General features: G+C 40.2%; 1 protein-coding gene, 1 long non-coding RNA gene and 1 pseudogene across 2 annotated transcripts; 1 reads left to right on the plus strand and 2 right to left on the minus strand.

Moving 5' to 3' along the window:
• Positions 1-2,550: 2,550 nt before the first annotated feature.
• Positions 2,551-3,294, minus strand: LOC100484547 (annotated as a pseudogene).
• Positions 3,295-27,054: 23,760 nt separating this feature from the next.
• On the minus strand, positions 27,055-60,399 carry LOC117803848. Its single transcript, XR_004627983.1, has 3 exons — positions 60,289-60,399; positions 40,671-40,805; positions 27,055-27,180 (listed from the first exon to the last, which is right to left on the minus strand). It is a non-coding gene; the product is annotated as an uncharacterized LOC117803848 (long non-coding RNA).
• Positions 60,400-60,667: 268 nt separating this feature from the next.
• On the plus strand, positions 60,668-62,713 carry MKRN3 (makorin ring finger protein 3). Its single transcript, XM_002925750.4, has one exon. The coding sequence runs from the start codon at positions 60,685-60,687 to the stop codon at positions 62,230-62,232; it is 1,548 nt and encodes a 515-aa protein (XP_002925796.1). The 5' UTR covers positions 60,668-60,684; the 3' UTR covers positions 62,233-62,713.
• The last annotated feature ends 48,065 nt before the right edge of the window (positions 62,714-110,778 follow it).

The following is a 110,778-nucleotide window of genomic DNA, read 5'->3' on the forward strand; positions in this document are numbered from 1 at the left end:
TTTTCATGACACATCTCCAAAGGCAAGGGAAAGAAAAGATAAAATGAACTTTGTGGACTTCATCAAGTTAAAAAGCTTCTGCGCAGCCAAGTAAACAGTCTAAAAAACTAAGAGGCAGCCCATGGAATTAGAGAAGATATTTGCAAATGCACTAAAGATAAAGGACTGGTATCCAAGATCTACAAAGAACTTTTCAAACTCAATAACAAGAAACAAACAAATCATAAAATGGGCAGAAGATATGAACAGACACTTTTCCAATGAAGACATACAAATGGCTAACAGACACATGAAAAAATCTTCAAAATCATTAGCCATCAGGGAAATTCAAATCAAAACCACACTAAGATACCACTTTACGCCCCTTAGAATGGCAAAAATTGACAAGGCAAGAAACAACAATTGTTGGAGAGGATGTGGAGAAAGGCGATCCCTCCTACATTGTTGGTGGGAATGCAAGTTGGAACAGCCACTCTTAAAAATTGTGGAGGTCCCTTAAAAAGTTAAAAATTGAGCTCCCCTATGATCCAGCCATTGCACTACTGGGTATCTACCCCGAAGATACAGACATAGTGAAGAAAAGGGCCATATGCACCCCAATGTTCATAGCAGCATTGTCTACAATAGCTAAATCCTGGAAGGAACCAAGATGTCCTTCAACAGATGACTGGATTAAGAAGATTTGGTCCATATATACAATGGATTATTACTCAGCTATCAAAAAGAACAATTTCTCAACATTTGCTGCAACATGGACGGCACTGGGGGAGATAATGCTAAGTGAAATAAGTCAAGCAGATAAAGATAATTATCACATGGTTTCTCTCATCTATTGAACATAAGAACTAGGAAGATCAGGTGGAGAAGAAAGGGATAATGAAAGGTGGGGCAATCAGAAGGGGGAATGAAGCATGAGAAACTATGGACTCTGAGAAACAAACTGAGGGATTCAGAGGGGAGGAGGGTGGGGGAATGGGATGGACTGGTGATGGGTAGTGAGGAGGGCACGTGTTGCATGGTGCTCTGGGTGTTATACGCAATTAATGAAGCATCGAGCTTTACATCGGAAACCAGGATGTACTATATGGTGACTAACATAATATAATAAATAAAACATTAAAAAAAATTGAGCTACCCTATGATCCAGCCATTGCACTACTGGTTATCTACCCCAAAGATACAGACGTAGTGAAGAGAAGGGCCATATGCACCCCAATATTCATAGCAGCAATGTCCACAGTAGCCAAACTGTGGAAGGAGCCCAGATGCCATTCAACAGATGAATGGATAAAGAAGATGTGGTCCATATATACGATGGAATATTACTCAGCCATCGGAAAGGATGAATATCCACCATTTGCATCAACGTGGATGGAACTGGAGGAGATAATGGTAAGTGAAATAAGTCAAGCAGAGAAAGACAATTATCATATGGTTTCACCTATTCATGGAACATAAGGAATAGCATGGAGGACATTAGGAGAAGGAACGGAAAAATGAAGGGGGAAGAATCAGAGGGGGAGATGAACCATGAGAGACTATGTACTCCAGGAAACAAACTGAGGGTTTTAAAAGGGTTGGGGTGGGGTATGGTTTAGCATGGAGTTGGGTATTAAGGAGGGCAGGTATTGCATGGAGCACTGGGTATTATATGCAAACAATGAAGCATGGAACACTACATAAAAAACTAATGAAGTACTGTTTGGTAACTAACATAACATAACATAATAAATAAATAAATAAACAAACAAACAAACAAACAAACAAAAATGGATAAAAGGAATTGGTGACTTAGCATCCTAACTCAAATCCCATGAACACAGTTTTTCATGATTTTGTATTTACCACATTCATCTTTTTTACTCCAAAAATCTCCAACTATATATAGGAAACTTTGTGTTAAAGGACTATTGAGTTATAGGGGGTAACTGGCCATATCGGGTAGCTAGTGACAGGTAGTTGTGCCAATTTAGACAAATGAGTTGACATATTCCTGAAAATAGGGAATTAAATCCTTTGTCAAAATAGTTATTGACCCATACAGAAATAGTTTCAAATCTGGAATTTAGAAATAAAATTGTGACCCTATGAATCAAGTTTTCAGATTGATAGCTTTCTTTAATATCAAAAATTATTTTCATAAATTTCCACAACAGAAGAAGTTGTTGACTATGTTAATGCTGTGATGAGAAAATAATTTAGAGAGAAGATACACCCACGAGTAAGTTGATCTGACAGAAACCACAGACTGACGTCAAATGGACAAAAAAACAAAATGCTATGAAAAAAAAAGACAACTAAAAAGAGGGGTTGGGTGCTGGGGACACAGTTAAGGCATCTAAAAAATTCCACATGGCTTTAGCCTATTAAAATAGTTTGCACTTTTTTTCTTTTAAAGAAGATTTGCAAATATCTGAAAAACATGAAAATTGTTTGACAATCCTGCATGTCAGATTCAGACAGTTTGCAAGCGTCATTCAGATGTTTGCCAAGGAAAATAAAGAGACCTCTCCCCATAAGACTGCACATGGGACATCCTCCTAGTTCTCTCTATCCAGAAGTCTGTGCAGCAGTCACAAACAAGGTTTGTTATCTGGAAGGGAAGGGACCTTGGATTTTCCATTCGTTGGAGAGCAACCCAGCTTTAGTTTTTCCACATAATGTGCATGTACAGGCTTAGGACACTGGAGAATGATGGCATCTTCTACTTTGAACCACTCTCTCTTCCTTCCTATATTAACAGAATCTTCCCAATCTTCTAATATTTCAGGGACATTCAGAACATAAACATATGTTCTATGCTTTTGGTCTTGGTTCTTCTCAAATATGCCTAGGAGTCTGCCTAATTTTCCTTTGACTCCAGCCTCTTCATAAACATCCCTCAAAGCGCCCGCCACCGCTGGGCTCCTCCTCCAGCTCCATTCCTCCTCCGGGACAATCCGCTGGTCCGGGTACTGGCTGCTGCTGCTCCTCTTCCTGCTCACTCCGGAAGCCCTGGCGGTCATATGTCCGCATCTGTTTGGGCCTGAAAGTCATCTTAGAGGTGGGCTCTTGCTGTCGCTGCTGCTCTGGCCGCCACTATGGCGAGTCACCAGGAGGCGAGGCGGTGGCGCGGGGAGTGGCAGTGAGGCTGTCAATCCCACAGCCGGCGGCTGTGGGGCAGGACGCAAGCGCAGATCACTGCAGCCCAGGGGCTGGAGAGGAAACACCGCCTCTGCCCGGAGGTTTGCTGCCCGCTCGTCTCTGCTCCCCCTAATTGAATTTAAATTCAAAAATATATACTAGGGGTGCCTGGGTGGCTCAGCCGTTAAGCGTCTGTCTTCGCCTCAGGGCGTGATCCTAGCGTTCTGGAATCCAGCCCCCCATCAGGCTTCTCTGCTAGGAGCCTGCTGCTTCTTCTCCCACTCCCCCTGCTTGTGTTCCTTCTCTTGCTGGCTGTCTCTCTCTGTCAAATAAATAAATAAAATCATATATATATATATATATATATATGAAATTAAACCTCCCCCCCAAAACAAAAAAAGCAACAGCGTCATCATAATCTCCTAGCAAAGTAAAAGTTGTTTTTTTCCTGAAGGGTTAGAAGGTTCAGGATTCAGAAAAGTTTTTCTGCATCTGTATTATTAATTCACGCTGGATTCTTACCCAAATTCATTGTTTCTGAATTTACATATTTACAGACTGTATTACTGATAATGTGTTTGGTTCCAAACACTTCTTTTGACTTAACAATACTGTCTTAAAATATCTTCGAAATTTTTCTGTCTTGCAAAAAGTTTATCAGCTATTGCTTTATATTTATTCCTGCACTGTCTTCCCAATGCATTCTATTCTTACTGTAGTCACTGTTCTATTTTATACCCTTTGTAATAATTCAGATGGCTACCATTTGTCTGCCTAGTTAGCCCTCTAGCTGGTGACTTCTATGTTTGATCTCCTGGTTTATATAGCCATCATGCAATTTGAAATTATCATTGTACTTTTGATTAAGTATTTGTTGCCTGTCAAACTTTTGTAAAAAATGATGTACTCAATAAGGTGTGCTGCCTCAATGCTTTGAGATGATCTCCAATTCTTACAATCTTGACAGTCTATGGGCTTTACATGAGAAAGGCCTGAGAGCTCCCCTCCTAATCTTTTTTACTCAAATGTGTCATTAAGTGGTTTACACCAGCTATGTACTTTCCCTCTGAAGTGAGACATGACAACCAGGAAAATCTTTCCTGGCCATGAGGGACAAAACCACTGAATATGGAAAACTTAGTACTTTATCAGTGACGCTTTTGAGGAAAGATCTTGATCTAAATGGGAAAATGCAAAATTAATAAAGGAAAACCTCACTAAAATGAGTCAGGAGTCCAGTCGGGGGAGATCTCACACCATACCAACGCCTATCACCCCTTTGCAGACCCATCAAAAAGAGAGGTACTTTGCATTCCCAACAGGAAGAAGACTATGCATTACTACCCCAGCAGGAGGAAAAAACGTTTTTTGTTTTGTTTTCCTGGTAGGCTATAGCTCAGCCAGTTAGAGACTTTAACAAAGTAGCCAATGAAAAGTCACTACACTTGAATTCCCATTTTACCCCAATAAACATTCTGTTTACAAAATCCCCTTCCTACAACTCCTTTCTTCTATAAGAATACTCCTTTCCTTTGTTCTCCAGACTTGCCAATGGCTTTGCCATAGCTTACATGACCCAAATTGCAATTATCTGCTATTACTGAATAAACCCATTTTTTGCTGGTAAAATAACTGACAGTTTTACATTTAATGTTAACACTGTGAACTGGGGAGTGGGGCCATTTGGGCAAGGAGTGAGGTCTCTGACATGATTATATGTCCTTGGAGAGTCATATCTGCTGAAGGAGGCATAAGAAACCAACAGCAAATTCGTGGGCTGGGACTGTGTCATCTGAGATGGTGTCCTACCAATATCAAATCTGTCTCACTCAGGGAAAAGGTCCTGAGTCCTTCTATGTTGGCTACATAGAAGATGGGTGATCCATGTGGCTATACAGTTGGTGTATTGGTCATGGGCTGCAGGCTTCCCTGAAGACTGAATTGCATATTTGGCACTGGCTGCTATTGAAACAAATTGTTAAGAGCTTCCCTAGATCATCAAGGACACATTCAGTAACATAAAATGTGGTTTTCCTTTCATTTCCCAAGGAATTCATCCAGTACACATAAAGATTCTGGACACATTTATATCCCATTTAAGAGAAGTCTGCAGATACTATTTGTGAATTCCTGGAACCACCCAGTGAGGGTGATGGACAAATCACAAGGGGTTACACTCACTGTTACAGATGGGTTTTTGTATGGACAATCAGAGCCAATTAGCTTGTAGCAATATTTGATGTATAGAAAGCAGGGGCAAGGGGGCGCCTGGGTGGCACAGCGGTTGCGCGTCTGCCTTCGGCTCAGGGCGTGATCCCGGCGTTATGGGATCGAGCCCCACATCAGGCTCCTTCCGCTATGAGCCTGCTTCTTCCTCTCCCACTCCCCCTGCTTGTGTTCCCTCTCTCGCTGGCTGTCTCTATCTCTGTTGAATAAATAAATAAAATCTTTAAAAAAAAAAAAAAAAGAAAGCAGGGGCAAGGATCATTTACACATTCCTGCCAGAAAGCCCATTGCCTGAAAAGAAATTCAATTCATCTGCCACAACAATCAATGACATGCTGACCTGAGTCCTTCCAACAGGGCTCTCCAACATTCCTTGCTTTTCCATGCAGTGGTGAATTGTGAGCTGGAATCATATTGTTCCAGCATTATATCTGTGTGATGACTAGATCTGAGGCGTTTACCAGCAACCGTATCACCCAGGTCATAAAAAGCAGTAAGAAAAGCCATAGTCACAAAGAGCATTGATATTAGATGAGTTTGTGTTGGGTTCATTCTGACTGAGCTATTTGTATTTGATTAAAGGTGACTGTGGTTGCTCTCAGGGAGAAAGAAATGAGTTACTTCATTGTGTGTGGGGTAAGGCCAGAACCTGTAGCTTTCTTGCACACTCTCATCTCTAAATATGGCTCATGTCCACCAAGTGGAGAGTTTCTTTCCCTCTTTAGCCACCCAAACTGCCCCTGGTTGGTCCCAGGGTGGTAGTTTTCACTTTCTGTAAGCCTGTAGGGGAAATAATCTCATTAGCCAGCACTTGTGACCACTATATTTAAGGAGAGTGATTGGCAAAAGGAGGCTCCTTCTGGGGAGTCCTCACCATTTTCAGTGTTTCTGAAGAAATTATCAAAAACTAACTTGGTGGGCTTTTGGTCTGGAGCCATCAGATGATGAGTGGATCATATTGGACTATCCACTCTGAGTCAGGTTGCCAGCATAAAGCAGAAGGTGAGATGATTGCAACAGCAGAGCAGAAGAGGGAAGGGGAGTCAGTGGATAATTTTTTTTAAGGCATCATCTTGGAGGATAAAAGCTTGAGGCTTGCCAGAGATGACCAAAAGTAGATTTTGGAGGATGTATGATAACTGATATGTGGAGTTAAAGGCCCTGGAGGTGAGAGCTGAGCAAGATGAGGGCCTGAGAGAGTTTGATCCTTTTCAGAGACCACTTGCCCAAAAGTAATTTAAAGAGAATCTCATTAAGCATGTCATTATGACACTAAATGAGGCTAGCTGCCTGGGAGCAGCAGTCTAGATGAAAACTCCAAAGAATATTAAGTTGGAGAGTCCACTGTTGAGTCTCCTGAGATGGAAAGTAGGTGCCCTAGGGAGGGGCAACAATTTGTAGTGATCCAAAGGGAACAAGACCCAATTTAGTAAGGAAAGAGATCACCTCCTTTGAGGAGGAATTCTGGGTGAAGGTCACTACATCGGTCTCGTGTAAAACTTAATGATTGTGCCTACATATCTGGAAGACCCAACTGAAGAGGACAGTGGGCTGATAAAATAAATTTACCAACAGTATTATGGCCAGTCTTCTAGGGAAATATGTCTCCATCTGGATAACCTCCGTCATTTGGTTTGGGAGGAGAGACTAGACTAATTTATCACAAACTTGCTTGCCCTGAGGAAAAAGTGAGTCCCGTTGGTTGTGCCCTCTTAAAGCATGGATTTCATGGTAACCCATGGTTGTGTGGGACCATTTTGTGAGCTGGTAGGAAGGGCTGGTATCCTGAGGAGCCTGTACCAGGCAGAGCATGGAGGACTTAGTGATGAAATTTGCAATATTGTTGAAAATGACTTCTAGCGTAGAACAGTTAGTGTAAGCAGAAATATGAGTAACAATAAGAACTGGAGAATCTGCTTATTTCTTCCATATCTGGGTGCCTCTCATATGAGCTTGCCTTTTATGAAGTGATCCTCCTTTGTATGAGATAATTCCCCCTTACCTATTGGCCAGATCAAACCAGAAGGTCATTAAAAACAGCCCAAGAGTATGTGAAAGGTGGATATGCAAAAGGTCCATTTTATGGTCGTAAGAGCTCATTGAACAGCTATAGTTCTGACAATTAGACTGAGCCAGGGTGGGAAGAAAGGAGGGTCTCCTTGATTTGAGGTGCCTAAGGCTGGGTGGATTGCCATGGTCTTCCAGCAAGCTGAATTATGTGCTATGGCTGCACTGCTATTGGCAAAAAACAACTCACCAAACATCTCAGAAGTTGGTCCAATGGGGGGGGCACCTGGGTGGCTCAGTTGGTTAAGTGTCTGCCTTCAGCTCAGGTCATGATCCCAGTGTTCTGGGATCGAGCCCCTCATTGGGCTCCCTGCTCAGTGGGAAGCCTGCTTCTCCCTCTCCCGCTCCCCCCTGCTTGTGTTCCCTCTCTCGCTGCCTCTCTCTCTGTCAAATAAATAAATAAAATCTTAAAAAAAAGAAGTTGGTCCAATGGGAGCCCCAAGGGGCAAGAGGAGGAAGAAGTTAGAGTGCCACTAGTGCTTCTTCAAGATTCTTAGGAAAGGGGCTAAGCATATAGGAAGCCACATCTTCCTATTTGGAATGGCCTTTGACATAGGGTTTAGCCTTCTCTTGAAGATATCATTTCCATTTTACTAAGGGGGCATCACTGGCCATATGAGCTTCACTGGCAAGCATCTCTAGCCCATGCATTAGAGGAACTTTTGTAGAATAGTACCAGATGGAGCTGATTAGGGCATTGGTTTCTAAGAAAAGCCCAATAGAATGCCAAAAACTGGCATTCAGGGGAAGTTTATCAAGTTACCCCTGGAGACAGTTGCTTAGTCAAGAATTCCTTAGGAAGCCAGGTAAACTCATGTTTGGTCCAGAGACTCCAGGCTGTGGTCAACTCAGAATGCAGTACCAGGTGAAACTAAATGTTGGACCTGTTGGACTGCCTGCTAGGCAGCATCCAAAGCACACTGCTGGGCATCACCCCCAATTGAAGGTGGCAGACATGCCTATGCTTGATATATAGAGCAAATAATTAGAGAGATATAAAAGATGTGTTGCCCCCAGAACAGAAAAAGACAGAGTATGTCATTATGCCTGCCTGAGTGCAGTGGATGGTTTAGTGCTGTATCTTTGATTTTCAAGTTTTGATGGTCAGGGAAATTTCTTGGCCTTTGGAGGATCACATGGTGCCCAGAGACTTGACAGATGAGACTGGGCCTTGGATCTAGTAGGAGTGATTGCCCAGTCACATTAATGTAGTTGGCCTGTGAGACTGGGCAAATCTGGCCTTACCATTTCCCCAGAGGGACCTTCAAGGATAATGCCATCAATATAATGTCCAAAATGGCACTCTTCCAATTGTAATATATTTAAATCCTGGTGGCAAAGGTTATGTGAAATTGCAGGGTAGTTTAAAAATACCATGGGGAACTGTGTAAATGTCTACTGAGCCACTTCAAAAATTAAGGCAGATAGGTCCTGAGATTCCTATGTGATATGAACACAATGTAACATATCAGCTAAGCCAATTACCAAAAAGGATGGTTATTGGACCCATTGTATGTCTTCAATCAATCCTGTGATATTAGAAATTGGAGCCCTGGTTGGGAAATATGAGCATTGAGATTTACATAGTCAGTGGTGAGGTGCCATTCATTAATGCCTGACTTGAGCACTGGCCAAATGAAACTATTGAAAGGGAGAGGGCAGTTGTGGACTCAATCATTCCTGTCTTAAGCAGATTGTTAATGACAGGGTATAGGCCTTCGGTGTCTTTTTTAGGTTGGTACTATGGGGTGATTACCATCTTGACCAGGGGAAGAAGAGATACCAGAGCCCACCTGGCAAGTCCTACAAGGAAGACCAAGAACTTGGGCTTGTTCAAGTGGCATGGCATGATGTCAATGCATCCATATCTATAATGAAAAAAGAAAAATCCAGGGGGCCATCACCAGAAGTAGCCATTCGAGGTGAGTGGTCCCAATGGTTATATCCAAATGAGTGTGTTCACCTTTGATTGTTTTACTGGCAATGCACTGTAGGTAGAAGGCTCCCCTTTTGGGAATTTAGAGGGATTTTCTGGAATGGCAGTAACTTGAGCCCTGGTGTCTTATAGGGATGAAAAGGATTGTGCATTTTTATTTTCCCAATGGACCACCAGTGTAGTATAAAGGCAATTGTCTCCAGCTGGTGGTACAGGCTCTAGGGATCTACTAATTTTCTAGGGTAGAGGTTCAGGTGCTAACAGTCCCAGAGATTAGGGAAGGGGGAAGAAGGAGTGATAGGGACTGGCTCAGGCCCAGAATGGTGAGTGGGTGGCTGTGTGGCAAGAATATGTATAGCAGAAAAGAGTTACAACCTGTGAAAATGCTACTTTCAGGGTCTGGAGTTTAGAGACTGCCTGTCCAGAGATTCAGTGACCAGGAACCTCAAGATTTTGTAACTCTCAGTAGAGATTTGCCTGTGTATTCTCATAAGGGGCAAAATTGGGTTATAGGTTTATTGGAGGAAGAATGGGGAACGTTCTCCATTGAGAGACATTTGTTCAAGGGACCTTCCTGGGGAAGTGGGAGTAGAGGGGCAAGAGCCTGAAGTATCTGGGTGTCTGGGTGGAAATCTCCTCCACATCTAGCAACCATGTCAGTGCCCTCTGGTGCCTTTTTAATGGTTTTGACAGTCCTAATAGAATCCGGTATTGTTGTTTTGTAGTTTGGAGAAGCACCTTGTAAAAATAATTCTCTGGACATAGGGTCAAATGGATTTTCTTCAGGATTAAGAATAAGAGAGGGTCAAGGAGAAGCTTGGGAAGCTGGTGGAGTAGGAGGATGCTGATCTCACCCTGTCCCACATTTATAACTAGATATCATCCACAAGCAAGTCAATAAACTGGAGAGCAATCTGAAGACAGGCAGAACAAACAGCACAATTAATATAGAGATGAAGCTACATTGTAAAGTTTAGGAAGATGAGAAAGGTGGTAAGAAGGCTGCCCAGAGGAGGGAGTGAGTTAACTGCACATATAGAAGGCAAAGAAATGGGTCCTCACAATAGGGAGCTCTCATAGGGAAAACTAATCCCCATAATGTTTGGCTTTAAAAACCAGAGGGGCTGAATTCCGTGAATTGGTAAAATCAGTGGGACTTGGAGACAGGAGTTTTATAAGTCAGCTGATTCACCACTGGGCTAGCCAGGAAGGTGAGTGATAGCTCAAAGAGTCAGCAGCCTGCAGGGAAAGGCAACATAAAAATGGGAGTTTACACAATGTGTTGGGGGTAAAGAGGAGACAAATTTGATTTATACTGATTTTGGAGCTTGTTGGGGGAATTATTTCAAAATAAAGGAGCAGGCGAGCACCATTTTCCTTCCCCATCCCCCAATATAAACACATAGCTACCTGTGGGAGGCAGAGCTCTACAGACAGCTGTATCCTCAGCCCAGGCCTCCGGGATCAAAAGGACTGGATATGTGATGGTAGATCACATATCCAGTCAGGAGGTCTGGAGGTCTGTCCCCAGTACATTAGCAAAAAAGCTAAGCTTACTGCCTTAACTAGAGCCTTAAAACTAGGAAAGGGCAAAAGAGTTAATGTCTACACTGACTTTTCTTGTTCTTCATAACCATATTGACATTTGGAAAGAAAGGGGATTTTTAACTGCCAAAACTCCCCCATACAAATATCACCAAGAGATCCTTGATCTGTTACCAGCAGTACAAGAGCCTACAGAAGTGGCTGTAATCTATTGCAGAGATCAGCAAAAGGGAAACAGTGGTATTATTTCAAGGAACAATTTAGCAGATGACATGGCTAAAACTCAGCCTTCACAGCACTCCCAATACAGGAAGTGTTACTCCCTCATGGGGAAGTCATCCAACAAAGGCTCTACAATACAGATAGGGAAATATTTTATTTTATTTTTTTAATGTAAAGTTCGATGATTCATTAGTTGCGTATAACACCCAGTGTACCATGCAATACGTGCTCTCCTTACTACCCATCACCAGCCTATCCCATTCCCCCACCCCCTCCCCTCTGAAGCCCTCAGTTTGTTTCTCAGAGTCCATAGTCTCTCATGCTTCATTCCCCCTTCTGATTACCCCCCTTTCTTTATCCTTTCTTCTTCTAACAATCTTCCTAGTTCTTATGTTCCATAGATGAGAGAAACCATATGATAATTGTCTTTCTCTGCTTGACTTATTTCACTTAACATTATCTCCTCCAGTGCTGTCCATGTTGCAGCAAATGTTGAGAAATCGTTCTTTTTGATAGCTGAGTATTATTCCATTGTATATATGGACCACAACTTCTTAATCCAGTCATCTGTCGAAGGGCATCTCGGCTCCTTCCATGATCTAGCTATTGTGGACAATGCTGCTATGAACATTGGGGTGCATATGGCCCTTCTCTTCACTACGTCTGTATCTTTGGGGTAAATATTAATATTACCTTGATTCCCAAACCAGGCAAAGACCCCATCAAAAAGGAGAATTACAGACCGATTTCCCTAATGAATATGGACGCCAAAATTCTCAACAAGATCCTAGCTAATAGGATCCAACAGTACATTAAAATGATTATCCATCATGACCAAGTGGGATTCATCCCTGGGATGCAAGGGTGGTTCAACTTTTGCAAATCGATCAGTGTGATAAATCATATCAACAAGAAAGGAGTCAAGAACCATATGATCATCTCAATAGATGCAGAAAAAGTATTTGACAAAATACAGTATCCTTTCCTGATTAAAACCCTTGAGAGTGTAGAGATAGAGGGAACATTTGTCAAATTCATAAAAACCATCTATGAAAAGCAGACAGTGAATATCATTCTAAATAGGGAAAAGCTGAAAGCCTTTCCCTTAAGATCAGGAACAATGCAAGGACGCCAACTCTCGCCATTATTGTTCAACATAGTACTAGAAGTCCTAGCATCAGCCATCAGACAACAAAAAGAAATAAAACGTATTCAAATTGGCAAAGAAGAAGTCAACCTCTCTCTCATCACAGATGGCATGATACTTTATGTGGAAAACCCAAAAGACTCCACCCCAAATTTCTAGAACTCATATAGCAATTCAGTAACATGGCAGGATACAAAATCAATGCACAGAAATCAGTTGCTTTCCTATACACTAACAACGTAACTGTAGAAAGAGAAATTAGGGAATCAATTCCATTTATAATAGTACCAAAATCCATAAGATACCTTGGAATAAACTTAAGCAAAGAGGTAAATGATTTGTACTCTAGAAACTACGTTACACTTATGGAAGAAGATGAAGAAGATGTGAAAAGATGGAAAAAATTTCCATGCTCATGGATCGGAAGAATAAATATTGCTAAAATGTGTATGCTGCCCAGAGCAATCTGTACTTTCAACGCCATCCCGATCAAAATACCAATGGCATTTTTCAAAGTGCTGGGATATGGTTTTATTAAAAAACTAGAAGGAGGGCTCACATTCAGATCAATTAGTCCCCAAATGGAAGGGACTCTATTAGGTTCTTGTTGGGACCCTATCAGGTTCTTGTTAGCACTCTAACAGCATTTCAGCTTCAAGGCATAATTAGCTGGTTTCTTTTATCTAGAATAAACAAAGACTGAGGACATTCCACCCTATTTCTATGATCTTGTGAGAGATCTCCACTATATTTTCCAAAAGTGGTTGACTTCTCACCATGAATATTTATTTTTTATTGCTAACTATTCCCTGGATTTTTCTTATACTGGTTCTCCTCCTTGTAAACCTTTGCCTACTTGGACCTTTAAATTGGCTTTCTTGTTAATCCTCAGACATAGTTCTCAGAGTCATATTTTCTTTTGTTCTCATCACTTCTCCAATCCAGTCAGGTCCACACGGGTGGAGGGAAAACTATCTCATAAATCTTTCCAATATAATCTCTCAGGGGAATAATCTTTCCAGCTGTTGGATCTGCCATTTGCATCTTCAAGAAGATCTTTCTTACCTCCTTTTTATCCCGCTCATTCTCCAAGTATAACACCTCCTCATGGAGCAACTTAAGATTCTTGGACTATCAAACAATTTTCCAATCTCTGAATTCAGTCCTGCCCTAACTACAAAATGTGGTGTGCCTTCTTAGAAAATAGAAATAATACAGATTGTAATGCCAATGACTGGGCTTATGCCAGGTCCAGCTATCCACATGAAACCCCAATAATATACCCACATTTTGGATCATGGCCCAGGTAGACACTATGCCATATTGTTGATTACTCTAATTTTATCCTCTTCAACCATACTCATAAGCTCTCCAGGATAAAACAAGGACTTCTAAACCCCAATAGCACACACAATAATTCTTCCAAGTTGGCCCTGAAGCTCCAGAAACTGGGAAGAGTGAGTTATCTCATCACTCTATGTACTTCTCCCAACTATCTTAACTGTGGGCATCCTTAATACAACCTACAATAAGCAGTCTTTACCCAGCCTGCACTGACTTGAGGGTTTCTATGCATTATAACCTCGAACATTAGGAGTTGTACCCTGGGGCATGTGTTTCCCCCAGGAGTCCACATATATAATTTCACCCAATCCCACATTAGAGCATGAAGGGCAATAAGCCTTATTGGCTGAAATAGCAGGTACCATGGTGCTTTTGTCCCTTGGGGGGATTTGCATATCATGAAACCACCCTAAAAAATCTGAGAGTAGTGTTAGATTAGCTTTTACTTTCACCACATCCACTTTCTCAGATCTCTCCAAGGCATACCAATCTTTTGCCAATGTGGTTATGGGCAACACGCTGGCTTTGGATTACTTATTGGCTGGACAAGGTGAAGTATGTGTTGATTAACAGGATATGTTACACCTACCTCAACACACTGGACAGGTAGAAGAAAAAAATTATATGGCCAATATAAATGGCTCCATCAAATGACCAAACAGACTGACATTACTAATAATATCTGAAATGCTGTACATGAGGCACTTCCATCTATAACCTGATTCTGCTGCTTTAGATCCAAACAATAGTGGCTATATTGTTATTTTTGCTTTTTGGACCTTGTTTGTTTAATCTTCTTGTCAAATTTTGTCTCTTCCAGACTCCAAAAACTTTTTATAAATGATGATTTGCCAGGGATTCCAACATATCCCCCTTGAAAATGAAACATATCAACACCCCCCTAGACCAAACCACAAAATCCCTTTACTCCCCACTGTCCATGCAGATTTCCTAAAAGTTAGGTAGCAAGAACACCTGAAGATCTCAAGCAGGGTCAATGTCCCATACCAGCATGAAATAGTTACAGAAGATGGACCACCATCCATTTTCCCTTAAAATACTTCAAGGTCCCAGAGTCCTTCTTGGGAGAATGTTAGAGTAGAAAGCTAGGTAGGCTTTAACAGGATGCCTGGAGGCCAACAAAGGGGGAATCATGGCCAGCTATCAGGAAAGTTACAGACCTATCCTGGCAGCACTCCCAAAACAAAGCCATAAGAAACCCGAATCAAACCAGACAGGCCACACACAGAAGGCTGGAAATGTGACCAAGTGAGGGAGAAAAGGCATGAAATCTTGCTCTCAAGGAAATCGTCTCCCCAAATAATAAATATTTCAACTGTCAATAAAAGATAGAGACCCTTGGTGTCTACAATTGTACCTGCTATTCCAGCCAATAAGGCTTATTGCCCTTCAGTTGCTAGTGTGGGATTGGATGATATTATATATGTGGATTCCTGGGGGAACCACATGCCCCAGGGTGCAACCCTGGCCACAGCTCTCCCTGCCTGCTCTCATATCTTGAGAGTGTACTCTCACTTTAATAAATGTTCCCACTTGCACCGTTCAACCACAGTGTCTGGTCCATCCTTGAATTCTTTCTTGCCAGGAGACCACGATCCTCCAGTGACATCCTGGGTACAGGCAGGGTGGAGGCCTCAGGGTCTCCCTGATTTAGTAGTCACAAGAGGAGGTCTCCCTTATTATCTATAGGAATATATTTTCCTGGTGCCTAGGATTGAGAGAGCCCAAGTCTCTCCATGGATGGTAACAAAAACTTTGCAGTCCAATCCAGCCTTGCCTGCTCTTCTTAGCCCCAGGCATGATGGTCCCTCATGCACATTAATGGTTAATTAAGACCTTTATAATTAGTGGTCTAATCATCCCATTAGACCATATGGTCTTGATCACAATGGTCTGAGGAGATTGTTGAATTATTATGCAGCAGTGACATTTTAGGGTGGATACCACAGGCAACACATGGAGGAGGCAATATGCAAAAGCACACAGCAGTGAGATGGACCTCCAGCAAGAAGTGCTGCCCTCCCAGATGGTGTTACCCACTTGGGTAAGCCAGTTAGTAAGCCAGTCACAGCTAAAAGGCATTGCCCTTATTTAGTTGCAAGCACAGTCACATCATACTGCTGACTACACCAATTGTTTTGTGTTGTTCTTAGCCTATTGATAGTAATATTATTGGCTGGAAATGCTTTGGGCACTCACCCAAGCCTGTACTACCTGTGGTAGCCCACAGACCTTTCCCCACCCATAGTCAGTGTTGTGGCTGGACCAGCGCTTGTGTTATTATTATGATTGTAAGACACACTTTAGCAACAACTATCAGGGAATTTTGATAAAACAAGGTTTATTACCTATAAGTCCTGTAGGATACACAGCATACCCAGGACCATGTGGGTTCTCCTGATCAGATGGGAACCACCAAATGTGGGGCAACCTGATTGGGTGGAGACTGGCAGGCAGGTGGTAAAAGAATTCACCCAAGGACAAAGGAGATAGAAATTTATTGAATACACTGCAAGGAAATCGTGGGCAGGACAGCAAAGCAGAGACTGCCACAAGGCAGTGAGGGGTTGCTTTTAGGAGAAGGTGAAGAGATATGGGAATGTATGGAATTTTCCTTTTTTGGCACCTGTGTCCAGTACCTAATGACCCATTGGTCAGCTAGGGCTTATGGATATTTTGAGATGGGTAACCTAATGGACTTATAGTTGGCCAGGGAGTTGGAGGTCACTGTGGGCCCTTACACCTTACTTAGGTTTCCATTGTTCAAGTTGATTGCATACATTACCCCCTGACTGATCAACAATGACAAATCTTTGGCATTTTGGTGGAGGTCTCATCTTCAGTAGCTTCTTCCTGCTGAATGAGGGACATAGAGATGTCCCTACCTAAACTTTTTGGTTCATCAGGGGTTCTGTGCAGTTATAGATCAAAGTAGGGTGTTATATTAACATGCTGATAGGTGATTTGGGTGAAATTCCTTGGTGGCCAGGTCCATGAGATTTAGGGGGAGGGGCACTTTGGCGGTATGGGCTGGAGTCCCTGTTGAACCCATCATTCATATGTGAAGTTGTCAGATTCTAGATGAGACAATTTTAACAAAGAGATTAATGAGAGGGGGACTAATAATTAAGAGTATGATTATTGAAGCCAAGGATCATAAGAAGGGAAGGAGTGAGGACAGCCATAAACAGGTTTCTTTCTAGGAAAACTATCCTTGTGTTTCACGGTCCTGAAGAGAGGAAACCAAAAGAAAGTTACGATGAGAAAGACAAAGATTAGCCCAAAAAGGGGTGATGATTGTATTGTGAGAGCAGAACATCAAGGGGGGGGGACAGCTCCAGGTAAGTTATGATTTCTCATCAAGTAAATTTGGAGAGGTCACCTTGAAGGAAAAGGTCAAGAATGAAGTCTTGGAATTGGGAAGGAGAAATCATTTGTGAGAAACATATTAGGGAGTTTTTCTAAGATAATATCATAGAATGATTGAATGGGAGAAAGTGGGGATGGGCAATGGGCCAGGTTCATGGGCCTCTATGCCACTGGGTGTGTATCACCCTAGTCTAATTTGAAAAACAGCTATAGATCTCCAACCTGCTTATAGTTGTACCTGGTGGAAGTCTCCTCATCTGGAGCTGGAGTAGTCTTGATTCTGGAAAGATGGATCCATGGGGAGAAGCCGTGAAGTTTTACTGCTGTTAGAGTGGTCAGGAGAAATTGGTAGGGCCCAGTCCAGACAGGTTCAAGTGGGTTTTTGTCCTGCAAGATTCTTAACATATACCAAATCCCGAGCTGTAAGTTTGCGATATATGTTACCCGAGAAAGAGGGGTCAGGTTTTGAGCTGCACTGGTTCTGGTGGTCATTAATGGCACAATTTGCCCTAGGGACATAGCATACTGTGTGAGATAGTGGCTTTTGAGGCCTAATAAAATATCTGTCTGGAGGAACGGTCTTCCATAAAGAACCTCAAATGGACAGGATGGGTTGTAGAGGTTGGAGTGATATGTGACCTTAAAGCAAGGGGAAGGAGGGTTAGCCAAGACTGAGTTTCATGCAAAAAATTTCTGAGAAGCCATTTTATGGTTTAGTTTGCCCTGTACTTTCCCTGAGGACTGTGGATACCATGCTGCATGCAGATGATATTTTATCTGGAGGATTTTGCTAGTTCCCCATTATTTGAGAGATAAAAGCAGAGCCATTGCCTGACTCTAAGGTGTGGGGAAACACAAATTGGGAAAATTGTGATGGAGAAGAGCAGTGGTGATCTCTGAAGCCCTCTCTGTTTTAGTGGGAAAGGCTTCAATCCACCTTATAAAGGAGTCTGCAAAGACCAATATATACCTGAGCCCTTTTCAGGGAGGCATGTGCATAAAATCTGTCAATCCTTCCCTGTACAGTCCCTTGTCTTTGGGTAAGTTGAAGAAGTGGGGAGGTTTAGGGGCCCCCTCTATGTTGATGTGACAACAGGTAGAACACACCTGGGCAATAGCCCACAAATTGGGGTAATGTCTTTGCCAATGAAAGAGGTCCCACTAGGTCTTGAAGGGCCTTGGCCCTGAGAAGGATTGCAGATATAAGTTATTAAGAAATTTCCATTATAACATTTCCGGGAGTGAGAGTTTATTATTGGAGCTTTGCAGCCAACCCACTGGAGTATGGAAAAAACCCTTCTTCAATGCTCTTTGGGTTTCTTCCTGAGTATATTGTGAGGAAAGGGATTTATATGGGGAACCAGCGTGGCTTGAAGGCTTTGCTTATCTGTCAGTTCTTTTGTTTCCAACAGAGACCAAGTCATTATCCTTTTGATGGACCTCACAATGAGTAATAGCTATTTGGGCAGGGAGCATGACTAGCTCTAGTAAGGCCAAAGGCTCAGAAGCATGTTTAACTGGCAGATTTTGGCTGTGAGGAGGCCCCTCTTTTTCCAAATAGCAGCATGGGCATGGACTATGTGGACGGCATAAGCTGAATAAGTATGTATGATTTAGTTTCATTTTTTGTGTCCAGTTGGAAGGCTTGGGTAAGAGCAATTAATTCTGCCTGTTGTGCCAAGGCAGTGGCAGCTGGCAGAGGTCCAGACTCAATAACTTTGGCTAAGCTAATAGCATACCTGGAGACTTCCACTCCTTCTATTATGACGCTGCTGCCATCTGTGAATTATTTAGCCTCTTAGTTATCTAGAGGCGTATCCTGGATATCTCGCCTAGCACTACAAGTCAAATCTATGGTTTCTAGGCAAGAATGTTCCAATGGGGGGGTGCCTGGGTGGCACAGCGGTTAAGCGTCTGCCTTCGGCTCAGGGCGTGATCCCGGCGTTATGGGATCGAGCCCCACATCAGGCTCCTCCGCTANCTTAGTTATCTAGAGGCGTATCCTGGATATCTCGCCTAGCACTACAAGTCAAATCTATGGTTTCTAGGCAAGAATGTTCCAATGGGGGGGTGCCTGGGTGGCACAGCGGTTAAGCGTCTGCCTTCGGCTCAGGGCGTGATCCCGGCGTTATGGGATTGAGCCCCACATCAGGCTCCTCTGCTAGGAGCCTGCTTCTTCCTCTCCCACTCCCCCTGCTTGTGTTCCCTCTCTCTCTGGCTGTCTCTAACTCTGTCGAATAAACAAATAAAATCTTAAAAAAAAAAAGAATGTTCCAATGGGGAATTTGTTGTGAGATCTGGCAGAAGGTGGCAGGATTTGGGGTCTGACATGGCTGAATAATTACTTCAGGTGTTTCTAATATAAGGGTTTGATATTTTGTAATTCTACTATTGGAGATCCAATGAAATGCCCTAGAATTTAGGGTGTCCAATACCTGATGGGGTATATAAACAGTTATGCCTTGTCCCAAGGTTAATTTAGAGTCCTCTTCTATCAGTAGGGCCATGGGCACCGGTGCTTAGAGGCAGGGAGGCCTTCCCTGCACCACAGCATTTAGATCTCTTAGGTAAGTATGTGACCAGAACTTGGGAGGGTCCCAGCATTTGGATCAAGAAGCAAAGGGCCACTACCCTCCTTTTATGCACAAACAAGGAGAAAGACTTCAGGAGGTCTGGAAGGGCTAAAGCTGTTGCCATTGTAAATGCCTGTTTGTGGACCCCAAAAGCTTTTGTCATTTCAGGGTCCCATTCCAAAGGCTCTTCCTCAGGTCCCTTCAGGGCCTCATAAAGAGGCTTTGTTATTAATCCAAATTAAAGTATCCACATTTTACAAAACCCAGCCATATCCAAAAAGAAATGCACCTGCTGTTTTATAGAGGAAGTTTCTTATTTCAAATGAGACCCTTATGGTGGTCAGAGAGGCTTTTAGTCCCAGGGATTAATATGGGCTAGCCTGGTGATGGGTATTAAGGAGGGCACATACTGCATGGAGCACTGGGTGTTATATGCAAACAATCAATCGTGGAACACTACAGCAAAAACTAATGATATACTGTATGGTGACTAACATAACATAATAAAAAATTATTTCCCAGGAATTAATATTAGTCCCTGGGACTAATATACTCATATACTCAGGAATTGAACTTTCTGAGAGGAAATTTGGGCCTTTGAAGGAGGAGACCTTCTAGTCCCAGAAGGCCAAGCTCCAAAGCACCAGATTATATTTGTGTTGGAGGTGTTCTCATTGGGGCTGCAGATAAGTAAATCATCAACATATTGAAGTAAGACACCGACTCTGGGGAGCTGAAGGGTGGACAAATCTTTGGATAGGGCCTGTGCAAATAAATGTGGACTGTCTCTAAAGCCCTGAGGGAGGATAGTCCAATTTAGTTGTTGAGTAATCTGGGTGCAGGGGTCCTACCACAAAAAGGCAAAGAGGATCTGGGAATATGGGTGCACTGGGATACAGAAGAAAGCATCTTTTATATCTAGCACAGTGTACCAGAGTGTCTGAGGGGATCTGTCCTAAGAGGATATAAAGGTTAGGGACAATTGGGTGAATAGGAATAACAGCCTCGTTGATAGCTCTTAGGTCCTGTACCATTCTATATGAGCCATCAGACTTTTTATTGCCAAGATGGGGGGTATTACAAGGTAAATTGCAGGGCTGCAAAAGTCCTGCTGCTAAGAATTTTTGTATGAGTTGCTGTAGTCCCTGCCTGCCCTCTGGACATGAGGGGTCCTGGGATTTTCTGGAGAAGAAATGAGAATCTTTCAGTTGTATCCTTTGGGGGTGCTGATAGAGAACAGATGTCTCATACCTTGAGGGGGCATCTGTTGAAAAATGGAGACCTTGATGTTTGAAGGGGCCAAGGGATCAGAGGACAAAAGTGTTAGCAGGGGGTGGTCAGTCTCAGAGAGGCAAAGATTAGTTTGTACCTTTGTCATTATGTCCTCTCTAAGTAATGGAATGGGGCAATTGGGTAAAACAAGAAAGGAGTGGGTAAGGTATTGTCAGCCAAGGAACAAATTAAAGCGTAAGTGAAATGTCCCCTCTTTGGGTGCCTATCTATGCTGGTGATGAGAATTGCGGACTGAAAGATGACACATGAGTATTTTATAAGGGTGGAATAAGTAGCTTCCATATCTACTAGTGTTACAGGATTTCTTCTCCATCGGTGCCCACGGTTCTTGGTCATGCTGCTTCAAAGAATGAAGAGGTAGACCAGATAAAGAGTGGTGGGCAGCAAAGCAAAGTTTATTGAGCAATAGTAAAGTTTATTGAGTGATAGTACAAAGCTCCTGAAGAAGGAGGGGACATGAAGGAGTTGCCACTGGAGTTTCTAATTCTAGGGTTTTTTATGGGCAGGCTGTTTAAATCTGATTAACCCTTCACGTGCCTGTCATCCAATCAGCTTTTTGTCATCTACATATCACATGGGAAAGGGTGAGGGGCTCCTTCCAAGGTGGTGTAAAATCCTTTTAAGCATGGTCTCCTTTTAGGATGAAGGCTCCTTGTCCCTGCCTGCCTTTCTTCCAACTATCCTTCATCATTAGAAATTCAATTTTGTCTCCTGCCACATCCAGGGTTACCCAAGGCTCTGCCTTTGAGATAGAGGAGATGGGGGCCTGTCCAGCCTCTGGGCCCCATCAGCCAAAGGAGAAGAGATCATCCTCCCCTGCTCCATTGGCTCCTCTAATCAAGGTACAGAGTAAGGGCAGCTGCCAGTTTCCTGAATTCACCTTGGCCTGAGGTTGTCGATTCCCTGGATGGCCTGGGCTTGAGGTTTTTGGGCCTTGGATTACCCTCCCATGCATGGGAAGGAGGGGCAGTCTCATCCCCAATGCCCTGGTTGTTTGCAGGCCAGACAAGGCCCTGACAGAGGGGCATTTGGAACTCCTGGGCCAGATGCTTTAATTGCTAACAACAGAAGCAGCCTTGAGGAGCTCCTGGAGCATGGGAAGCCTTTAGCAGCTTGTACCTTTAATGACTTTTGCCCTTGTGTGGGCCCCAGAGAAGGGCAGGGAGCTAGTCATAGCTGCAGCCATATATTGGCTTACTGCTTGTTTCTCTGTTCCCTTTCATCCTTCAAGGCTACCTCTCAATTATTAAAGACCTTGAAGGCTGCATCCAGAAGTGTGGGCAAGGGTTTCTGCAGGGTTTTGGCTTAGCTCGTGATCTCAAGGTTGTGAGATGAGCCCCGCCTGGGGCTCCACACTGGTTGTGGAGCGTGCTTAATATTCTCTCTCTTCCTTTGCCACCCCCACGTGACCGCACACGTGCTCTCTCTCTCTCAAAAAAGAAAAAGAAAAAGAAAGAAAGAAAGAAGAAAGAAAGAAAAGAAAGAGAGAGAGAAAGAATATAGCTCCAGGGTGAGTGTGAAGGAATAGAGGGGTTTATCCCAAGAAATAGAGGAGGTTTGTCCCATAGTGGGAAAGGCCAGCTGCTTATTCCCAAAAGGGACATCCTGCCGAGGAAAATGGAACTCCAATTGGTGGTCATGAATTCAGTCAGGACATCCCTCAGATCTAAAAAATAATGGCACATTTTACAGGGTGACTAACTCTTCTGGGGTGACCCACCAAGGAGAGAGTCATGGCAAAGAGTGTTGGCACTTCCTATTGGGGCGTCCCCTGCAACAGGGAGAGGGGGACACTGGGTGGCAGAACTGGATCAGAAAGAGGTGGGGGGACTCACCACTCAGACACATGGGGATTGTAGATTAAGGTGATGAAGGATCATTGGAAGGCAGGTGGGCAGGGATAAGCCCCCCCTCCTCACCGTAATAGGAAACCACCTTAAAAAGATATTACACAGCCCTGGAAGGAGCTCTCCACCCTTTCCCATATGATAAATAGATGACAAAAATCTGACTGGATGGCAGGCACAGGGAAGATTAATCAGATTAAAACAGCCTGCCTATAAGCCAATAAAAACCCATAGACTTAGAAACTCCAGTGGCAACTCCTTCAGGTCCCCTCCCTCCTTGGGAGCTTTGTACTATCACTTTGCTATCACTCAATAAACCTTGCTTTGCTGCTCACCACTCTGCCTTGTCTACAGCTTCATTCTTCTAAGTGGCAAGACCAAGAACCATGGGCATGGATAGAGAAAAAATCCTGCAACAAAGATAGTGGCTGGCTCCATTGGATCAAAGGAAAAGTGAAGGGAGCCGAAAGAAATAAGGTAACTGAGTCAGCCAGTGTCAGGAAAGGGTCCCAACCAAATCTGAAATGTGTGCAGATTTGCCACTGCCAGCTGTGCCACAAGTTGGGAACAGACCTCAGGGGATGGAGCAAGAAAGTAAAGGAAACGGGTCCTTCACCCTTACAGGCCCAGACAGTCCAACTGATGTGGGAAACAAAGGCAGAAGGAAATGTAGATAAAATTAAATGTCCTTATAACCTGCAGCCTATTGACAAATACTTGATATAGGCAGATTATAACACTCCTCCAGGACCCTAAATCTTCTTTAGCATATGAGAGTCCTTTCCTTATCTTTATTTCTCCCAACCCCAAGGTGTATAATCACTTGCTCCTCACAATCCCAGGGCAGCAGCAAGCAGCAAGCAGCAGCGGTTGCAGCTCTTTCTGCCCATGGGTCCTGTCCCTGTGCTTTAATAAAACCACCATTTTGCACCGAAGACATCTCAAGAATTCTTTCTTGGCTGTCAGCTCCAGATTTCACCAAACTCACCACCACACTAATATTAAAAAAAAAAAGAAAGAAAAAAAAAACCCACCTACATCACATCCTGTTTTTGCTCTCAGACCTTCAGACCACATCAGAGTGTTACCCTGACCAGAGTTACCCTGTCCGAGGGTACTAGGGTTAGGCTGCTGAAGGGTCAAAAAGAGAAAGGATAGGGAGGGAAGGGTCCCTCTGAAGGGAAAAAGGGGAAATCCCTTACCCTTTCAGGCATTGGAGGTCAGGAGGGTCTCCCCGGGGCTCCTGATCCTCAGAGAAGGGTAACGTCTGCTGGAGGTTGTCAGTTCCCCAGGCAATACTAAGAGTTGTTCCATCAAGGAAAAGTCCCAAGAAATTCCGGAGAATCTGAGGATAGCCCCAGGCTGGCAAAGTCTCCTCATACAGGCCACCAAATTTGGGGCAACCCCATCGGGTGGAGGCCAGCAACCTGGTGGGTGAAAGATTTCACTCAAGGCAGAACAAAAGAGATAGAAATTTATTGAATAGACTGCAAGGAAGTGACAGGCCAGACAGCAAAGCAGAGAATGTTTGCCAGGAGGCAGTGTGGGGTCCTATAGTTAAGGGGGAAGGTGAAGAGGCATGGGAACAAATGGAATTTTCCTTTTTATCTGTGTCTTGGTGTAAGTAACCCATTGGTCAGCTTGGGTTTATTGGTATTTTGAGGTGGGTCCCCTAATGTACTTGTTTGTATCAAGTGGTGGAGGTCACTGTGGGCCCTTCTGCTTTACTCAAGTTTCCATCGTTCAAGTTGATTGCCCAAAATTGTACTCTACAGGCCACACATCAAGGCCATGGGGAGTGGAGAGAATGACAGAGAGAGAACTTGTGTCTGGGGTTCTGCTTTTATTTGGGCACCCAGGGTTTTTGCAAAGGAAGCCTTTATGGGTGGGGTAGCCTGGCTTCTTATGTAGCTGTGTAGCTGATAACTCTGTCACATAGCTGGCAATATGTTTGAGATGGATGTCTTTGAAATGGATGTTTTAGCAATCAAATCTTAATGTTAGGTATTAATATTATAATCAAAAAGCTTATTGTTGGAGCACCTGGGTGGCTCAGGTCATGATCCAGGGTCCTGGGGTCAAGGGCCACATCTGGCTCCCTGCTCAGCAGGGAATCTGCTTCTTTCTTTCCCTCTGCCCCTCCCACCACCAATCCCTCCCCCTTTCTCTCTTCAAATAAACAAAATCTTAAAAAAATACTTATTGTCAGGCACTTACAGTGTAAGTGCCTATTTCAATAACCTGTCAGCAATGTTTTACCTTCCTCTTCCAAATGGATACAATCCACCTTCACCTGGCTACTCATGAGGCACCTCAACAGCTTTACCATTGCACCCAGACTTTACAGACAAAGTCTTAATTGCGTCCATCTTTCTTCAGGAGCACAAGTATGACATAACATTCATGCCATACTCTTCTGGGAAGATTCATTTGATACACTCATTATAGATATACAAGTCAAACATATTTTAGTACTTTCTGGGTTCTGGTGGCAATATATTCCTCATTTATAAATTTTGCTTAATCTCACTGATGCTACTACTTACAAATCAGCCCACATTTAATGGGGCCACCTCCAACAAAAGGTTCTAAATTAAAATCAATAAGCATTCCCCTCAGTGTCCTCAGAAGCTCCTTCACTACAGAAGCTTTAGAAATCTTTTTTTTTTAATTTTATTTTATTATATTGTGTTAATCACCATACAGTACATCCCCAGATTCCGATGTAAAGTTTGATGCTTCATTAGTTGCGTATAACACCCAGTGCACCATGCAATACGTGCCCTCCCTACTACCCATCACCAGTCTATCCCTTTCCCCCACCCCCTCCCCTCTGAAGTCCTCAGTTTGCCTCTCACAGTCCATAGTCTCTCATGTTTCATTCCCCCCTCTGATTACCCCCCTTTTCTTTATCCCTTTCTTCCCCTACCGATCCTCCTAGTTCTTATGTTCCATAGATGAGAGAAATCATATGATAATTGTCTTTCTCTGCTTGACTTATTTCACTTAGCATTATCTCCTCCAGTGCCGTCCATGTTGCAGCAAATGTTGAGAATTCGTTCTTTCTGATAGCTGAGTAATATTCCATTGTATATATGGACCACAGCTTCTTAATCCAGTCATCTGTTGAAGGGCATCTCGGCTCCTTCCATGATTTGGCTATTGTGGACAATGCAGCTATGAAGCTTTAGAAATCTTACTCATGGCTTCTGGAATCCCTAAGCCACCTATGATGCCATAAATTGCCTAAGGGCTTTAATGCTCCTCTTGGCCTCATGCTATACACCATTAAACAAAAATTGCTAGCTGCATGTTGGGCTGTCCTGCACCAAGAATATGCTTTGTCATGCATCACTTGTCTCATTAGCACATTAAATCTCCACCCCTGGGTGTGATTTTTAGTATTATAATGAAGGAGAAAGTCAGTGAAACATCAGAACTGGGGTCCACTGTGATGCACACTGGTTCAGTCCAGTACTTGACAGTCTTAGTAGTTGAATCCCTCCTTTGGTAAACATCCTGATTCTGCATTCCTGCAAGGTAAGGTGCTCAAGAGGCACAGGGGTTCAGGTATCAAGGAATGCTAAGTTTTGTATTCAGGGGACTGGAGTCCAGTGCCTGCTCTGTCTCATGTTTGGGTCATGGAAACAGTACCCCACAGCTCAGCATAGCTATCAAAGCCTCCATCATAGAGCCGATCTGAGCCTTCTGGAATATTACACCCGCAGGAGTGAGTGATCACTCTTGTCCTTAACTCCTTGCTAGATATCATGGTTCCGGAGGAATTTCTCCCCCATGGGTGCCTTGGCTACAGTGGGAGCCACCTGGGATTAACTGAGTGAACAGCAATAGGAGTTCATAGATGATACACATGGCACTGCAGACCATCATAAAAATGATAGAATTCAGTAAAATGTGCTGCCTTCTATCCCTTAGCTAGAATGTCCCTGACATCCTAGTTGAGAACCAAGGGTCAACACACTGGGCTAGATTTTAGGCTCTTAGCTCAGCATTGGATTCCCTGGCCAGCAAATGACCCCATCTTCCTATTTATTATAAATTGGTGGGTCATTGCATAAGAATTGTTTCCTTCAAGGTTAAAAACAAACAAACAACCAAACAAAAAAACGACTCTGGGAATCTTTTGCCTCACAGATATGCAAAATATAAAATCAAGGTAATGCATATTTCTACATGTACTAAGGCCATGATACAAGGTCTCCCTGGGACACGTCTTACTACCTTTGGAGTGATAGTAATTACTTAGTCAGTTCTTAGTCAGTTCAGACTGCTGTATCAAAACACCACAGATTGGGTAAGTTAAACAACAGACATTTATTTCTCACAGTTCTGTAGGCTGGAGAGTCCAAGACCAAGGCACTGCCTGATTTAGTGTCTGGTGAGAACATGCTTTCTGGCTTGCAGACCGCCTTCTCATTGTGTGCTCACATGGCTTTTCCTCAGTGCCTGCACATGAAAAGGAAAAGTGTTCTCATGTCTCTTCGTTTATAAAGGCACTAAGCCCATCCTGAGGTTCCCACTCTCATGACCTTAACTAAACCTAATTATCTACCAAATTCCAGTATACCATCCCGATACTATCAGTTCCAGGTGCCATCACACTGGGGAGTTAGTGATTCAACATATGAATTTGGGGGAAACACAAATTTGTGGGAAACACAAACATTCAGTCCATAACAGTAACCAAAGGCACACATTTTATTTCTCAGAATACACAATCCTAGGCCCTTGGAAAAATATTCAATAGAAATGTTATGTCTCTGATAAGTTCAAGATAGCCAGTTTAAAGGCACAATGTTCTCATCAAATAACATTTTGGTTTTTTTCACATTCTAATCCAGCAAATGGACCCATATATTGGGCTCTATCTTACCCCAGACCTTAATTTCTCAAGGCTCCTTGGCTGAACTCACTCCTTACAATAGCTTTTTAAAACTTTCTCCTCTCCAAAGATATATCTCCCCTCCGTGTATACAAAGACTTATTTTTTTTAAAAGACTTTATTTATTTATTTGATAGAGACAGAGACAGCCAGCGAGAGAGGGAACACAAGCAGGGGGAGTGGGAGAGGAAGAAGCAGGCTCATAGCAGAGGAGCCTGATGTGGGGCTCGATCCCATAACGCCGGGATCACGCCCTGAGCCGAAGGCAGACGCTTAACTGCTGTGCCACCCAGGCGCCCCTACAAAGACTTATTATGCATGAGGCCTATACATATTTTTTTTTTATCTTGCCCTCATTACAGGATATATAAAGGATATTTGCTGGATGGTGCAAGTAGTCAGGCATTTAACAGACTCTGGGAAAACGGAGATTAATGCTTGAAAACTCAGACTCTGGGAAAACAGAGATTAATGCTTGAAAACTCAGTTTATGAGTCCAGAGGGAGCCCATGGAAATATTTCTATACATTGGGCTTGAAGAATCTTTACATGGTGGATTGAGAACAGCAATGTCAGTCTGATGAATTCCCTGGTTTGCAGCTTGAATGTCTGTGGTGATGGCATCAGGTGTTCCAGTGAACTTTCTGAGGGGCCCACACAGCTGTGGGCATGAAGGTTTCCCATATATAATCTGTTCAGGTGATTTATTTGAAGATTATATCAAGTCATGCAGCTCAAGCTTGCAAGTCCTGGAGAGAAGGGAAGCTGTAATCCTCAGTGGTGGCATATCAGGAGGGTGGGAGAAAAACTGGAAATGTTAACTTGGGTAGTTGTAATAGAATATTTGGGGAAACTAAGAATTGAGGACAGAGAAGAGTACACTACAGTTCTCCACTTAAACCAGAATTTCTGTCTACAGTCACTCCTCTTTTGATTCTTGTTTGCAAAATAAGTTCAGTTTCATTAGATGTGGCCTGGTTATTTATATAAATTCAACAAGAATGGAAATTAAACACATAGGCCTTTATGAGTTTCCTATCCTGGAATTTTTCTTTCTTTTTTCTTTTTTTTATTATATTATGTTAGTCACCATACAGTACATCCCTAGATCTTGATGTAAAGTTCCATGATTCATTACTTGCATATAACACCCAGTGCACCATGCAATACGTGCCCTCCTTAATAACCATCACCAGCCTATCCCATTCCCCCACTCCCTCCCCTCAGAAGCCCTCAGTTTGTTTCCCAGAGTCCATAGTCTCTCATGGTTCATTCCCCCTTCTGTTTATCCCCCCTTTCTTCTTCCCTTTCTTCTCCTACCGATCTTCTTACTTCTTATGTTCCATAAATGGGTGAAACCATATGATAATTGTCCTTCTCTGCTTGTCTTATTTCACTTAGCATTATCTCCTCCAGTCCCACCCATGTTGCAGCAAATGTTGAGAATTTGTTCTTTTTGATGGCTGAGTAATATTCCATTGTATATATGGACCACATTTTCTTAATCCAGTCATCTGTTGAAGGGCATCTCGGCTCCTTCTACAGTTTAGCTATTGTGGACAATGCTGCTATGAACATTGGGGTGCATCTGGCCCTTCTCTTCGCTATATCTGTATCTTTGGGGTAAATACCCAGTAGTGCAATTCCCCCTTACATCAGTTAGAATTCCCCAATTTTATTATTGCCCGAAGACAGTGCAGATGGAGAAAGAAGACAGAGAGTGAAAAAAAATGGCAAAAATTGACAAGGCAGGAAACAACAAATGTTGGAGAGGATGTGGAGAAAGGGGATCTCTCCTTACATTGTTGGTGGGAATGCAAATTGGTACAGCCACTCCAGAAAGCAGTGTGGAGGTCCCTTAAAAAGTTAAAAATTGAGCTACCTTATGATCCAGCAATTGCACTATCCTGGAATTTTTCATGAGGAATCTCAGATTAGACATTTAAAAGCCTGAGCAGCCAGGGAGCCAAGGAAAGAACTCACTGACAGATTTCACCTTTGGTTCCTATATATATGGGTGAATTTCTTTCTTCTGGAGTTCCCTAATTGTTTCCTGGGCCTGCCTGGAAATGACCTTCCTTACTCCCCTGTACAGCTAGGAACTCTGTAAGCCGTGTACCAGGCCAGGTTTTCCAAGAGGCTTTGTAAGCATTGTCCTCATAAAGTCAGCCTTCATTCCTGAAAGCTGTCTGGTCATATCTGATTTCATGCACACCATTCTCAAATATGACATGCTAGTCAGAGCCTTGGGAATATAACAAATATTTCCAATTGTGCCTACTACAAGGGAGAAAAATTCTTACTGAACTTATACAATAGCTGTATTACAACAGAAATAAGGATATTTAATAAGAGATTCTGAGTTCTGGGTGTTATATGTAACCAATGAACCAATGAACATTACATCAAAACTAATGATGTACTATATGTTAGCTAGTGGAATTCAAAAAAAAAGAAAAAATAAATTACTATACACCTCAAAAAAAAGTTTCTGAGTTCTGAAGGAGTCAGGAAGAAAAAGATAAATGATTCAACATTTGCTTATAAAGCTGTAATCTATAACATCGCTGTAAGATTTAGATAGCTTAAAATTTTTAAAAAAGGTTTTTTTTAAATATGAAAAACAAAATATTAAAGAACTAGCAATATTTCAAGAAAAAAATCATAAAAATTATAGTCATTGCTGTGACTTTATTAAAATAGCATTGGTCATGTAGAGCTCTGAAGTATTGGATGGTGACCATGGTTTAACAAGAGACCATGAAAGAAAGAAAAATAGAAAAGTTTGTTACTCATGGGTCCTGGAGGAGTTAACACACAGCATACCTCAAGGGCCTACGTGGGGAGGTCAAAGGAGGTTGCAAGCAGAGAGAGAAAATCGCAAGATTTGGGATTCATGCCTTTATTAGGATCTATGGAGGGAAGGCTTTGGGTTTTTGGGCTAAGGCTGGATCAGTCAATTCAAATTAAAAAGAGCAAGGTTTTAGTAAGCTTCCCAGAGGTCTTATCAAAAGGCTACAAAAGGGGAAGGCCCTGGGAAGCAAAGGGGACTATTGATCACAAGGGCTGTTGGGAGAATCATATAAGGACCTTGCATTTACTTGTGACTCTGCAGGCTGGTAAGTAGGGCACATGCTTGCATGACAGGGGTAGTGTCAGCTCACAATGCTCCAGGCCACAAAAAATGTATGTCAAGGCAGCAATGACATGGAGTAGCTGAGCTAAACTCTCAACAGTGTACCCTATAATGCCTTACCATCAGCATAACAACCACTTGTGGCAGATGAGTTAAAGGATATAATACATTGTTTTCTGAAGTCATTGTAAAGCATATTTAAACAAGGTAATAATAATGAAGACTCTGAGGAATAGACTCACTACTATTTGAAATCTCATTCTTGGCATTGCCCCCAGGTGGATGGCAAGAGCCACAAGAACAAACTGATGACCTTGGAGATTGTAGGAATTTGCTGAAATATTTTAAGTATATTATGCATGACCTGTATATCCTGAGATACTTCTGGAGAGGCTGGCCTATACCTGTCTTGAATTGTTAATGTAGATGAAACAAGAAAGGTCCTGTATAGAGAAGATTCCATTTCATTCAATAGGAAATCAAACACCAGGTGATTATCCATCATCATTTGTGCTAGTGAGCCATGCTCTTGCTGTGTCAGACTCAGAATATAGTGCAGTGTCTGCGTGTGGTTGGTTAGAGTGGCTGATAATTTCTGAATAGCTTTTAATATTTGATCTTGTTGGACAAGGTTATTAGCACTTGTTCCTATACCTGCCAGTCCAGTGATGATGGTCAGTGCCAATAGCATTGAGGATATGAAAAAAATCTCTTTTTGAATAGGCATGAGATGTCTCCAGGGTGAGGTGGCTGGAACAGTAAAAGTAAAACATTGCAATGATAGGGGTCATCTCTGGATAGCTTGTGAATGGGGGAGGGTCATGTGGCTCCTGCCCCCTTGAGTCAAGTCTCCAATAGAATCCAAATGAGGCATTATTTACTGTTAAGAGTCAGTGAGTGTACAGGGTGAGGTCCAATCTTTGTATTCAAGTACAGGTGGTAGAAAGATACTCCATGAGGGGTTAATTTTGTGCTTACCCACAGGTTGCCCTATCTGAGGTATGGATTAAGGATTTTGTCTAGTCTAAAGGAGGCTTAGGGTGTTTTGGAGGGAATTAGCACAAAGGCTGTTCACTAAGAAGAGCAGTGGGACAGACAGTGACATGAGGCTGTAGGTCAGCCCTGCATGGGGACAGATCCTACATGGTTTTACTTGCAAGGCCTAGGCTGTTATCTCACAGGTTTGTATGAATATATTTTCTATATCCAATCTGGCATACTTAACTGGTTTGGGGTAGGGTCATGGTGTACGGCAGGGAAAGACTTATGGATAAGATATGGAGAGGAGTGGAGGTGGCACTTTTGGATATGATGGTGGGGTACTGACAGTGGTGGAAATAATGAGGGAGAGAGTCTGTCATGGATGCATGGGGCAAAACGTGAAAACAGTAATCTAGTACTCTGAACAGCAAGCACAGTAGCAAGAGGTCCCTGACCATAAGGTGTAGGAAGGTCCAGCTAAAGATATCACAAGGAAGTATTTTACCATAGCTAGCATAGGTTAGAATACATTGTTCATCTTGCCATAAGGCGAAGTACCTAGTACTCTCCAGCGGTCAGCAGGGAAATTACTCACCGTTTAGCAATAATTTTGATAGAGGTAGAGTTCATGCAACAAGCAGATAGCAATTTTGGAAAAAAAAATAGGGCTCTGTAGGGTCTCCAGAGTTGATCAAATGGAGGCATTTTTGTAACTTGGTCTTGAGGTTGACAGTCATTTCCTTCCTGGTGCAGAAGAATATGAAGGGGGGATTCCAATTTCCAGTGAGGTTGGGATGTATTGCCTTTTGTCACTCATGTGAGTGGGGGCAATATGGTCTGAAGAGTTACTGTGCTTGAGGGTAAGAAAGGCCAGCTTGACAGAAGGTGGACTTCCCAGTGGAGATGTATGAAGGGTAGGAGTGACTGATTGGTGTCAGATTCTGAATAAATTTGCTAGAAGTCTGGCTCAGAATGCAACTACAAGTATGGGGTCTATAGCCAGTTGAGCAGATCTCAGTGAGCTCCATAAGATCATTAGGTGTGCACCTTGCAAAGGAGCAGTTGCTTGTGACTGAGTTTTTTGGGGACTCCATCCATAATGCATATAGACTGTGAGCACATTGATGGCTAACTGTAGAGACATTTTACAGATGGCAGTTTTACAATCAGAGATTGCCCCATTAAAGTAAAAGTACAATCTTGACAGCACAAGCCTGCCAGCCATATGGGATTGATTTGGTAACATTATTCTCTCAGGATATAATTTCAGGTGTAGAATGAGGAGGGAGTGACTCATTTAAGCACTGCTTCCATTGGAACCATTTAATGTAGAGGGAGGTGAGCTCCTAACAGGGTCTGCCAGCACCTGGTGCTTAGCCAGCCTGTGGTGCAGAAGTACACGTAACTGATTTTATTCCAGCACATGTCCCAGGATAGGGTTAGGTCCAAGAGGTCTACTAGCAACCCTATTATCCAAGCTTCCCACTGTAAGGGTAGCTGCCACAACAAAATAGGGTATGTGAATTTGACTACCTCGTGGAGTTCTTTTTGGGGCAAACAATCTGGATGCTGAACAAAGGAAGATTCTGGTTGCTTTGGATCAAAAGATCCTTCACCTCCCTCTCTAAGGTGGTTAGAGACCTGGACCTCCTCCTCTGATTGTGGACACTAGGTTCCAGCATTCCTTTGTGGATTTCCTTTCCTAATGTGACTGGCACCCACTAGGTGGAGGGTCTCTTTTCTTCTGTGAGATCCACACAGTTCCATTAGCGGGTCCTGAGGCTATAACTTCAATCTCTTGTAAAACTTTTGATGAATTTGGTTTAATTAACCATGATTTATGGCCCAGATAAATAAGATAAGAGGCAGAGTTGGTGGCCTTAGCTTCACTACTGGTACTGAGCCATCATATATAGGTTGAGGAAATCTGTATAATCATGATCTCTAAGCAATTTTGTAAGGATTTGTTTCTTGGGCTCTCTATTATAAGAGGATCATATTGCACAATCTGCCCTTGGTCCCCAACATATAGAAGATACTTAGATGATAAAAAAAAATCTGTACTGTTTTCCAGGGTGGTTGCAGTATGGAGGTTCCTCAAAAAGTTAAAAATAGAGCTACCCTACAACCCAGCAATTGCACTACTAAGTATTTACCCAAAGGATGCAAACAATGAATCAAAGGGGCACGTGCACCCCAATGTTATAGCATTGTATAGCAGTAATGTCCACAATTGCCAAAATATGAAAAAAGCCCAGATGTCCATTGACAGATGAATGGATAAAGAAGATGTAATAAACACACACACACACACACACACACACACACACGGGAATATTACTCAACCATCAAAATGAATGAAATCTTACCATTGGCAACAACATGGATGAAACTAGAGGATATTATTCTAAGTGAAATAAGTCAGTCAGAGAAAGACAAATACCATATGATTTCACTCATATGTGGAATTTAAGAAACAAAACAGATGAACAAAGGGTAAAGGAAGGAAAAATAAAATAAGAGGAAAAAAAGAGGGAGGCAAACCATAGGAGATGCTGAACTTTAGGAAACAAACCAGGTCGCTGGAGGAGAGGTGGGTGGGGGGATGGGGTAATTGGGTGATGGGTATTAAGGAGGGCACTTGATGTAATGAGTACTGGGTGTTATATGCCACTTAAGAATCACTAAATTCTACCTCTGAAACTAATAATACAGTATACATTAATTAAATTAAATTTAAATAAAAGATTTTAAAAATCAAAATGGTAAGGGAAAAATCCACTTCGTGAGCAGATGTGAATTGCATCCTCCTCAAGGTAAAAGAGTGGGGTTTCACTGTAAGTACCAGCAGGGAAGTATTCGGAGAAAACTGGTAGTTTGCATGGGGGTTTAGAGACCTGAGGCCCAGGAGTTAAGCAGTATTAGAGTTTAGGATTTCTGTCCACTTGAGGACCACTTATTGTTTAAAAGCTTGAGGAACACATCTTTGAGTAGGCCATTGTGCCTCTCTGTAAGTAAGGCCACTTGGGGCTGACAAGTTAGGTGGAAACTCCACAAGTTTCCATGGTCTAGAGCTCATGCCCAAACAGCTTGGGAAATGAAATGGGTAACTTGATCTGAATCTATAATACCTGGTGGGCCAATGGAGATCAGCACATGTCTAGTTAAGAAGATTGCATGATGAGAAACAGGGTTTCTTTCTTTTTTTTTTAATTAATATTTTTTATTATATTATGTTAGTCACCATACAGTACACCCTTAGTTTTTGATGTAAGGTTCCATGATTCATTACTTGCGTATAACACCCAGCACCCAGCGCACTATGCAATAAGTGCCCTCCTTAATCCTTTCTGCAGAGAGCGGCCAGGGGGAGTCCTGTGAACAGTGATGATAGTGGTTGCATACCCACTATCTCCAGCAGAGGGCAGCAGTGGCCTGATGAAATCAGTTTCTGTACAGAGGGGTCTGTTGCCCTGAGGCACTTATCTCTGAACTGGGCGCTTTCCAGTTTTGTTTGAGAACAAAGGGAATGATTATCTAAAACAACTTTGGCTAGAGCCGGGCGGGGGGGGGGGGGGGGCCCCCCNTCCTATCAGTGTGTCCTGTTGTTCCCTTTTGGTCTGATGTGGGCCCATTCTGCTAGTGGGTATGGCGTCTCTGGAGAGGTAGTTTTGTTTAGCCCTCAGAGGTGGGGCCTTGGAACAGGCATGTAATTTGAATAAGCAGTTTGCAATGTTACCATGTGCTTCTGGTATTTGTTGGCATATGTATGCAGAGACACGGATGACCACAATTGGCACGTGTGAGCTGGATACTTTTTTCCAAACAAAAGGCACCTCAGACAGGCTTTCTTTTGTCATTGTTCCAACCAGACTGTGAGCCATTGGCTGCTGCCCAGAAGTCAGTGAAAATGTATGTCCTCAGGAGTCTCCTCTTCATGGCCTTTTGTAGAGACAGTCACATTGCCACTAACGCTCCTAGTTGGACAGCGCCAGGAGAGCCGTTCTTAGTAGTGACATGTCCCTAGCAGAATGATATGCTGTGGCCTCCCAGCAGGGCTGCACCGTGCAAGGTGGTCGTACTGCCATCCACCAAGAACAGCTCCCTTTCCATGTCAGACAGCTGGTACCAAGCCCATCCCCCCACCAAACTGCTGAGGGGTCAGCAGTGGGGGTGCCATGAGCTACACCTCCAGGTCAGTGGACAGGGGCTGAGCATGGGAGAAGCCACATCCTCCTATAATCTGAAAGGCCCTTGACGTCAGGTTCAGCACTTTCTTGAAGGTATCATGCCCATTTCAGCAGGGAAGCCTCAGTGGCTGCCCCAGGCCTCTGCTGGGTTGAATCCTTGAACCAAGGCACAATGCACACTTGTGTGCAAAGCAGCACAGGTTGTGAGCCCATTAGGATCTCTTTTTCTAGAAAAGGCCTAGCGGCTTGCCAAAATTTGGCTTTCGAGTGGTAGATACCAGGCTGCTTTTCAGAGAAGACATTTGGTTTAGAACTCCGTGGGCAGCCAATGAAGTGTTTAGTCCAGAGAATCTATGAGGCATAATCAGAAGCATCTGTTGATTCAACTTAGAAATCTGAGCCCAGAGGACTAAGGGCAAGGGCTGCCTGTGGTTCACAGGGGCCGGCCACAAAGCCGTTGATCAAGGTTCTCCCCAAAGGAAAGAAGCTGACATGTAGAATAAATAAGTTTAGAATGTGTTCCCTCCAATAGGTAAAGAGACCTACTATGTGCTGTATCTTCTATAGTGTAGTAGGAAACTTGTTTGTGGGGACTTGATGTCTTACGGTAAGAGTAATTTCTTAGCTCTTAGCTGACCATACTATGCCAAAAAAACTTGACAGCAGTTGCTGCTCTTTGTATCTTATTTGGGGTATTATTTTGTCACTAGGTGTAGCTCTTCCTTGAATGGCATCTTTAGAGCCCCCCCCCATGGTAGAATGTCATCTACATAATATCAAATGTAGCAGTGAGTTAATTTGAGCAAATTTAGATCTTGTCTGCACAAGTTATGTGCAATGACAGGGCTCTTTAAAAAATCCATGGGCAGCCAAATTAAAGATATACTGGGTGCTCTTGAAACTAAAAACAAATTGATGTTGTAAGTAAACATGTTGACTAGATCGAGGACAGCAACGTAGAGGCCTTGAGCTTTTTGAATTTCATCTACCATCCTTAGAACACTGGGAATGGGAGCTTTGGTGGCAGAAACCTATGCATTTAAATTTTGAGAGTCAATTGTTCATCTCCATTAACTGGCAGCCAGTTTTAATACTGGTCAGATGAGGCTATTAAAGGGTGAGGTGGTGGGGCTAATGACCCCAGTCCCATGCATGTCTCTCACTATGGACTGATGGCTCTCTGTACCCATTTTGGCAGTTTTGTGGTGTATTTACTGTTCTCACTGAAGAAGTCAGTTGGATAGGCTCCTATTTGGAGCTCTCATAAGAAAGGCCAGGTATTGGGATTTATTCCACTAGGTGTGTCATGGATGACAGCATCCATGTCTGCGACAGGAAAAGAGATAGTCATGGAGGCTACCACCACAGATACTTATTTTAGATATATGATGCTGACAGACACACTCAGCTTAATTTCTTATATCTTTACAATCTCATCTTCTGTCTTGTACATTGCAGGTGGATCCCTTGGGGGAACTTAGAAGGGTTACCTGGAATTACTGGGTCTAATAGATGCAGAAATGTCAGGCAGTTGTCTGTGTCTCAGTGGACCACAAGAGTTCATAACTCAGTGATTTTCCCCAGGAGGTGAGACAAGCTCCAGCAGCTACTGAGTCCCTAGGATAAGTCTCTGGGATACTGAAAAGCCCAAAGTCTGAGGAAGTTGTTTGAAGCAGAAGAAACCTCAGGACCCTCTGAAGGCCTCTCAGCCACTGGAACTGGACACTGTAGTCAGGCGATCACTTGTTCTAAGGAGAAGAGCTTGTATCAGGGCTCAGATATAAACTTACTGGGTAGCCCCCAGTTGGCAAGGCTGCCAGTTCTTTTTTTTTTATAATAATATATTTTTTATTATATTATGTTAGTCACCATACAGTACATCCCTGGTTTTTGATGTAAAGTTCGATGATTCATTAGTTGCGTATAACACCCAGTGCACCATGCAATACAGAGCTGCCAGTTCTAAAGTGCTCTGCTGTTTAGAACCATCCTGACCATTGTTTCCTGATGAGGATTCCATGGGGGCTGTGAAATCAGGAGCTCTGCCAGGTGAAATGTGGACTTGCCACCTGAGGACTGGAATTGAGGTTGTGGGCTGTCTTGGTATTGTGAATCTGGGAGTCTGTGTGAGCATCTCCCGCATGACACTATGTGTATTCCCTCCAGAAACTTCTAAAAAGTATGGGAAGTCTCACCACAGTGGAGAATTGGAGCCCTGTAATTCAGGGGAGTTCCCTGTAAGAATTCTCTGGATGAGGCCAATTTTTGAAAATAAAATCCAGGTCATGTTGGTTGCTATGTTCAAAGAAGTAATAGACTTATTGGAATATATCAACCTTATGAAAAGGGAGTCAGGGTTCATCTAATGTTTTCCACTGGCTTTAAGTCTTTGTCGTAGTACTTAAGATAGAAGAGTGTGATTGATGCCAAGTCATAAAAATCCAAGTAAGCAGGATGAGAGATTCTTCTTCTGTCTTTAGGGCTTGTGCCTTTGAGTTCAGACTCTCTCTGCATAATGGCACTGGAACCTTCAGGGGCAGCACCCTCTGTTTTAATTCTGGTTGACTTAATCCTTGGCAGCCCTACCTGGGTGATGGTTTGAAGTCACCCATACCCCTCAGGAATTTGGCCCTCAGTTTCTGGGGTGTCATTTATTTATTTATTTATTTATTTATTTATTACTTATTTTTTTAGGTTCTGGGGGTCTTTTAAAAGGTTGTGCCTTTGGGGCGCCTGGGTGGCACAGCGGTTAAGCGTCTGCCTTCGGCTCAGGGCATGACCCGGCGTTATGGGATCGAGCCCCATATCAGGCTCCTCTGCTATGAGCCTGCTTCTTCCTCTCCCACTCCCCCTGCCTGTGTTCCATCTCTCACTGGCTGTCTCTATCTCTGTCAAACAAATAAATAAAATCTTTAAAAAAAAAAGGTTGTGTCTCTTGGGGTCCTGGTAAATACCAGCTAGTTGCCTTATTTCTGTGGTGGTAATAGTTCAGAGCTAGTGTTAAACACCCTTATTAGCCAGTCAGCCAATTTATTCCCCACTGCTGTACAAACTCTTAAAATATTTTGAATCTTGAGAGGTATAAATTTTGAGTTTCAGTTTCTTATTCTCTATTACCCTCCCAGTGATCTGACCTTACAAATCGTTACTGGAAAGTTCTGCAGTGGACATCCCCTGGGGCCAGACTCATAGGCAGCCTCTTCTTTTTCCAGGGTATCTCCATAGACCTCACTGGGATTGGAGGCAGCGTCCACTAGCACAGTGGTGTCAGGATCATTAGGGCTGGCACAGACTGTGCAGCGGCACTGGGCAGTGTACTGGGTGCTTCTGTGGGACATTTATATTTAGTGAGGGGCTCACTAAGTTTCTCCAGTGTGTTAATCTGTGCAGACACCAGGTTCTCAGGTTGCTTATGTACAGCTATTAGATCATATACCACCATATGCCAGGGGTGGGACCCGTATACCATAAATTCGGGAATCAAGTGTGAGAGCAGCATAATATTCAGCAACAGGGAGTCCACAGGCCTTGACTGCATTTGCCTTTCCCAGGAACCATGACTCAAGTGAGGGTGCCCAATCCTACTGGCCAGGGGTCAGAGTCCTGGTGCCTCCTGAAAAAAAATAGGGATAAGAAGTCTCCTTCCCCAACTTCAATGTCAACTTTCCTGCACCTTTATGTAGAACCCCCACTTCGATAGGGGTTGACACTCACTTGTCCAGGCTCCTAACTAACACCATGGGACTCTGAAAATCTTAGCCAGTTTACCTCATAGTTGAAAGCTGGGCCCATCCTTAGAGTTGGGAACACACTGGAAGTGTAACACCCACTGGGAAAATTCACTCTCCCTTGGGTGTCAACAGTTAGAAAACATATCTGCAGAACCTCAAACCAGCCCCAAAGAACAATGCTCGGGTCCAGGAGGACTCCGGTTGCTTTTTTCAGAGCTTGCACCTTGGGACGGAAAGCGGTGGCAGCGCTCTTCATCGGCAGTGTGCAGTAGCACAAAGCAGTGTAACTGAATGGCAGCAGGCAGTGGACCCCTCCCAGATGCAATCACCCAGCTGTGAGAGCCAGTCCATAATGCATTTGTAGCTAAAAAGGTATTTTCCATGGTTGACTACAAGTGTGACTCAATCCAGCATGTTCCTGACATCATTTGTGACTTTGTTAAATTAATATTTGTTAAGTAAAGCCCCCACATATTTGACGGTGAGCTGTGGTTCAACAAAGGACCACAGGAGACTAAAACAGAAGTGTATTACTTACAAGTCCTAGAGGAAGTGCACAGCATACCTCCTGGGGCCACACTAGAAGATTGAGACAGGCTGCAGAACGAGAAAGAGAACCTGGGGCTCATGTTTTTATTAGGGTTTGTGGGTAAAGGAATTTGGGGTTCCTAGGCTAAGGCTATATTGGTCAGTTCAAAAATAGTGGGGTTTTGGTAAACTTCATAGAGGTTTCATCTAAGAGGTGCACAAACAGAAGACCCTGAGAGGTGGGGAAGAATTCTTATCACAAAGCCTTTGGAAAAGTCATGTCAGAGGCCAGTGTCAGTCTGAGGCACTTGCGGGCATGTGGTCAGACCAAGCCAATGCCAAGGCAGCAATATCACAAGGCAGACTATCTTAACTCTTAATGATCATTCTCATCAGCTCGTTTAATCTCATGCAATTAAATCTTGGTCTGTTTGATCTTGAGTTGGCAGTGTTACGAATCTATCCATTAGGATTCTGGAAATTCTTACCCAGTTCAGTGGTATGGTTTCTAAGTTGTTAGAAAACTGTAATCCAGAGTACTTGTCAGAGTCTTTTCCATCAATTTCACTGAAGAAGAAGCACTTTTGGACTCTAGTTGATTGTGAAAGCTTTCAGGAAAGCATCTGTGTGGAAAAAAAAATGTCTGTGAATGACAAAACAATTAAAATGGCCCTGATTACACATGTGATGACATTTCATCAAGTGGCACACAACATTTTTTTTAAATGAATTATGGGGAAGCTAAAATGGTGGTATAGTAGGATCTTAGGCTTGCCTTGTCCTTTAAGCACAGCTAGATAACTATCAAATCATTCTGAATACCCAAGTAATCGACCTGAGGGCTGACATGACAAACTGCATAACTAGAGGGAAAAAAGAGGCCATATCTAGGAGGTTAAGAAGTACAAAGGTGTGTTTGGGGAAGATGGATCACTGGTGCCACAGAAGGGAGAGAGCTCTGGTGAAGCATAAAGGCAAGAGAGAGCGGAATGCACAGGGATATGCATAAGGAGAACACTTCTCCATAGCTATTGGCTGGGAAAATGAGAGGTGCTGATTTTTGTGAGTTTTTGCAACCAGTGTGGCTCAAAGACTGAAGTTTTAGAGGTTGGCAAACTTGGCTGGGATAGAGATCTGAGAGTGACGTCCTATTCCTAGAAAGAAGGCAGGCAAGCAAACTTGGCAGACAGTACCATCTGAGGATCCCCTAAGGCACATGGGGAGAAACTATTTGTTTTTCTTGGAGGGAACCTATGAGAGGTGGCATTCTCAGAGTCACCTCTCTGGGGACAAAAGAGCTGGTGGGTGCCATTTCCCTTACTCGCCCTTCAGCATAGGCACAGAGACATCTGCTATGGGTGGCTGAATCAGACACTGGCTGTTTAGTTTGCTTTGCTCCAAATCCCATGCCTTTGTACTCTGGTGCAACTACTTCTTGGTCAAATCTGCAATATTCCCAGCATGGTGAGATCCTCCCCCAGAAAACCAGTGCAGATCCCTGCTACACCAGGTCCCTAAAGTTTAAAGTTTTTTAAAGTCAGCATGCTTGGCTGGATAGAGGCCAAATTGCCTATGCTGCTCCAGGTTGGCAAAAAACCTAGAGGCAGGCAGAGTGAAAATAACAATCTGAAAAATGACTGGGAGGCACAAGGGAAAATTATTCACTCTTCCAGGAGTGCTTCCCTGAGAGTAGCAAGCCCTTGGAGTCCCCTCTCCAGGGACAAAGGATCTGGCTGAAACCATTTCCCTCCCCCACCCTTCAGCATAAACCAACATCAGTAAACAGCATAGTGACAACACTTCTTACACCAAGTCTCACCCTTATTTTTCTCTGGCAAGTGTGACTCACTACTGGCACACTGGACTTCTTCCCTAGAACACCAGCAGAACCCCTGCACACAGCACATCAACTGACCATAGAGTTCTGCAAGGCTTCAGTTCTAGTGGAAATAGCATCAGTTCTCATTTAATAAGCAGACTATCCATGTTGATGCAAGTGGTGGGTATTCATCCTTCCTGATGGGCTAAGTAATATTCCATTGTATATATGGACCACACCTTCTTTATCCATTCATCTGTTGGAGGGCATCTCAGCTCCTTCCGCAGTTTGGCTATTGCTACATCAAAAACAGCGATCCTAGAGAGGACTTTCATCTCTAGTCACCATAAACCACAAGCTGAGCCAGTAGGGAGACCACCCTCTACCTGACCACCCTGAAAAGGACTAGAAGGTTCAGGCTGTCTAACATCCTAGGGGAATATAGAACAGCTTATGCCCCCAACAGGGACAGCTCTTAGGGCAGTGTGGGCCATGAAGGGACACTGGGGTGGCACCCAGTGTGACCTGGGAGCTGTGGAAGAGGGTGCATGTGCAAGCCCATGGCTGCTGGCAGTTGTGGAGTCACAAGGCTCAGAGACACTCACAGGTCCCCTACCTCCTCCAGGAGAAGTGCAGCTGGCAGGAGCCATGGGATTTGGCAGTCTGGCACACAAAGAGCCTGTGCCCATGACTGGGCAACAACTGTCATGGCATTGTGACCCTCGAAGGGTTTCTGGGGCAATACCAGTGTGATCTGAGGGCTGTAGAAGAGGGTGCACCCATGAGCTACATCAAATTAATGATGTACTATATGTTGGCTAATTGAACATAATAATAAAAAAGAAATTTAAAAAAATAAGTAATTGCACAAGTATGCAATAATATATGTACAAGGATAAGTGAAGTATTGCTTATACTAATGAAATGAAAAATTATCTAAATATTTTCCATAGATAATCAGTTAAATAAAAAAATGGTGCCCCACAAAAAATAATAATAAAACACAAGCAGACCAGAGCACACCTAGCTAAAACTCATTCACAAAATTATGGCCAAGGTCCAAACTCTGCCCAGTGTAGGCAAGAAGAGCCTCTGCAGATGACTGACCTGAGGCATATGGCAGCCAAAACACAGCAGGAAAGTGCACACAGCACACACCACAGAAACCCTGAAGCAACAGGCCCTGGACAGAGTATGAACTCTTCTTCATAAGGCCATTACTCTCAGGAGCAGGAAATATAAAAGTTTTTCAAACACAGAGAAGAAGACAGAGACCTAGACAAAATGCCAAGACAGAGGAATTCATCCCTGAAAGAACAAGGAATGGTCATGGCAAGAGATCTAATCAAACCAGATATAAGTAATATGCCTGATAACTAATTCAAAGCAACAATCACAAGGCTACTAGCTGGGCTTGAGAAAAACATGGAAGACATCAGGGAGACCCTTACCACAGAGATAAAAAAGTTAAATAACAATCAGGCAGAAATGAAAAATAAAATAACTGAGATTCAAAACAGACTGGATGTAATGACTGCAAAGATTGAAGAAGTGGAGAAATGAATAAGTGATATAGAAGAGAGAATAATGGAAAACAATGAAGCTGAACAAAAGAAAGAGAGAAGAATGATGGCTCACTACAGTAGGCTTAGGGAACACAGTGACTCGATCAAACATAATAACATTTGTATCATAGGAGTCCCAGAAAGGAAAGTAAGAGAAAAGAGGGCAGAAGATTTATTTGATGAAATTATAGCTGAAAACTTTCCTAATCTGTGGAAGGAAATAGCCAGCCAGTCCAGGAGGCACAGAGAATGTCCATCAAAATCAACAAAAGCACGCTAGGAGCCTGCTTCTTCCTCTCCCACTCCCCCTGCTTGTGTTCCCTCTCTCGCTGTCTCTCTCTACCTCTGTCGAATAAATAAATAAAATCTAAAAAAAAAAAAAAAAAATCAACAAAAGCAGGCCAACACGAAGACATATGGAACACTGGGTGTTATACTCAACTAATGAATCATTGAACACTACAACAAAAATTTATGATATACTACATGCTGGCTAACTGAACATAATTAAAAAAAAGACATACAGTAGTTAAATTTGCAAAATATAGTGATAAAGAAAAAATCCTAAAAGCAGCAAGACAAGAGAAGTCCCTAACTTACAAGGGAAGACCCATAAGGCTAGCTGCACCTCTCTTCACAAAAACATGGCAAGCCAGAAGAGAATGGCATGATATATTTAAAACGATGAATGGGGAAAATCTGCAGCCATGAGTACTTCATCCAGCAAGGCTGTCATTCAGAATAGAAGGAGAGATAAAGAGTTTCCCAGACAAACAAAAACTAAAGAAGTTCATGACCACTAAATCAGACCTGCAAGAAATATCAGAGGGGACTCTTTGAGTGGGAAGGAAAGACCAAAAGTGACAAGACTAGAAAGGAACAGAGAAAATCTCCAGAAACAACAACAACAATAACAACAAACAAACAAAAAACAAGTAATAAAATGGCACTACATACATATCTATCAATAATTACTCTGAATGTAAATGGACTAAATGCTGCAATAAAAAGTTATAGGAGGTGAGAATGGGAAACAACAACAACAAAAAACAAACAAACAAAAAACAAAGAACAACAACAACAAAAAAAACAAGACATATCTATATTCTTCCTATGAAAGACTCATTTAAGACCTAAAGACACCTGCAGATTGAAAGTGAGGCAAACAATGGAGAAACAATTATCATGAAAAGGGACATGAAAAGAAAGCTGGAGTAGCAGTGCTTATATCAGAAAAAATAGACATTATTTTACTTAGATGTTTTATTTATTTATTTGAGAGAGACAGAAAGAGCAGGGGGAAGAGCAGAGGGAGAGGGACAAGCAGACTCCACTCTAAGTGCAGAGCCCAACAAGGGGCCTGATGTCATGACCCTGAGATTATGACCTGAGAACAAACCCTGAGTTGGACCCTTAAATGACTGAGGCACACAGGCACCCCAGAAAAACTAGATTTTAAACCAAAGAGATTGTAACAAGATCTGTAACAAGAGATTACAAAGGCACTATATCATAATAAAGGGGACAGTCCAACAGAAGATCTAACAGTTATAATTATTTATGCCCTCAAATTGGGAGCACCGAAATATATGAAACAATGAATAAAAAACATAAAGGAATTGATTGGTAATACTACAATAATAGTAGGGGACCTTAACACCTCACTTATAGCAATGGACAGATAATTTAAACAGAAAATCAACAAGGAAACAATGGCTTTGAATGTCACACTGGACCAGATGGACTTCACAGATACATTCAGAACATTTCATCCTAAAGCACCAGAATACACATTCTTTTCAAGTGCGCATGGAACATTCTCCAGAATAGATCACATACTAAATCATAAATCTGGCCTCAACAAATACAAAAAATTAAGATCATACCATGTGTGTTTTATGATCACCATGAAACTTGAAGTCAACCACAACAAAAAAATTTGGAAAGACCACAAATACATGAAGATTAAATAACTTCCTAATAAAGAATGAATGGGTCAACCAGGATATTGAAGAAGAAATTTTAAAAAATACATGGAAACAAATGAAAATGAAAATCCAACAGTCCAAAACCTTTGGGATGCAGCAAAGGCAGGCCTAAGAGGGAAGTATATTGCAATACAGGCCTATATCAAGAAGCAAGAAAAATCTAAAATACACTACCTAACTTTACACCTAAAGCAGCTAGAGAAGGACCAGCAAATAAAGCCTAAAGCCAACAGAAGAAGGGAAATAATAAAGATTCAAGCAGAAATAAAAGATATAGAAACTAAGAAAATTATAGAACAGATCAATGAAACCAGGAGCTATTTCTTTGAAAAAATAATAAAATTGGTAAACCCCTATCCAGATTTATCAAAAAGAAAAGGAAAAAAGGACCCAGATAAATAAAATCATACATAAGAGAGGAGAAATAACAACCAACACCACAGAAATACAAACAATTAAAAGATAACATTATGAATAAACATATGCCAACAAATTGGGCAATCTGGAAGAAATGGATGAATTCCTAGAAACTACCAAAACTGGAGCAGGAAGAAATAGAAAGTTTGGACAGACCCATAACCAGCAAAGAAATTGAATTAGGAATCTAAAATCTTCCAACAAAAGTCCAGGGCCAGATGGCTTCCCAGGGGAATTTTACTAGACATTTAAGAAGAGTTAATACCTATTCTTCTCAAACAACTCCAAAAAATAGAAATGGAAGGAAAACTTCCAAACTCCTTCTATGAGGCCATCATTACCCTGGTCCAAAACCAGATAATGACCCCACTAAAAAGAACTACAGGACGATATCCCAGCTGAATATGGATGCAAAAGTTCTTAACAAGATACTAGCAACTTGAATTCAACAGTAAATAAAGGAATTATTCACCATGATCAAGTGGGATTTATTCCTGGGCTGTAAGGGTGGTTCAATATTTGCAAATGAATCAACATGATACACCACATTAACAAAAGAAAGGATAAGAACCATATGATCCTCTCAATAAATGCAGAAAGCATTTGACAAAATACAGATTCCATTCTTGATAAAAACCCTCAACAAAGCAGGGATAGAAGGAATATACCTTACAGAATAAAGGCCATTTAGGAAAGACCCACAGCTAATATCATCTTTAATGGGGAAAAAACACTGAGAACTTTTCTTCTACGGTCAGGAATAAAACAGGGATGTCCACTTTCACCATTGTTATTTAACACAGTACTAGAAGTCCCAGCCTCCGTAATCAGAGAACAAAAAGAAATAGAAGGCATCCAAATCGGCAAGGAAGAAGTCAAACTTTCACTGTTTGCAGAAAACATGATAGTCTTTGTATAAAACCCAAAAGACTCCACCAAACAGTCACTAGAACTAACACATGAATTCGGCAAAGTTACAGGATATAAAATCAATATATATATATAAATCTGTTCCATTTCTATACACTAATAATGAAGCAGCAGAAAATGATATCAAGGGATTGATCACATTTACAATTATGCCAAAAACTGTATGATACCTAGGTATAAATCTAACCTTAGAGGCAAAAGATCTGTCGTCTGAAAACTATAGAACACTTATGAAAGAAACTGAAGAGGACATAAAGAAATGCAAAAAAACAAAACAACAACAACAAAAACAGTCCATGCTCATGGATTGGAAGAACAAGCATTGTTAAAATGTCTATGCTACCCAAAACAATCTACACATCTAATTCAATCCTTATCAAAATACCACCCCTACTTTTCACAGTGTTAGAAGAAACAATCCTAAAATCTGTATGGAATCGTAAAAGACCCTAAATAGCCAAAGCAATCCTGAAAAAGAAAAGCAACGTTGGATGCATCACAATTCTGGACTTCAAGCTATATTACAAATCTGTAATCATCAAGGCAGTATGGTACTGGCACAAAAACAGACATATAGATTAATGGAACAGAATAGAAAACCCAGAAATGAATCTACAATTCTACAGTACACTAATCTTCAACAAAGGAGGAAAGAATATCCAATGGTAAAAACACAACCTCTTCAGCAAATGGTGTTGGAAAAACTCAATGGCAACATGCAAAAGAATTAAACTGGACTGTTTTCTTAACGCCATATACAAAAATAAATTAAAAATGGATGAAAAACTTAAATGAGAGACAGGAACCCATCAAATTCCTAGAGGATAACACAGGTAGCAACCTCTTTGACCTTGGCCACAGCAACTTCTTACTAGACACATCTCCTCAGGCAAGGGAAACAAAGGCAAATATGAGCTACTGGTACTTTATCAAGATTAAAATCTTCTGCATAGCAAAGGAAACAATCAACAAAACTAAAAGGAATGTATGGAATGGGAAAAGAGATTTGAAAATGACATATCTGATAAAGGGTTAGTATCCAAAATCTATAAAGAGCTTATCAAACTCAACACCCCAAAAACAAATAATCCAGTTAAAATGGGCAGAAGACACAAACAGACATTTTTCCAAAGAATATGTACAGATGGCTAAAAGACACATGAAAAGATGCTCAGCATCACTCATCATCAGGGAAATACAAATCAAAACCACAGTGAGATACCTCCTCACACCTGTCAGAATGGCTAAAATTAGCAACACAGAAAACAAGAGGTGTTCACAAGGATGTGGAGAAAGGGGACTCCCTTTACAATGTTGGTGGGAATGCAAATTGGTGCAGCCACTCTGGAAAACTATATGGAGTTTCCTCAAAAAGTTAAAAGATAGAACTCTCCTATGACCCAGCAATTGCACTATTAGGCATTTATCCAAAGGATACAAAAATACACATTCAAAGTAGCACATACACCCCAATGTTTATAGCAGCCTTTTCAACAGTTGCCAAACTATGGAAAAAGCCCAAATGCCCATTGACTGATGAATGGATAAAGAAGATGTGAAATATATACCATATATATCCATATATATATTAAATATTTTAATTATAATATTATAATTTTTTTACAATGGAATATTACTCAGCCATCAAAATATGAAATCTTGCCATTTGCAATGGAGGGGATGGAGCTAGAGTGTATTGTGCTAAGCCGAATAAGTGAGTCAGAGAAATACAAATACCATATGATTTCACTCATATGTGTAATTTAAGGAACAAAACAGATAAACATAAGGGAAGGAATAAAAAACAGGTAGGCAAGCAAACCATAAGAGACTCTTGATAGAAAACAAACAGGGTTGACGGAGGGAGGTTGGTGGGGAATGGGCTAAATGGGTGATGAGTATTAAGGAGGACACTTGTGATGAGCACTGGGTGTTATATGTAAGTGATGAACCACTAAATTCTATACCTGTAACCAATTTTACCATGCATGTTAACTGACTAGAATTTAAGCGAAAACTGTCAATGTTTACTGTATACCTTTGTTATGACCCCTGCATTCCAGACACATTATATAACCAAATTAAGTACATACACATCAAACGAAAATAAGTCATTAGAGGTGTTCATAAAAAAAATTTTGTCATCATAAGAAAACTGAAAAAATCCAAACATACATCAACAGTAGCTTGAATTATTTTTAAATTTGATGTATCTGTACAATTGAATGCTATACAACAATGAAAAAGAACAGAAGATTTTGCTCTCTTTCTCTGTTGTGTGGGGACCCAGCAAAAATGTCACTATCTATAAAAGTGCCTCATCAGAAATTGAGTCAGATGCATGTTGATCTTGGACTCCTCAGCCTCTAGAACTGGGAGAAAATAAATGTCTGTTGGTTAAGCAACTAGTCTCGTGTATCTTATTAGGGCAGCATGAGAAGAATCGTACATATTTTGGTCTTGAGGGGGAGGATGCTGCTGTAACAACTAAAATTGTGGAATTGGCTTTATAAATGGGCTGGAAGCATTTTGATGTACATGCTAGAAATATAGATACTACAGGCAATTCTGGTGAGATTTCCAACGCAGAACATGGTATTTGAAACTGAAAGAAAGGAAATCCTTGTAATAAAGCAGTAAATGATTTGACTCAACTGTGTTCTAGTGTCTTATGGAAGGTAGGACTTGCAAGCAACGAAATTGGATTTTTTAGATGAGGATATTTGTAAGCACAGTTTTGAAAGTGTGGCTTTGTTCAACCTGAATGCTTACCAAAAAATGCAAAAGGAGAGATGATTTGAAGAGGTAATTATTAAGCAGAAAGAAACCAGAACTTGAAGATTTGGAAAAATTTCAGCTTATTCAAATTGCAAAAATTGAGAACACTTGCTCTGAGGAGAACATAAAGAGTGTAGCAGAACAACCATTTGACAAAGATACCATGAGTGCAACTCATTTACATAATCTGACATCTCAGCCGAAGTCAAGAATAGAGATGGGATTACACAAGTAGAGACACTACCAGCATGAACATAAGGAGACGGAAAAAGCAGGATGGAATGAAGGAAGGCTGTTAGACTGCTTGGATTATACAAGATGGCACCATAGAGCTGTTTGCTTGTGAGTGTGCTTTATCCAGAAAGCAAGGGGAGGAATGATCATTAAGGCAATTCAGAGATCATTAGGGATACTGCCTCAGTTTTGTCAGGCCAAATGGCTAGCATAGCCCCAGGGGTTGGTCCCCCAACCTGCAGAACCCAGTGGATAGGACCCTTGTAGAGAACTGAAGGGGAGGGACTTCAGCAGAACAGGACAGTGCCACCCGAGTGGCACTTGGCAATTGTGGAGATTGAGTAAATCCAAAATCTGAAGGGATAGGCTGGCAGGATTGAGATTAGAGGAAGAGTTATAGTTCAAGCCCAAAACCAGTTTGCCAAAAAAATTCCTTTTGCTTGGTGGAGATCTGCATCAAACCAAAGTGGATTATTTTGGAGCCTCAAGATCTAATGGAATTTAGCCAAAGGACACAAAAGTGCTGATTTGAAGGGGCACATGCACCCCAATACTTATAGCAACACTATCAATAATAGCCAAATTATGGAAGGAAACTAAATGTCCATTGGTGAGTGCATAAAGATATGGTGTGTGTGTATATATGCAATGGAATATTACTCAGCCATTAAAAAGAATAAAATCTTGTCATTTGCGATGACGTAGATGGAACTAGAGTGTATTATGCTAAGTGAAATAAGTCACTCAGAGAAAGACAAATATCATGTGATTTTACTCAATTGTGTAATTTAAGATACAAAACATATGAACATAGAGGAAGGGAAGGAAAATGTGATAAGATAAAAACAGAGAGGGAGGCAAACATAAGAGACTATAGATAAGAGAAAAAACTAAGGATTGCTAGAGAGGAGGTGGGTGGGGGATGGGCTAAATAGGTGATAAGTATTAAAGAGGGCACTTGCTGGGATGATCACTGGGTGAAACCAATGCTACATTATATGTTAACTAACTTGAATTTAATTAAGGAGAGAATGTATTGCATGGTGCACTGGGTCTTATACGCAAGTAATGAATCATGGCACTTTACATCAAAAACTAGGGATGTACTGTATGGTGACTAACACAATGAAAATAAAAAATTATTATAAGGAAAAAATAAAATAAAAACATAAAAACATAAAGATCTAATGGAATTTTCATTACTAGATTCTGGACCTGCTTGGGACCCACAATCTCTTTCTTTCTTCTGACTCCTCCCTTTTCAAATGGGAATATTTATTTTATGCCTGTCCTGACTTTTATTTGGAGGCACATAACGTTTTTGGTTTCATAGGTTCACAGATAGAGTGGATATTTACCTCAATGTCTCACCCATACCTGATTTAGATTATATTCATATGAGACTCTGGGCTTTGTTGATACTAGAATGAGACCTTTGGAGTTGTTGTGATGGGATGAAAGTATTCTGTATGCAATAAAAATCTGACTTTGGGGGCCTAGGGGTAGAATGCTACAAAATGAATTGTATCTCCCCAAAATTTATATGCCGAAGCCTTAACTTCCAATGTGACTGCATTTGGTGATAGGACATATCAGGAGGCAATTAAGATTAAATGAGGCCATAGGGTGGGGCCCTGATCCAATAGTAAGAGACACCAGAGAACTCACTTTCTCTCTTTCAGTCATATAAAGACACCGCCTGAAAACAATTACCTGTAACCCAGGACAAGAGCCTTACTAGAAACTCAATCTGCCAGCACCTTGATCTTGGACTACTCAGCTTTCAAAACTACGAGAAATAAATCCCTGTTATTTAAGCCATCCAGTCTATGGTATTTTATTATGGCAGTTTATGGCTAACACACATAATACACATAATAGCACATCTCCACCTTGTATATACGGACACACCAACAACACTACAATAATACTACCCCTACATATGAAAATCTCATATAACATACGTGCTTGTGTTTAAAGCCAGAAAGTGAGATTTCTGTTATTATTTCTTGGGTAAATGTTAGTTCTCTTCTAAAAACCTTAGTGTTTTAAATTTTCAGTCTAAATTTATCTTGTGGTAACATTTTGTGTATGTTATGAGACAGATATCATTTTTTATTATACTAATATTTTTATTATATTATGTCAGTCACCATACAATACATCCCTGGTTTTTGATGTAAAGTTCCATGATTCATTAGCTGCGTATAGCACCCAGGGCACCATGCAATACGTGCCCTCCTTACTACCCATAATCAGCCTATCCCATTCCCCCACCCCCCTCCCCTCTGAAGCCCTCAGTTTGTTTCTCAGAGTCCATAGTCTCTCGTAGGACGATCAGTAGGAGAAGAAAGGGATAAAGAAAGGGGGTTAATCAGAAGGGGGAATGAAGTATGATTTCTATGTGCATGTCTTTAGATATGTTAATAACTCATTTCCAATTAAAATACATTTTATTTCTGTACTTCCCTCATTATATTAGCTAGGACTTGAGAAATATATAAATAAATAATATAAATATAAATGATGGTTGATGGCATTATGGTCTTGTTCTTGGTTTTAGAGGGAAAGATCTGTACATTTAAACACTAAATATGACATCTATCTATGTTTTTTTAAGATATTCCCTTTGTCAAAGAAATTACTTTCTATTCTTAGTGTCCTAAGAATTTTATCGTAAATATATATCGTTTTAACAAAAAAAAATATGGACTGGGAGGAGCTTTTTTATTTTTCTCCTTGAATGTACTAATGCAGTTATTTGTATTAATTGATTTTTAAAATATTCTCAGAAACATCTTTAGTACAAGTGTTCTTAGATATTTTTGTGCATTACAGAATGGATATAACTTTCATTCACTGATATAATATTATTCTAAATGCAGTTGCAGGTAGCAATCTTAGAAACATATTTACTGCAAGTGTTCTCAAACAATTCTCTACATGCATTTCAGACTGGGTGTCAGTTACATTTACTCATATAACAGGGTTCTAAAGGCAGCGTGCCAATTGTGTTGTTAGAAATGGTTTAATTACAACAGCTCTTAACACTAATCTACATGCATTACAGAACGAGCATAAGTCCCATGCACTAATATAACACTGTTCTCAATGCAGGTGTTCTTGAAAAGTTCTCTCCATGCTTTACAGAATGGCTGTACATTGCTTTCACTGATATAACCCAACTTTAAATGCAACTTGCCGTTAGTGTTCTGAGAAACATCTGTGCGTATGCCAATTAGCTTTTTTTTTAATTGAGATTCACTTAACATAAACCATTATATTAGTTTCCAGCAAATAACATACTGCTTCCATATTTGTTTATGCTGCAAAATGATCACCACAATAAGCCTATTAACATCCATCAACACACATAGCTACAATATGTTTTTTCTTGTTATGAGAACTTTTAAGATCTACTCTCTGATCAACTTTCAAATATGCAATACGGTATTGCAGTATTATTAACTATGGTCACCACATGGTACACTACATCCCCAGGACTTATTTATTTTATAAATGGAAGCTTGTACCTTTTGACCGCTTTTACCCACTTTGCCCACTGCCCAACCCCTGCCTCTAGCAACCACCAACCTCTTCTCTGTATCTATGAACTTCTGAAAATCAACTTTCAAATATAGATATTATCTTGAATCATGAGAATTAACCCTTCTTTGCTGTTACATATTATCCTTTTATAGATCATTGGACTGCATTTTTAATTTTCTATTAATTCGAATCAAAGTTTATGAGCAACAGGAGTCTGTAACGTTTCTCCTTACGTATTTAATGGGATTTATTGTGAATGTAGATGGGTCTGAAGTTTTGTAAGAGGGCTTTCAATTACATGACCTTACTTTTGTAAGCTCTATTTTCTAGGAAGTTTACCATTTCAACTACATTTTCATATTTAATGGACTAAAGTTCATAATATCTTTTTATAATCTCCTTAAAGTATATATGAACAGTAGGAATATCACTGTTTTTCTATTGGTTAGGTGGGTAATCCCCCCTCTTTTTGTGTGTGTGTGTGTTTGTTTCAGTGAAGCATACCAGAGGTTAATCCACTTCACTTTTTTTTAAAGATTTTATTTATTTATTTGACAGACAGACAGAGAGAGGACAAGCAGGGGGAGCGGCAGGCAGAGGGAGAGGGAGAAGCAGGCTTCCTGTAGAGCAGGGAGCCTGATGCGGGGCTTGATCCCAAGACTCTGGGATGATGACCTGAGCCAAAGGCAGATGCTTAACAGCCTGAGCCACCCAGGCACCCCATATTACTAATCCTATTAAATAATAAACCTCTGGCTATTCTTGTTATATGTTTGTTTTCTTTTATTAATTTCTGTTCTCATTTTTGTTATTTTCTTCATCTATTTTTTTGGTTAAATTTGTTGTCATTTTATTGCAATTACCCAAAGAGAGAGATTGGATCAGAAATAAGCAGACTTTCTCATTTTCTAATATATTCCTTTTAAGGTATAGAATTTCCTCAAGGATTATTGATTTCCATGAAGCAAAAACAAACTTTTACATAGGCACCTTCATTATTAATCAGATCATAGTATGTTCTGATTTACTTTGTGACTTTCCTCTTCGAATTTTGGGTTATTTGGAAATATAGTTATTAATCTCTAAATATAGAAATGATTTTCTAGTTATATTTTACTATTGATTTCTGGCTCAAATTTATTCTGCAGTCAGGAAATATATTCTGAATTATTTCAATCCTTTGAAATTATTGAGGCATCCTTTAGAGGCAATATGTTGTTAATTGTCATAAATGCCTGGTGTGTAATTTTCACAGGTTAAATTTAATAGATATAGTGTGTTTATAAACATCTTCTGGTCAGTATATTAACTGTATATGAAAATCTCTAAAACCTTGCTGGGTTTTCCCCCTTCAGTTTATTCAATCAATCTCATCCCTGCTCTCTAGTGGCCAGAAATATTAATGTGCTTTCTTCTGTGGCATATGTGAGACAAATGACATTGTCTGGTCAGTTAGGTATGATTGTTCACAATTCTCTTTAAAGATGCTTAAATGTTTTGGAGGATGAAAGGAACAGGGTAAGAAACATGGAAAATAATGAGAATTTTTATTTTTAAATTTAAAAAAAATAAAAAGCACTCCTCCAAGGAGACAAAAGTTAGATGAATTCTCTCCTTTTATTCCTGTTGCCACGGTTTGTAGCTCTGAGTGTATACCCATGGCACAGTGACTACGTCTTCTTCCTAAAGTGGATGGAGGCAATAGGACTCCAACGTTACTATGTGATATTCTCCCCCCCATCTCTTTTTTTTTGCCTTTTAAAAAATTATTTTGAAACTTCTGGAAGTGAAGCTTCTTCTCTCCTTATTGATGTATTTAAGGCTATAAGTTTCGCCTCTAAACATCGCTTTACGTCCATCCTAAATATTTTAATGTGCCATAATTTCATTGTTGTTTAGGTGAAAATATTTTCTTATTTACTTTGTGATTTCTTTCATAATTCATGGATTATTTAGGTTACATGATTTCTGTCTTGGATTTAGTCCGTCAAACACTTACCACATTAGCTGTTTCCTAAGTACTTCAAGAACTTACTTCATGTATTTGTCCCATTTCTATCATTGTTGTGAATGGAAAGATTAGCCTTTTAGAAGCTGCTTAATCTGGCTAGAAATTGAAGTTTAAGTATGTTTTAGATCTGTAAAATAGATCAATATGAAAATAACAAAATTCTGCTACCCATGCTAAAGTATGCACATACCCGAATTCTTGGTACTTGTAAAAAGCATCTAAAAATTTCTTGAAATTTTCAGTGTTTGATTATGATATAGACAATTCAGTGTAATTTTATCAGAGCAATTTTATGATAGCATAATTGAGTTGCTTGAGGAGCATTTATACCTTTTTTAATATCAGTATTGAAATATGAAATTAGAAAGGCATTTTTGATTAACTTTCTTGTTATCTATTTATTCCTTCATGGTAACTAGACATGGATTCCTCAAAACAGCCCACCCAATCCCAGGATGAGCTAACATAGTCCTGTTCCACTCAGAATCCCATGACAATTATAAGTGATGAGGGGACAAAAATACTGCACAAAAGTACCTAAAACTAAACGTTAAAAAATATTTTTTCTTAAATTTCACCTAGCTTTAAAGCTTGACATTTTTCAGTTTATAGAAGTATAATTGATATATAAAATACTGCACATAATTAATGTATACAATTTGGTGAGTTTGAATTCTGAACTAGAGTTGGCAAAAACGGCCTCTGTAAATTTCAAAATAAAAGTCAGTTTGCCTATCAGTATGAAAAAATAAGTATTCATTCACTTCCTCTCATGTGCCCGGAACTTCCAAGGACCCTACAAGACATAATACTGCTGTCTGCTATCTATAGTAGAAAACATATTGACAGGGTTATTGACTTTAATTGCAGGATTCTTTGTTTTTCTTAATTTAAAATCAATTAATTAACATATAGTGTGTTATTAGTTTCAGAGGTAGAGTCCAGTGATTCATAAGTTGCATATAACACCCAGTGCTCATTCCATCAAGCGCCCTCCCTAATGCCCATCACCCAGTTACCCCATCCTGCCACCCTCTTCCCCGCCAGCAGCCCTCAGTTGGTTGCCTAGAGTCTCTAATGGTTTGTTTCCCTCTCTGATTTCTTTGATTTTTCAAGTCAAAAGACATTTATAGAGATCTCTTGTAACAGGTATTGCTCCAATCATTTTCTAAGGATTATCTCACTTAATACAGCAAACCTGTGAACTAATCACTCATATTATTATTCCTGTTATTATTTCTGTTATTTGCCAAATGAGGTAAAAAAGGGTGATTAATTTGCCCAAGATAAATCCCTCAGAAAGTTGTGTATTCCAGATTTGAACTCTTGATGCCTGATTCTAGACTCTTGTTTTAATTCCCATCTCCACAGCAGTACCTAAATGTTGGACCTGAAACAGGTTGTTTGCTGAAGGAAATTACTTTCAGACAATTATGTGCCTTTTAAACATGGACATAACAGGTAAGTGGGGCTGAGCCCAGCAAGACTGAGCTACTTGGAATAAAAGACTGTGGGGCCACCTGAATTTTCCCTGTCTATTCCTACAGTCCACTTATGAACAAGTCTCCTGCGTCTGGGGCTTTTGTTATGCTGCCCAGACTGTGCCTCAGCCCTGCAGTGCTATAAACCACTTCCCCCCTTGTCATTCTGTGACCCAAGTACTTAGTGCAGCCTGCTCAAGTGGAGCCATTGTTCTCATTCATTCCAGTTGGACATCCAAATACTGACCTGTGAGGAGCTCCTGCACTGCCCTGAAGACTGTGCACAAGTTGGTCTCAGGTCCCAGGCCTGAGGCCCTGAGTGGGTTTTTGAGAAAAGAGCACTCAGCTGAGCCAAATAACTAGAAACATGATCAGATGTGTATTCTCAGGGACTGTGTGAAAACAGCAGTGCCTACAATTTTTTTAAACAATTAAAAATTAAAAGAGAAAAAACAGGACAAAACAAGACTATGACAGAGAAAATTCCCTGAGAATAGATATGTGACCACAGTGGGAAGTATTTGCTTATTCTTTCTACATGCATGGCCCCATTTCCAGGTATTCACTCTCATCTATTTAAAATCATGCAGTACAATTTTAGTTTCTAATAGCACAAATGAAATGCTTGCACTGTAAAACTAGAAGATATAGTTCACTATGAGATGGGAGGACATGAACAGAATTGGGAGCCACACAGGCGGGGATCTGAAAACAAAGTCTGCCCCATGCCAGCTGCATAGGTTTGGACAGGTTAGAAAATCTCTGTTCCCTCCTATGTGTGGAGATGGCATGGTCAAATGCTACTTAGAACCTCACTGTCCAATATGGAAGCTACTAAGCCCTATGCAGCTATTTAAATTAAATTTAAAATTAAATTCAGTCCCTCAGTCATTCTAGCCACATTTCAAGTGCTCAAGAGCCACATGGGGCTTAGGGCGCCTCAGTGGCTCTGTCGGTTGAGCAGCCGACTCTTGATTTAGCTCAGGTCATGATCTCAGGGTCATGAGATTGAGCCCCACGGCGAAGCCTGCTTAAGATTCTTTTTCATCCCCTCTCTGCCCTTCCCCCACCTCTGGTGTGCTCCCTCTCTTCTCTCTCTCTCAAAAAAAAAAGAGCCATATGGGGCTAATAGCTACCAAACAGAAATACTGGACAACACGTACATAAAATCATCACAGAGTATTTTATTGGACAGTGCTGGTCTATAAAAAGTGGATCAAATATAAATTAAACACGGTGCTGGGAACATATTACCATTTAACAAATAATAGTTTTATATTCAAGATTCTTATGTTTGTGAATCTGTAAAAAGCCTGATATATGAACCCACTCTCTATGTTTCAAGTTTTTTTTTTCCCCTTTGAAAATCTTTGGGGCTGTCAAATGCCCACCAACCAATGCATTTATGAGAGGAAAGAGAATGCAAGTCAGACTTAGGAAGAACTGGCATCCCCAGTACAAAACTCAGTAACTACACAAAAGAAAAAAAAATTCAAAATCACCAAGATTTCCTACATTCAGGTGGAAAACAGCAATATTCTCACAATTACCAAATTAGAAAAAGTTACCTTTTGAACTTAGCTTCTACTGCATGAGCAGAGTATTCCCTGATTTCTTTAAATCTTCCTAAATAAAACATGATTTTAATTTCTACAACTTTATTTAGTTTGATTTCTGGGGTAGGTAACTTTTTATGTTGTTATAAATGTTATGAATTTTAAATGTTTAAGGGTCATTTAACTGAAATGGAAATACAACTGTTTGGTATATTGTACTTCTACCCAATGTCCCTGCTAAATATGCTTATTAAACCACTAGGTTTATCAATAATTTTTTTCTCAAATTTCTGCTGTCTCCTATTAATAATTCTTTTACAATTAAAACATCTTTTATTTCTTTGCTTGCCTTATGGTACTGGATATGACTGACACCAATATAGAATATTTGCCTATTTATTTCAGATGGAAAGCTTTAAAATCTTTCATTTAGGGAACTATTTTTAATTACATATTTATTTTATATAACAGGCCAGTATTTTTTTCTGTTTCTGCTATTTTTAATAATAGAGGTGGCTCTAGAAATAGGACCATTTTGTATAAATTTCACACTTAATGGCTAAACCTTGTTTCTGATATCCTCTCATGATTTTTCATGTCTGTTATTAATGTAGTGATACCACTTTTAAAATTTCTGATATTGAGCTTCTTCTTTTTTTCTTAATAAATTTAACCAGAAATTTAGGTCTCAAAAATCAATTTAAAAGATTACCCTTGATTCATTACCCTTACTTCACGGTTGGTCTTTTCTTTTTTTTATATTAGTTGCTTCAATCTGATTTCTGTTCTACTATTCAGACTTTCTCCCATTTTAAAATTTAGGCCATAAATTCCAAGAAACTCGTTTTGGCAAACAAAATTCAGTACCATTTAAATGATAAAACATCATAACACAGATTTATTCCTGGAAAAAAATGGTAAATTAAATATTTGAAAGTCTATCAGTGCAAGTAATCACATTAAGAGGATAAAGGGGAAAAAAAACATAAGATCATTTCTCAGTTCAGAAAACCACATGATAAAATTCAGTATACATCCATAAGTAGTCTTAGCAAAGAAGGCATATAATTTTTTTTTTACTCATCTACTGAAATATATTTGCAAAACGACAAAGAGCTCACAGAGGAAATAAAAAAGCACCACTTGCGAGCAGAATGATAGAGGATACATTATGAAAGCCTGGCCTGTCACAATACCGGACAAACCTCCGTGAAAGACAGGGGAACAAAGGGCCACCATGAGTTAAGCGAGCAAGAGAAAATAAAAGCCAGGGTCACACAGGGGACAGTGGCTTATTATGCCGCATCAGGATTGTATGAAGTCGGCAGCTTCTGCACAGTGGGAAGGGAGAATTGGAAATCACTATAAACTAAGACATCTGAAAGCACTAAAGTGGCCTCAGATCAGAAGCATTCGCTGCTAATGCCTTGACAGCAAAGAGCACTTCCAAAGTAAGCTTGTAAGAATTTCCAGAATAAAAACCAAAAGAAATCATGTCTTGTCAACAAAAAGCTTTCCACAGTGAGAGCTATAAGGCTGGGGAAAAAAAAACGGAAAAAAAAAAAACCACATGCACACAAAGACCCGTGGAGACATAAAATGGTGATCAGAAAAAAAAAAAAAATATATATATATATATATATATATAAATTCAAGAATGAGATGTTCCAGCATAAACAGTGACAAGGGGAGGTTTATGATTTTTAAAATAGACATATATGAAAAAACAATAAAATACAATGTGTCTGAGCGAACACTGATAGAGATTAAATTAAAACCTCAAAGAGCTGTGATTACGTCCTCCAGAGAAGCGTGCGAGCGAGAGAGGCATTGGGATCGGCCAGCTGGCGTGCAGAGAAGCAGGCAGAGGCCGGGGAAGGGGCGGGGCAGCCCCGACTGACGAGAACAAAGGAGGATACGGAACCGCCGTACGCACTGTACAGACCGTACAGAATGGGTAAAGGACTGACGTTGCCCCCACAGGAAGTGTCCGCCGCGCCTGCCAGAGAGGAAGTAGGAACCCATAGTCACAGGAAGAGAGCAGGGGAGAAGGAAAAGAGATGCACACTTCATAGACAAGAGACCCCGATACCAGCCACGGCTCTCTGGGCCTCGAGCCGAAAGGAAGAGACACCGGAGAAGTTCCGGTACCATTTGGGGGAGAATAAGCTGCCATGGAAGAGCCTGCAGCTCCCACTGAAGCCTCTGAGGCTCCTGGGGCATCTGCGGGTGCCGAGGCACCAGGGGAGGGTTCAACTGGGCCTTCCCTCCGCATGCGCCCGGTCTTCCGGCAATTTGCAGCTGCAGGTCCGGCCCCCCTCCGTGCGTCACGTCTGAGGCCTGCCCAGGCTGCAGGGGGAGGGGCAGGGCCCAGTCGCATGCAGGGCCGGAGTGGCGGCAGCTGGACGAAGCAAGTCACCTGCAGGTATTATCTGCATGGGCTTTGCAAGGAGGGGGAGAACTGTCGTTACTCTCATGATCTCTCAGGCCGGCAGTTGGCCAGAGGGGGCCATGGTTCACCGCCTTGGGCCTCTGCAGTCCAAGGCCCTAGCACGGCTGCGCATACTGAGACCCTGCCTCAGGAAGTGGCGGAAGCCCCCCCTGCTGCGCCCTCTTACTCCTTGCCTGTGATTGGCTTGGCTGCTGAAAGGGGTTTCTTTGAAGCTGGGAGAGACAATGCAGGCCTTGGAGCTGCTGGAGGAGCAGGTGCAGAAGGCTGGGAGAATGCCATTGAGTTTGTTCCTGGGCAACCCTACCAGGGCCGCATGGTCCCTTTTGTTCCCAGGGCTCCTCTGCAGAGCTCAGTGACTGAGAGGGAACAGATTGCAGTGGGCAGGGGGCAGCAGCTTTGCCGGGATGCTGCCATGGGGCAGTGCTTTCGTGGGGAGAGCTGCATGTATCTCCATGGAGAGATATGCGATATGTGTGGGCTTCCCGTCTTGCACCCTGTGGATGCTGTGCAGAGGGCAGACCATATAAAGGCTTGTATTGAAGCACATGAGAAGGATATGGAACTCTCGTTTGCAGTGCAGCGAAGTATGGACAAAGTGTGTGGCATCTGCATGGAGGTTGTCTATGAGAAAGCCAACCCCAGTGACTGCCGCTTTGGCATCCTTTCCAACTGCAACCACACCTACTGTCTAAAGTGTATCCGCAGGTGGAGGACTGACAAACAGTTTGGCAACAGGATCGTCAAGTCCTGTCCACAGTGCAGGGTCACCTCCAACTTTGTCATTCCCAGTGAGTTCTGGGTGGAGGAGGAGGAAGAGAAGCAGAAACTTATTCAGCAGTACAAGGAGGCAATGAGCAACAAGACTTGCAGGTATTTTGCTGAAGGCAGGGGTTTCTGCCCATTTGGAGAAAACTGTTTTTACAAGCATGCAGACCCTGAGGGCCGGGGAGAGGATCCTCAGAGACAGGGTGCTGGGGAATCCGGTGCTCACTGCAGTCAACTTTTGGAGCCTGATACTCAGGTGGGAGAGGGTGAGATGCCCTTTAAAAGCAGTAAAAAAGAGCTTGTCATGCTTCAGCTGGCCAATCTGTTGTTTAAGTGTTTTCTTTCACTGGCAAATGATGAGCTTTCTTTCTCAGAGGACCAGTGGGACTTGCTTCATTGTGAGCTGGAACATTTTTTTCGGTTTGAATCTGTGGCATTATGCTCTGGCATGTGGTCTGGTGTGCTAAGGCTCTGCCGTCCGCTGTTGCTTGTTTTCTGTTTATAGACACATCTGTCATTCACAGAGGCTATTGAAGCCATTTTTATAAAGCATCCATCTCTGTTTTCTTGTCCATCCCCATTTCAAGGTTATGGTGCTTTACTGTGGTGAACTGTAACAAAAAGTCCTAAAATTATTGTTTGATGAAATGAGTATTACTGTAGTTTATGGTTTATTTTGTCATCTCTGTTTTCAACAGGATTGACTCAGTTCTAGTCTAGTGTTTACAGAATTTCCACACTCATTTTGAAGTCCCTCAAGAATAAATGTGACAGGGTGAAGGGAGAAGTCTTAACTGAACAAGGAGCTTTTTGCTACTACAGCCTTAAGAAATGGACCCACGCAGGGCCTTTGTGGTACAACTGCTCATCATTGTTGTTTACATGTCTGTTCCTTCCCTCATTCCCCTTCAAGTGCACTCTTGAACATGTGGTTACCTTGTGGTTTTGTGTTTTACTTGACCAGAACCAGGTGTGTATGTTTACATGTTTTTATCCTGTTAAGCTTGATGTGAAATTATTTATATTTGAAAGTATATATTTAGTAATTATGTATATGCATGTAAATGTGTATAAAAGTTATATAATTGAAGATATATATAAAATTACACCATCATATAATATATCTGGAAGAGCTGGAAGCTGAAAGTAAAAGGCTAATAGGATTTGCTGTTGTGTTGAGTGTGAGGTGTGTAAATAATCTTTCTGTCCTTTTTGCAGGCTCAGTGGTTAGCATCTAATGAAAACAGATATTCCAATGGCTCTGGTCAATTGTAGTAGGCACAGATAAAGGACTTACAAAATAGGACATTGGTTAATTTCTGTGATGGCATTAATACCTCACTGTGCTGTTGTACATAAATGTGTGTTCCCATCCAGTTTAGCACAATCTCATTATTCCTTATAACAGCACAGTCAATCCTGAACTCAGATAAATGGTTCTTTGTATTCAGTATTTTGTGTTATCTCTAGACATTCAAAAAAAGGGATTTTTAAAGACAAAAGTTTTCAACATATAACTGACAATATTATAAAATAAAATAGAATAACAAAAGTATTGAAACCAGTCATAATATAAGAATGGAAAGATTAAAAAGTGAAATATATAAAGGGACAAAAACTAAATACACTAATGATATGGGAATATTATAACACAGCTACACTATCAGATTAAATGAATATGGCTTAAAAAACTAAAACTCCAAGATGATCAGACCTGATTAAAATTAAAATGAAACTATGCTGTTTAAATTACACCGCTACAACACAAGAACACAGAAACATTAAAAGTAATAGCATGAAAAAATTAAATAGCAATGCTGTGATTTTTGCAATAGATGAAGTTGATATTAAGGATAAATACATTGCTGGAGATAAATAAGGTTAGTATATAAACATTAAATTATAATTTACCTGGAATATAGAACTGTTCTAATTTTGTATTCATTTAATAACACAGCATCAGGGGCGCCTGGGTGGCACGGCGGTTAAGCGTCTGCCTTCGGCTCAGGGCGTGATCCCAGCGTTATGGCATCGAGCCCCACATCAGGCTCCTCCGCTATGAGCCTGCTTCTTCCTCTCCCACTCCCCCTGCTTGTGTTCCCTTTCTCACTGGCTGCCTCTATCTCTGTCAAATAAATAAATAAAATCTTTAAAAAAAAACACAGCATCAAATTTACAAATAAATAATAAGAAAAATACAAAATTTAAGTGGACAATTTTCATTTACTTTTTCAGTAACTGAACAAGCAAATGAAGTGAGTTGAACAGCACAATTCTAACAATTTAATGTAAAATGTGTGAAATGCTGTATGCATCAACTGCAGAATGTTCTCTTGGCTAAGAGGTGAAAATACACCAGTTGCATGAGTTCCAGGAGAGCCAGACTTCCTATTCAGAAAATACAGGGTACATTTACAGAGTTTGTGCTATGTACTAAGCACTCTCCAGAGCACTAATTGAATTCTGAGACTAACCTTATGAAGTACTTGCTATAATTTTTCTCGTAATCCTAATGAGGTAAATAAGGTAGAGAAGTTAAATTACTTGCCTATATACCTATGACCCATAGGTATAAATTAGTGGAACCACAAATGGAACTCATCGGTATGTTTCCAGAACACAGGCACCATGCTTCCTCTTCCCTCACCTACATGCCAGGATCACCTGGACCAGCTGAATATTGCTAATGGTAAAGTGTGTGCAATCTTTAAGTATGTATGGTTCAGCCAGTTGGGACAGAGATGGACATAAATAAGCTCCTAAGAGAATGTGGGGGCTATGGGGCTTTGTCTGTTGGCTTATGGACTCAGTATATCTTAGTCCCTTACTCATAATATACCTCAGCCTCCCAGATTATTTACACTGCCTCTCCCTTCTTACATGATTCATGATTTTATCAGTAAGTATCTCAGCCCATTTCACTGGCTTCTTTGCCATATTTCTTCCATATTGATTCCTCTTATCCAAAGAATTCACCAATTAAGAGGCCGTGGATGCCTCACTATTACTCTCATGCAGGGTGAGTGATTCCAAACAAAATGCAAATATGCTGATACCCCTGAGGCCACCCCAGTCATGCAGGGGAAAGAGGGCTCAGATGACCAAACAACCAAAGAAAAGGACCAGATGGGTCACTCTCAAAAGACTGTACGGACACCAAAGTCTCATGAGCTTTGAATAGTGGCTAAGCTGCTATTCAGAAGGGGTTTTTAAACTGAGCTTGAAAACTTTGTCCTATTATACACTACCTAATGTTCTGAAATAGCATTTTTTTATCCAAATAGCATCTTGCAACAATCATAATAAAGTTCAGGAGATACAGTGGAACAAGGATTGGCAGAAGATAAAGTGGTTTTGGTGACAATGAATAATTAGAATCCTGACTCTGCTTCTTACCAGCCATGAAGTCTGGAGCAAGTTACTTAAATTTTCTATACCTCAATTTTTTTATATGAGAAGTGGGTACAGCACCACCTATTTTGCAGGGTTGTTATGATGATCAGATGTAATCTGGACAAAGAACTTGAAACATAGATGGTATTTGTAAAGTGGTATGTGTAAAATTAGGATTTATGTGTGTTTGTGACCTCAGAAGAGCTTGCACAAGAATTAATACTCCACAAAGTTTTTCTCTTTGGCAATCTTTGGAACTTGTGTTAAAGTAACATTATTATTTTATGATTTTTTGTAGCATGGGGTCACATTACCTTTATAGTCGTAATTTCAAAAAGATCAAGTAATTTTTCAACAAAAGTCATTCAGTTAAAACTAAAAATGTTCTGTTTAATTCTTGAAATACAGTAGGCAACAACAAAAATATGTATTATTTGTGATGGATGTCTACACAAGGAAAATAAATAAAATAATGTTTAAAAAATGGGATTTTCTGTTCCCTCATCAGTTCGTTCAGAGGTCAAATAAAGGGATGTCACTGCCACCAGGTCTGGGAAAATTGTTCCAAGGGCTTGCATATGAAGACAGCTGGGCCACTCCTGTTGCAGTCAGAAACAAAGGAGCTCTTGTCACACAAAAGTTTGCTTTGTGAGTGATTCAGATTGTGTGCTGGCCCCTCCTCCCCTAGGCTTCATGGACTCAGCCCAGGAGTCTGTACAGAAGGTATTTTAACCACACACGGACAAACACACACACGCACACACATGCACATGCCTGCGTGAAACAAGTCTGGTTTGCTTATGCTTCATGTGACTAAATGTGGTGGATGTACAGACTTACAAATATTCTAAGATTTTATTTAGTATTCCTTCCCCTCTAATACATGGAAATCACTTTGTCTCACATGCCATTAAATGCATTTACTGAATTTCAAGAACTTAAAACATTTCCAGTCCATAGTTGGCACCCATATACTCTTTTATTTTGCACTTTTGTAAACATCTTGGGGGTGTGTTTTTTGTTTTCACAGTAGATGCTGAGTCTCAACCTCAGTGTGAGATGGAGTTGGGGTGGGGATGGGTAAAGGGAGTCTTGGGAAATAACCCAGCACTAGAACAAAAAAGTAAATTAATGCATGTCAGGATTTTTGACATAAAAATATGTAGTATATCACATTTTCCAGTGTTGTATGGACACTAACAAAAATAATTATCAGATCATAATGAAATATGAGAAATTGGTAGTCAGGCAATATTCTCTGATGTCAATCCAAGGAAATTACCCACTACCATGTGAAGCTGCTTTTAAATATCTCGTTTAAAATAATTTGATGAAAAAAAATGAATTCAAAATAATTTAGGACAGATAAGATAGTAAAAAAATATACTATAATTTATTAGATGGTGCTGAATCTCTACTCAGAATTTAAAAACTAATTTTTAAATATGAATATACATTGTCTAGAAAAACAAATCACAAATAGGTATTCAAATCTGTAAATTTTAAAGAAATTGCAACATATAGGCAAGCAGAAAGAATTAAGCAAAATTAGTGGATCAGAAAATAGAAATATAAAAGCTGTTTCTTGGGGCACCTGGGTGGCTCAGTTAAGCAACCAACTCTACATTCCTGCTTAGGTCATGACCTCAGGTTCATGAGCTTGAGCCCCATGTTGTGCTCTGGGTTGGGTTTGGAGCCTGCTTAAGATTCTCCCCTGCTCCCTCTGCCCCTTTACCCCCACTCATGCATGTGCTCTCTTTCTCTCTAAAAAATAAATACATAAAAGCTGTTTCTTTGGGAAAAAACACAGATAAACCATTAACTGAAAAAGGACAAAGTGTTATTAAAATAGGAAACAATAAATAGGAAGAAATCAAAGATAAAAAGACAATAAGGAAATGGGAGATAAATTCTTGTTGACACTGAGGCAAGCACATTTGATAATGGGAAAGAAATTTAAAATCTACATGAATATAATTTTTCAGACGTTAATTTAGAAGACAAACCCAATTACTAAGGAGAAGTTAAGGTTGTCAGGAATGTACTTAGCCCTGTCTCCCCAAAGGAGAGAAGACTAGGAAAACACATTTGCCCCAGAAATTTACCAAAACCTTTAAATATATTGTAATGCTATATAAACCATTCCAGAGAACTGAAGAAAGGGGACAGTAACATAACTTATGCATGACACATATTGGTGTCAAAATGTTACCAACACAATACAATAACTAGAATTCAGTATCATTTGTGAATATTGATGCCAAAATATTTCAAATGAAATATTAACAAACAAAAAAACAGCACAGTAGAAGAATAAAAAATCAGAAAGGGGTAGGTTATATTCCAGGAAAAAGAATGGAAGAATATGAGGCTATATTTATCCTAATATATTAATAATAATCATATGAACATCTTCATATAACCAAAAAAAGGAAACTAAACTCATGATCATTAGGATTATTTAAAACAGAATACATTTGTATGAAGGATAAATATTATATATATATATGTATACATATATAGTATAAAGTATTTTTTAAGTTTTTATTCAAATTCCAGTTAGCATACAGTGTTACAGTAGTTTCAGGTGTACAATATAGTGATTCAGCACTTCCGTACATCACTCAGTACTCATCACAAGTGCACTCCTTAATCCCCATCACCTATTTCACCCATCCCCCTTCCTCCCTCCCCTCTGGTAACCATCAGTTTGTTCTGTATAGTTAAGAGTCTGTTTCTTGATTTTCCTCTCTCTCTCTTTTTTCCCTTTGCTCACTTATTTTGTTTCTTAAATTTCACATACAAGTTATGTCATATGGTATGTCTTTCTCTGACTTATTTCACTTAACACATTACTCTTTAGCTCCATCCAAGTCATTGCAAATGGGAAGATTTCTTTCTTTTTTATGGCTGAATAATACTCCATTCTTTACATATGCCACATCTGCATTATCCATTCAACACTTCATGGACACTTGGGCTGTTTATATAATTTGGCTATTGTAGATAATGCTGCTATAAACCTAGGCATGCCCATACCCTTTTGAATGAGTATTTTTATAGTCTTTGGGTAAATACCTAGTAGTCTAATTGCTGGGTCCTAGGGTAGTTCTATTTTTAACTTTTTGAGGAATCTCCATACTATTTTCCAGAATGGTTGCGCTGGTTTGCATTCCCACCAATGGTACAAGAGGATTCCATTTCTCCACATCCTCATCAACACCTATTGTTTCTTGTGTTGTTGATTTTAGCCATTCTGACAGAAGTGAGGTGATATCTCATTGTAATTTTGTATTTCCCTGATGATGAGTTATGTTGAGTATCTTTTAATATGTCTGTTAACCACCTGTATGTCTTCTTTGGAAAAATGTCTGTTCATATCTTCTGTACATTTTTAATTGAATTATTCATTTTTTAGGTGTTGAGTTTTATAAGTTCTTTAAATATTTTGGATACTCATCCTTTATCAGATATGTAACTTGCAAATATCATCTCCCATTCTGTAGGTTGCCTTTTAGTTTTCTTAATTTTTTTTTTTGCTGTACAGAAGCTTTTATTTTGATGAAGTCCCAATCATTTATTTTTGCCTTTGTTTCCCTTGCCTCAGTAGACATATCTAGAGAGAAGTTGCTACAGGTGATGTCAAAGAGTTTACTGCCTGTGTTCTTCTCTAGGATTTTTATGATTTCAGGTCTCATATTTAGGTCTTTAATCCATTTTGAATTTGTTTTTTGTATGGTGTAAGAATGATCCACTTTCATTCTTCTGCATGTTGCTGTCCAGTTTTCCTAACATCAGTTAAAGAAACTGTCTTTTTTCCCCCACTGGATATTCTTTCCTAAATTGTCAAAGATTAATTGACCAAATAGTTGTGGGTTCATTTCTGGGTTTTCTATTCTGTTCTACTGATCTATGTGTCTGTTTTTGTACCATACTGTTTTGATCTTGAAGTCTTCAAGTCCCATACCTGAAGTCTGGGACTGTGATGCCTCTAGCTTATCTTTTCTTTTTTCAAGATTTCTTTGGCTTTTTGGGGTCTTTTGTGGCTCCATACAAATTTTAGGATTGTTTGTTCTAGCTCTGTGAAAAATGCTATTGGTGTTTTGATAGGGATTGCTTACATCTATAGATTGCCTTGGGTAGTATATGTCTACTCTTATAATGCACACAGTCATAAAAACACATAAGTTAGAAAGTAAATAAAGGGGGTGAATGAAGAAGTTAAATAATAGAGACAAAATAAAATATTAAATATTAAGGCTGATTTGAGGTTTTGAAAACAATTTATAAAATAAACCATTATCTGAATTAAGAAAATGAAGAAAAATAGGAGCAAAAAACATACACAGTCACACACATACACAATCACACACACACACACGCACTTACCCAATAGGAAGAATTTACCACAATTTGAGATTCTTATAAATATATATAAGAAAAAACATGACTCAATCAGATGCCAATTAATTGAAAAACGTGAGAGAAATTGATAATTTTCTAGGCATATATAATTAAGCATTGGCTTTAAAATACATTAAAATGTAACCTGCCATTTAGCATATAATCCATAAAATATTTCATAGTTTGCAGTTTAACCTAAAACATAGGAATTTCATAAAACCTTCAAAGAATAACTTAAGTGCTATTTTACACAATTCAAAAATTACAAAAAGGAAAAGGGCCCCTTCCATGGTTTTATTTTCTGTTTTATTCTTGTTTTCCAGCTTTCCTGAGATATAATTGACATAGAACATTGTATAAGTGTAAGGTGTAAAATGTAATTACTTGACGTAAGTATATAATGCAAAATGATTGCAACAAGTTCAGTTAACATTCCTCCTCTCTCCTGTGGTGAGAACTTTTAAAATCTACCCTTAACAACTTTCAAGTATACAATACACTATCATTAACTATAGTCACCATGCTGGGTTGTTTTTATTTTCTTTTCTTTCTTTTCTTTTTCTTTTCTTTTTCTTCTTTTTTTAGATTCCATGTATGAATGAGATCATATAGTGCTTGTCTTTCTCTAATTTATTTCACATATCATAATTATCATAATGCCCCAGGGATCATCCACATTGTTTCAAATGGCAGGATTTACTTCTGTTTTATGCCAGAAAAATATTCCATTGTATGATATGTAATTTATACCAAAGTATAACCAAGGTAGCACACACACACACACACACACACACTAGTGATCAAGATTATGAAAAATGAAAAGTGCAAAAAATAAATATTAGTAAAAACCAGAATAAAATATTTCAGCATTTTTTATCCTTTTAATAAGTCAAAGGAAAGTAGTCATATAATCATCTCCATTAATCAGGCAAAAGCAAATAGATTGCCTCTCTTCACTGCCAGTTAACATTATAGTTGATCCTTGAAGAACACAGGGTTAGGGGTGCCAGATAATCTTTTGACTCCCAAAAAACTTGATTACTAAAAGCCTACTGTTGACCAGAAGCCTTACCGATAACATAAACAGACTGTAGAACCAAAGAGGATTATTCTAAAACCCTAAGATAGAATTTGCCTTGTTAGGTTTTAGACTGCTTGGGATTTGTCACCCTCTCCTTCTTTCCCATTTCTTCCTTTTGAAATAGGAATGTTTATCCTACACTGCCCCACCATTGTATTTTGGAAGCCCAGAACTTGCTTCATTTTATAAGTTCACAGTTGGAGAGTAATTTTGCCTCAGAATAAATAATACCTTGATTTTCATCCATATCACATTTAGATGGTATTTAGATGCAATTTTGGACATTAGACCTAAGAGTTGATGATGGATGAGTTAATATTTTGGGGGCTGTTGAGTAGAATGAATTTAGTTTGCGTGTGAGAATTCTGGCTGGAGGCAGAATGCTCTATACTGAGAGTTTGTATTCCCCCCAAATTCATATATTGAAAACCTAATCCCCATTGTGATGGTGTTTGCAGGTGGTACCACTGGGAGGTAATTTGGAAGTGAGAATATAAGAACACAGGTAGAAGGTGGCCATCTGCAAACCAGAAAGAGGGCCGTCACAAAGAACCCTACCATGCTGGCATGGCCAGTCTCAGATGTCCAGCCTCCAAAACAGTTAAAAAGAAATGTTTTTTTGTTTGTTTGTTTGTGTTTTTTTTGTTTGTTTGTTTGTTTAACCCACCCAATCTGTGATAATCTGTTAGAGTATCCCAGAGTAAAACAAGTAAAAATAGTTCATGTATGGCTGAAGTAAATAAATAAATACATACATAAAAAAGCTTATATTAAAAGCTGATATGAAAAAATGTGAAAGCTTATATGAAAAAATGCCAATAGAACTTGAACATTTTAGAATTGAAAAACAGCCAGTCTTGAACCCTACCACATCTTAAAACAGTATCCTATGCCAGCAGTATGAAGAATGAGGTATTAGCACTTGAATTGAGAGATCAAAAATGTATATAAAAAAGGTCCAGGGACACCTGGATGGCTCAGTTGGATAAACACCTGATTCTTTTTTTTTTTTTAAGATTTTCTTTCTTTCTTTTTTTTTTACTTACGTAATTTTAAAAAGTATTTTTTTACTATTTTATTTTATTTTTTTATAATAATATTTTTTATTATATTATGTTAGTCACCATACAGTACATCCCTAGTTTATATAAAGTTCCATGATACATTAGTTGCGTATAACACCATGCAATACATGCCCTCCTTACTACCCATCACCAGCCTATCCCATTCCCCCACCCCCTCCCCTCTGAAGCCCTCAGTTTGTTTCTCAGAGTCCATAGTCTCTCATGCTTCATTTCCCTTCTGATTACCCCCCTTTCTTTATCCCTTTCTTCTCCTACCGATCTTCCTACTTCTTATCTTCCATAGATGAGAGAAACCATATGATAATTGTCTTTCTCTGCTTGACTTATTTCACTTGGCATTATCTCCTCCAGTGCCATTCATGTTGCAGCAAATATTGAGAAATCGTTCTTTTTGATAGCTGAGTAATATTCCATTGTATATATGGACTTCTTTAATCCAGTCGTCTGTTGAAGGGCATCTCGGCTCCTTCCATGATTTGGCTATTGTGGACAATGCTGCTATGAACATTAGGGTGCAGATGGCCCTTCTCTTGCGGTAAATACCGAGTAGTGCAATTGCTGGATCATAGTGTAGCTCAATTTTTAACTTTTTAAAGGACCTCCACGCTGTTTTCCAGAGTGGCTATACCAACTTGCATTCCCACCAGCAATGTAGGAGGGATCCCCTTTTTCCACATCCTTTCCAGCAATTGTTGTTTCTTGCCTTGTCTATTTTTGCCATTCTAACTGGCATAAGGTGGTATCTCAGTGTGGTTTTGATACAAATTTCCCTGAAGGCTAATGATTTTGAACATTTTTTCGTGTGTCTGTTATGCATTTGTATGTCTTCATTGGAAAAGTGTCTGTTCATATCTTCTGCCTGTTTTATGATTTGTTTATTTGTTTCTTGTGTATTGAGTTTGAGAAGTTCTTTGTAGATCTTGGATACCAGTCTTTTATCTGTAGTGTCATTTGCAAATATCTTCTCCCATTCCATGGACTGCCTCTTAGTTTTTTTGACTGTTTCCTTGGCTGTGCAGACGCTTTTTATCTTGATGAAGTCCCACAAGTTCATTTTTTCTTTTGTTTCTCTTGCCTTTGGAGATGTGTCATGAAAAAAGTTGCTGTGGCCGATGTCGTAGAGGTTGCTGTCTATGCTGTCCTCTAGGATTTTGATGGATTCCTGTCTCACATCGAGGTGTTTCAACCATTTGGAGTTTATTTGCCAGAGAGAGAGAGAGAGAGAGCATGAGCAGGGGGAGTGGCAGGCAGAGGGAGAAACAGGCTCCCTGCTCGGACCCTGATGGAAGATTTGATCCCAGGACGCTGGGATCATGACCTGAGCTGAAGGCATATGCTTAACCAGCTGAGCCACCCAGGCACCCCAAGCACCTGATTCTTGATTTTGGCTCAGGTCATGATCTCATGGGTCATGAGATCGAGCTCTATGTGAGGCTTTGCGGTCAGTGTGGAATCTGCTTGAGATTCTCTCTCTCTCCCTCTGCCCCTCTCCCACTTGCTCTCTCTCTCTCTAAAGTAAATAACTAAATAAAATCTTTTAAAAAGTCTCAGAAATGGACACAGCTACACATGGGAATTGAGTTTATGAGAAAGATTATAACAACAATAATTTGGATTATTTAATAAAAACTGTTAAATAAACTTAAGAGTAATCTTGAAAACTAATATACGGGATTCATAAATCATACTTTACATCAGTATAAATTCCACCTAGATCAAATAAATATAATTGTGAAACCAAAATCTACAGAAACAACGTTTTTTTTTTTCCTTTTCAAATCTTGTAGTCAAAAATGTCTGTCTATGACATGATTGACAGAAGTCTTAAAGAAATTTTGACAATAACTGTAGCAATTGCATAGAACTTACTATGCTCCAGGTTCCATTCTAGGATACGTTATCTCATATAATTCCTCCATCCATCCTAAGAGGTAAGTACTGTTGTTATCCCTTGTAACAGCTGAGAGAACTGAAGCTCAGGGAGGTTAAAAGATGTGCCCATGGTTATGAGGTTGGTGAGATCTGACTCCAGGGCCCATTCTCTCATTCACTGCACTGCTTTATGAATGCGACCAACCAAAGTGACCCTAACTGGTTTGACATGAGCAAAAGCAGAACCAAGTATCAAAGTACAAAAAAAAATGGAATTAATAAAACAAGACAAGACCTTATTTCTATAATTTATAAAGTGATCTAGTAAAGCAAAAGTAAGAGACCAACAACTTAATAAAAAATTACAAAACATATTGAGTAGACCTTGAACAGGAAACAAAATGTGAATAGATTCAAAGACAAGAAAAGTTGTTAAACATCACTAATCATAATGCATATTTAAACTGCATGGGGTTTAATCTTCTTTCAGTTTGTCAAAGACCCAAATATTGGAAAGCACATTGTAGTGAGAGCTTGGGAAGTAGGTACTCTCATTTACTGCTTGTAGGAGCATAATTGGTACAATTTCCATAAAGGAAAACTTGATGATATGAATCAAATCATAAATTCACATATACATACTTCTTGATCATTTTATTCATTTAAATGTGATTTACAGGGGATGTGTGGGTGGCTCAGTTGGTTAAGCAACTGCCTTCAGCTTAGGTCGTGATCCCCAGCTTCTGGGATCGAGTTCTGCAACGGGCTCCTTGCTCTGCAAAGAGCCTCCTTCTCCCTCTGCTTGCTCTGCCTGTCCCTCTGCCACTTGTGCTCTCTCTCTCTGACAATTAAATAAATAAAAATCTTTTAAAAAATAAATAAATGTGATTTACAGGTATATTCTACATGTATGAAATCATTCAAGTACGATGATGTTAATTACAGCTTTTGTTATACAGTAAAAGATTGGAAATGAGTAAAAAAAATCTGACAGTAACTGGTTAAAAAATGGCATAGACATACAGAGGCATATTATGAAGTTACATTTAAAAAGTAAACAAGCAAACAAAAAGGCATGAGGAAATCTGCATGGGCTAACCTGGAAACATAGTGGTAAGTAGGAATTAATTGTGCAGAAGTTTATAAAATTATGTCACTTGCCTATAAAGTCAGTAATAATACACATACTGTCTTTGCTATATATATATATTATATATATATATGTTTTTCATTTTTGCTTATGTGTGAATAAAAGTCTCCTGATAAAGCATTTGTATGTGAAATAATGTATATTTTAAAGTATGCACATACAAATGTATGTATTTATACAGATATACAGTTGACAGTTAAACAATGCTGGAGTTAAGGACACCAACCCACACACAGTAGAAAAATCCATGTATAACTTCTGACACTCTAAAAACTTAACTCCTTATAGCCTACTGTTGCCTAGAAGCCTTACTGTAACATACACAGTCAATTAACTCATATATCATATGTTATGTGCATTATATACTGTATTCTTATGATAATATCTAACTTTTCTTATTTTTTCAATATTTCTAGGCTACCTGATTCATCTGTAAGCTTTTTTAAATTGTCAGAAATCGCCAAAAAATTTTCCACTATATTTATTAACAAAAATCTGCATATAATTGGACCCATGCAGTTCAAACCCATGTTGTTCAAGGGTTAACTATACATACACATGCATATACATATCTGTGTGTAAAGAATATAAATAATTAAGTAAATACACACACAGGAGACAACGTGCAAGTATAGCCTGCTTTGTGAAAGTTTGTGTTACAGCACTTGCTTTCACAAAAATCTACATTAATTCCTGTTTTCACTAACTGAAAGAATCCAAAGAGAACAAAAATGGTGAAAATAAAAAAAAAACAATGTTCAGCCTTTGTTTTGCAGGGAGCCATTACAGAGGCAGGGCACTCCCACAGCAGAAAGAGTGGCCCTGCCAAGCTCCTTTTAAGGGAATTACATTCAGCATGTCAGCATCAAGGCACCATAGCTTTGAACTGTGTCTGTGAGCATCTGCACTTGATCTGTATTTATTTTGTGCATCCATTAGCAAGATGTGTCCTGAAATATCAGAAAGCCTAAGAGAGGTTACTTTTTGGGTCTGGGAATATTAAAAAATATTTCCATATAAAGGAATGGCAATTGCTTTTTTACGCCATTTTGGTTAAGATATTTTCATAGGAACACTCTACTTTTGGATAGTGGGGGAAACTGTGTACATATATATGTACATATGTGTGTAAAATAAAATAAATGCAGGCCTGAAAATTAAATATTAAGGGTGAGTATGTTTAGTTCCTTATGAGTGTGGGTTGTGTGAAGAAAAGCTGTGAAGATATGATTAATTAGAATCCAGTGAGAAAAATTTTTCAAATGGTTTCAGCCAAACACAGCACATTCTCATTGTAGGGACCCAGCAATGACTCATTGCTGGTAATCACCATGGCAACAGAGCTGACTCTCAGCACTCCCACAGATGTAGACATAGGTTTACTGATAAGGCTTGGTACTGTCTGCTATTGATATGTAATAATTCAATCTGTAACTCAGATACATAGATCTCTATAGTGAATATTCTATATTCTTCTGATCCTCTCTAAGCAGGATTTTTTTTAAGTTATTGGAATAGTAGAACTATAAAGTGGTAAAAGGAGAATAAAAAATAATTTGTAAGAATGTAAGAAAGAAGAAAAAGTGGACATAGCACAAATAAGAAAAATAGAAAGTAACCAGTAATAGTGGAAATTAAATGCAAGTGGTCCAAAAGGAAGATTTTCTAAATATATTTATATCAGACAAAGTTAATTTTAAGGCAAAGATGTTAGCAGAGAAAATTGACATGCATCAGGAAGTTAAGAGCATTTTAAATTTCTGGTCATGTGATTATATAGCTTCAGAAAATACAAAGACAAAATAATAGAACTAATAGGGGAAATCCAGGAATCCACAAGGTAGTAGACATTTCTTTTTAAAGATTTATTTATTTATTTTAGGGGGCGGCAGAGGGAGAGGGAGAGAGAAACCCAACCAGACTCCATGCTAAGTGCAGAGCAGAAGAGCACTCAACCTCACACCCCTGAGATTATGACCTGAGAAGAAACCAAGAGTTGGTGCTTAACCGACTATGCCACCCAGGTGCCCTGGCAGTAGATATTTTTAATACCATGTGCAGTAACTTATTTAAAATGGAAGAATGGACAATTTGAATAACACTACTTGAGTAACACAGTGAACATTATGGAATTGTCATATTTAGAATCTTACACTCATCAAATGGAAAAAATTCACTGTTCACGGTACAGATAAAAAAAGGAATTTGTCTGGGCCAGAAGCCCTGACCCATAAGCCTTTGTTTTTCTGATAAAAATAGATACCTTCAAATAAGATAAGATGTGGTAGACAATGTACAAATAAGTCTATAAGGATGGTCTCATTATTACAATATTCACAGTAGTATCTATTAAGATTACATAATGAGGCAGGGAGAAGTTAAGCACTTTGCCCATAGACAAGCCCACATCCAGAAATTTGTGGAGGCATGATTTGAACCCAGACTGTCTGATTCCAGAACTCTCGAGTTGACTGCTTCCTCCTGTTCTTCCAACACTTTTGATCTGGAGTAATTGTATGTGTGGGACAGGAATGGGTGTACTAAAAACAAACAAACAAACAAAAAAACCTACATGAAAAAACTGTATCTCTTCATTGTAGATGGGCCAGCCACAAAGTTAAGGACTGAGCTTCTCTAAACTGTTGGCCCTAAAAGACTGCGGGATACTCTGGATGTTATCTTTTCATCTTCTCTGTCTCTGGACAAGAGGCCAATTGTTCCACTGCCTGGATTTGGCCTAGCTGATTATATTTGTACAACAGCACTCTTCTCATCATGCTTCTTTGTTTTCTGGGGCAATGGCTCAGCTTCCTTAATTGTGGCTTTTCTTATTTCTTCCAACATTGTGTCTTCCAAAATGGTATTACCCAAATGGTTAACAAAAAGTGGTAGTTTGGGTCATCTGGGAAGCATACACCAAGAGCAAGTTAAATATGCAAAGATTTTACTTGGGTAAACTTCTATCAGAAAAAAAAATGGGGAGAGGTCTAGGAAGACTGGAAGATACTTCAAAGTCTGATTACAAATGAAGGACAGAGAGAAGGAAGGTAGGATGGAAGCATTCTAGACTGCTATGAAGTATATCAGAGGCTCAAAAAGACATCCATAAGTCCTTAAGCCACAGTCCATCATCATTGGAGTCCCATATCTTTCAGAAATAGATGTACCCACATTCAGTCATTAGCTGGGACCAAACCATGGGAAGAATGACTTTGATATAAATGCAACAATGGATTTCAAAGAACAGTAGTTAGGGCCCATCGTCAATTAAACTCATTATAGTTGGAGGTTCAATTGCATTCTCATGACTGGTCAAATGATCCAGAAGGCTTAAGTGTTCACCTGTGCTGTGATCCATGGTGACAAGCATATAATGAGATCTTAATCATGACCCAGCCTTTAATACACTCAGATTCTTAATAGAGTCTACCTTTTAAGGCTTTGATTAGCTGAGCAACTATAGAATGAGGCCAATATCACGTTCTCTGAGACTCTGTAATAATAAAACCAGGAATTCCAAAATATAAGGGCAGTGTGGTAGGCTAGGACAGTTAGGGCAGATCTAAAGAAGAGGCATTTAGGCTGGACCTTGACAGTTTGCAGGTTTTCTCCTATGCTATATTCCTCATAACTGCAGGTGCCATGTTTTATTTTACGTATATGTAACATATATGTATACATACATATATTGCATATAATATACATGTATGTGTATATACATAGTATATATACTGGCACCATATATATTATGTATATATTGGTACTATTTATCCAGATTGTCACAGTAAGAGGCAGAAGACACTCAACTGTGCTTAGAGGAAGTAAAGTCATTTGGGGGCCAGATACATGAAAGACTAGAAGCTAAAACCATCTATTTGTCTTACTAGCTTGGCCAAGTTACTTAAGTGTCCTACATCTCAGTTTACTCATCTGAGAGAAAATGGGAATAACACCTCATTTTCAGGGTTGATTATATAAAATCCAGATGATGGGAGTTGAATGAAATCTAGAAAGTTTAAATGAAGAATTTTTGAGTGTTTGACGATCTACGATGAACATGCTGCTCATACTCCAGGATCTACAACCCTCGGATGGGGCAACATATAATTAGTATCCTCATGCTTTGGAGGCAACATATTTCTCATTTCTCACCTCTCATTAATTCGTTGCTCTATATACATAAGCCCATGCAAGTATACCACCATCCATTGGGGTGAAGCCCAACAGTGTGCTTTAGAAGCTGCCCAGCAGGCAGTCCAATAAGACTTACCTTTAGTCCCACCTGGCTTCACATTCCAAATCAAGTCCTTCACCATATCTGACTGTGCCTCCTGGAGTCTCTGTACCAAACATGAGTCTATCTGCCTTCCTGTGGGTTTTAAACTAACCACCTACCCCTGGGAGCAGTGCAATACATTCCCCTTGAATCTCAACATTTGTCATCCTATTAGGCTCTTTTAGAAACTGAGGTCCTAACTGGCTGCACCTGTACTACACTGTACCCAAGTTTCTATAATGCTTTGGGTTAGAGATGCCTCCCAGCGAAGCTCAGCAGAGCTACTCATACCATCTCAGTAAAACAGAAATGGTGACTTCAGGACAGGGCAAACTTGATGTCAAAGCCTTTCCAAATTACAGAAGGATGTGGCTTGCCCCATGATTAGCCCTTTGGCAAAGAGACCTGAGGAAATGATAGTGGTGCACCTATCTCTTTTTTTGGCTACTTGAGGAGCCCCTTAGGACTGTCTGAAATGGAATGGGAATCCATGTTCTTTACCAATGGCAGTGCCATCATTGAATGCAATGCAGCCTACTGGAGGGCCATGACATTCCACCCAGCCTCAGGCACCTCTAGTCAAGGAGGGCATTCCCAGCTTAGCCCAATTGACAGAACTTGTAGCTGTTCATCTAGCCTTTAAGGAAGCTATAAAAAGGAGTCTTTTGCAGATTCACATTTTCACAGACTCCTGAGCTATTCCTAATGGCCTTGTGGTTTGGTCTGGCTAATGCTAAGAGGCAATCACTCATACAAGGTAAGACCATCTGAGGTTCCCAGATATGGCAAGAATTAGCAGGGTCCCCAGCTCCTATCATGGTTTCTCACATTTCCATTCATACTAACAGCCCTATGCTGGAAACCATTTTCAACAGTATTACAGACTCCCGCACTGAGCCTTCTACATTCTGCCCAGTATGGACCCCTCAGAGTACCAGTCTTTCCCTCCAGCTCATAAAATGGTTCATGCAATTTCAGATCATCAAGGAATGAATGCCTGAATACTTAGGCTCAAGTGAAGAGACTCCCCAACTCCTTGGCAGCAGCCAAAATTGTGACAGACAAGTGCATTATCTGTTCCCAAACAATGGAAGCTATCCAGATGGGGACATATGCCCCTGGGAGACTAACCACACTTCAGCCGGGAGATTGAATTCACTGGCCTACTATACTCTTCTTCTGGGGCTTCCAGATATGTAGACACAATCATTGATACTTAGAATGGACTCCTTTTAGTGACCTCCACCCAAGATTCCTATTCAAAACAGGTAATCTCTTTCCATACTAAATTTATTCTTGTTCCCTTTGGGTTGCTAGACATTAGCAACTCTGAGCAGGTACACCCACTTTGCCTCTCAGGAGACTCAATAGTGAGCTCTCCAACTTAATATTCTTTTTTTAAAAAAAAATGTTTATTATGTTATGTTAGTCACCATACGGTACATCATTAGTTTTTGATGTAGTGTTCCATGATTCATTGTTTGCATATAACACCCATTCTTTGGAATTTTCATCCAAGCTGCTGCCCCCAAGCAGCTGAACTCATTGTCATAATGACATCCTTAAAGAGACTGTCTTTAAATTACTTTTGGGAATGTGATCCCCGAAATGGATCAAATTCTCTCCGGACCTCATCTTGCTAAGCTCTCACCCCCAGGGCCTTCAACCTCACATAACAACTATTGTGTATCCCCCCAAATTCCATTTTTGGTCATCTCTGGCAAGCCTCAAACTTTCATTCCTCCAAGATGATACTTTTTTATGTTATTCTCTGACTCCACTTTTCTTTTCTTCTCTGATGTTCCAAGCATCTCACCTTCTGCTTCATGCTGGTAACCTAATAAGAGTGGATGGTCCAATATGCTCTTCTCATTATTGGATGGCCCCAGGCCAAAAGCCCACCAAGATTTCTTTGGAAACATTGAAAATGATGAGGAATCTCCAGAAATAGCCTCCTTCAGACTGTCAACTCTCCTTAAATATAGTGGCTGCAAGTGCTGGGTAATGAAACTAAATTCCCCTACAAGTTTACAGTAAGTGAAAACCACCACCCTGGGAAAAAACAGTGGCAGTTTGGGTGTCTAAAGAGGGAAAGAGGGGAGCCTGGGTGGCACAGCGGTTAAGCGTCTGCCTTCAGCTCAGGGCGTGATCCCGGCGTTCTGGGATCGAGCCCCACATCAGGCTCCTCCACTATGAGCCTGCTTCTTCCTCTCCCACTCCCCCTGCTTGTGTTCCCTCTCTCGCTGGCTGTCTCTATCTCTGTCAAATAAATAAATAAAATCTTTAAAAAAATAAAGAGGGAAAGAAACTCTTCACTTGATGGACATGAGCCATATTTGGAGATGAGAGTGCAAGAAAGCTGCAGTCCTGGCCTTACCCCACACTGGATGAAGTAAGCAATTCCTTTCTCCCTGAGAGCAACCACAATTTGTATTTAATCAAATACAAATAGCTCGGTCAAAATGAACCCAGCCCAAACTCATCTAATGTCGATGCTCTTTGTGACTATGACTATTCTTACTGCTTTGTATGGCCTGGGTGATAGGGTTCCTGGTAAACCCCTCAGGCCTAGTCATCACACAGATATAATGCTGGAACAATATGACCCCAGCTCATAATTGTACCACTGGGTAGTAAAGTAGGGAATATTGGGGAGCCCTGTTGGAAAGGCTCAGGTCAGTGTGCCACTGAGTATGGGGGCAGATGGTTTGAATTCCTTTCCAGGCAATGGCCCTTCTGGCAGGAATGTGTAAATGACACTCGTCCCTGATTCCTATGCATCAAATATTGCTACAAGCTAACTGGTTCTAGATTTTCCATACAAAAACCCATCCAGTTACAGGGACCATGTTATCATGATTTGTTCATCACCCTCACTGGTTGATTCAGGAATTCCTAAATAGCATCCATAGATTTCTCTTAGTCTGGGATATAAATATGTCCAGAATCTTTATATGCCCTGGATGAGCTCCTTGGGAAATGAAGGGGAATCCACTGATTCTGTTGCTAAACAAGCCCTTGATGACCCCAGGGAGCTCTTAACAATTTTTTCCAGTAGCAGCAAGCACCAAAGATGTAGCTCATTCTTCAGGGAAGCCTCCAAGTTATATCATGCCACTCCACCGTGAGGCCATGACTAATACACCACTGGATATACACATGGATCACTCACCTCCTGGGTAGCTACCACTACAAAGACCTTACCCCTGAGTGAGATAGTCTTGTCACTGGGAGGACACCATCTCAAATGATGGGGTCCCTGATAAAGAGTTAACTGTTAGAATTCACATGCCTCCGATAGTAGAGTGACACCCTAGGGACACATCACCACATTGGAGGCCTTATCACTTGCCCAGATGGCCCCACTTAGTTTACAGTGAACTCACAGAAATGGCACAATGGGAACTAAGTCTTTCCTGAAACAATGGACTGAATGAACTGCTCTATTGGAATCAGGGAATATCCCAGTGGAATATTATTTTTGCCAGATTTTTCTGGTGCTTGTCTACTGACCCTATCCTATAATGAAAGGATATAGTCAGATCATCAGACCAGCAGACTATTAGTAGGTTTTATGCTGACCCAGGGAAGTATTTTATCTAATTTCCCCATGCGGCAGGTCAAAATGTGCATTCAGAACCAAACAGCTTCCCAGCTTACAAATACTACCCATTAAGACTATTTTCTCTTATTTGGTCCCCTTGACATTTTGCTTCCTTTTGCTTAACTGGCAGTTCCCAACCAGGCTACCGCAAGTCCTCACCAAGATTATCCCCAACAATGTCATGACTATATCTAACATATCATTTCTCATATACCTTCCACAGTGTCAGCAAGACTCTTCACAAACAACAATGAAAATTTTATACAATGGGCTGGGAAGGCTACCCACACATTGGAAGTCAAAAATTGCTGGACTTGTCATTTGGCCCCAGTTGCCTACACCTCCCTTAAATTCCCGCTCGGCTATATTCAATTTCAGTCAACTCCAATTAACAACCATATTGTGGCCCTGAGTTTCCCTTCAATTAAATGCCTCACCCATTTTCTGCCTCAATTGCTCCTCAGGGAGTCCTGTTGGAGTAGCATTCAAGGCCACAATGGTGATTCGGTGCCCAGGCACAAATAGCTCTTGGCCTGCAGGTCCCTTTAACCATACCACTGGGACTCTTAGAGGAGATAGATCAATGAACAGGTATGAATCCCCCGGTTTCTTATCAGAGGATCCAATGAATACTTTATACTAGGATTTTCTGCCTTTGGAATTGATTGCAGGGTCACAACAGAAGGCTCACACCAAGTGAATTCTCTCCATCAGCCATGTGTCTGGCTTCTTCAGGGCCACATACTACACTGAACCACATACCATATGGCCTACCACTGGAAGTTTATGTTGAGGGTAGCAAACCCCTGAATTTCCTACTCTGGCTAGAAAAGATCCATTTTCATTCACTCAGTCCTGGACATTTCAGTTATACTCAGACTGACTGGACTGGGTACAATGGCGTTCACCACCAAAAATGGAGTAATTGAAGCTAACCAACAACTATTAGCCACTCTAACCCAACATGTATAATGACACCATAAAACCCTATCGCTTATCCACAGTCCCATGAATCTCTTGCTTATACAACCACCTCACCATAGTTTATCTCCTGGGTAAGGAAGGAGAGGTTTGTGCCTTCTCCGGGACCATTTGCTGTATATACATCAACAACTCAGAACAGGTTCAAATCTACTTGCATCAAATGGCCTAAAATGTTAAAATATTCCACAGTATTGCCCAAATATTTAACCATATTCCCAGAGCCCCTGAGAACACTGACCTATTTTCATGGCTGGACTCCTCAAGTTTGGACAATGGCTACAGACTGGATTGCAGGCTATTGCCTATATATTACAGGATTTGTTACGGCAACCCTAATTATACATGTACTCTCTTAGGTACACTGTGATCCTACCCTGACTTTTAACATATGTACTACCCAGGCTGTTTATGTCCTGGTGATGTTTTGGCATCCCAGGATGGATTGTAGCGTAAGTGCCTGGCAGTTAGGGTTTTTTAAAATTATAATATAAATTCTTGTCATTAAGCTTTTGATTGTTAAATCATCATTTATTTTTATTACATTTTTTATTTCAATCCCAGCATAGTAAACTGCTGCGACACCGCCCGCAGAGCCGCGGCATGATTCAGGAGAAGGACCAGACGCAGACAGGTTAGCTCGCGAAAGAGAGCATGGGTGCAGGGGACGACTGCAAGGCACACCACCACCAGGAGTGAGATCGCTCCAAACAGCTGCAACCTCATGTATTTATTGGCAATATACAATCAAATACAATCAAGGGGATGATCTTTAATACATCCTAGTGAATAGTAGTACATCACGGGGAAGGTCACGGGAGTAGATGATGTAACGTTCAGCAAGTGAGTCCTATTCTTAAACATGTTTCTATGGACCCCGTGGGTTATTCTCAAGAGCAATCAAGTTTTGGTTGGGGCAGTGTTCTGCTCTTTAGCAGACCAGGCGTTCCTGGCAGCTCATTAGAATCTGAGGGCAGTGTTCCACCCTGAGCGAGCTGGGCACTCCCAACTGCTGTGTAAGCCTGGCATTCCCAGCCCTGTGCTCTGATGTTTATGCTAAAGCCAGCAAGGTCACAAACATGTTTTCCTATTACATCCTTAGCATAAGCTCTCGGCCAGGGGCTGCTGCATTTCCCCCTTTTTCTTTTTGCAGAAGCAGGAAGGCGGACTTGGCCACTTAGCATTCCATCTCTTGTCAGAAGGCTTTTCTTTCGCATCTGGGGACTAAGCATATTATAAACAGAAAGATAAAAAGTAATAGTAGAGCTCCTAGAAGGCTAGTACCATTATTGTTAAACCACTGGAAAAGATTTAAGGGGGACAATGTCCCATCAATATTTTCCACCAACCTTAAGCCTGGTACATTTTGTAAGTCAGCATGAGTGATGCCTTGAATGGTAGCTTGTAGCTGTTTAATATCAAGAGTTAAATTGTTACCATTATGATTAGATAGATGTCTTCAAACTTTCTCCCAAGGAATCTTGGTTGCATTATAAGGAAAAGGAGTAACACAAAATGTTGTGACATTCCAGTCACAAAGAAGACACATGTGTAATTTAATATCTTGTATTTCATCTCCTATGTCATAGCATATTCTAGATCTGAGAGCCGTTCACTTATTTTTTGATCAATAATAGTTGTTGACTCCAAGCTCTGCTGGCATTGTAATGCCAATCTTGCACAAATCTTGTCATTTTTACTGTTTGGTGCAATTCCTGCCACTGCAGCTGTGGCAGCAATGGCAATAATGCTGAGAACGGTCATAATAAGGAGTCCTATAAACCTTTTTGAGTGTCGGACCCACTTCTGTAGGAGCGTTAGCAAGGCATTCATGTCCAGCATCACGCAACCATAACCTTTTCCCCAAGTAATTAAAGTGCCAGGAAACGATTGATTAGATTGTACGTCCTTCCACCAGACAGGCAGGGACTGAGAACGTGTTTCCAGGTGAGAGTTATGAGAATGTCTGTCAACAGCAGTAGAGTCACTCTCATCTCGATTCAAAAAATTTAAAGTAAATAAGGTTTTTGCCAACGTTTCCATGGGGGTTACATGTACTCCCCCTTTTTGTTTTTGTAATTGTAATTTAAGGAGTTGGTTGGCTCTTTCTACAATACCTTGTCCTTGGGGATTATATGGGATACCCGTGGAGTGTGATATATTCCAGGCATCAAAAAATTGTTGTAGTTTGGCAGAGGTATAAGCAGGAGCATTATCTTTTTTGATACTTTTAGGAAGTCCCATAACAGCAAAAGCACTGGTTAAATGTTGGATGACATGAGAGGCTGATTCTCCAGTTTGAGCAGTAGCCCAAATAAATCGAGAGAATGTATCGATGGTCACATGAATGAAAGATGATTTTACAAATGGGGAATAATGGGTGGACAACCATCTGCCAGATTTCGTTGGCTTGTAAACCACAGGGGATTAACCCCAGTTTTTTGAGATTGTGCATTCAATATGGCACAGGCCAGACAAAATCCTATAATGGTTTTAGCTTGTTCCCACATAAGTGGGAAGCGATGTCATAACCCTCGAGTATTAACATGAGTCAGTGCATGGAAGTGGGAGGCGTCTTGAAATGCCAGATATAAAGGAGCATCAGCAGTGGCATTTCCTTCAGAGAGGGGACCTGGAAGATTATTATGACTGCGAATGTGAGTAATATAAAATGGCAAAACGTATAAGGCTGCAACTGTTGAAAAAAGGTCATAAGCTGGGTATCCGATGTTGAAATGGAGGCTGTCTCGATGTGGCTAACGACATAGACCCTATATAAGGAATCAGAAAGTAAATTAAAGGGATTGGAGACATCCTGAAAAAGAGTAATAACAGCCATTAATTCAGACCTCTGAGCAGATAGATGAGGGGTCTCAATTATTTTAGTTCGAGGCCCATAGTAACAGGCTTTTCCTCTTGCGGATCCATCTGTGAAAAAGTCAAAGCATTAGGTAAAGGCGAAGGGGCTGTGACTTTGGGAAATATAAAGGGAGTTCACTTTAGAAAAGACAATAAAGGCATAAAGGGGTAGTGGGAGGATAAATTTACCACAAATTGACTAAGCACAATTTGCCAAGACACATTATTTTGCAGAGCAGTTTCGATCTGTGCCTTAGTAAGAGGAAGAACGATTGTCGAAGGATCCAAGCCAATTAATTGTTGAGCGTGTTTCTGTCCCACCTGCAAAAGAGTTCCAAAAAGATCCAAGTAAACCGTTAGTGTTCTTCTGGTATGGTTTGGTAAAAATAGCCATTCCACAAGGGCTTCATGTTGAATTAAGAGACCAGTAGGTGAATGGGGTGTATGCAAAGTTAGTAATGTTAAAGGCATATTTGGTACAACTCTTTGAGTTTGCTTCTTATGAATTTGTTCTTCTACAATAGCAACTCTGGAATGGCTGCTTCATTGAGGGTCTGGGGACTGTTTGGGTCCGGGGACTGTTTAAGTCCAGATCACCTTTTAATAATTCAAAGAGATACTGTATGGTGACTAACATAATATAATAAAAATATTATAAAAAAAGAGATTTTGTAATGCATAGGTAGGAACTCCTATCTTGGATCCAATCCAGTTAATGTCTCCTAATAATTTTTGCATATCATTTAAAGTTTTAATGGCATCTTGCCAAATTTGTACCTTTTGGGTATGTATTGTGTTATGATCCATTATATAACCTTAGTAAGAACAAGGGGTTGAGGTCTGGATTTTTTCAGGAGCAACAACAAGTTTGTTAGGATCGAACTGATATTTGAGAGTACTGAAAACAATAGCTAATTCTTCTGTTTTTGCTGCACATAAAATGTCATCCATATAATGGATTGAATAAGCTTGCAGATATTGGACCCGAATTGGTTCAAGAATTCGAGCCACATAACTTTGACATATGGTAGGACTACTAAGCATTCCCTGTGGGAGCACCTTCCACTGAATCGCCTGGAAGGTTCTGAGAAATTAACACTAGGGATCATGAAAGCAAAGCAGGGACAATCTTCTTGTGAAAGTGGAATTATACAGAAGCAGTCCTGTAGATCAATAATAGTAAGAGGCCAATTAAGAGGTACCATACTGGGGGAAGGGAGTCCTGGTTGGAGCGGTCCCATAGGTTGAATTGATGCATTAACTGCTCTTAAATCAGTAAGTAAACACCATTTTCCAGATTTCTTTTTGATTATGAAAACTGGCGAATTTCAAGGGTTAAAGGATTCCTCTTTTTGAAGTTGCTCTTGAACCAAACTTTGCAGAGCCTCTAATTGTTCTTCGTTTAATGGCTATTGCTCAATCCAAATGGGGCGTTCGTCCTTCCACATCAGTGGGATTGGCTCTGAAGGACCCATCTGAGGTCTAGCAGTGGCCCCTACGAAAAAGGTGGATTGGCGTCTGTCTCTTTTGTAGGAGGTGGTATCATTATATATATTTCCCATTGCTGTAGTAAATCTCAACCCCATAGATTGATGGGAATGTCTATTATATATGGCTGAATATATCCTTTTTGTCCCTCAGGACCCTCGCATGGGAGAATATGAAAACTTTGGTTTCAATGTTCTGCCTTGTCCTAAACCTGAAATAGTTATTGCCTGAGGCCATTTTGTTTTTTTTCATTGTTTTATTTTATTTATTTTTTTAGTTTTATTATTTATTTTTATTTATTTTATTTTTAAATAATATTTTTATTATATTATGCTAGTCACCACATAATACATCCCTAGTTTTTGATGTAAAGTTCCATGATTCATTACATGCGTATAACACCCAGTGCACCATGCAATATGTGCCCTCCTTACTACCCATCACCAGACTATCCCATTCCCCCACCCCCTTCTCCTCCAAAGCCCTCAGTTTGTTTCTCAAAGTCCATAGTCTCTCATGCTTCACTCCCCGTTCTGATTACCCCCCTTTCTTCCCCTACCAACCTTCCTAGTTCTTATGTTCCATAGATGAGAGAAACCATATGATAATTGTCTTTCTCTGCTTGACTTATTTCGCTTAGCATTATCTCCTCCAGTCCTGTACATGTTGCAGCAAATGTTGAGAAATCATTCTTTTTGATGCCTAAGTAATATTCCATTGTATATATGGACCGCATCTTCTTATTTTTTTTTTACATTTTTTTAAAGATTTTATTTATTTGACACAGAGAGACAGCCAACGAGAGAGGGAACCCAAGCACAGGGCGTGGGAGAGAAAGAAGCAGGCTCCTAGGTGAGGAGTCTGATGTCAGATTCGATTCCAGAACACTGGGATCATGCCCTGAGCTGAAGGCAGATGCTTAACGACGGTGCCACAAGGGAATCTCAGCTCCTTCCATGATTGGGCCATTGTGGACAATGCTGCCTGAGGCCATTTCTTAGGCCAATTATCAGTTCCAATAATGGACACATGTGCTCCAGTATCAATAAGTCCCTGAAAGGACTTTCCCCTTTTTCTTTGAAAACTTTTTCAGTCAAATACACTCCCAGCTGAACAGTACTTCCAAAGCCTGCATCACCACGTGTTTGATTTTTAAATTTTCCCTTAATATATGGCAGCAATAGTAACCATTCTATTCAGTCTCCCTTTAAAAATTTATATGGGGTATTTGAAGACATTAAGACCATGATTTCTCCAGTATAATCTGAGTCAATGATTCCTGTAAGAACTAAAACACCTTCTTTAGTCAAACTAGATCATCCTAAATAATGGTATGATTTGGCAAAGGGCCAAAACAGCCTGTAGGAACCTTCTGAGGAGTTTCATTTGGGAGCAATAAAAAGTTTTCTCTACACGGGAGATCAAGTCCAGTGCTCCCTTGTGGCATGTAACAAATCTAAAATTGTCCGAGATTGAGGATGGGGGGTGCCCCCTTTTGGATTGGGGCTAAGGTCATGCCACGTAATCTGTTTCCCTGTAGAGCAGTACCATCTTTGTGAACTTTAGAGTAACACTGACTTGTTCAATGATACCCTTTTTGCATCAGGGACAAAGACTTGGGAAATTATTTTGATTGTTTTTTCCCATAACATTTCTATTTGTTTTTTTAAATATTTTTTATGATATTATGTTAGTCACCATACAGTTCATCCCTGATTTTTGATGTAAAGTTCGATGATTCATTATTTGTGTATAACAACCAGTGCACCATGCAATACTGCCCTCCTTACTACCCAACACCAGACTATCCCATTCCCCCATCCCCTTCTCCTCCGAAGCCCTCAGGTTGTTTCTCAAAGTCCATAGTCTCTCATGCTTCACTCCCCGTTATGATTACCCCCCTTTCTTTATCCCTTTCTTCCCCTACCAATCTTCCTAGTTCTTATGTTCCATAGATGAGAGAAACCATATGATAATTGTCTTTCTCTACTTGACTTTTTCACTTAGCATTATCTCCTCCAGTGCCATCCATAGTGCAGCAAATGTTGAGAAATCCTTCTTTTTGACAGCTGAATAATATACCATTGTATATAAGGACCACATCTTCTTAATCCAGTCATCTGTTGAAGGGCATCTCATCTCCGTCCACAATGAGGTATTGTGGACAAGGCTGCTATGAACATTGGGGTGCATCTGGCCCTTCTCTTCACTATGTCTGTATCTTTGGGGTAAATACCCAGTAGTGCAATGGCCGGATCATAGGGTAGCTCAATTTTTAACTTTTTAAGGGACCTCAACGCACTTTTCCAGAGTGGCTTTACCAACTAGTATTCCCACCAACAATGGAAGGAGGATTCCCCTTTCTCCACATCCTCTCCAGCAATTGTTCTAATAATCCTTCCAATTTCATTGGTGTTGGTTGTGACCTCTCCTTTTTCATTCATAATTTTATTAATTTGGGTCCTTTCTCTATTCTTTTGGATAAGTCTTGCCAGTGGTTTCTCAATTTTATTTACTCTTTCAAAGAACCAGCTTCTAATTCTGTTGTTCTACTCTACTGTGCTGGTTTCTAATTCATTGATCTGCTCTAATCTTGATCATTGCTTTCTCATGCATGGATTAGGCCTGTTCCTCTGTTGCTGTTTCAGCTTCTTGAGGTGAGAATATAAAAACTGCATTTTAGATTTTGCTATTCTTTTGAGTGAGGCATGGATGGCTATGCATTTTCCCCTTAGGACTGCCTTTGCAATATCCCATAGGTTTTGGACCATTATGTTTTCATTCTCGTTGGTCTCCATCAATTGTTTAAATTGATTTTTGATTTCCTGGTTTATTGAATCATTCTTGAGCAGCATGGTTCTTAGTCTCCAAGTGTTTGAGTTTCTTCCAAATTTTTCCTTGTGGTTGAGTTCCAATTTCGAAGCACTATGGTCTGAGAATATGCAGGGAATAATTTCAGTCTTTTGTATTCATTGAGACCTGTTTTGTGACCCAGAATATGGTCTGTTCTTAAGAATGTGCCATGGGCATTAGAATCAAATGTGTATTCTTTGTTTCTGGTGTGTAGTGTTCTATATATATCTATGAGGTCCAACTCGTCGATTCAACGCTCTTGTTTATTTGTCGATTTTCTGCTTAGGTGCTCTGCTATTGCTGATAGTGGAGTGTTGAGGTCCCCTACTATTAACGTATTTTTATCTATATGTCTCTCTATTCTGGTTAAGAGTTGGCTTGTGTATCTTGCTGCTCCCCTGTCCGGGGCATATATATTTATAATTGTCATATCCACTCCTTGGATACATCCTTTAAGATTAATATAGTGCCCTTCTGTATCTCTAACTATAGTCTTTAGTTTAAAATCCAATCTGTGTGATATGAGAATTGCTACCTCGGCTTTCCTTTGAGGTCCATTGGCATGAAAGATGGTATTCCATCCCTTTACTTTCAGTCTGGATGTATCTTTAGGTTCAAAATGATTCTCTGGTAGACAGCAAATGGATGGGTCATTTCTTTTTACTCAATCGGCAAGCCTGTGGCATTTTATGGGAGCATTTAGGCCATTTACATTGAGACTGATTATTGAGATGTATGATTTTAATGATGTCATGTTGCCAGTAAAGTCTTTGTTTTTATAGATTGTGACTTTCTGTTCTATATCACTCTTGGGGCCTTTTTACTTTTATAGAACCCCCCTTAATATCTCCTGTAGGGCTTGTTTTGTGGTTATGAAATTGGTCAATTACTGGCGATTCTGGAAGGTCTTTATGTGTCCATCAATTCTGAATGACAGCTTTGCTGGATAAAGGATCCTTGGCTGCATGTTTTTCTCTGAAAGAGCTTTAAAAATGCCCCCCCCCAACCCTTTCTCTCATTCCATGTCTGTGTAGACAGGTCTGATGTAATCATGATACCTTTGCCTTGGTACGTGAGAAATTTCTTTGCCCTGGCCGCTTTCAATACTGTATCCTTGGATCTAATATTTGCGAATTGCACTATGATGTGACGTGGCATAGGTTTGTCATGGTTGAGCTTGGGAGGGGTCCTCTCTGCCTCTTGGACATGAATCCTTGTTTCCTTTGCTAGATTAGGGAAGCTTTCAGCTACAATTTGTTCCAATATCTCTTTTAGACCTCTCTTTTTCTCCACCTCCTCGGGAATACCGATGATTCTGACATTGGAACATTTCATTGAGTCAGTAATCTCCTGTAACCTACATTCTTGAGATTGGATTTTTTTGAGCCAAGTTTCTATTTTAGCTTTCTCTTCTACTAAACCATCCTCCAATTTGCCAATACATTCTTCTGCCTCTTTCACCCTGGCCATCAGATCCTCTAGTTTTGACTGCATTTGGCTCATAGAATTTTTAATTTCTGCCAGATTTGCTCTCATCTCTGCCCTTAGAAATTCTATATTCTCATTAACATTTTTATTAATACTTTTTTCAAGTCTACACATCATCTTGACCCTTGTTACTCTGAATTCCATTTCTGATAATTTGGTTATATCCATATCCATTAGTTCTGTGGCAGAGGCCACAGACTCATTGTCTTTTCTTTGCTGGGGGGGATTTCTCCTTCTTGTCATTCTGATGAGGAGAGGTTGCAGGGTTGTCTAGAGCCTAAATTATTGACCGGGACCCAGGACGTGCACCCTTGTTTTATAGGGATCTTAGGGATGTGGGCTTCTTGATTTTTCAGCCTGCATTCTGGGGGAGGGGCCTGCCACACCAATACCCAGGCAACCCTGTTTGGGTACAGTCTCTGTGTCCCCTGGGAGGTGGGATGGGGATGGGCACACTGTGAGCTGGTATTTCCAGGCTTTTGTTCTCTGGAGGCTTTCCCTGGTGGTTTGCTGTGCCTCTTCTGAGAGTCAGAGCAGCAGTGGCCTAATTTCATCCTCTGTCTCAGAACAGAGGGATCGCGGACCATTCTCCACTGATGTTCCGGCCACTTTAACTCTGTTTCTGTTGGTTCTGCTCAACCCTGCAGCATCCCAGGGTGTGCGTCCCACCCCCGGAATCCCAGACTTCACTTCCAGGGCTGGCACATCTCTGTCCTTTCTGTTTCTTACACTGCCAACCGCCAGCCACAGCCGCCTCCGCGCACTCTGGAGCTCTGGTCTCAGTCTGGTTCCAGTAAGCGCACCGCAGATCCGTTTCAGTCTGGTCACGCGCATTCCCTGGCTCACGGTCTCAGTCTGCTCTCTTGCGGGTGCCAGTCCGAGAGTACCCCCTCTCTCCCGTGCAGGTGGCTACTGCTTCCCGGTGCCTGAGTGTTGAGGCTCCCTCCCCCTTCTGTTTATCTTCTGATATCTGTGTGCAGTTTCATGGATCCCCGCTTCATACCTCAATACTCAGTGCTGGAGATGTTCATTTGTAGAGATCCAGATGTATCTTCCTGCATCTAATGCTGATTCCATGGATGTTCAGGGTGGTCTGGTACCTATCCAGCTCGACTCAGGGGACCAGTTGAAAAAGAGGTCCCCTACTCCTCTGCCATCTTAACTCCTCCCATCATATTTCTATTCTTAAAACACCTTTGGGTGCAAGTATCCCCATTTCTTCCACAATTGAATCATTATCCCTTGAAAGTATTTGTTGTTAAGGCTGCCATGGCCTGAGCTAGCAAGTCAGCTTTGTAGGTCTCAGTGCCTACACCTTGGCACAATTTGATGTAATCAGTGAGAGTGCCTTTTCCTTTAAAAGGAGCGATAACTTTCTTACAATCCGCATTTGCATTTTCATAGGCCAATAATTGTAATAAAGTGTCAGCAGCTTCTACATTATTGATCTGTCTTTTAATAGCTTCCTGTAATCTTCCTATGAATTCAGCATAAGGCTCCCTAGCACCTTGAATAATCTCTTGAGGGATTAGCAGTAGTTTAGACTCAATTTTTTTCCCAAGCACACAGGCAACATCGGCAAAGCTGTTCGATAGCCTGATTGGTCATCTGCACTTGTTCCTGCACTTGACTCCAAGGTCCCATCCCTATCAATTGTTCTAGAGAGACAGGGATGTTATGAGCTCGATTATAATTTGCAGCAGTTTCCTTATGGTCTTGCCACCACGTACAGAATTGTAAGAATTCCCCAGGGGACAGCACAGTCTTCGCTAACAAAGACCAGTCTGTGGGAATTAATCGGTTGCCTTCTGCCACTCCCTGAATAAGGCCCATAGTAAAGGGCGAATTAGTACCATAGTTTTTGGACTGCCTGTTTTAATTCTTTGAGAACTTTAAAGGGAAATGGTTCGTGCGTGGCTTCATATATTCCTTCCAGGTGGTTAGGATCTACCCCAGGAGGAAAATGTTCTGTTAAAGTTACTGGGGATGCAAATTGTAAAGCATCTAAATCCCCTTGCTGTTTGGCCAAGAGCAAGCCTTTTTGAACCGCCGAGGGCGACAATTGATATTTCTCCTTGTATGATGGAGCCGTTGCCTGTTTTTGTGAGAGGAAACCACTATTCCTCTTTGTAAGCAAAGGTGGTGGTGGAAAGCCTTCCACTTCTATGGGAGGAGGAGGAGGGGGAACATGTTTTACTTTTCCTCCTTCTGGGTCAGTGCGTTCAGGTCCTGTTGAGGATTCATCTTTGGCATTAGGACTCCCAAGTTCAGTATCACTCTCTGAGTCTGGAGTTTGAAGTGGTTCCAGGATAGAACGAATCAGAGACCACGTATGCCAAATAGTGATGGGAATAGGCTTTCCTTGAGCATGCTGTTGCTTAAGCTCATGCCCTACTTTTTCCCATGCTTGCAAATCTAAGGTCCCCAGAGTGGGAAACCATGAACAGTATTCTTCTATGACTTTTAGTAAGTCCAGAAGTTTGCCCTCACTAACCTTAACTCCTCCCACTCTTAGGAGTTGCTTCAAAAGGCAGGCGTAAGGGTGATAATTATCTGTGCTCTGAGAATTACCCATACCCTGCTGAAAGTTCCCTGACTCACCAGCGGGAAATGTCCAAGGCCTTGTTTCTTAATCAGTTGGGGCCTCCTTCTCCACTGTAGTTTCAAGTCCCTATTTGGGCACCACTTGCTGCGACACTGCCTGCTATGGCATGTTTCAGGAGACAGACGAGGCACAGACAGTTTAGCTTGTGAAAGAGAGTGTGGGTGCAGGGGAGGACTGCAAGTTGCACCACCGCCAAGAGTGCAATCACCCCGAACAGCTGCATCCTCGTGTATTTATTGGCAATAAACAATCAAAGACAATCAAGGGGATGATCTGTAATACATCCTAGTGAATAGTAGTACATCACGGGGAAGGTCACCGGAGTAGATGATGTAACGTTCAGCAAGTGAGTCCTATTCTTAAACATCTTTCTATTGTCAAGAGCAATGAAGTTTCAGTTGGGGCAGCATTCTGCCCTTTAGCAGACCAGGCGTTCCTGGCCTCTTGTTAGAATCTGAGGGCAGTGTTCAACCCTGAGTGAGCTGGGCGTTCCCAACTGCTGTGTAAGCTGGGCTTCCTGGCCGCTGTGCAACCCAGGCATTCCCTGATCTGTGCTCTGACTTTTACACTAAAGCCAGCAAGGTCATAAACATGTTTTCCTATTATATCCTTAGCATAAGCTCTTGGCCAGGGGCTGCTGCAGTAAACATACACTATATAATAGTTTTGGGTGTACAATATAGTGATTCAACAATTCTATACATTACTCAGTGCTCATCATAAGTATACTCCTTAATCCCTATCACGTATTTCACCCATCCTCCCACCCACCTCCTCTCTGGCAACCATCTGTTTGTTCTATATAGTTAAGTCTGTTTCTTGGTTTGCTCTCTCTCTCGTTTTTTTTTTTTTTTCCTTTGCTCATTTTATTTCTTAAATTCCACACATGAGTGAAATCATACAGAATTTGTCTTCCTCTGAGTGACTTATTTCATTTGGCAAATTCTCTCTAGTTCCATCCATGTCATTGCACATGGCAATATTTCATTTTTATGGCTGAATAATATTCCTCTGTGTCTGTGTGTGTGTGTGTGCGCTTCAACCATTCATCAGTCAATGGACACTTGGGCTTCCATAGATGGTTTTTTTTTTCTTTAAGTTTGTATTTACATTCCAGGTAGTAAACATACAGTGTTATATGAGTTTCAGGTGTACAGTATAGTGATTCAACACTTCCATATAACACCTAATGCTCATCACATTTCTTTACTCATTCAATAGTCGATGGATACTTGGACTGTTTAAATAATTTGGCCATTTTAGATAATGATGCAATAAACATAGGGGTGCCTGTATCCCTTTGAATTAGTGTCTCCATATTCTTCAGGTAATTACACAGTTGTGCAAATACTGGATGGGAGGGTAGTTCTATTTCTAAGTTTTTCAGGAACCTCTATACTGTTTTTCAGAGTGGCTGCACCATGCGCATTTCCACCAATGGTGCATGAGGCTTCCTTTTTTCTCCACATCTTCTCTCGAAAGTTTCTTATATTTTTGATTTTAGCCATTCTGATGTTTGAGTTGATATGTCATTGTAGTTTTGATTTTCATTTCCCTGATGAGGAGTGATGCAGAGCACTTTTTGTTGTATCTGTTGGCCATCTGGATGTCTTTGGAGAAATGTCTGTTCCTATCTTCTGCTCTTTTTAAATTGGATCTTTGTTTTTTAGGTATTGAGTTATATTGGCTCTTTATATATTTTGGATAGTAACTCTGTATCAGATATATCTTGCAAATATCTTCTCCCATTTTGTAGGCTGCCTTTTAGTTTAGTTGATTATTTTCTTTGAGGTACAGTCCCTTTTAATTTTGCTGTAGCTAGAGCAATCTTAAAAAAAGAAAAGCAAAGGTAGATGCATCATAATTCTGGACTTCAAGTTATATTACAAATTTGTAGTAACCAAAACTGGCACAAACATAAACACATAGTTCAATAGAACAAAATAGAAAACCCAGAAATAAACCCACAACTATATGGTCACCTAAACTTCAACAAAGGAGGAAAGACTATCCAATGGAGAAAGACAACCTCTTCAACAAATGGTGTTGGGGAAACTTGATAGCAACATGCAGAAGAATGAAACTGGACCACTCTCTTACACCATACTCAAAAAAATAAATTCAAAATGGATTGAGAAAAGGCCTGAAACCATAAACATCATAGAAGAGAACACAGGCAGTAACTTCTTTGACATCAATCCTACCAACTTCTTTCAGCATGTGTCCCTTGAGGCAAAGGAATGATTTACTTTTCAGACTTTGAGTTGCATTTTTTGGAATCAGAGTTTAGTTACTCTTTCAAAGTAGGTGACTCATTTCTCTGAGTGGTGTGACTTCAGACTGCAAACGGTAGAAGGGAGGAAAAACAAATATGAAACACTCAGGTAAATACTTCAACATATAATCAAGCCACACGTCTTTCTCTGTTCAGTAAAGATATTGACTTCATATTTCAGGCCCTCCATTGTTATCCCTCTCACCCAAAAAGGTAGGAAGCAGAATTCCATATCACAACTATTTTCTGGAATACAATTTGCCACTTCCCTTACAGGCAAATCATTGTCAGTGGAATTCCATAATTCCTTTGAATCCATGACTGTTGTCTATTTCCCCTGCCTTTCCAAAAGAGAGTTTTCATTATGGGTATCTTCTCCCTTTCTCCAATTGACTACTTGGTATTGGGGGAAAATAACATCTTTTTATTTTTCCAAGTCCTTAACCATGAAAAACCAATTGGGATTTCAATATCATTCAAAAATCCCAACTTTTAGCTGGATTCAATATCTAGATTAACATTGCATTGTCTCCCTTAGAAAAGGAGTATGTTCAATATGTGAGAAGAAGGAGTTAAGTGAATATTTAAACAAAGGGCTACCATGGAAGAGACAATGCTGTATGTTCATCATGTCTTATTTACTCTGGCCTACATTTCACAGCTGCCCTGCATTTCCCTTTCACAGTGGTCATTAGTAGAGGGCATGTGATTGTGTTCTAACCAGTGGCATATAAGCAGAAATGAAGTTTTTCACAACCATAGCTGGTCTATAGAAACATCTGATATAATCCTCCACACTCTGTCACTTCCTCTGACAAGTGAATGCCACAGATTCTGAGAATCAAGTGAAAAGCAGTTATAAGTGGGTAGATATTGAGTCCTTGATTAATTGCATAGAGCAGGGCTTCTTAATCTCCACTCTCCTAAACCCATACTGGACTTTGCATGATCAAGAACAATGTGATATATGACTTGAAATATAACATAAAATATAACATAGTGTAAAATAACATAATATAACCAAGCCACTGAAATTTAGGGAATTCTTTGTCACTGCATCTAGTGTATGTTTCTCTGAGTCTCCCAGAAGGTATATATCTGGAACGACATGATATTTTATCTGAAACCACCTATGGCTTTAGAGAAAAGCCATCCATGTAACTATCTGGGAACTAAACATTCTAGGCAGAGGGAAGAGCATATACAAGGACCAAAGTCTGGGAGCATGTGTTTAAGAAAAAGGAAAAAACAAAACAAAACAAAACAAAACCTGGCACAACCAGTTTCTAGTGAATGAAGAAGGGAGAAACAGAAAATGAGCATGAAGTGGTTGGTACAATCTAAATCACCCAGGATGTATCCAACAAGTGGATATGACAATTATAAATATATATGCCCCCAACAGGGGAGCAACAATATACACAAGCCAAGTCTTAACCAGAATAAAGATACATATAGATAAAAATAAGTTAATAGTAGGGGACCTTAACACTCCACTATCAGCAATAGCAGAGCACCTAAGCAGAAAATTGACAAACAAACAAGAGCTTTGAATGCCATACTCAACGAGTTGGACCTCATAGATATATATAGAACACTACACCCCAGAACCAAAAAATACTCATTCTATTCTAATGCCCATGGCACATTCTCAAGAATAGACCACGTTCTGGGTCACAAAACAGGTCTCAATGAATACCAAAAGACTGAAATTATTCCCTACATATTCTCAGACCACAGCGCTTTGAAATTGGAGCTCAACCACAAGGAAAAATTTGGAAGAAACTCAAACACTTGGAGACTAAGAACTACCCTCCTCAGGAATGATTCGATAAACCAGGAAATCAAAAATCAATTTAAACAATTGATGGAGACCAATGAGAATGAAAACACGATGGTCCAAATCCTATGGGATACTGCAAAGGCAGTCCTAAGGGGAAAATATATAGCCATCCAAGCCTCACTCAAAAGAATAGAAAAATCTAAAATGCAGTTTTTATATTCTCACCTCAAGAAACTGGAACAGCAACAGAGGAACAGGCCTAATCCATGCATGAGAAAGCAGTTGATCAAGATTAGAGCAGAAATCAATGAATTAGAAACGAGGAGCACAGTAGAGCAGATCAACAGAACTAGAAGCTGATTCTTTGAAAGAGTAAATAAAATTGAGAAACCACTGGCAAGACTTATCCAAAAGAATAGAGAAAGGACCCAAATTAAAATTATGAATGAAAAGGGAGAGGTCACAACCAATACCAATGAAATTGGAAGGATTATTAGAAACTTTTGTCAACAGCTTTATGCCAATAAATTAAGCAATCTGGAAGAGAAGGATGACTTCCTGGAAACCTATAAACTACCAAGACTGAAACAGGAAGAAATTGATTTTTTAAACAGGACAATTAATTATGAAGAGATTGAAACAGTGATTAAAAAAAAAAAACATTCCAAATAACAAAACTACAGGACCGGATTGTTTTCCTGGGGAATTCTACCAAACATTCAAAGAAGAAATAATACCTATTCTCCTAAAGCTATTTCAAGAAATAGAAACAGAAGGAAAGCTACCAAACTTATTCTATGAGGCCAATATTACCTTGATCCCCAAACCAGGCAAAGACCCCATCAACAAGGAGAATTACAGACTGAATTCCCTAATGAATATGGATGCCAATATTCTCACCAAGTATCCTAGCTAATAGGATTCAACAGTACATTAAAAGGATTATTCATCATGACCAAATGGGATTCATCCCTGTGATGGAAGCATGGTTCAACATTCACAAATCGGTCAGTATGATAAATCATATCAACAAGAAAAGAGTCAGGAGCCATATGATCCTCTCAATAGATGCAGAAAAAGCATTGGACAAAATACAGCATCCTTTCCTGATTAAAACCCTTCAGAGTGGAGGGATAGAGGGTACATTCCTAAATCTCATAAAAACATTCTATGAAAAGCCTACAGCAAATATCATTCTCAATGGGGAAATGCTGGAAGCCTTTCCCTTAAGATCAGGAACACGACAAGGATGCCCACTCTTGCCATTATTTTTCAACATAGTGCTAGAAGTCCTTGCAACAGCAATCAGAAACAAAAAGGGATAAAAGGTATCTGAATCAGCAAAGAAGAAGTCAAACTGTCTCTCTTCACAGATGACATGAGACTTTATATGGAAAACCCAAAAGAATCCGCTCCCAGTCTATTAGAAGTTATAGAGCAATTCAGTAATGTGGCGGGATACAAAATCAATGCTCAGAAATCAGTTGCATTTCTATACACTATATTCTAGAAACTACAAATCACTCCTTGGGAATCCATCCCATTTACAATAGCACCAAAAACCATACGTTACCTTGGAATTAACTTAACCAGAGACGTAAGGGATCTATATTCTAGAAACTACAAATCACTCCTTTTTTTTTAAGATTTTATTTATATTTGACACAGAGAGAAATAGCCAGTGAGAGAGGGAACACAAGCAAAGGGAGTGGGATAGGAAGAAGCAGGCTCCCAGAGCAGAGCATGGAGCCCGATGTGGTCCTCGATCCCAGGACTCTGGGATCACGCCCTGAGCAAAAGGCAGACGCTTAACGACTGAGCCACCCAGGTGCCCCCTAGAAACTACAAATCACTCTTGAATAAAATTGAAGAAGACACAAAAAGATGCAAAATATTCCATGCTCATGGATCAGAAGAATTAACATAGTTAAAATGTCCATGCTACTCAGAGCAATCTACACTTTCAATGCTACCCCGATCAAAATACCAATGACATTTTTCAAAGAACTAGAACAAACAGTCCTTAAATTTGTATGGAACCAGAAAAGGCCCTGAATTGCCAAGGAACTGTTGAAAAGGAAAAACAAAGCTGGGACATCACAATGCCAGATTTCAAGCTGTGCTACAAAGCTGTGATCACAAAGACAGCATGGTACTGGCACAAAAACAGACACATAGACCAATGGAACAGAATAGAGAACCTAGACATGGACCCTCGGCTCTTTGAGCAACTAATTTTTGACAAAGCAGGAGAAAACATCCAGTGGAAAAAAGACAGTCTCTTCAATAAATGTTGCTGGGAAAATTGGACAGCAACACGCAAAAGAATGAAACTTGACCACTCTCTCACACCATACACAAAGATAAACTCTAAGTGGATGAAAGACCTCCATGTGAGACAGGAATCCATCAAAATCCTAGAGAAGAATATAGGCAGCAACCTCTACGACATCAGCCACAGCAACCTTTTTCATGACACATCTCCAAAAGCAAGAGAAACAAAAGATAAAATGAACTTGTGGTACTTTATCAAGATAAAAAGCTTCTGCACAGCCAAGGAAACAGTCAAAAAACTAAGAGGCAGCCCACAGAATGGGAGAATATATTTTCAAATGATACTACAGATAAAAGACTGGTATCCAAGATCTACAAAGAACTTCTCAAACTCAATACACAAGAAACAAATAAACAAATCATAAAATTGGCAGAAGATATGAACAGACACTTTTCCAATGAAGACATACAAATGCCTAACAGACACACGAAAAAATGTTCAAAATCATTAGCCTTCAGGGAAATTTGTATCAAAACCACACTGAGATACCACCTTATGCCAGTTAGAATGGCAAAAATTGACAAGGCAAGAAACAATTGTTGGAGAGGATGTGGAGAAAGGGGATCCCTCCCACATTGTTAGTGGGAATGCAAGTTGGTACAGCTACTCTGGAAAACAGTGTGGAGGTCCCTTAAAAAGTTAAAAATTGAGCTACCCTATGATCCAGCCATTGTACTACTGGGTATTTACCCCAAAGATACAGATGTAGTGAAGGCAAGGGCCATATACACCCCAATGTTCATAGCAGCATTGTCCACAATAGCTAAATAGTGGGGGGAGCCGAGATGCCCTTCAACAGATGACTGGATTAAGAAGTTGTGGTCCATATATACAATGGAACATTATTCAGCTATCAAAAAGAAGGGTTTCTCAACATTTGCTGCAACATGGACGGCACTGGAGGAGATAATGCTAAGTGAAAAAAGTCAAGCAGATAAAGACAATTATCATATGGTTTCTATCATCTATGGATTATAAGAACTAGGAAGATCGGTAGGAGAAGAAAGGGATAAAGAAAGGGGGGGTTGGGGCGCCTGGGTGGCTCTGTCCTTAAGCGTCTGCCTTCGGCTCAGGGCTTGATCCCAGTGTTCTGGGAGTGTGCCCCGCATCGGGATCCTCTGCTGGGTGAGTGCTTCTTCCTCCCCCACTCCCCCTGCGTGTGTTCCCTCTCTCGCTGTCTCTCTCTCTCTCAAATAAATAAATAAAATCTAAAAAAAAAAAAAAGAAAAGAAAAGAAAGGGGGTAATCAGAGGAGGGAGTGAAGCATGGGAGACTATGAACTCTGAGAAACAAACTGAGGGCTTCAGAGGGGAGGGAGGTGGGGGAATGGGATAGGCTGGTGATGNGGGGAATGGGATAGGCTGGTGATGGGTAGTAAGGAGGGCACGTATTGCATGGTGCACAGGGTGTTATATGCAACTAATGAATCATTGAACTTTACCTCAAAAACCATGGATGTACTGTATGGTGACTAACATAATATAATAAAAAATATTTAAAAAATAAATAAATCACACAGAACTCTTTAGGTAATATTGAAGAGCTTACATTTCACGCTAATAATGATAAAGCATCATTGGAGGATTTTAAACAGGGAAAATACTTGGTGTTATTATGATACATATGCTTTAAAAGATAATTTGGGCTATTCTTTGGGGAATGGATTACAAGTTTCAAGAGGGGAAGGAGAGAGATTATTTAGGTGATAATACAGTCTTCCAGAGATTACATGTTAGCAACTTAGACAACTGTAGTGGAAAGGGAAAATTGATATATTCCACTGAGTCTAAATTTAATGAATCAGGTATAGTGAAAACTTATTGTATTTTTATGTAAAAATTATATTTAATATATAGTAAAGTTAATACATTAACAAAATATATGTGTACTGAATTCTGTTAAATATTCAGAACACTTTAAGTTAGTCTGCAGCAAACCCTAGTTTTAGAATTTTTAGACTTCATAGTATAGTTTTAGTGAAATAAAGTTCTTCACAGTAAGAGAATGCAAAAAGCTGCTAGTTTTCCCTAATGGCCACCAGATGGCCCTAATGAATCTACTCCACTGACCCTGGAATTGAGACAGAATAAAGTCTGTGCAGATAGGACAAAATATTTCACAAAACTCTTGCTCTTGTGCACTGAGAATGAAAAACAAAATAAACAAATTCACAGGCTAAGAGGTTATGCTATAGGATCTTACACAACTGGAATTACATAAAACCTTACTGAGATGGGTAAGTAGTAATTTTAGGATGGAAAATAATAATGCGCATGTGTAAAAAATATGTAATCTTAGTCATCGGCTTCAGCTAGAAAGTTATATAGACCTCCTTGTCCTTCTTTTCATTAGAGAGCATAGTTCCTGGACACTCATATTTGACAACTTTATAGGTAATGAAGAGTATAATAATGAAAAAAAAAGTATAAGACCAAGGCTTGCTGAAGACTATCTACAAGTGTCTTGGAAATCTTTCGTGGATTGTTCTTTTGCCAGTTTATTAGTGGGTTATTTATTTACTTTTATGTGTTCTTTGTATAGTCTGGATACAATCGCTTTATCAGATATATGATGTGCAAATATATTCTCTGAGGCTGTGGCTTGCCTTTTCATTCCTTCAACAGTGACTTTCATAGGGGAAAATTTTTACTTTTTGTTTTTGATAAAGTTTAATTTACCAATTTTTAATTTCATGGATTATACTAGTTTATTGTATCCAAAAACCTGTAAACAAACTCAAAGTCATGCCACCTTTCTCTTGTATTCTTCTAAACAAATTTATTGTTTTGCATTTTGTATTTGGTTCTCTGATACATTTTTAGTTACTTTTTGCGTAAGGTGTGAGGTCAGTTTCAAAGCCTACTTTTTGCATATGGACTTCCAATTTTTTCACCATCATGTGTTGAAAAGACTATTTTTCCTCCACTGAATTGCTTTTACATCTTTGTCAAAAATCAGTTGACTGCACTTGTCATGGTCTATTTCTAGGTTTTCTGTTGTGTTCCATTGATCTCTGTGTTTATACTTTTCCAATGCCATACTGTCATTATTTTCAAGGGAAGGCAGTCAGTCTCTAACTAGTAAGTATGATGTTAGAAGTACATTTTCCATATAGATCCTTTATTAGTTAAAGGAATTTCCCTTCTATTTCTAGTTTTTTGTTTGTTTGTTTGTTTTAGAGTGTCTATCATGACTAGGTGTTGAATTTTAGGACCCTTTAGAGAGATTCTACATCTTGCAACTCTTGCTCTAACCAACTGTTATTATTGCTGGGGGCTTGCTATCATGGTGGTGAAGTTGTGTGCGGGGGAGTAGTTTTCTCTAAGCTTCTGATTAAGCCTCAGATGTTGGGGCATACAGTGTGCTTCTATGTTGGGGGTCTTCATAAATGCCTCTGTCCCTCCACCACGGATATAGTTTTCCCCCATCTTCTTTTATCTTGCTTGGTTATTATGCTCCCAAACTATTTTCTTGGAATTCTCTTCAATATTGGCTATAGCTTTTTAAAAATTTCTTAGATGACACTGGAAGGCTGGAGTGAGGCTGGAGCAGGTAAACTTTCCTTTCCTGTGTTGCTCTCTGGTAAAGACTTTCCTCCAGACGATGGCATATGATGACTTTTACCCCAATATTTCATATCCTGTATCTCCCTGGAGTCACTTTTTCTCCAGATTTTAGGGTGGTTGGTTTACTCTACAGCCTCAGCTCTCTGATGGGTTTAAAAAAAAACCATTGGTTTTCTGTTTGTGTAATTTTTTCTTCATTTAAGGGCAAGAATGATTATTTCCAAGCTACAATTCCTTGATTTTCTAACAAATTCAGATTTTCAGAGCCACCTGTTCTCTGCCAGTGGGAATCTCCCAAGTTATCTGCCTGTCACTGACAACAAGATGGCTCCACAGCTACAGCAGGGTCCCATTCTCACATTCTGCAATGGCTGGAATGGGGATTGTGCCTTAAGGTGACTGAACTCAGTAACTCTGTTCCAGAACTCTGAGTGTGTTATTGCAGGCCATGACAGAAAATCTAGCACATAGCTCTATAGTAGGAAATCCAGTGACTGTTGCTAACCTCCTGTATAAAATATTATCAGTACAAGATGAAGTTGGGCAAGGTTGCAATTGAGCATGTCTGGTTCACTCACCAAGCTGAGGTACAAAAAAAAAAACTGTATGTGAATGCTTACACCTATTTTAACTATTACTCATTTGAGGCCCAAAGACCAGATAAAGAAACAAGAGCTATAAGTTAATAGTGATACAGAAGTGAATAGAGGTTTATCATAACTTAAGGTTACTGATCCTCTAAAGAATCCACCTGACATTGAAACTCTCTACCAAAACTTGTTTTGTCAAAGAAACATGACTAAAGCATGAAATATGGAGTCTATGGCTACTTGGGGAGAGCATGTAATTTGTTGCCCAGATCTTACTGTGAAATAATTAGGACCAATTCAGATGCTTGGGGATGTAGGTAAAAGAAACCCCAAATAAAAGTTGTTTTAAAATGCCCCACAGGTAGGATTTGTTAATTTAGTGGCTTACCCATATCACCAAAGTTATGGGTATTTTATATCTTTAGCATGTGAGTGATATTTCCTTAATGATTATATGATAACTAGAGTACTTCCAGGAAGCCCATGCAGATATTATAGTTTCCAGTGTTAAGAAGAGCTATTTTATACTCTCCTTTTAAAAAATCTTCTCTTATTATGGAAGAAAATATTTCTGAAGGCCTCCAGCCCGACTTTGTCTCATGTCCATCAATGGAGAGTGATGTATGAATTATTATGATTGATTTAAACTACTTCTGGATTGGGGAATGGAATAACTTTACATCAGTTCATGGTAGAATGAACATCCCAACCAAACCAAGTGTCTACCAGCAGGGAAAAGATTGGGTTAAGGGGTGAAGGTAGACATGGCAAACAATAGACCCCTCTGCACACCTGCTTTATAGATTTCTTACTAAAGGGATATAGAGAAGAATGGTGTTGGAATATGACTGGTTATACCCAAATTATTAAAAAAAAAAGTGTCCCAGTATAAAACTGATCAGAGTGGATCCTGGGTACCAGTAAATAAAGTATTACATTGGTTTTGCAATACCTTCATGGAACATTTTTAACCTTTGATGTACCCTATGTTGATAATGACACTCTGTTTTAATTAGGAATTAGGAAATAGGATATAGGATAATGTGGCTACAGAAATGAAAGTAAAAGTGACTACAGTAGCTGTAATTGGCTATTTTAGGTTAGATACATGTGGGTACAGATTAAACTCAATGGAAAAAGTCTTAGGTAGATTCAATGGAATTCAATAGAAAAAATATCAAGGTGATTGGAACTTTGTTGACATGCTTTGACTCTCTATATTTTGATTTTTTTATTCCTTTAATTTTTATTTAAATTCAATTAGCCAACATATAGTACATCATTAGTTTTTGATGTTCAGTGATTCATTAGTTGTATATGAAACCCAGTGCTTATCCCATCATATGCCCTCCTTAACGCCCATTACCCAGTTACACACCCCTCCAGTGACCTCCCTTTTGGCAACCCTCAGTTTGTTTCCCGGAGTCAAGAGTCTCATATGGTTTGCTCCCTCTCTGATTTCTTCCATTCAGTTTTCCCTACCTTCCCTACTGTCTATATCATCTGCCACCTCATCTCAACCAATTCAACCCGGACACTCACTCTGTTCCAGGCACGCATAAATTTGTTCTGTTACCAATCTATGAATGCCTCCTCCTTATGACCTTGGCACTAGCTAATTCCTTTGCTTAAAATGTTATTCTCTTAGGCTTTACTTGGCCTGGCTCCATTCTGTCTTTAAAATATCATCGTAAATACTAACTGCTCATAGATCCCTTCTCTGATCGCAATATCTATGGGGAGCCTCTGCTACTCTTTATAATTCACTGTTGTAGTTTTAACACAGTACTATCACTATTGACACTTCCATAGATGTTTATTAATCTCTCTTCTCTATAATGTAAGCTGTGTGATAATAGGAACTTTATCTGTCTCTTCACTTTTTTCTTGCAATTGCCTAGAACAATGTGCTCACTAACAGTAGATGTCTCTCCTCCCTAAGTTTAAATGGTCAACCAATACAGCAGAATGAAGGAACTCTTGAATTATAGCTAATCTGAATATAAGCTTTGCTTAATCATCACACCATTCCTTTTAGTTATCTCTTTAAATGTACTGTTTAATATAGAAATAAATTAACTGAAATCTTGATATTCCTCTGGCCAATTTCTGCAGAAACATGCAAGTGGGCAATAGGATGGTGGCAAAGTTGCAAATGTATGTTACCAGCCTACTCTTTGCAGAGAAACCTCAAAAAATATATGGTAGCTACTCTTTTTGGCTTTTGGCTCAGAGGAGGTGAAAACACAACCCCAGTCTTGGTTCTCGGACACCAGCCACCTCCACCGTCCTACGTGTGTTTGTCCCCAGTGAGATCAAAGTTGTATAGCTGAGATGCACTAGTGGGGAAGTCAGTGCCATGTTTGCTCTGGTCTGCTGGGTCTGTCTCCAAAAGAGTTTGGTGGTGACCTCACCAAGACAACCAGTGATTGGAAAGGTCTGAGGATTACAGTGAAAGTGACCATTGTGAAAAGAGAGGCCCAGATTTAAGTGGTACCTTCTGCCTCTGTCCTGATTATTAAAGCTCTCAAGATACTGCCAAGAGGCAGAAAGAAGCAGAAAACATTAAGCACTGTGGAAAAATTACTTTGGATGAGATTGTTAGTATTGCCCAACAGATGCAGTACCAATCTTTAGCCACAAAACTCTTTGGAACCATTAAAGGGACCCTGGGGACCACCCAATCTGTGGGTTGCAATGTTGATAGCTGCCACCCCCATGACATCATAGATGACTTCAACAGTGGTGCAGTGGAATGCCCACCTAGTTAAAAAATACAAAGGGAAATGTTTCAATAAAGGATCACTTGACAACGCGCGTGCGTGCATGCACACACACACATGCACGCACATATATCATAATATATGATATATTTAGTAGCTGGTGTAGTGATAGTGGCTGAATCCCAGCTATGGAACTCACTGACTTTACAATGTAATGAGCACTGGGTGTTATACACAACTCATGAATCATTGAACACTATGTCAAAAGCTAATGATGTACTATACAGTGGCTAACTGAACATAATAAAAAACATTTCTAACTATGAAACATTTCAAACATAGAACAAGCTAGAACATATAATAAACCCTATCTGCCCACCACCAAGATTACAACAATATTAATACTTCTTATCTTTATTTTGCAATCTCTTTCAATTTTTGAAGAAATAAATCAGTATAGGTAAAGCCAGAGAGAGAGAGAGAGAACTGCTTTGTCCTCTTATTTTATCCTTAACAATTTCAACTTTTCTGGGTAAGGATGCTGATATCTTTGTTTTTAATTATAGAACTTTCTAAGAGAGTGAAAATGAGTCACACATTGGATGAAAGAAAGGAATAGCTCAGAGACCAAGGCCAAACTTTTTGTCTTTTGGTAACAGAAAGCAAAGATGGAAAAGTATGTGATATACTAGGATTTTAGACATCAGTCGTAGCTGGAGCCCAGTCAGGACTTGATTCTTTGCCATGACAGAGGAGCTGGCAATGAACCTGGATACTCCTAAAGAAGGAACAATGACACCCATTTTTGATCATCTTTTTTTTTATTTTATTTTTATTTATTTTTTTTATTTTATTATATTATGTTAATCACCATACAGTACATCCCCAGATTCCGATGTAAAGTTTGATGCTTCATTAGTTGCGTATAACACCCAGTGCACCATGCAATACGTGCCCTCCTTACTACCCATCACCAGTCTATCCCATTCCCCCACCCCCTCCCCTCTGAAGTCTTCAGTTTGTTTCTCATAGTCCATAGTCTCTCATGTTTCATTCCCCCTTCTGATTACCCCCCTTTTCTTTATCCCTTTCTTCCCCTACCGATCCTCCTAGTTCTTATGTTCCATAGATGAGAGAAATCATATGATAATTGTCTTTCTCTGCTTGACTTATTTCACTTAGCATTATCTCCTCCAGTGCCGTCCATGTTGCAGCAAATGTTGAGAATTCGTTCTTTCTGATAGCTGAGTAATATTCCATTGTATATATGGACCACAGCTTCTTAATCCAGTCATCTGTTGAAGGGCATCTCGGCTCCTTCCATGATTTGGCTATTGTGGACAATGCAGCTATGAACATTGGGGTGCATATGGCCCTTCTCTTTACTACGTCTGTATCTTTGGGGTAAACACCCAGTAGTGCAATGGCTGGGTCATAGGGTAGTTCAATTTTTAACTTTTTAAGGGACCTCCACACTGTTTTCCAGAGTGGCTGTACCAACTTGCATTCCCACCAACAATGTAGGAGGGATCCCCTTTCTCCACATCCTCTCCAACAATTGTTGTTTCTTGCCTTGTCTATCTTTGCCATTCTAACTGGCGTAAGGTGGTATCTCAGTGTGGTTTTGATTTGAATTTCCCTGATGGCTAATGATTTTGAACATTTTTTCATGTGTCTGTTAGCCATTTGTATGTCTTCATTGGAAAAGTGTCTGTTCATATCTTCTGCCCATTTTATGATTTGTTTATTTGTTTCTCGTGTATTGAGTTTGAGAAGTTCTTTGTAGATCTTGGATACCAGTCCTTTATCTGTGGTGTCCTTTGCAAATATATTCTCCCATTCCGTGGGCTGTCTCTTAGTTTTTTTGACTGTTTCCTTGGCTGTGCAGAAGCTCTTTATCCTGATAAAGTCCCATAAGTTCATTTTATCTTTTATTTCTCTTGCCTTTGGAGATGTGTCGTGAAAAAGGTTGCTCTGGCCGATGTCATAGAAGTTGTTGCCTATGTTCTCCTCTAGAATTTTGATGGATTCCTGTCTCACATTGAGGTCTTTCATCCATTTGGAGTTTATTTTTGTGTATGGTGTGAGAGAGTGGTCAAGTTTCATTCTTTTGCATGTAGCTGTCCAATTTTCCCAGCACCATTTATTGAAGAGACTGTCTTTTTTCCACCGGATGTTTTTTCCTGCTTTATCAAAGATTAGTTGCCCAAAGAGCCGAGGGTCCATTTCTGGGTTCTCTATTCTGTTCCATTGGTCGATGTGTCTGTTTTTGTGCCAGTACCATGCTGTCTTTGTGATCACAGCTTTGTAGTACAGCTCGAAATCCGGCATTGTGATGCCCCCAGCTTTGTTTTTCCTTTTCAACAGTTCCTTGGAGATTCTGGGCCTTTTCTGGTTCCATACAAATTTAAGGACTATTTGTTCCAGTTCTTTGAAAAATGTCCTCGGTATTTTGATCGGGATAGCATTGAAAGTGTAGATTGCTCTGGGTAGTATGGACATTTTAACTATGTTAATTCTTCCAATCCATGAGCATGGAAAATTTTTCTATCTTTTTGTGTCTTCTTCAATGTCTTTCAAGGGTGATTTGTAGTTTCTAGAATATAGATCCTTTACGTCTCTGGTTAAGTTAATTCCAAG

The sequence above is a fragment of the Ailuropoda melanoleuca genome, chromosome 9 (assembly GCF_002007445.2).
Source record: "Ailuropoda melanoleuca isolate Jingjing chromosome 9, ASM200744v2, whole genome shotgun sequence".
Lineage (NCBI taxonomy): Eukaryota > Metazoa > Chordata > Mammalia > Carnivora > Ursidae > Ailuropoda > Ailuropoda melanoleuca.

Coding starts and splice junctions, on each gene's coding strand:
- MKRN3 (XM_002925750.4), top strand. CDS start 60,685: ATGGAAGAGCCTGCAGCTCCCACTGAAGCCTCTGAGGCTCCTGGGGCA.